We start from the raw sequence: 143,017 nt of genomic DNA, 5'->3' as shown, positions 1-143,017 counted from the left end.
CTCCATGTCTTTGCCAACATTTTGTATTGCTAGAGTCTTTCGTTTTAGCCAATCAAGTTGAGTGGGTGGTAGGACCTCACTGTGGTTTTTATTTCTTTGTTAAATTTCCATTGTGTCCACAAGAATGCAAAAAAACCTTATGGGCAGAGTTTTGTTAAATGTTTTTTGGAGCTTAATGTTTTTGTCACTTTAATGGACCTTATTTTTTTTAAAAAGCAATTTTAGGTTCACAGCAATATAAAGTGGAAAGTGTAGAGAATTCTCATATACCCCTTGCCCTCCCACATGCACAATCTCCCCCAAAAACCAACCCCTGGCACCAGAGCAGTCTATTTTTTACAAGTGATGAAACTACCTACATTGACTCACCAGTATCACTCAAAGTCCATAGTTTACATCAGCTTCACTCTTGATGAATGGGTTTTGACAAATGTATTATGACCCGTATCCACCACTACAGTATCACACAGAGGAGTTTCACTGCCCTAACATCCTCTGCATGTTTTTGCCTTTTCCAGAATGTTATATAGTTGGAATCCTACATTATTTAGCCCTTTTAGATTGGATTCTTTCACTTAGTAATATGCATTGACGGTTCCTCTGTGTCTTTTCATGGCTTGATAGCTCACTTTCTTTTAATGTTGAATGTTATTCCCTTGTCTGGATGCACCACCGTTTATCCATTCACCTACTGAATGACATCTTGGTTGTTTCTGAGTTTGGGTAATTATGAATAAAGCTGCTATATACACGTGTGTGCAGGATTTTGTGTGGACATACATTTTTGAATCATTTGGGTAAATACCAAGGAACATGATTGCTGGGTGATTGCTGGGCAGTATAAGAGTATGTTTAGTTTTCTAAGAAATTGCCAAACTCTTTTCCAAAGTGGCTGTTCTGTTTTGCATTCCTACCAGCAATGAACGAGAGGTCCTGTTGTTCTACAGACTTGCTAGCATTTGGTGTTGCCACTGTGCTGGGTTTTGGCCATGCTAATAGGGGTGTAGTGGTACCTCACTGTTGCTTTAATTTTCAGTTCCCAAGCTAGGCACGGTGGCTCACGCCTGTAATCCCAGCACTTTGGGAGGCGGAGGGGGGCGGATCACCTGAGGTCAGCAGTTTGAGACCAGCCTGACCAACATGGCAAAACCCCATATCTGTTAACAGTACAAAAATTAGCTGGGCATGGTGGTGGGTGCCTGTAATCCCAGCTACTCAGGAGGCTGAGGCAGGAGAATCTCTTGAACCCAGGAGGCAAAGGTTGCAGTGAACCAAGATCGCGACACTGCACTCTAGCCTGGATGACAAAGTGAGACTCTGTCTAAAAAAATAAAAATTAAGTTTCAGTCCCGTAAGTATACATTTTGTTGAGGGTCTTTTTGCATGCTAATTTGCCATCTGTGTATCTTTTTGGTGTAATGCCATTCTGGTTTTTGGCCCTTTTTTAAATCGAATTGTTTGTTTTCAAATTGGTGAGTGTTAAGAGTTCTTTGTACATTTTGAGTAACAGTCCTTTATCAAATATGCCTTTTCCCAATATTTTCCCTGAGTCTATGACTTGTCTTCTCATTCTCTTGACATTGTCTTTCACAGAACAGAAATTTTTAATTTTAATAAAGTCCAGCTTATCAATTATTTCTTAGCGCTTAATACATTTTTACATACATATATCCCATGCAACCACCATCCAGATCAAGATATAGAATATTTCTAACATTGCAAAAGATTCTCTCCTGCCCCTGCCTCCAAAGGTAAACCACCATTTTGGGACTTAACATCATGAATTAGTTTTGCCTGTTTTTGAGAGTCACATAAATGGTCATACAGTATGTACCAGTTTGTGTATGGCTTCTCTTGCTTGATATAATATACTTTTCTTTTGTTGTCAGATAATATTGCATTATAAGAATATATCAAAATTCATTTGCCTTTAAATGGGCATTTGAGTTTCCTAATTTGGGGCCACCATGAATAATAATGCTATGACCATCTTTGCATTTATATGGGTATACACCAATGTGTAGAATTGCTGGGACATAGGAATGTGTGTGTATATATAGCATTAGTAGACACAGGCAAGCTGATTTCCAGTGTGGTTTGTGAATTTACATTCTCATCAGCAGAGTTTGAGAGTTCCAGTGGTTTCACATTCTTGCTAACACTTCATGTTTTCCTTGCTTTCTCATTTTAGTCATTCGGGGATGGGGAGATATGTATGGATATTGCATTGTGATTCTAATTTTTTTATATCCCTGATACAGTGGAAAACTTTTTCATATGTTTGTGAACCATTTTGGGATATGCTTTTTTTTTTTAACTTTTTAAGTTCAGGGGTACATGTGTAGGTTTGTTACATAGGTAAACTTGTGTCATGGGGGTTTGTTGTACAGATTATTTTATCACCCAGGTATTAAACCTAGTACCTATTATTTCTCTGATCCTCTCCCTTCTCCTACCCTTCACTCTCCAATAGACCCCACTGTGTAGTGCTCCCCTCTATGGCATGTGTTCTCATCTTTTAGCTCCCACTTATAAGTGAGAACATGCAGTATTTGGCTTTCTGTTCCTGTGTTACTTTGCTAAGGATAATGGCCTCCAGCTCCATCCATGTTCCTGCAAAGGGCATGACTTTGTTCTTTTTTTTTTTTTTTTTTTTTTTGAGATGGAGTCTCGTTCTGTCTCCCAGGCTGGAGTGTGGAGCGCAGTGGCGCGATCTTGGCTCACTGCAAGCTCCGCCTCCCAGGTTCATGCCATTCTCCTGCCTCAGCCTCCCGAGAAGCTGGAACTATAGGCATGTGCCACCACACCTGGCTAATTGTTTTTGTATTTTTAGTAGAGACAGGGTTTCACCGTGTTAGCCAGAATGGTCTCGATCTCCTGACCTTGTGATCTGCCTGCCTCGGCCTCCCAAAGTGCTGGGATTACAGGCGTGAGCCACCGCACCCAGCCTGACTTTGTTCTTTTTTATGATGACATAGTATTCCATCGTGTATATGTACCACATTTTCTTTATCCAGTGCACCACTGATGGGCATTTAGGTTGATTCCATGTCTTTGTTATTGTGAATAGTGCTGCAGTGAACCCTCACATGCATGTGTCTTTATGATAGAGCAATTTATATTCCTTTGGTTATATACCCAGTAATGGGATTGCTGGATTTAATGGTAGTTCTGTCTTTAGCTATTTAAGGAATCACTACACTGTCTTGCACAATGGTGGAACTAATTTATACTCCCACAACAGTGCATAAGCGTTTCTTTTTCTCTACAACCTCGTCAGCACCTGTTATTTTTTGACTTTTTAATGACTGTCATTCTGACTGGTGTGAGACATTATCTCATCGTGGTTTTGATTTGGGGATATGCTTTTTTCAGTAAAATGTCTATTCAAGGATTTGCCTACTTTTTTTTTTAAGACAGAGTCTTGATCTGTCACCCAGGCTGGAGTACGGTGGCGTGATCTTGGCTCACTGCAACCTCTACCTCCCGGGGTCAAGTGATCCTCCTGCCTCAGCATCCTGAGTAGCTGGGATTACAGACACGTGCCACCATGCTTGACTAACTTTTTTTGTATTTTTAGTAAAGACGGTGTTTCACCATGGCAGGCTTGTCTGGAACTCCTAACCTCAAGTGATCTGCCCGCCTCAGCCTCCCAAAGTGCTGGGATTACAGGCATTGCTTACTTTTTTATTGAGTTATCTGTGTTTTTGTTATCATTTTTAGGAACTATTTAGATATTCTAAATGTAAGATCGTTGTTAGATATATGTATTACAAATGTCTTCTCTTACTCTGCAGATTGACTTTTTACTCTCAGTGAAATCTTTTGATTAGCAGAAATTCTTAAGTTTAATGAAGGCTAATTTATCACTTTCTCTTTGTGGTTAGGGCTTGCTGCGGCTTGTTTGAGAAATCTTCATTTGTCCTCAATCATGCAGATGATTTCTTTTGTCTATTAAATGCTTTGTTGTTTCACTTTTCAGATTTAGACTTGCAGTCTACCTGGAATTGATGTGAGTATGGTGTGAGACAGAACTTCAGGTTGACTTTTGGTTCTCTGTGGATACCCATTAGACCCAGCAGATATAGAACCATATTCATGGCAACGGTAACTGAAGAGTTACCTGTCATGCGCATGCCTGTCATCCCAGCACTTTGGGAGGCTGAGGAGGGTGGATCACCCAAGATCAGGAGTTCGAGACCAGCCAAGCCAACATGGTGAAACCCCGTATCTATTACAAATACAAGAATTAGCCGGGCGTGGTGGTGCACACCTGTAATCCCAGTTACTCAGGAGGCTGAGGCAGGAGAATCACTTAAACACGGGAGGCAGAGGTTGCAGTGAGCTGAGATTGTGCTACTGCACTCCAGCCTGTGTAACAGAGCAAGACTGTGTCTCAAAATATTAATAATAACAATAATTTTGATTCAAAAAATAGCCATGTTACTTCACTTATTATCGATGTATATAATACAAGCATACATTTTATTTGGTTTGTCTTCCCTAAACTCGTATAGGCTTACTCATCAAATTACTAACGTTACATAATGTTAAGGATCATTAAACAAGGAAATTTTGCTCAACTAAATCCATTTGTTATGGTGACAAACTTTTTCTTTCAACAGTAATTATATTTTGTAACTGGAAGATAATTTTCTAGGTGTTTAGATGACTTAAAATTTCGGGCTGATATTAAATTGAGTTAATTAATGGATAATCACTGTATACTTAGATGACCTCTAAATACTATCAAATTACAAAACATTGATTACTCAACATAATTTTAGGTTTATATGCAATTGCTTTTTATTTGCGTGCTTTAGAGAGGCTGTTTCTTGGGGTCAGATGCATGACTACTCATTTTGGCACTTTCAGACGGTGTAAAGGGAATGTGTGTGGCTATAGAAGGTTGATTACAAACTTTGCTATTCTACTAAAATCTTTGTCTAAGATAAACAGTTCTCACTTCTCTAACTACCATTTTTCTCTGTGAAGTAGAAGACATTTGGGCTAGTAATGAAAATTAATATGGTTAAGATACATTTCTATGAGTTAAAAAAATTAACATGGTAGTTGGAGCTATGCAACGAGCAATAGTGAGAGAGAAACACAACTGTACCCAAGCTTTTGTTTTTCAAGGAAAAAGCATTTCTTTTGCTAAAGCAGTAATTATCAAACGTTTTGGGAGAGACTTCAGTTCACAAAGGAGGCGCTCCCCGTGTTTCTCATGGGAACTTGTCCAAGTATATCTCTTACATAGCAAATCCCATCTTGCTGCCCCTGCTCAGAGGCCCTAGGTCCATATGGGCCTTTCTTCCCAAGAAGACCGTTGTCATTGTTCGCACACCTGCCGCCCATTGGACTGGATGCTCTCCTGACAGCCCTGTTTGCACACCTCCATTCAAAACACATTTTCATTACTGAACCAGATGTCAGGAAAACAAACATTTCATATTCTATGAAAATTGCGTAGGGTCGTATTGGTTTTAGAGGATTGTTGTGAGACAGAGATGAGACAGTGTCAGTGAAACAGAGTAGATGAACGTCAGTGTGGGTCCATTTGAAGTCTGGAGGGATGGACTGGCGCCCCAGCCTCCCCAAGGAAGCCAGAACCCAAGAGTTGCCTTTCACTTTTGCCTCTCAAGGAACCTGATAGAGCCAATGTGAAAAAAACACACTCAGAGCTCAAGAGGGCTGGCCCTTCCCAGGACAGATGCTGCAGAGACTGGATGCATTTTTTCCTGCCTAACCAATCTTGGCGACAGGTTTCTGGGCTCTCATCCATGAAGCTACCTGCCTAGGGAAATGAGTCAGTTCGGTTATTAGCTCACCAAGGGCTTTTATTCTTGACAAGGTGCTGATACCCTATCTACCGCCAATGCTTGGGAATAGCTGACTTGTACTTAACTGTGAGGGAATCAAGATATCAGGATACCTAGAGAAGCTGGAGAAACCCACTTCCACCTCCCACAGGAGCCAGCGCAGTGTAGAGCCTGGGCTGTAGGCACTACTGAGGGATCTGATGTGTAGGTAAATAAGGGTCTGGGAGTACCAGTTTCTCAGTCTAGGGTGTCTGGACTGGGGACAGCATGGAGGCAGGAGGTGGAGCAGGTGATGAAGGGCTGGGAGAAGGGAACCCTGGAAAGGGAAGAGAACATTCAGGAAAAATAGAGAGTACTCAAGTAGAGTCCTGCAGATCTGTCCCCAGAATCCAGGACTTAGACAACAGGCTCTCAATGAGCCATCTAGGAGGGGAGAGGGATTCAGGCCTAAGAAGAGCAGAATGAAAGAGAAATTTCTCCTTGCCAGCAACATGCTCATGGCAGAAAGAAAAAGGGGACAGCCGCTGTGTGGGGTTTAGCGACTTTGTCCAGGTCAGTACCAGGAGGCAAAAGGATGGGCATGGGGGCCTGGGAGCCAGAAGGAGGACAGGAGCCTCAGGAGATGGTGGAAAGGCATCTCAGGAGCATGGGGAAGAAAGGGAGGAAAGCTTGGGAAGCAGAGGAGAAAGTGGCCTTGAGAGCTTCATGCCAAGCAACCCTTCAGATTCCCTGATGCTCTGTTATAGACAAAGCTCCCTGGTAGTCTGAGTTCTGGGAGGGGCAGGCTGGGCATAGCTGGGGTAGGCATGGTGGAGGGATGTTTGCCTGACTTTGGGCCTAGGAATTAGGTCCCATGATGCACCAAGTCCTGGTTCTCCTTGGATGGTCGTCATACAAACCAAGTCAGTGATGTGGTCCTTGCTTTCAGGAACTTGTCATGGAAAACAGCAGATCATCAGGGCTCAAGTGCTTTCAAGGATGGAGTCTCCCATCCCCACATGTAACTCTGTAGGGCAGACAGGGTACATGTAGGGACACAAGCCCCCATCTGCCATCTTTGGAGCCTCTTGAAAGCCTTGATACTGAGATTTAAGAGGCTCTTTGAGTGATCCATCCAGCCCAGCACTTGTCTCTGAGATTGTGATGGTAGGTGTTCAATGATTGTATGTTAAATTGAACAGGAGAAAGATGGAATGTTCTTTGAAAGATCAAGAGTAGCCTTAAAGCAAAGGGGTTGGGATATTCCTGTACCATCACACGGTGGCCAAAAGGGATCTGCGGTCAGAAGACTGGGTACAACCTCGGATCCACTGCTTGCGATCTGTGACTGAGCAGGCCACGTAACCTCCCTAAGATTCTTTTTATCATCTTTAAACTCTCATGGTCCCTGGCATCAGAGTTGGGACCCAACAAATGTCAGTTAAATAGAAGAGTAAACATATATCATCAGATGTTACAGAAATGTTAGTATTATGCCATGAGTAATAAGAAACACACCTGGCTGGGCACGGTGTCTCACGCCTGTAATCCCAGCGCTTTGGGAAGCTGAGGTGGGTGGATCACTTGAGGCCAGGGGTTTGAGACCAGCCTGGCCAACATGGTAAAACCCTGCCTCTACCAAAAATATACAAATTATCCAGGTGTGGTGGTGTGTGCCTGTAGTCCCAGCTACTCAGGGGGCTGAGGCAGGAGAATCACTTGAACCCGGGAGGCAGAGGTTGCAGTGAGCCGAGATCACACCACTGTACTCCAGCCTGGGAGACAGAGTGAGACTCTATCTCAAACAAACAAACAAAAAAGAAACATACCTAAAATAAGTGGAAGCCTGCAAAATCAGCATGTGATTTGGTCATCAGAAATCAGGTTAGCATAACTAATCTGAAGTTATATGAAAGTTCTCCAAATGAGTGTGTTAGGCAGCCTGGGTGATGACAACTCAGAGGTCTTTAAATCTCTTGGACAGGTTTTGCCAGCTCTGCTTGTGCAACCATCAGTAGTGACTGCACCTACCACCTCCCTTGTCTCTGTCTTGGAGTCTTTTGAGGAGGAAGCAAATTTGAGTTCTTTGAACTCAAGGGATAATGACTCACAGTCACAGTTCTAGGTATTACATTTAGTTACAGAACAAATTCACAGGACAAAAGGAATTCCTCTTCCAGCATACTGTCCAGGACTTTATAAATGCCAAACTCAAAGCAAACACAGTGATTTGTGTGTTTGTACATTGTGTTTGGATATTTAACCATGTTCCAGAACCTGGATAAATCACTGTCTACTAGTATGGATACTTCTCATCACTGCAACATGAGAACAGAAAGCCATTTAGCTACTTTCTTGGTCTATGGTTGTAATAGTTATCGATTGCTGTATAACAAACTTACTGGCTTGAAACAAGACACATTATCTTGTAGTTTCTGTGGTCAGGGGTCTAGACACAGCCTAGCTAGGTCTTCTGGTTAGGGGCTCACAAATCTGCAATCCTGGCATTATCTAGGACTGGGTTCTCATCTGAAAGCTCTATTGAAGCAGAATCTGCTTCTAAACTCACACATGTTGCTGGCCGAGTTCATTTGCTTGTAGTTTTATAACTAAGGGACCTGGCTTCTTGTGGGCTCTTGACTGGTGGTTTCCCTCTTGGAAGCCACTTCCAGTTCCTACAGGCTTCTGGAAATTTCTCCCAACGAGGTCCTTTTCCACTTGGCATTTATTCTGTTGAGCCAGAAGGAGAGGTGTCTGCTAGCAAGATGGAGTCTTCCATATGGAACCTAGTCAAGGAGCGAACATCCCATCATCTTCTGTTAGTTCTGCCTCTAACCACCGGAACAGGGTGAAGGTGAAGGGATGTCCCAATGGGAAGGGATCCCCCATAGAAAGGAGCAGCAGGCAGGGGTCACGGGGCCACCTTAGTGTCTGTCACAATAGCCGACTTTGAAAGTTGTCCAGCATCCTGACGGCCATGCACAGATTCCATCATGGTGCTTTAAAATTATTTACTAAAACCCACAGAGAAAAGAGGTAAGAAGATACTTCCATGTTACTCCCAAAGCTTCTTGTGTATAGTCTTATTGGACCCCCGCTGTGATCTTCCCCAGCTGGGTGATCAAGCCAGGACCACCTGAAAATGCTCTCCTAATACCTCCTAATGCCTAATGTAAGTTTGTTACCCAGACTCTATTGTTCGGGGACATGGTGTCCTTTCTTCATTCCCCGGGCACTCTTCGAGAGATCATGCACCCCGCCTCTCTCTCCTCCTCAATGTTGAACTTCAGGTACTACTTCTCCCAATTCCCACTCCCCATCCTCCAGGGAATCAAAGGCCTCCTGCCTTTTAAAATTCAAACACTCAACTGCACACTAGATGTTACATTTTTTATGGAGGAGAGGGTGCTGGCTTTTTATCAGATTCTCAAAGGGTCCGCTTCTACCCCAAAAGATAAAGAACCATGATGTTAGAGGATGTCCACCCGTACATGTGAAAGAAAAAGCCAACAGCTCTGGTGTGAGGCTACAAGCTTGCCGTCTTGCTCCCACCCCCTGCCCAGGGCAACCGGCCTGAGACCCGGGCAGTCCTTGACAAGCCAGCAGTGCTCCTGCCAGAGGAAAACAGGGTCCATTGTGCACCTGGGCTGGAGCAGTTCCAGGCCCCAGTTAGCTTATCGGCTGGCTGCTCTGTCTAGGTCTTGAGGCTCAGACCTTGTGAGCTGATAGCATCCTCCTTCTTTCCAGAGTCAACACTGCCGCGGGCCTGAGAAGCTGGCAGCCATTCTCAGGAAGGGGGTCGAATGCCACGTTATCACTGGACAGGCAGGTGTGTGGCCTTCACTGGGACGGGCCCCTTTGGCTTGTTCTCCTTATCTGCTCTCCTCTCAAGGCCCTGCAGTGGTTATTGAGGGCAGTGGATCCAAGGGCAGAATCTCTCTCCTGCCTCGGGCTCCCTGAGATCTGTGGCCGACATCCACTGTCCCTCAATGTTCCTCACTCTTCTTCAGTCTGATGTCTAAGTCCCCCAGACATTTCTTATTCATCACTGGTAGGCAGTGTTGCAGGGCCCCTGTGCCTCTAGAACCATAGGCATGGGCAGGAATGCAGACTCAGCACCTGGGGAGGGGGCTTTGGACCTGCGTCTGGCAAACATCCTTGGGCTGTGACGGGGTGGGCTGGACTGCTGGGGAAGAGACAGAGACCAGCTGAGCATCGCAGGTTCAGGAATTCTATGTGGTGCCAACACCACAGAGGTCTTCAGTCCTGTGTGAGCAGAGCTTAAAGGGAAATGTCACGTTAGGGAGAGCTGCAAGGTTTCCTGCCACACAACATCAGGAGAAAGAAGTCACTTCTGTATCTGGGTACGACTGGAAAGGTGAGCCGCAGGACTCGAAGCGGTGGAATGCATTCTGGAAAGCCCATCAGGCCAGACGGGCAAGTTATCCTGGGAGTGATTGACAGCAAAATCACACCCAGGAAATACAGAGACCTGAAGATGGCCCCACTTCTCATTCTATGTAAAACCAGTTTCAGAAGAGAGAGAGAGGGAGGCCACGCTGATTATTCTTGGAAAAGGTCAGCATGGGTGGCACCTGTTCAGACTGGATGAGGGCAGGTACGATGGACGTGACTCAGCTCCCGGCAGGCAGTATCCCAGGGAGCAGGGACAAGCAGGTCCCCAGCTCTGGTCAGACAGCAACCTGGACCCCCGGCAGGCAGTATCCCAGGGCGTAGGGACAAGCAGGTCCCCAGCTCTGGTCAGAAAGCAACCTGGACCCCAGGTGGTCTGCTGCTTTGCCTGGCAACCCTGCCTATAAACTGCCTGTGAGCAGAACAAGCGAGCAGGTGTTCACCCCTGGCATTCACAGGCCCTGGTTCAAGTGGGGCCGAGTTTGAAGCAAGGGCTGTCAGGGCCTCAGAGGCAGGCACTTCCGCCCGTTGCTGTATTGCTGCAGCTCACGGCACGCTGTACCCGTACAGGCAACATCCTCCTGGGACTCAGGTCAGGGAACGAGGAAGGGGTCCATGTGAGGAACAATTCTGGCCGAGAGAGAAGCAGGGATGGGTGGGAGGGGGATGGAGAGAGAGAGATGAAGGCAGGGTACCCTCTCGGAGACACAGCTGGGCTTGTGCTCTGAGGACTCGGCTCAGAATTCAGCCCCATCTCCAGGTCACCTCGAAGCCCTAATGTTGCTGGGCTCCCCTCAGTGACACTTGCCTTCTCCGTCTCACCAGCCTATTCTGATGGCTTCAACTGATGCCCTCTGTCCTTCTGGCAGAATTTGTGGGAAATGCGTGTCCTGGAGAGGGGGTGAGAGTCTCCACTCAGAACTTCTCGACTGCAGTGCTGTCAACACAGCATGAATGTGTGAGGTACTGAGGTCCTCGACCCCGGGGGACCCCAGGTGCGCTCACGGCCTCAGGTGCAGCGGCCTTCTGCATCCCAGCATGTGGCACACAGAGTGTCATGTGCTGTGTGTACCACATGGTGAAATGGGTGGAGACACTGACAGCAGGCTTAGCTTGGAAGCCGCGCCCCAAAGGAGCTTCAAAGAAGAACCCCCTCCACATCCTCAGGAGAACGACTCTTGGTTGGAAAAGGCCTGGAAGTGACCATGTATATGGTGCTTCATCTCTTTCTCAGGCCTATAAGGACAGAATTTACATTTGAAAAGAAAAAGAACAACATAGAAACCTTTGCAAAGGGCTGCCAGTATTTTTTTCTCTGAGGAACCTGCAATGTGATGAACATTTTATTTCCCAGAGAGCCAGAGGCTGGACAAAGGCAGAGGGGCCTGGAGGCTGCCCCCAGGTAGGGAAACTTCTGGAGCAGGGACTTGACTCCACCTCCCGGGGGACCATATGTCCAGAGCGTGCACTTCTGGGAAGGCTGCAGAGCTGAGACCAGCCAGTCAGATGCCCGATGCCCTGACCCTGAGATGACGCTGCTCCCTGCCATCTCCTCCCACCTTTGGTGCCGTTTTCACAGCCTTAAGCTCTCGTGCAGTCTGGGCAGAAGCTGAGCCTTGTGTCTGATCTGTACTGGCAGGAAGGAGGCAGCCCCTCTGGGTGAGGGGTCTTCAGGCTGCAACTGGCTCTGGCGAGGATGGTGGTGAGAGGCCCATCTATTTCCTCAACCTTAGCGGACCTACCCTAAAGCAGGGAAAGCGTGGTGATGGGGTGGGTCACATTTATTCCCATTCTGTCTCCTCTCTTGCATCAGCATTGCAGCACAGCACCCAGGAGCTTTCTAGAAAAGCAGCCTCCCAGGCCCCGCCCAGACCTGCTGGGCCAGAAAGAATGGGATCCCCCGGGCAATGCATGTGTGCAGACAAGTGTGAGAAACGCTGCTGCTCTAGATACGAGGTTAGCAAAGCGCTGCGGAAGTATGGGCAGAAGAGCCGCACGGTCCTGGTTTCAAATTCTGACCCACCACTCCCACCCACTCCATGTTTCTCAGCTTCTCTGAGCCTCAGTTTCCTCCTCTGCAAAATGAGGACAATCACAGCACCCACTCATTAGAATTGGGGGAGGACAAAAGTGTCCAAAGCATGGGTAGTGCTTGGCCCATCGGAGGTGCTGGGGGTGAGAATCCTTCTTCTGGAAATTCCTTCCTGGTAAGTCCTCTGGAGTGAGGCTGAGGAATGAGTGTTTTTAGAAACTCCAGGTAGCTCCGATGCAAGGCCAGGTGATACCATCCCCTGTCATTTACAGTACCTGACACTGGAATTGTACCCAGGGCACCCTCGTGCACTGGGATGAGACTGATGCAGGTTGGAAGGCAGAGCTCTCTGCAGTGGGAGAAGGATGGCAGGGAGCAATGGTCCGGGTCTCAGAAGCATAAGGGAGATGGGCTCGCTGCTGGAAGCCATTGGTGCATTCTCAGCTGAGGCACAGCCTGACGTCCACAGCTCACAGAAAGGAAAGGGGAGTGAAACGGGAGGTGGTGGTTTTAGAATAGCCATCTTAGGAGCTTGGCTGGGAAAGGACAGTTATTTGAAATAACAGAGAATCAGAGAGATTCTTCAGAAACGAGAGAACTGAGATGGTGTTAAGGTAGGGAACGCTATCCTGAATAATAATAATTTCCCCTGAATAACTAAATGTGGGTTTTTGTTGTTGTTGTTGTTTGTTTGAGACAGAGTTTCACTCTGTCGCCCAGGCTGGAGTGCAGTGGTATGATCTTGGCTCATTGCAACCTCCACCTCCCGGGTTCAAGCAATTATCCTACCTCAGCTTCCCAAGCAGCTGAAATTACAGGCATGTGCCACTGCACCTGGCTAATTTTTGTATTTTTAGTAGAGATGCAATTTTGTCATGTTGGCCAGGCTGGTCTCGAACTCCTGACCTCAGGTGATCCACCTGCCTTGGCCTCTTAAAGTACTGGGATTACAAGCATGAGCCACTGTGCCCAGCCTGAATAACTAAATGTCTTTCAGCACCTAACATTTTCTTCTACAGGTTTGCTTTTTCAAAAAAAAAAAAAAAAAATGAAATGCTTCACGAATGTACATGTTCTCCTTGTGCAGGGTCATGCTAATCTTCTCTGTATGGTGCCAATTTTAGTATATGTGCTGCCAAAGCGAGCACCAGGTTTGCTTTTTTATGTGTTTTTTTTAAAGAAATGGTATAATGAAACATACATATAGAAAGCGCATAAACAAAAACGGACAGTTTCACAAATAGTTGTAAAGCAAAGTGCTGTGTGGCCCCTAACTAGCTCAAGCAGCAGAACCTTGCCAGCATGCAGAAGCATCTATAAATCTTGTGGGAGGCAGCACAGGCACACTGTTGACTTTAAGCTTTGCACCTGTGCTGTGAGGCGGGCATGCTTGTTCCTATTTTATGTTTGAGGACACCAGGATGCAGGTGGGTTACCTGGCTCCCCCAGGGTCAGCTAGTGGGCAGTAGAGCGAGAATTCAAACCCAGGCGTGTTGGATTTGAATGGAACTGACAGTGCTGTCTCTGCAGGTGCTAAGCGGGAGGCTTGGCCATAGGGATGGGTGGCAGGGCTGGAGGGCCAGCCTGGACAGTGGGCAGGGAGAGAATGGACTCGGAGATTGAGTTAACCCCGCTGGACAGGTAACACGGGAGGAGAGACACAGAGCAGGTACTGTGGGGTGAAGAGGAAGCCTGCTCTGCTCCCCAAGAATCCCTCCCCACCATGCCTTCCCCTCACTTCTCCCTGACAGTGTCAAGAGAGTCTGCCGTTCAGCTAAGGCTTGGGAGAGGGCGCCCTAGATTCTTCCTATTAGACAAAGAGGAGCTTGGCAGGCGGGTCTGGGGACTTGATAGTGCGGGGTCACTGAGGAGTGTCCTTTAAGACGATGGGAGCTGAGGGGAAGACGGAATTACTCCCAGAGAGAAGGCTCCCAGCCATGCTAGCTCACAGCCCTCAAGTCCACTGCTCTTAAAAGAAAATTCTCTACTGAGTTGCCGAAGGACTCGTGCTGAGTTCCAAGCAAGATAAGACAGAACACAAGTCACTGGTCAGTGACGGGTCAAGGTAAACCCAGCCAGAAGAGTTATTCCAAGAAGGTCACGAGGCCATTATACAACCTTCGGAATGAGACATTTCTGCTTTCCCATAAGCAGCTGGGAGTTTCTGAGACCTGTTTACAGAAAATTAGAACTTCTAATAAAGGATATGTGACTGATATCACTTTCACCCTTGGCCTCCATCTGCCCAGTTCCCACACCTCCCTAGGTACATTTTATTCTTAGTTTCTCGTGCATCTTTTCAGAGCTTTAAAAGTGCATATCGGAGCAAATCAAATACTAGATTTGTATTTCCCCTCCATGACAAGTTTAACAATCTAGAAGCTGGGTTGGTGGATTGTCTCCTGTACCACTGAACCTGCCTCTCAGTCCCGAGAATCAGTCAGTCTAATTAAACAGTCAACAGCTGCGTCTCATTTCAGGCAGCAGTGTTCCAGGTGGGCTTCCACCAAAGTTAGGCCACTAGTGGTGCGAGTGTTTAACAAGAGGCATTTCTATGAAAACAAAAGAAAAACAAAAGTTAATCATTAGAATCAACTATCAACTCAGCTTTTGAGCACAGAAAGCAGCCAGGTGAGAAGATTTCTGGGTTTGGGCTGAAAGCATCCTCAGCTGGAGTGGGAGCAGGCAGTGGCAATTTGACAGGTTTTCCCGCTTTACAGTTTGCGTCAGCTGTTCCAGGGCAGTTTCTGAGTAGTCCATATAGCGGCAGACGTGAGGACCTTGCGTACATAAGTTGCTGCGCTTTCTCTGCGGCTTGTGTCAAGTCATCCAGCTTTCATTTGCAGGGCTTCAGGAAGAGAGCAGTTCTCATTTCAGTGATTCCAAGCCAGAAGGGTGGGAGAAAAATATTAGTTCGGAGACCTGTAGCCAGACATTGCTGGAAACTAGAATAATTCAGGACCCGTCCAGATTGCAGGTAAATAACAAAAACCTCAAAAACAATGAGCTAGGATCTAACAACGAGTGCATACAGTTTTCTTCTGAAACACAATTTTTCTTTCTAAAGGCATTTCCATTTCTTCCAAAGATTATCAAAGTAAGACTAATTTGTTTGCAAAATAATGTTTGCAAAAGTGATGATTATTTATGCAAGTGCCATAAGAATAGTGATTGACTGTATAGGCTCTTTTAAAATTTGCTTTGCTGGAACTTTTGATAAGGAACCTCAGGTTAGACTTTTAAAAGCCTCTTGAGGCCAGAAGCCAGGCCAATAACTTGCCATCAGACTTCGCCTGCAATACCTACAGATTTGGGTGAATTCCTCTCTTCCCAGGATCCCCAAAATATTCTACAGTTCCTGGGCCTGCCAGAAAGTGACATTACTTACTCACTTGTAAGGTTAGAAACTCTTTTAAGCCAAGCCAGTTTTTCCAGTGGGGGCTTTACTGGTTCCAATAAAGTAAATAAACTTTATTGGTTTCAGTTCCTTAAAACTGTCTGGTCATGTCTGAAAATATGACATTCCAGTTAAAGCCCTTGGTCATATAATCAGTGTTTCCAATTTTGTCCTGTTTCAAGGAGAATATATTCTTATTGAACTTATGCAAATAACTATAATTGTCATAAAAAGAAGAGTACTCATAAATAGTTTCTAAATTCTGGAGGTCACGGAGGAAGAAAAAACTAAATGTTTTAATTTTTTTTAACAAAAATATACTAATTGCTGTAAGCGATAGGTAGCTTAAAAGAAAAAAAGGTTTCCTTAAATCTGGAAAACAAAATATTTAAAGAAGAAATGTTTCAAATAAAAGTCATAAAAAATATCCCCTTCATTTCATTTAGTCTCATGTAATTAATATTCTTCTTGATCTTGGTTAGCAGTTTCATGAACCCACCAGTTTCTTCATCAGAGTTCTAGAAATTCATACCCTATCCAATGGTGTGATCTTCAAGTTATCAGAAACCTTTATTCCAGAGTAGTCTTTTTCATGAATCTCCTTGAAGAAGAAATTTTGGATTGTAGCTGATTACAAATGCTTTCAGAGAAGAATCAAAGTAAAACAATAACTGCCTGTGGATGAAAAAAGACATTCAATGGCCATGGTTAAAGATTTGATGGAGAGTTCACTACAATAATGATGCAATTATCAAGGAAATTTGGTTATTTCTGTGGTATATTGTATTTTAATACAATAACTAAAATTATGACTGATAGTATTATACTAGGGCATACCAGATATCTAGGAATTACATATAATTTCTGGAACACTTGTATCAATATCATACCCACAAACATGGCATAAATGTTTAGCATCACCTATTATTTGATGATGTTTCCCATATAATTGAACATATCCTATAAGCCTAATTAATTTAATAGCTCTCTTTTACAAGGTGAGAGACAAATCCTATGGAACTTTCCAGAGGCCCTCTGAAATGTTCCAAAATTAGTTTGAGGTCAAAAACATCGAATTTACAATTTGATTTGGGGAAGTTGTTAAAAATGTTGAAAGGTTTAGGATATTTGTTTAAAGAGAGTCACAGATCACTATAAAACAATACCAAAATGACAAAAAATTGTAAAGACAAATACAGAAGGTTACATAATTGTAAAAATAAATGAGCTCTATTGAAAAGACTCATTTTTCTTTCTTCTTCTTCTTTTTTTTTTTTTTTTCTTTTTTTTTTTTTTTTTTTTGAGACAGGATCTCATTTCATCACCCAGGCTGGAGCATACTGGCATGATTATGGCTCATTACAGCTTCGACTTCCTTGGGATCAGCTGATCCTCCCATCTCAATCTCATGAGTAGCTGGGACTACAGGCACATACCACCACACTTGGCTAATTTTTCTATGTTTTGTAGAGATGGGGTTTTGCCATGTTGCCCAGGCTGGTCTTGAACTCCTGACCTCAAGCAATCCGCCCACCTTCGCCTCCTGAAGTGCTGAGATTACAGGCATGAGCCACCACACCTGGTCTTGCTTTTCGTAAGTAATCAAAGACCTGATGGAAAACAACAGGAAGCACAAGAAATTATTTTTGTAAAAAACAAAATCTTTGTGTCCTAGTACAATTACTTAAAAGATAAAGAAAAATCTTCACATTCTCAGACGAATACTGCAAAAAACTTTGCCATTTTGACAAAGAGGATGAAATTCTAGTTTTGCATCATCGTATTAGTAATACGAAAGCTAATTTTAAGGAAACCTTATAAATAAAATTAATCTCATTTTAGCCAGCTTTGCCCCCATAACATTCCCCCCCCCCGCAACCAAGATTCTTTTTCCACAACCCTTTTAAAATATTTTTAAAACTTGATCTTTATTTATCTTTCTACATTTTTCTTTTTCTTATTCTGGAACAACTGCTCATTACAGTTTAGTGCAGAATTAACTACTCCTTTTTCCATTAACAGAAAATACAGCTTCATGCCTTATAATTTTCCTTACCAAAAAACATCTTACTTTCCTTGTATATTTTGCATACAGGATTATTTCCCTTATTATTTCTAGTAGTTTTAATTACATACATTAATTAGAATTTTAATCTTCAGCAATTGTAGTTTATCACATTCCATAGATTAAAGCCATAATTTCTAAAAATCATGTGCTTCTCCATAGTACAATTTTTCATGTCTATTAACAGATCCAAATTTTTGCTTCTCTATACCATGTAAAAACCAAAATGCCAACATATATAAACTTAAATGTATACTTAGTAATTAATGTTTCAATGTTTTAAGTTACTTAGAAATGACTCAGATATGGCCAGGCATGGTGACTCATGCCTATATTCCCAGCACTTTTGGGAGGCTGAGGCGGGTGGATCATGAGGTCAGGAGTTTGAGACCAGCCTGACCAACATGGTGAAACCCCATGTGTACTAAAAATACAAAAATTAGCCGGGCGTGGTGGTACACACCTATAATCTCAGGTACTCTGGAGGCTGAGGCAGGAGAATCACTTGAACCCGGGAGGCACAGGTTGCAGTGAGCCGAGATCGCACCACTGTACTCCAGCCTGGGCAACACAGTGAGACTCCGTCTCAAAAAAAAAAAAAAAGAAAAAGAAATGACTCAGATATGTAACGAGTATTTATTACTTAATTTAATTTAGCATAGCTTTAAGGTTGCAAGTTACCAAAAAAGTTTTCTGAAACTATTTTTAAGTAGACATGTTTTATAAAACATAATTATTATTGAAAATTCATGAATATACTTTTAAGTCACTTGTACATTATTTAATTCACTTGTTTTTAACAGTTATTCTTGGATGGCTCATGAGCATTTTTTATGAGACCTTAAACAAAGCCATCATCTTATTTCATTTTCGTTTACAAATCAGGTAAATATCAAAAATATCACAGAGGCAAAGAACTAAAAAGTTAAACATAATTTATTCTCTTTCTCTGTCTCACTCTATCATCTATTTATCTATCTATGTTTTTATTTTCATGAATGATATGTGTCAAACAATTTATTTTTACTGTGTGTTCTGTTCCTAGGTTGGGTTTTTAGTTTTATGTTTTTAAACATCAGAGACAACACGAACCTGTGTGGCCAGCAAACTCAGGGAAAAATGTGTATCTGTATTATATTTCATGCCTACAATTCCGAAGACACTCCTGTTTTTATTTTACCAATAATTTAAAAACTAGCTTTATTTACCAAAGACTTAAGTCATGTGATTAAAAAAAAAAATTGGGGCTAGAGTCTATATGTCTGAGAGTTTTAGGAATGCCTGATTTATCTGAGCACTTATTTATCTCTAAGGCAATTTGAATAGAGCTCCTTTAGGGATTTTATAAATTAATTTAGTAATACTATCTGGAGGTGGGAAAGTATTAAATATACATAATATGCAAATCTACATACATAAACTTACAGACAAATATAGCTTTCATTCTAACATTTAGTTACAAGTCAGTAAAACATAGTAATACAAACTCATTGATTTATTTCCAATTTATATTTTTATCTGAATTGTGTTTCTGACAAAGACGGGACAAGTTAAATTTACTTGTTTATGTGGCTAAAGCTTTTTCACCAACGTTTGTGGAAAAGACTGAGATTTTTATTTGCCCAATTCCCAAACAGTTCCTTTAAAAAAAAATGACAGTCATTTCCCTGAAGTTTGTATTTCCAGATGACAGTCTTCAGGTTTTACAGAAGACAAGTTAGGGAATCATCTCAAAGGCACAGAAAAAGAATGCAAGGGTTTTTTTGTTTTTGTTTTTGTTTTTTTCCCAAAAAAGGAATTTGGGAGCATATTCACCTATTTTCAGAGGTTTTTCTTATAGAGGCTGGGGACCAAATTTTAGGCTAGTGACTGAGGAGACACTTAGCAGTTGTCTAAATGTCTCCAAAGTCCAAATGAGTGGACAAAACATCCATTTCTGTTTCCCAGTAGCAACTTCTCCTCTTTTCAGCCTCAGGGTGCTTTTAGCAGACCTGGAGTCCAGCAAGAGTCCTCTATGGAGGGTAGTGGCCTAAGTTCCAGTGATCACGGGGCTGGAGTTGGAGGGAAAATGTCTGGCCGGGGTGGGCAGAGGGATGGAGGGTGAGGAATGTGATCGGATATCAAAGGTGGCAGTTCTCGCTAAACTGACTTACCAGGATTCTTGTTAAAACTGGATTTGTTGCATTTTCCTCTAATTTCATCTTGAGGTTTCTCTAGATATAAATCCTAGCCCTGCCCTGGTGGGTCTCCAGGGGAGGGGGTGGTGGATGTTTACAGTCTGCCTTTCATGGGATACTTACTTATTCTGGCAGATGGCTTAATGCCTAAGTGTTCGACCTGTGGCCAGGGGTCCCTCTCACAGCAAACTTGTTTATGCTAGCAGACATTCTTGTGGCTCTCAGCTGACCTATATCCAGTTTATCCCCACCAAAATAAACTCTTTGTAGGAGAGCCCTGACCAGGAGGAGAATCAGGTTTGGTTGTGTCAGTCAGATGAGACACAGAAGAAGATTCAAAATAGATGGTAAAGCCAGGTACAGTGAAGCACGCTTGTAGTTCCAGCTATTTGGGAGGCTGAGGTGGGAGAGCATTGCTTGAGCCCAGGAATTTTGGGGCCAGCCTAGGCAATATAGCAAGAGACCACATCACTAAAAAAAGAAAAAAAAAAAAGGGGGGGGGATAATGAAGCAACATACAACTTACTACAGGATTTTATAACATCAAATAGTAATTCACTACAGGATTTTATAAGAGAGTACACAGATGAGCCTTGGAGAAGGTTCAGAAGCTCAACTAAAGTTTGGCCATAGAAACCAGAATCCAGCAAACCCCTGACATTTTCTTGCAGGAATTTTCTATTCACTGACCACCAAATGTAGGAAGTCAAGGCTTGAAGGAGATATATCAAGGATTCAAGGTAACTGGATGAAAGATCAAAGGTGGCACAAGGAGGAAGGAGGAGTAGAAGTAAATGGAAAGAAGAGGTCTTAGAGGAGCAAGTTTGGGGAGGTCTAAAGCTTCACAAAGAAGCCAACGAAGTTCCACAATATTCTTTGCAAAAATCATGCCAAAAAAAAAGGAAATGGAGGCTCAGGCCTGTCATCCCAGCACTTTTGGAGGCCGAGGTGGGTGGATCACTTTAGCCCAGGAGTTTGAGACCAGTTTGGGCAATGTAATAAAACCCCATCTCTAAATTTTTTTTTTAAAAAAATATTAGCTGGGTGTGGTGGCACACACCTGTGGTCCCGGCTACTCAAGAGGCTGAGGTGGGAGGATCACTTGAACCCAGGAGGTGAAGGCTTCAGTGAGCCATGATTGTGCCACTGCACTCTATCCGGGTGACAGAGTGACAGCCTGTCTCAAAAGGAAAGAAAGAGAAAGAGGAAGGAAGGAAGGGAGGGAGGGAGGGAGGGAGGGAGCGAGCGAGCGAGTAGGGGGCAGGGGGCAGAGTATCTAGTCAGCAGGGGTTTGAGAAGAGGAGTTTCAGTTGACTGAGAAGTTCCCATAGTAGAAGCAGGATCCAGTGAGGCGCACAGAGAGATCTTAAAAAAAAATTACTGGGATTTTGACTGGAATTGTATTATATCTACACAGTAATTAGGGATATTAAGTCTTCCAATCCATGGAAATGGTGTGTCTCTCCATTTATGTTGCCTGTTTCGTTTCTCTCAACAATGTTTAGGTCTTATACATATTTTGTTAGATTTATATCTAATTATTTCATATTTTCAGGTGCTATTTAAAAAAAATTCGATTTCTTAAACTGACATCATGAATACATAGAAATATAAGATTTTTCCATATTGACATTGCAACCTGAGATAGCATTACCCTCACTAGTTCTAATAGCTTTTTTTTTATGGATTCCTTAGGGTTTTCCTACATACATGGTCATGTAGTTGGCAACAAGGAGAGTTTTGCTTTTTACTTTTTAATCTTTCTGCCTTTTTTTTCTTTTTCTTGCCTCATTACATAGGTTAGGATTTCCAGTTCCTCATTGAAGAGGTTATGAGACGGGGCATCCTTGCTTTGTTCCTAAACAGGAGACGAAAATATTCAGTCTTTTGCCATTAGGTATGATGTTAGCTCTGGATTTTTTACACTTTTATTTATTTATTATGTTAAAGATGTCTTCTACTCTTAGTTTGCTAAGAGTTTTTTTAAACATCAATGGGAATGTTTTCAGAATCTTTGCAATTTTTTTCCACATCTATGGAGATAAGTTTTTATTCTGTTATGGTGAACCACATTTGTTTTCAAATGTTAGCCAACCTTTAATAACTGAGAGAAATCCACTTTCTGTATATTGCTAGAGTCAACTTACTATTATCTTTATTCTTGAGAGATATTGATCTGTACTTTTCTTTCTTTGTCTAGTTTTGGTATTGGGGTAATGAAGACCTCATAAAATAAGTTGAAAATGGTTCCTTCTTCCTCTATTTTCTAAGAGTTTGAATAGAACTGGTATTCTTTTCATTCACCAGTGAGACCAGTTGGACCTAGAGTTTTCTTTGTGGGGAGGCTTTTAATTAGAAACTTAATTTCTATAGTAGCTATAGGAATACTTGGATTTTCTACTTTTACTTTAGTTAAATTTGATGAATTGCATTTGCTATGGTTTGAATGTGTTCCCTCCAGAATTCAGGTGTTGCTAATGTGATAGTATTAAGAGGTGAGGCCTTTAAGAGGCGATTAGGCCTTGAGGGCCTCTCCCTTGTAAATGGGATAAAGGCTCTTAAAAGTAGCTTCATGCAGCATTTGGCTCTTTTTGCCCTTCTGCCTTCTACTGTGTGAGGACACAGCATTCCTGCCCTCCAGAGGACACAGTGGCTAAGGCTCCATCTTGGAAGCAGAGAGGAGCCCTTGCCAGTTAGCTGGTGCCTTGATCTTGGACTTCCCAGTCTTTGGAACCATGAGAAACGAATTTCTGTTCTTTTAAAAATTACCTGGTCTCAGATATTTGGCTGTAGCAGCACAAATGGACCAAGGCATGTGTCTCTCAAGGGGTTTTTCCATTTCATCCAAGTTGTTAAATATAGGTGTCAGGTTTTTCCTAATGCTTCCTTATTAGGCATTTTATAGGAATCTGTGTGATATCACTTTGCACTCCTGCTATTGGTAATGTGTGTCTATTCTCCCTGTGTCTCTTGATCACAATAGAGGCTTAGCATTTTTACTGATCTTTTCAATTAACTATTTCCTTTTCAATTAACTGTTTTATTTCCTTGATTTTTATATTAATATTTACTGGTTTTGGCTAGGCACAGTGGCTCATGCCTGTGATCCCAGCACTTTAAGAGGCTGAGGAGGGAGGCTGGCTTGAAGCCAGGAGTTCAAGACCAGCCTGGGCAACAATGTAAGACTTCCATCACTACAAAAAATTTTAAAAAATTAGCTTGTTGGGAGGGCATGTGCCTGTAATACCAGCTACTTCAAAGGCTAAGGCAGGAGGATTGCTTGAGCTCAAGAATTCAAGGCTGCAGTGAGCTATGATGACATCACTGCACTCCAGCCTGAGCAACAGAGTGAGACTCTGTCTCAAAAAAAAAAAAAAAATTATTGTTTTCTTAGTTCTGCTTACTTCAGTTTTAATTTGCTCTTTTTTTTCTAAGTTCTTAACATAAATTGTTAAGGTAGAATATTTATTTTAGAGCTTTCTTCCTTTTTAATATAAATATTTAAAGCAAATTTCCCTCTAATCACTGCATTACATGCAATATAAATTTTAACATATCATGTAACCATTTTTCAATTGATATAAATTATTTTCCAGCTTCCTTTTTTTTAATTGGATCTCCCTGTTGAACCTTTGCTATTTGGTGGTATACTGTTTTGTTTCCAATTATTTGGGGATTTTTCAAATAGAGAGGTGTAGAGAAAGGAAGACCTTCACAGGGCTCACTCAGTTTACTTCTTATGCCTCTGGCCCCTCTCAAGGATTCAGTAAGACCATGACTTTTCTTTTCATCTGGCAGTTCATGTTTCAAAGCCTAATTTTTTTTCCCTAAGACCCAGGTGTGATGTCTCCCTACCGAGGACACTTTGAGGCTGGCCACACCTTGAAGGGCCAAGTCTTGCTTTGCTTGTGACTTGCTTTTTCTATGGACAATTGGAAAAAGTGCCAGCAGAGGGGGCCAGTGGTGCAGGTAATGGGACATCACCATCCAGCTTTAGAATGTCCAGTTCCTGCTGAGCTCAATTGTAACCAAGCAACAGTGCTATTCAACCCCAAGGACCAAAAGAGCCACTTTTTGTATACATTTGAGGTGGATAAGACTTCTGAAATCATTCTGAGACTACTCATCATCCTCACATTTATTGAAGGGTCTGCCTATTCTGGACGCTGGGATTGGTATCGAGACTCTAAAGAGGAAACTTACAGTCTAATTGTAGAGTCAGGACATATATGGGAAAAGAGAACCACCTGTTCAAAGAGGTGGAGTCAAAATTAAAATAGAGATAGGTAGAGGGGGAGAGAGAGAGAGAAGATTGGTCAATGGATGCCTGAAACGCCCTGCCCAAGGGACTCTCACTGAATTGCTCTGGAGTCAGACTCTGGCATGGATAAATGTTTAAAACTCCCCAGATGATATGTTTACACTTAGCAATTTAAAGTTTGGTAACTAATTTCAAATTGGCATTTGGACTGGTCCAGAAAGAGCGTCACACATCCAACTCCTGAGGTTGTGGACGTTGCTCAGATGGCTTTTGTTGTATATTCTTTGGTTCCAATCATTTGTCCATTCAGGTTTTGAAAAAAATACTGACATAGGTTGCATTATTTCTTGAACCTGAGTTAAGAGTAAGCTAAGAAATCCTTTTTAAAAAGTATTTCGTGTCAAAGGGATACAAACTCTGTTAGGAACCTGTCATGGGAACTTTGCTTGCAGGGGTCATTTATGTCTTAGCATGTTTCCAGGGATAATGAAGGTGCAGAAATACTGGTTGTTTGCACAGAAGGTAGCTATCTGGAGACAGGCGAGCAAATCAGAAAGGCATCTTCTCCTAAAGGTAAAAATAAAAAGCAAGCAAGGCCATAACAAGATGAACTGAGACACACCTAACTGGGGAAAATTTGTTACCGGGAAATTTATATTATAAGAACAAATGGCCTTTTGTGAATGTAATCTTTTTGCTTCTGATTCATGGGAAGAAAGGCAGCAACAGAGACGGGCACCACAAAGACTGAAGAGGCAAACCGGAACACTTGGTAATGGTCCCAGACAGTTGCCCCCTTGAAGAGACAGCCAAGCTTTTAGCTGCAAGCTGATAAAGATACCAAAGCCAGAGCTTTGAAAGGGGTGAAGCCAAGAGGGTGAAATCTGAAGTCTGGTGGTGGTGGTGGGGGTTTAATATATGAAAACAAGTGATAGAAAGATGCAGGGATTTCTTGCTTTTCAGTTGTAATGGGGAAAATGGCTACATTATTTAGGAACTGTAGCTTTTCAAAATTAGAAGGAAAGCCCTAAAGTAAGTAACAGATTAAGAAATTTAATAGGTTAATAATGGCCATCTATTTTCTTTATTAAGAATTGGGTTCCAGGCCGGGCGCGGTGGCTCAAGCCTGTAATCCCAGCACTTTGGGAGGCCGAGACGGGCGGATCACGAGGTCAGGAGATCGAAACCATCCTGGCTAACATGGTGAAACCCCGTCTCTATTAAGAAATACAAAAAACTAGCCGGGCGAGGTGGCGGGCGCCTGTAGTCCCAGTTACTCGGGAGGCTGAGGCCGGAGAATGGCGTGAACCCGGGAGGCGGAGCTTGCAGTGAGCTGAGATCCGGCCACTGCACTCCAGCCTGGGCGACAGAGCGAGACTCCGTCTCAAAAAAAAAAAAAAAAAAAAAAAAAAAAGAATTGGGTTCCAGGCCAGGCACAGTGGCTCACGCCTGTAATCCCAACACTTTGGGAGGCCGAGGCAGGTGAATCACCTGAGGTCAGGAGTTCAAGACAAGCCTGGCCAACCTGGTGAGACCCCGTCTCTACTGAAAATACAAAAAAATTAGCCAGGCGTTGTGGCGGGTGCCTGTAATCCCAGCTACTCGGGAGGCTGAGGCAGGAGAATGGCTTGAACCTGGGAGGCGGAGGTTGCAGTGAGCCGAGATCATGCCACTGCACTCCAGCCTGGGCAACAGAGCAAGACTCTGTAAAAAACAAACAAACAAACAAAAAACCTGGGTTCTAGAGCGAGATAAAACATGAATTTCAGCTTAGATGTCATGAGCAAAACCAAAGCATTCTATGTGTTTTCAGCATCTAGTCATTGTGTTTCCCAGAGCAGACACCAGGCTTGGAAGGCACAAGATGCTAAAAAGTATTTGTAGAATTTAATTGAATTGTGCAGAGTACTCCAACCATAGGTTTTGGGTTTGAGCAGTGGAAGACAGCATCTGAACTTTTAATTTTTCAGCAAACATGGCAAGTGACAGCAATTGCAAATGCCAAGAACACAAGCAACTATCACCCGCGTTTTTCAAACTGTTTCTCAGGATGCACCTCTAAAGCGATCTCTGTGTCTCCGGCAGGGGGCGCTTTAGGATTTCCTTAACACAATGGGTCTGCAGGATACAAGTGAAAACACCGTTTATTTAAGAGGCAGAAGGGCAAGACCAGGACAGATTTGTGTTCTCAGACCTCCTCCACTGCGGCTCTGGCAAGGAGAAGGTGGAGGAGGCGCTGCAGGGAAGAGCGAATGAAGAGTTCCGACCACTCCAGCGCCTGGACCTGCTTCTTGTCGTAGGAAAAGACCCTCCGATTGCTAAAGCCCTCTGGCTCTGACAGCAGGTACTGCTCTAAGTCATGTGTCCCACCAGCTCGGGGACGATATAAGATCATGCCTTTATTAATATTTTATGCGATATAATTCTGAGCCCCATTTCATCACGACAAGTCTTTCTCCTCTCCCTTTTTCCACCAAGACTCGCTTGTCCCTGGAGCTGCCCCTCACAGGTCTGCTCTGCCCCTTGAAGTGGAGGATGTCACCCTTCCATGGCCTGGGTTCCCAGTGTCATGGCCCCTGTGATGGGGCTCACCCATGTCCCACAGTCTGGCCCGTCTGGGATCACAGCGTTCGGGCAGTTAGAGATGCTTCAGTAGCGTTCATCTGGGAAGAAGCCAGGAGCCCTTTCTTCTGGAAGGCTTCTTGGCCCCAACACAATCACTTGTCCACCCCTCCCTAGCAATCTCAGTGGGGAGTGGAGGGTCTGGCTCCCGCAGAAGAAGAGTCCTGACTTGCCTTTCCTCTCACTCATTGAAAGAGGCCATGTTGGTGTTTCAGGGAGACTCACTGTCTCGTCTGCTAGAAATAGAAGTGGCTGGAGTCTTTTAAACAGAAATTTTCTTGCTTAAAAGAAATCAAGTTCTGCCTCTCAGGGTGCCCTGCAACATTTTCATGATGGTTCCATCAGCTGTGTCTTTTCTGAGAGAGAGAGAGAGAGAGAGAGAGAGAGAGAGAGAGCACAGGCAGCTTTGCAGAGCAGGGTGGCTGGATGGGAGCCCGGATCCAGGAGGTGACCCTGCTGTCCTTTTGTCCCCTGCAGACAGTGGGCAGTGGGGGCCTCCTGCCTTCCTGCTTTGGGCCCCCTGAAGGGCTGTGCTGTGTGGAGGTGACCTGCCATGGGCCCGCCCAGAGATGAGAGGGGACTGCAGTGACCTGCCTGGCTGAAGTTAGCTCTGAGTTCACATGGACAATGGGTGATGGCAGGTTGCTCTGGCTGGCAGAGTGGTGTGTCAGGGAATGCGGGCTCTTGAAGGGCTGCTGGGTCTTGCATCTGCTCCTGCCCCTGAGTCTCAAACTCAGAAGCTATGATTTCTAGGCCCTGTTCTTAGACTTGACCAGAACATTCTGGAAAGGGGAGAGGGGGGCAGTGCAGGAAAGGAAGGCTGGTTCATGTGCTTGGATTTGGTGCCCACATCCCATCTTAAAAATAACCTCCTGCGTTTCACTGTTTCTTGCACCTTCCCTCTTTCTTGGCCTTCTCCCCATTTCTCTCTCTCCCTTCCTCGCTTCCTGCCTCTCTCTCTCCCCACCTTCTGTTTTCTACCCCTGGTGCTTCTGACATGGGTTTCATTGTGGGTTTGAGACAGGAGTTGGGCAGGGCTGATTTTTGCAGAGTACAGATCACAAAGACCCTGCTGATAAAACCAGATGTGGTCAAGAAGCCGATCAAAACCCAGCAAAACCAAGATGGGAACAAAAGCAACCTTTGGTTGTCCTCACTGCTCATTATATGCTAATTATAATGCATTAGCTGCTAAAGGGCCACTCCCACCAGCGCCATGACAGTTTACAAACGCCGTGGCAATGCCTGGAAGCTATCCTATATGGCCTGAAAGGGGGAGGAACCCTCAGTTCTGGGAATTCCCTGCTCCTTTCCTCGAAAACTCATGAATAATCCACTCCTTCTTTAGCATATGATCAAGAAAGAACCATAAAAATAGCCAGCCAGCAGTCCCGGGGCTGCTCTGTCTATGGAGTAGCCACTCTTATTCCTTTGCTTTCCTAATAAACTTGCTTTCACTTGGCTCTGTCAGCTCACTCTTGAATTTCTTCCTGTGCAAAGCCAAGAACGCATGTGGCCTCCCAGGCTGAACCCCGGTTTGGAGGTTTGTCCTGTGACAGGTCTGTCAAGGGGAACAGAGCCCAGAGCAGACTGGCAGAAACGTGGTGCTTTTTACCCAGCGACTCAGGTGTGTGCAGACACAGTCTGTGGCCACACAGGGGCAGCAGGACATTGGGCAGAGGCTGTGCCCGTGCCACCTCACCGGAGGAGGCATCGTCCCTCGTCCCGTTGACACAGCCTGAGGCTTGGATGCAGGGTGAATCCAATACGGTGCAGGCAAAGGTTGGGCCTCACCCTTGTCTGACTTGCCCTCCATCTGTGAAAAGGCTTGTGCGTTCCCCAACAGATGTATACATTTTACAACATGTCTGTACCAGTATATTACACATATTTAGAGCACACTGAAAGCAGAAAGAAAGAGGTTTAAAACATTAATAGAAGTTCTCATCTTTTTGCGGGTGTGTGACAGGGTCTCATTCTGTTGCCCAGGCTGGAGTGCAGTGGCGTGATTGTGGCTCATTGCAGCCTTGACCTCCCCAGGTGCCGGTGATCCTCTCATCTCAGCCTCCTCAGTAGCTGGGACTACAGGCACGTGCATGGCTAATTTTTCTACTTTTTGTAGAGATAGGGTTTCACCGTGTTGCCCAGGCTGGTCTCGAACTCCTGGGCTCAGGTGATCCTCCCACCTCGGCCTCCCAAATTGCTGGGATTATAGGTAGGAGCCACTGCACCTGGCCTCTTTTCCTTTCCCTCCATCCTGCATCATCTTGGTACTGCCCCGTGTCTACACTGCAAGTCAGAGTCCACTGGTCAGGGTGTCCTTAGGGCTGCAGGCTGATGGGGTTTTGCAGGTCCACTCTGGATGGGGCGAGGAAGAATGACAGGCAATCACTAAGATCCCATCTGGAAATAGTCCAGTTCTCCTCTGCTTGGGGGCCCGGGCTAAGCTGGTACTTCTCTACCCTTTGGATGTCAGGTTTGGCCATCTGACTTGTTTAGACCAAGGAAATGTGAGCAGAAATGACGTGAGTCACTTCCAGGTGGGGGCTTTAAAAGCTGGGGGTGGGGGAGGGAGGAGAGGAAGAGGGGACAAAGAGGAAAAGCAAATATCCCCGTTGGCTGTGACTGCCATAACAAAATACCACAGACTGGGTGGCTTAAATAACAGACATTTATTTCCTCACAGTCCTGGAGGCTGGAGGTCCAAGATCAAGGTGCTGGCAGGGTTGGTTCCTTCTCAGGCCTCTCTCCTCGGCTTGGAGGTGGCGTCTTCTCCCCGTGTCTCCACGTGGCTGTCCCTCTGTGCGTGTCTGTGCCTTAATCTCCTCTTCTTATGCAGACGCCAGTCAGATTGGATTATGACCCACCCATATGACCTCATTTTACTCAAGTTACCTCTTACGTAGTCTCATTCTGAGATGCTGGAGGTCAGGATTTCAACATGTGAATTTTTGGGGGACATAATTCAGTGCACAATAGCAAGCGAAGCTTTATCGCCGGTGGTGGCAGCAGGGAGAGGTGTGGACAGTCCTCTTGAGAATCACAGGCTTTCCAAAGCTCTTCCAACTGCAGCGATGCAAAAAAGGCGCCCTGCTGAGCTGGCTGAAATCCGAGCAGCTTTGGGGATGAGCTCTGTGAGTCACCTCTTCTCACAGCCTCTTCCCGGACACTGCCTGTCCCTGCCCTTCTAAGCGTTCTGTGAACTCCTAGTTCCTGAATCAGGTCCTTTCCTTCGTGGAAGACCGAGGGGGCTTCCACTTTCTTGACCAAACCCAGACTGGTACAGAGGCAACAGGGTGGAGACACATTTGTCCTGCTCCAGGCTCAGGTGCCCCTCCCGGATGAGGTCCAGAGTGCAGTGGGTGGTGGTGCAGGGGTGAGCTCCCTGAGAGCCCTCCCTCCAGGCCTAGGCCGGGCCCACCTGGGTGGGTGAGTCTCTGGGAGAGAGACAAGGAGTGTGGCTTGTCATCTCTAACTCAGCTTTCCCTTGGGAGTCCGGCTGTTCTTTAGCAAATGCCCCTTTCTTAGCTTCAGTAGTCTTTGCATGGAGAAGGGGGTAAGAGAATGAGCAGTGCAGGGCTCTCTGTTTAACAAATGGTTCAGGAAATACCCTGCAGTCCTGCAAAGCTGCACCGAGCCTCATCAGATTCTCTCCTGGTAACCATCCTGCAGGCCGGAATGTTCAGCATCGATTGATCTCCTTGCAGTGAGTGGTGGATGACGGATTCCTACAGCCTGCAAACACCTTTATTTTTTCTGATAAAAAATAAAAAATAGACAAGGGCGGGGTGTGGTGGCTCATTCCTGTAATCCCAGCACTTTGGGAGGCCGAGGTGGACAGATCACTTGAAGTCAAGAGTATGAGACCAACCTGGCCAACATGGTGAAACTCCATCCCTACAAAAATACAAAAATTAGGCAGCTGTGGCAGTGCACACCTGTAGTCCCAGCTACTCAGGAGGCTGAGGCAGAAGGATTGCTTGAACCCAGGAGGCAGAGGTTGCAGTGACCTGAGATCCTACCACTGCACTCTAGCCTGGGCAACAGAGCGAGACACTGTTTCAAAAAAAAAAAAATGAGGGGTCTCTGTGTTACCCAGGCTGGTCTTGAACTCCTGGGCTCAAGCAATCCTTCAATGTCAGCCTTCCAAAGTTCTGGGATTACAGGCATGAGCCACCATGCCTGGCTCAAACGCCTTTTTTCCCTTTTAATTAAAAAAAAAATGATGTATAATTGTACATATTTATGGGGTACATAGTGATGTTTCTGTACATTCCATGTCTAATGATCAAATCAGGGTAATCAGCATATTCATCACCTCAAGCATTTATCCTCAAAGAAATGATAAATGTTCCAACACATCTGAGGTTTCTCTTCCTGAATCAGTTTCCTTTGGAGACCGCCTAGCTGTCTCCACTGCTGTTTGCTTTGAGCCTATGAACAGGGTACTTAAAAACAGCCCTGTCTGAAACCTTCAGTCTGCTGAGCAGCTTCCATCAGATAGGGCCTGGTTACGACAGGCCTGTCTGCTCTGGTCACTGCCAACCTCCTCCTCTTCTGCCCGCCCAACTCCTTCCCCGAGTCATCCAGGCCACAGACTTCAGGCTTTGACATGGAGAAGAAGCCCGTGGGAAGTGCTTCTGGTCTTGTTGAGAAGTCAAAGGGGTGTGTGTAAACAGAGTTTACCCCCTTTCCAAACATAAGAGAGATGACATCTCTGAGAGGTCAAGGAAGCCACAGTTTGACTGATATCACCAGCCACGGGGCAGGGCACCCGGCCACTCTCAGCAGGGTGCCAGCAGCTAATGTGGCAGCAGGCCGAGTCTCTGAATGGAGAAGCCGCACCACATCTGAATTGTCGCTCCCACTCTCCCCATACTCTGATCACCACCTGTTCAGTCTCGATCTCTCCTGAACTTACCCTGGCAACCCCAGGTCGTGTGGAGATGGCTGGCCATGCACCTACCTCCAGCTCTGTTGGCTCTCCTGGCCCGTGTCCTCTCGTCCCTCTTCCCTCCTGACTCAGTCCAACACTAAGACTGCTCCTTTGCAAAAAAGATTCACTTTTGCTGTTTCCATCCTCTGCCACCTGCTTGGCAAATCCTATCTCCCACTGCCTGCCTGGTCTCTGTATTGGAACTTCTATATTGGAACGTCTGTATTGGAACTTGTAAATATTGCTGAAAAAATAAATCATTCCACCAGGCTTGCTGGACATACCCCACATTTATGACCACAACCTCAAGTGGGCAACCCCGCCACCAGACCAGACGGTCCATCTTCTCTTTCCTAATTAACTCACCCGTTCTCAGGTAATCATTTCAAAAATGTCTTTGCAGACCTCCAATATCCCACCCCCTCCGACTCACTTCCCTATTTCACAGACAAATAGGAGCGACCTCATGGGCTCCCTTCTTCTTCGCCACTGATGTTGTTATTGAAAAGGGGTCCTGATCCAGACCCCAAGGGAGGGTTCTTGGATCTTGCACAAGAAAGAATTTGGGGTGAGTCCACAGAGTAAAGTGAAAGCACATTTATGAAGAAAGTAAAGAAACAAAAGAATGGCTGCTCCACAGGTGGGTGCGGCTTGGCTGGGCACATTTATAGTCATTTCTGGATCCTATGCTAAACAAGGGATAGATTATTCATGGGTTTTTTGGGAAAGGGGTGGGGAAATCCTGGAACGGAGCAGAGGGTTCCTGCCCGTTTTAGACCATGTAGGGTAACTTCTGGCCTTTGCCATGGCATTTGTAAACTGTCACGGGGCTGGTAGGAGTGTCTTTTAGTAGCTAATGCATTATAATTAGCATATAATGAGCAGTGAGGGCGACCAGAGGTCACTTTCGTTGCCATCTTGGTTTTGGTGGGTCTTGGCTGGCTTCTTCACCACATCCTGTTTTATCTGCGGGGGCTTTGTGACCTGTATCTTGTGCCGACCTCCAATCTCATCCTGTGACTAGAAACGCCTAACCTCCTGGGGATGCAGCTCAGCAGGTCTCAGCCTCATTTTCCCCAGGCCCTGTTCGAGCCGGAGTCGTCCTGGTTCCAACGCCCCTGACAGTATCAGTGACGGGCACCCCTTTAGCTGCACCCTGCCTTCTTGCCCCAAGGAGGAAGTGCCCGGTCCTGTTCTCAGAGCCCGGTCTTCCCTCGAACTTGCTGAGGGCTCTCTCCCCTCCTCCAGAGCTGCACTGCTGTGGCCATCCTCTTCCCTGTGCACATCGTCTCCCTTTCCGCAGGCACTGACCTATCTCAGATGCCAACACCTTCATTATATTATATGTTGTGCTGAGAAAACCCCAAGCCACTCTCTGGACCTTATCTATGTCCTTGTCCAACTCCTTGTCTCTACTCCCTTTATGGCACATTGATGCAGCAGGGTGGTCCTTATTTCCAGCCTCCACGTCCTCACTTCCTGCCTCCTCCTCAACCCTGGCCTTACCACTGTGCTGAGACGGCCGTCTCCACCATCGCTGCCATCACGGGGGAGGCGGGGGGGACTCCCTCTTGCTGAAGCCAGTGTCCACCTCTCTGTCCTCTTCTTCCTTGATGTCTTAGCAGCATTGGTTTAGACGACTCTCTCATTGAAACAGTTTCTTCCTAAAGGCTCTCAGATGCCCTGCTTTCCTTCTACTTTACTAGCTGGATTTTTTGTTTTGTTTTGTTTTTAGTTTTCTTTTTGATTTTTGAGACAAGGTCTCCTTCCGTTGCCCAGGCTGGAGTGTGGTGGAGCGATCTCAGCTCACTGCAGCCTTAACCTTCTAGGCTCAGGGCCCACCTTAGCCCCCGAGTAGCTGGGACTACAGCTACCTTTTTTTCCTAAGTATCCTCTGACCATGCCTCTTTCTCTGTCAGATTTTTAAATGTGGGGTACCCAGGCTGCATGTTCACAGTTCCACGAAAGCAAGCTGACTCAGAGAGGCAGGGAGCAGAATGGGGGGACTCGAGGCTGAGAGCAGGGCATGGGGATGTGCTGGTGCAAGGGTTCAGGGTTTCAGTTAGGCAGGAGGAATAAATAATGAGCACTTGAGGTGATGGTTATGTTAGCTTGTTTCAATCATTCCACATTGTACATATAGCAACACTTTGTACCCCATAAATATACACAATTAGAATTTGTCAGTATCCAGTGAAAGTAAATAAATGAATAAACACACGCTGGAGTCCTGAGGCTGCCAAGTGCAGCCTCCTTCTCTCCTACACTCCTTTCCTTTTTTTTTCCTTCTTTTTTTCCCCATTTTTTTTTTTTTGGACAGTCTCACTCTGTTGCCCAGGCTGGAGTGCAGCGGTGCGATCTCGGCTCACTGCAACCTCCGCCTCCCAGGTTCAAGTGATTCTCCTGCCTCAGCCACCCAAGTAGCTGGGACTACAGGCGTCCGCCACCACGCCTGGCTAATTTTTGTATTTTTAGTAGAGATGGGGTTTCACCATGTTAGCCAGGATGGTCTCGATCTCCTGACCTCGTGATCTGCCCACCTAGGCCTCCCAAAGTGCTGGGATTACAGGTGTGAGCCACGGTGCCTGGCCAGTACAGTACTTTTAATATTATCTAACATCTGAATCCAGACTCCCAAATGTATGTCTCCAATATTGGCCCTTTCCCTGAACTCCAGGCCCTGTGTCCAGCTCACTCCCCACCTGTATTAAATCGACATTTAGATATACCATGAACCAGCATCACTGCTGCCACCCCTCCGCCCCCATTCATTCTGAGTGAATGGTACCCCCTCTTCATCCAGCTGCCGACCGGAGGGTCATCCCTAGTTCCTCCATTTCCTTCACACTCCACATCTTAATTGTCCCCAAAGTATGTCCCCAAAGATGTCCCTAAGCAAATACCCATCGGACCACTACTCACCCCCTCCACAGCTGCTGCCCCGTCTAGATCATGCTCACGTCCACTGCCCGTGCCCCTAACTGCCCTCTGGGCTCCACTTCTGCCCCTCCTCCCCACTTACTCTCTACACAGCAGTAAGTACTTTCTACTTCGATCTTATGAAAGTTTAAGTCACATCACATATCATTCAAAAACCCCAGAAAACTTCCTACACCACTCAAATACAATCCCAGCTCCTGACTCTGCCCTACCAGGATGGAGAGCCCCCACCAGCCTTGGCAGCCGCCTGCTGCGCTGGCCTCCCTCTGCAGACCTCGGGGCCTGAGACTGTCTTTTCCTTCCTGGAGCACTGTTTTTCCTGACCTCTGCACAATTGCCGCTGCTGCCGGAATAGCTCTTCTCCAGGAAGCTTTGACCATCTGGGAAAAGCATCCCCCGCCACACGGGGCGCTGTCTCACATTTTATCTTCTCCGTGGCACTAATAATGGCTGGATTTGTTTGGACGTCACGTTCTCTTCCCTCTGGGCTGAAAAAGTGCGTGTGTGGTCCCACTGGCAGGGTGGAAAGGCCCTGGCTTCTTGAATGCCCTTTGAACCACATGGTCAGGGCGGATGGCAGATTCCCAAGTACCCACTCCCCACCCACCTCACAGCCCATGCTCCCCCCGGCAGCTTATCCTGTGTGCTGTGTGTGGAACGGGACATCACAGGCACTCCTCTTGGTGTAGGCAGGGGAACAGACAGAGGTCTGCAGTTGTTGTTCAGTTGTTCCTTCTACAAAACGGGATTATTGACACCTGCTTTGACCCTCTGACATAGGCCTTTGCTGAGAACACAGAGATGGGATCAATGAAAAATAGTGCCTTCCCTTGCCTGCTTTGTCTTCCAAAGGTTTCTCAAAGTGTCTTTGGACCACTTGTGTTCATCACCTGGGGCGTTTGTGAAGCCTGGAGCGACACAGCCAGAATCCCTGGGGCTGGAACCCAGTACTTCTCCGGGGAATATGCATTTGTGACAGCAGCCCAGGTGATTTTCATGCATGCTCGATTTTGAGGTTTAAGAGGTGCTTTAAGTGGCTGAAAAAATTTCAGGCAATATGATCACCTTTGGAAAAGGCCACTGGAGGAGAGTAGGTTTACTTTGGCTCTGGCTTCAGTCAAATTCAAGAATAAAGACTGCATTTTTTAACTCTACATCAGCTCGCCTGTGGAACTCCCGATGGTAATAACCACCAAGTAGCTTCCTCAAGGGAAGACACAAGAAAGGAAGAAGGGTGATTTGGGTGAATCCTTTCTTTCATCCCATGCCTCCATCTGGTTGCAAAAATCCTTCCCTCCCTCCCTCCCTCCCTCCCTCCCTCCCTCCCTTCCTTCCTTCCATCTGTTGTCCATCCACCCATCTGTCCGTCCATCCATCCATCCATCCATCCTTCCTTTCTTTAAGTGCTTGGCCCTGTGTGTGCTATAACACGGAAAAGCTAAAAGGACAAGCATTTTTCTCTCCTTTTTTTTTTATATGGGTATCTTCTATTGAAGTATTTTTATTTCACTTTTTCTAACAGCAATATAGAAACAAATAATCATAAAAAATAAAAGTATAAATTGTCCATCGATTATGTAATAGCACTTGGTATTGCTACAGGGAGTGGGTCTTGGACTCGGTCAGGCATTGTCAAGCCTGCCCAGGCCCTCCAGGCCTCTGCGATGGCTACTGAGCCCCTGAAGGCATCAGACACAACCACACACAGCAGCGTTGGTGGAGACTTCACGTTTTATGCCTGGGGATGCTTGGGGATGCAGAGAGATGGATGGATAATGAGTACAACTACAAACAGCACTGTACACATGTGGTGAGCCAGGAGGATGGGACGGAGGCTAGGCCAATGTTGCTGCTGACTCAGAGACCCACGGAGAGCAGGGACTTCACAAAGCTGAATGAATGTGGTTCGCTGTGTTCACTGTGGAAAGTAAGGAAGCCAGCCAACACTGGCCGATGCTTAGAAAACATCGCTGTCCCCTCCACTTCTCATCTGGGGTCACCTCCTCATCCCATAATAAAGTTCTCTTAGGATAAGCTGAGCAAAATAGCTCAGACATTTAACCTATCCCCAAACATGTGTCTGATCTTAGTTTCCTCCCAGAGAATGAAGAAAGCAAGCAAACACTGGGTTACCCGAGCAACTAAATCACTCAGTTGCATCCAACTTAATTGGATTGACTATATTCAACTAAATCTTTCCGTTTTAGTTGAACCCAATGGTTTCAGTTACTGTAATGACTGATCTCTAAAAGAAAGAAAAACCTAATTTGGCATTTTTTTCAGAATATGGGATGGGCTTTCCTGCATGGGCTCAAGGATGTTTACGGTGTGTTCTCTGTCACGTGAGTGGGTGTGTGTGTGTGTAGGTCAGCCCGAGACCTCAAGGGCTCATCTGGAAGGAGGCTGGCAGGAAAGGAATGCCTCTTCAGGACTTGGCAGTGTTTGTGCCGAGCTCTGAGGAAGGACAGCAGTGCATGGTCCTCAGGCCTGCAGACTTCATTGCACGGAGCACGGCAGACAATAGATCTCGGCTGTGTTGTTCTACCTACTTTGAAGGAAGCATAGAACTTCTGGCTCTTTGAAATTATAAAAAAGAGATCAAGTTCTTTTCTGTCTACTAGAGATCCTTCATTTGCATTGTCCTACTCTCAGCCCACAAAAGAAAAGGAACCTGTCCCCTATGTGGGTCATGATGCGTGGGTGGACACGGGCCCCACTGAGATTACACAGGAAGAAGTCACAGTAGACACAGCAGCCAGACGCCGTGCGTAGACCATGGGACAGTGATTAGTGACACATGCCCTGTGGGGCCACTGTCCATGCCTGGCTCCACATTGACCCAAATGTTCTGAATTGCAATACTCTGGGAGATGTGGTGGGGGCTGAGGTGGAGAGTAGAGGGGTTGGCAGTGTGCGGGTTTGGCAAAGCATCAAGACCATCTTTGGGGTTCAAGTTCATTGACATGTGATCTACTAGGCATTATCAACAATGGTTTCACATCAATATTCTACAGCCTAAACAGCTGTGCAACCTGAGGGAAGTCCTTCTCCCCCAGGTTTCACTTTGCTCCTTTACTAATGAGAGGACTCGACTAGATGACGTCAAAGGTCAGAAACACTTCTGATCTTAGGATTCTACCAGTCTGGCCGAGGTATGACCCCAGGTTGACCTCCCTAACCTGCTGGTGTCTTAACTTGCTGATCCTTAAGCCTGTTGTGAGGGATAAACTCTTAAAATCAAATCCTACACACTGTAGTTGACCTACACAAGTGGCTTGGACAAAACTCAGTTATTAACAAGTGAACAACACATCAGTAACAGTCTTATTGGATGAAAACTAGTTGTTTAGGTCAGGCACAAAATCTAACAGGAGGCTCAGGATGGGCCTCTGGGCTCCCTCGATTGTCTTTCCGGAGAGGGCAGTAAGGTGACACCACCAGAATCCACCAGGAGGCGCCGGTCACGCCCCTCCAGGAGAATTCAGTTATGGGAAATGCATTCAGGACCTGCCTGGTTCGGTCACCAGTGGTCTCCTAGGCTGTCACCCTGGGGTGTGGGTGGCAGTGAAGAGGCTCTTTGGAGATGCATGTGGCCAGAGGAGACAACGGGGACATCTGTGCTTGTTGCACCCAAGCTACGCTAGTGCCCCCATCACATGTCCCAGCACACGCCAGAATTTACAATTTACACAGCCTCGTAGTGCCAGGGTGGGAGACTGACAGCAGCCTGGGCCTCAGGCTCACCAGAGACTGGCTGCCAGCCATTGGGGCTGCATCTCCAAGTGCCCATTTGTCATGCCTTTCGATTTTCCTTTCCTAGTAGGTCCCTGTCAATGTTGCTGAGTCATGTACTTAGGGTGAATTTGAGACGATACTTAGAGGACAGCAACAGCACGTGAGACAGGCACATGTGACACATCTAATTTCCCCAAGGCCCTTGCGGGAGAGCCTTCTGCAAGAACGATAGCTTTGTGGGGTAGCCTCCCTTTGGGAATCCCAGTTCATAGCACCAGTGATTCCAGGAAACAGGAACGTGACCATGGAGGGATGGATTATGGTGGGAACCCAGGTCTCATTTAACATCTGGTTGGAGCAGCCCTTCTGCAGAGCTCTTTGGGTATTAAGCAAGAGCCAGTCACAGAGACACTGGCACCCACACGCAGGGCCCCTGGGAGAGCACCACTGAATAGGTCCTGGGGCCCTTGAGTCACCAGTCCCAGGGACCCCTGCCTCTGGGAGACCCACTGGAGTAACTTGGCCTCAGCTTCCTCCAACACCCTACAGCCCAAGCCCTCCGCTCCAGCCCCTCTGCCCAGTCTGAGGGCTCCTCAGCAGAGAGAGAACCTCCGAGAGTTGATGTTCATCTTGGTCACACCAATAAGCTTGAGTGGAGTGGAGAGGCTGAAGGAGGAGGCAAGAGGGGAGTCGCAGAAGAGATCGGCCAGCTCGTCCCGCTCCTCCAGCTCATAGGTGGCGTCGTTGAGCATCCTCCTGTGGAGGCGGCAGGTGTGCTCGATTTTCAGCTTGTTGATGTCGCTGCGCAGGCGCATGAGCTGTCTGGCCAGCTGCTGGTCCTGAAGCCGCATCTCTGTCTGGAAGGGAGGGGGAGCAGGCAGGGTCAGCAGAGAGTGGCTCCAGAGTCCCTGACAGGCACAGACTGGTTAAGCAGGGCCCTGACTAATGTCTTAGATCATTAATTGGTCCGTCTAGAAATACGAGCACTTTCCCTGCTCAGGGAGGTGAAAAGACACAGAAAGCAAGGTGACAAATGAAGGTGTACTTGCAAAACAATACTTTGTGCTAGGCTAGTTGCTATATCTAAATCTTTCTGAAAGACATGCATATTAGTCCTGGCTTGAGGATACTTCCAGTGCCTTCTCATTGTTTAGAGTTGCATTCAGATGAAGACTATAAAGGAAAGCATAGGGTGACAGCTATCAAATTCTGGAGCATGGTTGCCTCTAGGTGGGAAGGAGGGACTGTGATTGGGAAAGGTATATGGGGGTTTTGACTGTGATGGCCATGTTTTCTGTCATGTTGTTACATTACTCTTTAAACATTTTAGAATGCCTGAAATATTTCTTAGTAAAGCTTTGAAACAGCCAAACAAAAATTGGTTCCTAGGTACTGGATGTTTTATTATGAAACAGTTCTAAGCCCTTTGGATCTATTAACATGCAACAGTTAACCATCACTACAACCTGTGAAGTGACGTCACCATCATCACCTGCAGCTTATAGAGGAGGACGGAGAGGCACAGCCAGGGAATTAGCTGTGTCAGCTCACAAAGCTCATCCACAGCTGAGCTGGGCTGAGGAAACTGGACAGCTGGACTCCAGAACCCAAATGACTGACAATTAAGTTCTGCTGCTGCTCAAGGACGAGCTGCAGTATGGTGTATGGAGCCAGCTGAGTGCTTAGTGACCTTGTAGAAGGTTCCTAATATTTTTACTGACTTGATGTTTCCTACTGACGTGTAAACAAAAAATAAAATCCTAAGCCCCCACAACTGACTGAACAAGCCCCCTCTTAATCAAGAGGACCCCAGAGAAACCTGAAAACTGATTTCCCAGCAGTGATGGGATGGAGTTCAGACATGCTTTGTTATACCCACCTTGCTTTTGGAGTTTAGGCACAGCAGATCGGCATTAACATTGAAACAGGTATCATAAGACTGACAAAACAGACTCTTTGTGGCAATAAGATACCAAATTCCTGCCTCTGGTATAGCATCACATAACAGATAGCAAACCCTGAAGAAAATACAAATATTTTACCCCAAAATATATTTCTTTGACATAGTTTGAAATGGCCCTGCAAAGCCATCTCTTGTGGGAGATATTTACATCTGTAGGGCATTTCCATTAATACAATCAAGACTTCCCTTTCTAGGCCTTTCCAAGATCTAGGAGAGATTAAATGAGAGTCTGGCAATTTTAAGGTCTGAAAAGAGACTTTTACCATCTATTTTCTCTAAAGGCTTCTACCTGGAGGCTTCATCTACATAAGAAGAACCTTGGCCTCCACAACCCTCCTTTGTCTTAAGCATTTCTTTCTACGGACTTCAAGTCTTTAGACAAAACTTAACTCTTTCAATCAACTGCCAATAAAAATATCTTTGAATCTACTTAAGACCTGTAAGCACCCCCACCCTCCAAGCACCTTCAAGATATCCCACCTGTTTAGGCTGAACCAATGTATACCTTCTGTGTATTGATTTATGTCTTTGCTTGTAACTCCTGTCTCTCTAAAATGTGTAAAAGCAAACTGTAACTGGACCACCTAGGGCAAGCTTTCTCAGGACCTCATGAGACTGTTCCCTGGGCCTGGTCACTTACATTGGCTCAGAATAGACCTCTTTTTTACAGAGTTTTTTCTGTTAACAAAGAGATGTGATAATAATTTCTCACCTGGCTTCACACTCCCAGTTTCCCAAACCCACTGTAAACCAAAAGTGTCTGAGACAGGTATCAACAATTTAGAAAGTTTATTTTGCCAAGGTTAAGGACGCATGCCTGGGAGGCAGGTCTATAACTTTCCTCAAAGATGATTTTGAGGGCCTTAATATTTAAAGGGGAAGGAGTGAATATTGGGGGAAGAGGAATAAATTTTTTAAAGATGTAGGTAGATAAGAGACAAATGATTGCATCCTTTTGGGTCTTTGATCAGCCTTTGGTTGATCAGTCTTTGATCCACCGAATACACAATTTACCTGTGTGTTTAGAGTAGAGGAAAAGTCACTTATGCCTTAGTCTGGCTCACGGAATCTGCATTTTTATAGAAGATAACATAAACACAGGGCACGTGAAGCAATCAGATATTCATTCGTCTCAGGTGAGCAGAGGGATGACCGAGTTCTGGCCTTTGTCTCACACCTGAGAAGATCAGCTGTCAATTTCCTTTGCCAGGGTGAAATTCAACAGAACTGCTTTAGGGTACAGATCTGGGGGCCCAACAGGGAAGTTCCTTGTGGGTCATTTGTGAGGGAGGTATGTAGGTTTTATCTTTGCAGCTATCTTATTTAGAAATAAAATGGGAGGCAGCTTTGCCTGATGCAGCTCCCAGCGTGACTTTTCCCTTTGGCTTAGTGATTTTGGAGTCCTGAGATGTATTTTCCTCTCACACCATCCACATGTTTAAGCCTGATGGGCCTCACAGCCACTCCTGAGGTACCAGCAGGACAGTCTGGGTCCGTATTTTACCAGTCAGGATGCTAGCTGGAGCTCAGAGGGCTGGCTTCTCAGTTGTGACATGGTACAAAGGGACTGGCTTAGTGCAGAGCACCTTCTGTAAGAACACTTTGTCACTGAGACAGGTTGCCAACTGCTCCTACTTGACTCGAGATCTGAATCCTTCTCACTATTTCCTCTGTCTGTACTTGTAAGTGGTTATTGTTTTAGTATTTCTGCAACGTGCTCGACGTGCTCGGCAGTGCCATTTACCTAGTGCCTGGAGCCAAACCGATTTAGAAACATGAGCCCTGAGATGCCCTGCAGTTATGCAAATGAAGGCAATGTTCTCACTTTCTCCCTGTTAGGTTTATAATAGAGCACATTGCAGGGTAGAAAAATGAAGTGACCTTGCCAGCGAGCATCTCTATGTTCTTTTTTTCTCTTTCTCTCATTTTTTATGCACTTGTACAGATCTCTTTTCTCCTGTTTTCAGATATGAGAAAAATCAAGATAGAAAGTCTTACTTGGGAGTCAGCAAGGTATCTGATGGCAAAATTGGGATTAAAGTTCATAGCCACATTCATTAGTTTACTTTTCAATCCTTGGACCTCAAGGATTGAATAAACTCAAATTTACTGCCAATTAAATTCTATTGATCTAGAATAGCACCAATTAATGATGATAGGGTGGCTGGTCATTTTTTTTTATGGTGTCCCTAACTGAGCCTGGAACTGAGCTAGGTGCTACCTAAACCCTTCTGAAGGAGATGGGGGTCAAACCTGCCTGAAGGATACTGTCTGCGAACACCCATTGCCTAAATACAGTCATCTGTCACTTCTCTTTGGAGTGTTCTGTAATTTGACAATAGATCTTTTTGAAAAACTAGGAACCCTGTGCCTTAGATTTGAGCTATGGCCCCAGGAATTGCATCTTTGGTGTGAAAAGATCCTTTAAAGTCGGGGAATTTGGGGTGTGGCCAGGTGTCTAAGACTGTGAGATGCAGGCTGTGGTGGACACATCTCTGTGGGGCAGCAGGAAGGAAGGGGCTGTTTTTCTGTGGCTGACAGTTCTGGTCAAAGGTCAGAGAACAATCTAGGCTTTAAGACCCATCAGAGGCAGCTAGAAAAAGGGCTGACGGTAAGGCCTGTGTCAGTTTCCATGGACTGGACAAAGGCCGCCTGGATGGCGTTGCCTTGCACGCCCCTGCTGTGCAGATGCATTCAATTCTGTGTAAGGGTGAAAAGAGAAAGCAAGCTGCAGCTTCAATAGGGATGGCGATTCCAGCCAGTCTCCCTGCTTGGGCCCTGAGAGAACACGAGGAGGGGGCTGGGAATTGCAACTTCCTCAGTGGGCTTTGGTTCTAAGGGCGTCTCATAGTGTGAGCATCTCGCTAGGATGCACTGTGGGTTCTAACATTTAGATGCTCACAATATACACTGTGTTGGGACCTCTGCACACAAATCAACAAATCCCTCTCCTGCCCCAAAGAACAGGGTTTGTTCCCGGGCTGTGGGAGCTCTGGCTGTGCTGGGCCCACGCTTGGCTGATCCCTGGGCCACACAGGCATTTTGCAAAGGTGACTTTGCACCTTAAACACTAACTTGAGCCCCGATTAAGAGGTCACTGTGCTGTAATTGAACCAAATCCACACGAGTTCCCACAGCCTCTGAAGAAATCTGAGCAAAGTGTGCAGGACTAAGAGGCTTAATTTGTTTCCAGAATTTTTTTCTAGTTGTGATAAAATCCATACAACATAGAAGTTATCATCTTAACCATTTTTAAGTGTACAGCTTGGTGGCGATTAAGTACACTCACGTTATTGCGCAACCTCCATCCATCTCCAGAGCTCTTTTCATCTTTCCAAACAGAAACTGCACCCATCAAACACTAACTCCCCATCATCCCCCTCCTCCAGCCCCTGGCACCCACCCTTCTACTTTCTGTCTGTATAAATATGACTACTCTAAGAACCTCACAGAAGTAGAATCACAAGGTATTCGTCCTTTATGACTGGCTTATTTCGCTTAGCATAATGGCCTCTGGTTTCTGATGACTAAGAAGCTTTTTATAAATTAATCTTTTTAGAGATTTGCAATGAACATATGTCTCTGCTGGTCCTGTGTGGAGTTAGTCGGTAGGATGGCGGTTGCCAGGGAAGGCACAGAGGGCTGTACCAGTTCAGGAGAGCAGGTCTGAGCGGGGGCTGGAGTCCCTCCTCCTGTTTTCCCTTCAAGCTCTGCCAAGGGGCCCCTTGGAGGCGGGGATGACAACACAGCCCTGGCTGTGGCCGCACACGTTCGACACAGATTGTTCCATCGTGTTTTCCCACAACTCTAGATGGCAGGTATGATTTCAGTCTGTCTTACAGACAAGGAAACTGTCTCAGCGAAGTTAAGGAACTGCTCAGGGTCAGCCAGCCTATGAATGGTGGCATCTGGACCACACTTGGGCCCATCAGTACCCAGAGCGGGAGGACTCTCCGGGGCTCTTGGCTGCTCAGAGGGTGAGCTGGGCCCAGGGGTGGCAGAAAGGGGACATCCACAGCCCTGGGTTAGAACCCAGGTTCAAGCTGAGCTCCACTCCTCACTCACTGCCACCTGGAACTTCTGTGTCCTCATCTGTAGAAAAGAGATAAGGCCTCTTCTCACCTCTTCCAAGGACAATGAGAATGAAATTCGACAACAAATAGCATGCCAGAAAATATGAACCATGCTGGCCAAATCAAAGGAAGAGGTGCTCCATCACTTAAGTCCTTTCTCTCCAGGCCATGGCACAGAACATGGAACCCGGCGAGGACCTCCCAGTTTTAAGCCCTCATTAAAGAGCCTGAGAAGCTGGCCAAGGTGGCTCAACTCTCAGTGTGGGTTTCATGCCGTCCCTGGCAAAGGCTCTACCGTAGGATGTGCCGATTTCCAGTCCCCGCTCCCAGCACGGCCTGGTGTCTGTCTGAGAACAAAAGCACTTGCTGAATTCTCAGAGATGCCGCCTGTAATCCCAGCAACCCCATAATTAGGGCACAGAACTTGTTGAAAGGGAAGAGATGTCATTGGTCGGGGGCTGTCAGAGCACTGTGGTGACAGGGTGTCCCCACCAGGGTTGGAAGAAGTGACGGGCGGCAGCCACACGTGGCCCCTTTGAAACAGCTGTGCTTGTGATCTGTGCTACAGATGTTTGGTTTTTTGAGGCAGACAAGAATGCTCATTAAGATGTGAGCCACCGCACCTGGGTGAAGTGTTGAAATGTTCTAAAATTATACGTGACGATGGTTGCACAACTCTGAAAACACGAAAAACCACTGAATTGCACACTTCAAACGGGTGAATTGTATGGTATGTAAAGTTTATCTCAATAAAGTCTTTTTGAAAACATTTTAAAGACCAATTAAAAAAGAGACAGCGAGCCAGTTGTTTCTCAAGGTAGAAGGCAAAGCCCCGAGGGCAGGATTAAGTCACTAAAGACAGTAATTAAATGGCTCTGGAAGAGGACAGAGATTTCCTTACTTCCAAGCTTTACTTGGTGAGGGGAGGGTGTGGCAAGGGGGCTGGAGGAGACGGGCAAGGAGGCCCTGGAAGAAGGGCCCAGAGAGGAAAAATGCAAGGAGAAGGTCAGCTGAGGACATTCAGGTCATATTAAAGTCCAATGCATCAAGCCAGTGGTTTGCTGGGGGGTCTCTCTGGACCTGGGGATTTTCCTGGGGAGTCAGAAGAGCTGACTCCTACCTTGGAGCTGGGTGGAATAAAAAAAGCCGTAGGAAAGGTGTGGGAAACAGCATGGCGGGTCCTGGAAAGTTAAAGAGAATTACCATATGACCTGGCAATGCCACTCCAGGTACACACCCCAAACAAAAGAAGGCAAAAGCTAGAACCAGCATTTGTACATCCATGTACACAATCGTGAATAGGCAGAACCAACCCAGTGCCCTCCACGGATGAATGGATCCACGCAATGTGGTCTATCCGTAAAGTGGAATATTATTCAGCCTTGAAAAGGAAGACAATCTGGCACGTGCTGTAATACGGATGAAGCTTGAGGACATTATGCTAAGTGAATCAGCCAGACACTAAAGGCCAAATACCGTAGGATTCCACTTAGAAGAGGTTCCGAGCGTGGTCCAGTGCATAGTGATGGAAAGCAGGACAGTGGTGCCAGGGGCTAGGGAGAGGGGATGGGGAGTTAGTGTTTAGTGAGCACAGAGTTTCCATTTGGGAGGATGAAGTTCTGGAGATGGATGGTGGTGACGGCTGCACAGCAATGTGAATATACTTAGTGAACTGTACGTATAAAATTGTTAAAATGGTACATGTTATATTATGCATAGTTTACCACCATTTAAAAAAACAACAGTAGAGTCTGCAAATTTAGAGTGATCAGTTCAACCCAGTTTGCCCAGGACCTACCTGGTTCTAGCACTGAGAGTCCTGCATCCAGGGAGCCTCCTTAGTCCTGGGCAAACAGAGATGGCTGATCAGCCTGCCTGTAGCAAGCGTGGCTGCAGGCGCTGGGGAATGGGGGCCCAGCCTGGACAGTTGGAGGGTGGTCTCAGTGGTGCTGTCTCTAGCCCGAGTGGCACTGGAAGCTGACGAGACCCTGAAGAGTAGTCTGGGAGGTAGAAGGGCCTCTCTGTGGGGTGACTGGAGATGGAGGTCACAGAAGGAGGGTATTGGACCAATTGGCAAAAAAAAAAAAGAAAAAAAAAAGAGTATTTTGTTGTTTGCCAAAGGCCCGAGATGCTGGCTGGGGTGACTCAACTCCCAGTGTAGGTTTCATGCTGTCCCTGGCAAAGGCTGTACTGTAGGATATGCATTTGGGAAAGGCAACATTTGAGTGGAATTTGCGTCCTTACTCAACATCCCCTGGCTGATCTGTGTTCACTTGCTTGGTCTAAAACACTGAGTGATTTCTTCATATTCAAGGGAAGCAAATACTTTTATTCTTAGTCGCCAATGAGATCTGCTCGAATACTTTCTCTGATCCCAGGGACTGATGTCTATGGGTCTAAAACCACCCAAAGATTTTAGGAATTAAAATTTTACAAAAGGACAGGTACTATCATCAGAGCGAAGAGGCAACCTACAGAATTGGAGAACATTTTTGCAATCTATCCATCTGACAAAGGGCTAATATCCAGAATCTACAAAGAACTTAAACAAATTTACAAGAAAAAAACAAACAACCCCATCAAAAAAAGGGCAAACGATATGAGCAGACACTTCTGAAAAGAAGACATTTATGCAGCCAATGGACACATGAAAAATGCTCATCATCACTGGCCATTAGAGAAATGCAAATCAAAACCACAAGGAGATACCACCTCACACCAGTTAGAATGGCGATCATTAAAAAGTCAGGAAACAACAGACGCTGGACAGGATGTGGAGAAATAGGAACGCTTTTACACTGTTGGGAGTGCAAATTAGTTCAATCATTGTAGAAGACAGTATGGTGATTCCTCAAGGATCTAGAACTGGAAATACCATTTGACCCAGCCATCCCATTACTGGGTATATACCCAAAGGATTATAAATCATTGTATGATAAAGACACATGCACACGTATGTTCATTGTGGCACTATTCACAATAGCAAAGACTTGGAACCAACCCAAATATCCATCAATGATAGACTGGATTAAGAAAATGTGGCACATATATACCATGGAATACTATGCAGCCATAAAAAAAGGATGAGTTCATGTCCTTTGCAGGGACTTGGATGAAGCTGGAAACCATCATTCTCAACCAACTATCACAAGATCAGAAAACCAAACACCACATGTTCTCACTCATAAGTGGGAGTTGAACAACAAGAACATATGGACAGGGAGGGGAACATCACACACCAGGGCCTGTTGGAGGGTAGGGGGCTAGGGGAGGGATAGCATTAGGAGAAATACCTAATGTAGGTGACGGGTTGATGGATGCAACAAACCACCATGGCATGTGTATACCTATGTAACAAACCTGCACATTCTGCACATGTAATCCCGAACTTAAAGTATGATAAATAAAATAAATAAAAAATAAAAAAAGACATGTAATCGTCAGACCATTGGGAGCACAAGGAGCAACTCTACGAAGGCATTACCTTTAACCCACCACGGTTTCTGCTTCCTAAAATAAAGGCAATGCACAGACCGCCAGACAGATCCTCCCCTTTCCAACAAAAGTCTTACCTGAAGCCCTATTAATAATTTGCCTTTCTTCTGCCATCTAATGCTTCCATTCTCTGAAGAATGTGGCTGTGTGCACTTTGGCTTATGGAATCCTCTGTTCTTTTAGTTTGGTGAAATAAGGGCTGTGATGGCAGCAAATCTGAAAGCACGTTTGGGGCAGAGATTTCTGGATGCATCTTTAAAGCTGGCTTGAGAGAAATCCCAGTGCACAGGGGCCAGCCAGAGGCGAGAGAGTGCTGTCCTGGACAGCATGGTAATTAGCCCAGAAGTGGGCAGCAGACAGAAACCCAAGGTGGCGAAGGGCATTTTGTCTGGTCCCTTCGTCTCGGGCTCTTATCTCTCCTATCCCAGCCTAATAGCTATAATTAGTCTCTGATGCATGCTGAAAAGAGGCTGCGTGTAAAATCCAGGCTGTTTTTGCCAGCTGTATGTGCAGGCCCAGAACATGTTCCACTGTCCCACGATTTGGGAATGAGACTTACAGTTCTTGAACCCTGGAAACACTTTGTGTAATCACTTTCCTTATCTTATTTAACTTCACCTGCAGGTCTGCCTTATTATTTTCATCAGTGTTGTGTAGGAGAATCCACTTAGAAGCCTGGGTAAAATTGTATTACATGATGTCAGGTTTGGTCCCTGAGAAAGAGCCAGATTAACGCTGGCAGGAAAGAAAGCAGGAGTGCCCTTCAAGTGCACCACTGAAGGGCAACCGGAGGTTCCAGGGAAATGTGAAGAAAGAAACGCAAACACCCCTAGGAACCAGGCTGGTCTTGTGAATTGATTTCCAGGGGAAGGCTAGAGCTTGTTTCGCAGAGGTCTCTATTCTGGGAGGCTGTAGCCCAGCGGGAGGGAGCTAGAGCTGACTCTCCTGGCGAGTGGAGGCCGCACGCATGCTCTGCAGCCTGGGGCCTGCAGGGCAGGGACTCTGAGCCCGGCTGGTCCTGGGTTCTCTTTCGGGGCCCTGGCCAGGGGCTGTGGGTGGGAGGGGGACAGGTGCAATGGCTCCTGTCACTGGGCTGACTCAGCATGCAGGAAGGAGACAGCAAGACGACTCCATCTGAGCCAGTCCTCCAGGGATCCTCCCTGCCAGGGGCTCCTGTGCCCCCTGGGGAATCATGAGTCTACTGGGAAGGAGAGACTACAGCCCCAGAGCTGGGCAGAGAGCAGGAGGCTCTTCGGGCCCTGCCGAGGACTCCACAGCAAGAGCCAAGCTCTATCCCTGTGATGAGGCCTTTGATTTTTCAAACTTGGAAGGTGTGCGCCAAACTACACCTTCCGGGGTGAGGCTGGCTTTTGGGAAGGACAGCGGTGCATTCTGAAGAGCCCGTGATCTGCCGCTAGGGGCTCTGGGTTCCAGGCCTAGCGCAGCCTCTGATGACATGAGGGACTCTGGACAGGCGGCATGTGCCCTTCACAGAGACAGGATGGTGATCACCTCCCTCCCCTCCCATCAGATTGCATCTTGGAAGTGAGGGGGTTCTGGAAGCTGTACACCCAAGGAAGGCATTATGTGCCCGAGAGAGAGCAGGAGAGATGTGACTGCTGCTGGCTGGGTGATGATAGGCCCAGATCAGTGTCACTGGCACCCACCCCTGCACCTGGGTCCCCTGCACCTCAGCTCCCAGCATCTGGGACTCCTCTCTGCCTGCCTCCCCCTCACTCAATCTGTCTCCACTCAAGAGGCTGATGGGCAGGTCTCCTCGCTTCTTCAAACCTTTCAAGGTATCATGGGACCCTCCTGTTCGCTTCACCTCTCCAGCCTCCTCTCTCCCACCCTGATGCCCTTGCCCCCGCAGGGCAGCCACACTGGGTTCTGTCCCCTCCTCTGTGGTCCCTTCTCCACCTGTCACCCTTCAGGACCAGCTCAGCCTTTGTCCCCCTCCCTGCAGAGGGGATGACAGCCCCATGGGCGCCCCCTGCCACTGCCCCTCCATGCAGCCTCCACATGGCACCTACGTGTGGGCATCGGTTTCACTTTTTATCATGTGTCTCCCACTAGATGACAAAACACCAGAGACAGAGACTGTGTTTTCCAGGGGCCACCACAGTGCCTGGGGTCTGCTCTGGTGCTCAAAAGCCATTTGTTAGATGAATGAATCAATGAATCATTCCATTACTTAAATTTTCCCAGAGCCAAGTCTTGATTTTCCACACTCCATTACCCAGTACCTGTCTCCATGACTGGGACAGTCCTAGAGAAATCACTCCTCCCTCTGCTACCCGGGCTGACCACTACCCTCTGGGATCTCCCGCTGCCCCCAGGCCTATGGAGAGGCAGCCAGTAGAAAGGACAGAGGAGCAGCCCCTGGTTCAAAGTCCTTCTCCACAACTCGCTGGTGACGCCATCCTGGGCGAGCCACGCCACACCTAAGTCTCAATTTCCTCATCTGCTAAATGAGCATAATAGTACCCACTTATTGATAATGATTGACAATAATTAAATGGGCACACTACTGATCACTTATGAGAATCAAATAAGCCCATATACACACATTTAGAAGAGGACATTGAGTTCCAGAATTACTAGTTCCACTGTATCCCGTTTTCATACACAGAACCACACAGCAAACCGTTCAATTACGTTTTCACTTCCCACGTGGCGCTCGCCCCACCTCCTGGCTGTAGGGTCCCTGCGGGAACCTTTTCTGCTACTCACGGCCTGGCTCAGCGCGGGTCCCCAGCCCAAGCTTCACCTGCCTTTACTGAGTGCTCCCTTATCTCTGACGACTGTACTGCCCGTCGCACGTCACCAAGCATGTTCCGTGGTTGGGTAGGGCTGTGTTATCGTCTCTATCACCAAGTGTTGCCAACGTCAGAGGGCCGGTAATGCCAAAGCACTTCAGACTGGAGATACGGGGGGTACCCTCCTGCTCAGGGGTGTCCTTAGCTTGCACATGAGGAGGGACAGACCCGCCACTAGGGACCAAGGTCTTCCTCAACTTCCCTGCCACTCCTCTGGAGAGCAAGTGGGGGCCCCCCTGAGGCCAAGCAGCCAGTCCCAGGACGGCTGCTCCCGCCAGGCTGTGAGCATGGCCCAGTCATGGCTGTTCCTGGTGGGACCCTGGCAAGACCTGCAGGAAGGCCTGGCCCCCTCACCTCTGTGCGCTCGGCCGCGCTGCTGGGGGTCTCTGGGCCAGTGGGTGGAGGGAGAGAAGACATCCCTAGCAGGGGCCGCCTTCTTGCTCTGACAGGAGCTCCCCTGCGTGGCCTTCTCAACTTCACCTGCAGGAAGACCTCCCCCATCTGTAGGCAGGAACTGGAGCTTCATCACATGAAACTGGAAGCTTTAGCCAAGGTGCCAACTGTCCTATGGAAACAGAGGGCCTAAGTGCCCTGGGGTCACCTGAGAGCCCTCAGAAGACCCTGGGGCGCAGTTGGTGGGATTTCTGGGCTTTTCTCGGGTTCTCTATCCCCTGGTTTGGAAACAGATGTAGCGGAAGCTTCACATCTGATGCTGAGCGAGAACCAGCGAGGAAGGTGTCAGCAGGCTGCTGACCTCGAGGGAGGGGGAGCTGAGGGCAGGACATGAACTGCTGGAGTGGGGCCCTGTGGGAGTAATTAGGGCTCCCAGGCACCTGCAGTTGCTATAGATTCCTGCCTGCACCTCCAAAGGGAAGTGAAGCAAATCTATTTTCTGCCCCACCCTCCAGGCTAGTTTGAGGCTGTTTTGTTCTCCAAAGTCACTTCATACTCCATTACTCGGGTGCCTGTTTTCTTGGGAAGAACATGCTTTGGGCTTCAGCTGCCAGGGGCCTCACAGTTTCCTACAACATTGTGGGTGAATCCAGACCCACTGCAGGGCTTTGAGGTCAGGCAGATCTGAGTTCAAATTCCTGATCTGCTGGTTGATCTTGGGCAAGATTTTTAACCTCAGTTTTCTCATCTGTGAAATGGGGATAGTAATCGTGCCTACCCAGAAAGATTGCTGTGGCTGTTGAATGATGTGAGGCGTGTGTATAAACCTGTGTAACACAGCATCCAACCATCCCAGGGCCCCGGCAACTGCTCAGTGCCCTGATGCTGCTCATTCCCCTCCTCCCTGCTCAAAGAGCTGCCAGGTAGGGATTTATTATCCTCATTTTACAACCACAAAGCCGAGAAGGCTTGGTTAATTGGTTTACCTAAAGTCACACAACTAGGATATGGTAGAATCTGACTTGAAGTTGAATCTAATTACAAATAGTATGCTTTTTCCACAGCACTCTTGACCAGTTAATGAGCCAGTTGCATGAGAATCACTTGCAGGTACTTGTTAAAACCTCAACACCTCCCCAGGTTTATGGAATCTGAATTTCCATGGAGGGCTGGGAGGGATCTGCACTTTTAGCAAACGCTCTGATTGCCTCACCCCGTAGTCCCTACCCCATATCGTGGTGTGCTGTTATAATGGGGAGGGTGCCCATCAGAGGAATTGGGTATATTATTATAGAAGAAACGTGAATGGGAAATAAGAAACTTAATGCAATTACATGGACAGGCATGGATCTGGCTGCCGAGCAAGTGAGGAATTTGCATATTTCCCTTTGGTTAATTTCATCATCCACTCAGCACGGCCCTCAGCTCACCAGATCATCTCAGAACTCAACTTACTGCATCTCTATTAAAACTTTTGTCACACTGTGCCGCTGTGTTTATGCGCCTGTCTTCTCCTTGGAAGGGAAACTCCACAAAGACAGGAACCCTGACCCATCCACCTTGGCCTCACCCCACCCCAGCGTGGAAGCCAGGCGGCTGCTGAATGGACATGGGGCTGGATGAAAAGACTCCCGCCTGCCTCTCACAGCCCCGGGATCGCTACTGCAGTGCTATTGAGCTGCTATTCAATAGTGAGGTGCTGCCGTGGGGATCCTCCAACTCCCTTCTCCTTGACCCTGCAAGACAGCCAGGAAAGGGAGAGCGGGCAGGACCTCCCAGTTGGGGTCAGCTGCAGCTCCCTGGCCAGCAGTCCCGCCTCATCAGCTCTCACATCCAACAGGAATGTTGGGAGACTGAAGTCCTTATTTTTTTAATTCTAGGAGATTCTATGCCTTAAAAAAAATCTGTAGAGTACAAGGTGAAGAATGCACACCGAGGACATTGGCAAGGGAGAGAAGAGCCTGGCGCTGGCGCTTTTGTTTCTTTGCTCTTTTAATATTCTCTTTTCCCCTTGATGATACATGATATATTCCTATTTTAGGAATTTTGAAAACTATAGAAACGTCAAAAGAAATATTACCACTCAGAAATAACGATCATCAAGTTATGGTGTATTTCCTTTGCTGGTTCTTTTGTTTATAAATTCTTTAGTAACTCCCGAAAGGCCACATCTGCCCAGATGAATAGAACAGGAATCTTCCTCCTGCAGGGCTGCTGCCAGACAGGCTGAAAGCCCCGGGCTATGCAGAGAAGACTGAGCCTTGGGTGAACAGAGGCTGGGACTAGAAATTCTCTTGTGAACCAAATCCCCGCTCAGCCAGTGCCTTGCTGATGGCTCTGAGCAACTTGCTATCTTCATCCTGAAACAGTACAGCTGCCCAGCCCCTGCTAAATGGTTACGAGGCATTGCTAGCAACCTCCTGTGTGGCCTTTTGCAAGTATCCTATTCTGAAGGGTTGAAACACAGGCTTTCTGGCAGCTCAGGGCCTCCTGACTTGGACATCTGATGTGCCTAGAACAAAGGAAAGAGATCTGGATCCAGAGCCAAGTGATGTGTGTCTGTGTCGTGGCTTAGCCACATCCTTGCATATGACCTTGGCCAAGTCACTTTAAACTTTCTGTCCCTCAGTTCTATAATCTTTCTGAGCCTCGGTCTTTCCTCTGTAAGATGGGAATAGCAAATACTTCCAAGCCTTCCCGAAGGATAGTGTATATGGAAGTCTCCCTAGATGGGGGGTATCAACCTGGCTGCATTGCCCATTTCCCATCAAAAGATGCTTGGTGAGAATGACCTGCCATTTGGCCGTACTGCTTAGCACACATGGATGACACCAGCCTCAGAGGCTGTCCCTGGACATACCACTCTTTTGCATACCAAGCACGCAGCACGGGCAACAGAGGGTTAACCGGGAAAGGGCGGCCCCCTCGAAGCCAAGCGGTGGCCACGGGGGGCCAGCTGAGTTTAGGTCACAGGCCTCCTGTGACCTAAGTGACAGGCCCTAAGTGATGAAAACTTGTCAAGGTTCTCCTCCCTTTTTCTAACAGCCATAAACACCTTCTTGGTGCCCGGGTGGGGGAGGGGGGGCGGCAGGAGGAGGGTGTCTGCAGGGATCACACACTGTGTGAAACTCAAAGAAAAATATCAGTTGGCACCCAGGGCTTCTCACTGCAAACTGCCCATCAGGAAGCCAGAATGTTTTGGTCTTCATTCTGGCACTGCATAAACCATGCAGAAGACTTTATTGCCCTTTTTCTCTGTCTTCCAGGTTGGCAAGGGGAACTTGTGGGTGTGACTGAAGAGAGAAAACAGAAAGGAAGGTCCCTGCTCCCCTGTGCTGAGTGCCCAGGGCTCCATCCCAGGGAGTTGGCTGATGGACCCAAGCCCGGGCAGAGGCGTGTGCGAATGCTCTAAATTCCCGACTCAGCTAGAGAGGAGAAAATCCCACAGCTCCAGGTCATGCTCTTTCTAGCTCCCCTGCTTCCCGAAGCAATGCCCTCCCCCAACTCCCAACCAGGCTACTTGGCTGCCTGGAAGGTGAAAGCTGGGGGCTGTGACCTTCTGGTGACCTGAGCAGCCTAGAACTGCAGCTGCACAATGGCAACTCCCTTGAGCCAGTGTCCCAGAAGCGGAGAGACTGGGCCTTACCTGGAGGAGTCAGGTGGCCGCAGGCCTGCCTGCCACAGCCAGAGAGCCACACATCTCCAACTCCACCCAGGGAGCCCAAGGTCAGGCCGTCTTAGCTGGGAGTCGCTCTAAGAGGCTTGGGGGATCTCCACCAGCCTTGTATCCCGAACACATTAGCCTGAAGGAAAATCTGATCTACTTGCCGGTCCCTGGGGGGCGTCAGGAGTGACAGTCATTTCCTTGAAAGCTGAGAGGGAGAGCTGACCCCTGAGAGCTGTTAGGATCCTTCCCAGCCTCAGAAATCAGCCACGGTCAGAGAGTCATTCTGCCTTTTAGCTGGTCTTGCAGGAGGCGGGAGCAGACTAAGACGATGCTTCCAGACCCAGCACTGCCTGCCTCTGGATGGGGTGACATTGACCACTGCCTCCTGGGAGAGCTGCTAGGTGGTCAGAGGACAGGTTAGAGTCTGCCTTCTCCTGTGGTCAAAACTCCCATTGAGTTATGGAAAATATCCACACGACTAAGGGAATTGCAGATTTCCAATCGATTTCCTTGGCCACGTGAGAACAAACAACACATTTGCCCTTGAGCCTAACAAATCTGTAGGAAGGGCTTGCCCAGGCGTAGAGAAAACCTGCTTCTGGGCTTAAAATACAACAAAAAAGGTTATGCAAATCACTTTTTCTGAGTTAAAGAACAGGTTAATTTTTAAAGGTGCCTTCAATGAGTGAAGACGATGAATGAGGGAAACCATGGCATTAAGCTTAACGTTTTGACTGAGACTTAAATAGAGCAGAATGTGTTTGTTCTCAAACGTTGAACTCTCAGTTTTCAATCCAATCAAAGGGTTTTGCAAGTTGCTGTCTAATCCTGGCAGCAGGCGGAACTGCACGTCCACTCTGCCTGCCTGCCAGTCTGTGTCTGGTCTGCCAGTCTGTGTCTGCTTTGGGCCTCAGAGTTGCAATCTTCTGAACGAGTGTGGTTCTTGGACCACTCAGAGTGCGATGCTGTGAGTTCGTTCACTGAGGCCCATTCACCGATGGAGCCCCAAGCCACATGGGTAGCTATGACAGAGACAGGGCTCAGAGAGCTCCCTTTTGGGGATCCCTGGGTCTGTCCTCTGAGGTTCGTTATTGATCCCCTGGCCCTGGTCTTGCCCTCCTTTCATTCCCTGATACTCTAAGTGTGGCCCAGGCATTAGCAGAATAGTTTCAACTTAGAGCTTGTTGGAAATTTGAAAGCACAGGCTCCGTTCCCAACCAAAGGGACCAGAATCTTCATCTGCACAAGAGCCCCAGTGACCTACAGGCACGTTAGAGTTTGGGAGTCAATGCTCCGAGAGATTCTCTATCCTGCAACCAGTATGGTTTCTGGAGCATCTCCTTGGTCGCTGCTCTTTGCGCATGCTCAATGGAACCTTCTGTGTTGGACCACCTCACCAGCCTCACCTGCTACCTCTCTCCCCATCGCTCTCTACTCTGTATGAGTTCCAGCCCCAGCTCTGTCGCTCGCTCATCATGTCATCCTAATCAAGTCACCTGACTTCTGTGGACCTCAGTTTATTCATCCATAAAATGGAAACAGTGAGGGCAATCACGCAGTTTTGTTGTAAGAATCGGAGATCACAGAATGAGGCTGGAACTCATTCAATCCTGTTTCTCTCTCTGCCCCTGCCCCCATGCATTCTGTTGCCTGCTGACATTTTTGTGATTTACATTTTAGGAATCAAACAGTAAAATCGATTGCCTGTGGAGGATGCCATGTCATATGGTGGCTGAGCAGAGCAATAGCAATGCGACCAAATGGGCCAGGGTTTAAATTTCAACTTTCTCACGTATGACTGCATTCTTCTCTGAACCTGTTTCCTCTTCTGGAAAAGTAGGGGTGTCGGGAAGGTCATCCGACAATTAGAAGAGGTGAGTAATGCCTGCAAACTGCCTGGCACACAGGACGCACCCTTGGTGGCACAGGGAAGTGGCTAGAGGAGTGGAAACAGTGCAAATATAAAGCATTTTTAATAATGCTAATATTCCCTTTACCCTATGTATGACAGTCTTTGGTAGTCAGATTAGTCCTGATAATTTCTGCTCTGCTGTTGGCCTATTGAGACTGGCTCTACACATCACCCATGGTTGCGCCTCACCCTGGGCCACCCTCCTCGCTTGGCCAGCACACTGGGCAGGGCACCTCATGCTGCTTGGCTCACAGGCCTGGCAGGAGATGTGAGCATGACTTGTAGATTCAAGGCCCAGGCTGCACATTAGAAGCACGCAGGAGCTTTAAAAATCAAATGTGTGGTTATTACCCCCAGACATTCACTGGATTGGTCTTCGGTGTGGCCTAGGCTCTGGGAGTCCTAAAAGCTCCCCAGGTGGTTCTAATACACAGCCAGAGTGAGGGGACTAAAGGATGATGGGCAGGACAAGTTCTAGGAAGCTCCATCCTACTGGGTGCTATGCGGAATGCTAACTTCCTTAAAAAGTAAAAGCCTCAGCTCCCACAAGCAATAAAATCTCAAATGAACGTGAAACCAACAAATTGTATCTTTGATGAACAGGAATGTTTTTTGTTCCTCCTTAAGAAAGCAAATCAAAGCGGGTTAGCCTCAGCCATTCAAAGAGCAGCTGGGGGCTGTGAGCGGTCTGTCCTGGGGCACTGTCCATCTTCCCTCACCTCTTATACCTCCCACCAAGAGCACCGGGGGTGACAGAGCACCCCAGAGATGTGGCTCAAATTCGCAGGTGCCTCATCTTCTCCGAAGCCGACAGCATGTGCACCATCTCATTACTAGAGACGGACATAACAGAATGGTGTATTCTGAGAAGCACTTTAGGCATCAAGTGTTAAAACCCAAACAGGTTTCCAATTAATCAATCAGATCCCTGTGTCCCTGAGCCCCGCCCCACTCCAAACCCCAGTGAATTTTCTCAGCCCCTGAGGCATTCCAGGTCTCATGGGGATTTAGTTTTCAGGATTCTGCAAAACAAACCAAGCAGGCCTCAGCCTACCCTGCAGGCTCTGGAAGGCAGCTGCCCCTGATGGCCGGCTCACCTGTGGCCAGAGTGGCCTGACTCGCAGGTGTCACCTGGGCCTCAGGGGATGGGATGAGGCAGGGCTTGAGAGCTGGGGGAGGGTTAGCTTCATGTCTGGTACTGCTGAGAGGCTGTCATGCCAGACACAGGTGATTCTCCCCTGGGGGGTGGGAGGGGACAGGGCACCCAGCTCTGCACCCCCACCCTGTTCTCAGGCTGAGTCACCATGCACAAAAGATGCTCCTATTGGAAATCTGCTTTGCCTATGGGCAGGAAAGTGACTGCTGCGGTCCCAGCTCAAACACAATGTGCCTTTCGCTTGCACCGGGGCCCGCCCTGACTTCTGAGCCAACTCCTCCTCTGAGCCTCCTCACCGAGCTTCTAACCAGGCAGGACCCATCCCGAAGGCTCTGGATGGCTCCCCCACTCCTTACCACTGGAGCACATTCCACGCCGAGCCAGCTCCTTACAGGAGTGCCCCGCACAGCCACACCCCAGCCACTGTGCCTCATGGAGCCACCCAGCCAGCGCCCAGCACAGGGAGAGGCCGCCCATCTGCAGAATGGGTGGTCCCCGGAGTGGCAGGCAGCTGGGGTGGAGAGCAGGGTGGGGAGGTTCCAGCGCAGAGGGAGGGGCAGTCACACCCCAGGAGCCCCCTTCACAGTCCAGGGAGAAGTGTTTGAGACTCCAGTACTGGGAGCAGTGTTGGGGGGAGAGGGGGACACCTTAACATGGGTTCAAGTTCTCCCAGAAAACACCTGCTTCCTCCATTAGTGTCTGCAATTAGGGGCTGATGACACCTGGGTCCCCCCAACCACATACAAATGAGGCCTGCCCTCAACTCATGGGAACATTCCAGATGTGCACTTGATGGGTAGAGAGGGGAGGAAATACATGGTGGGGGTGGGGAGACAGACATAGACAGACGGAGAAAGAGAGACAGACAGACAGACAGTGGCATCTTCTCTTTTCCAGGGATTCTCGGGGGCAGCCACTCACCAGTTCCTTCCTGAGCCAGGCTATAGCTTCATCGATGCTCTGAAAGCCTTCCAGCTTGCCAGTGGACAGGGGTGTGGTGCCCCGGCTGGCACTCCTGGCAGGAGGGGCGTGCTGCCTGGGTTCTCTCAGCGGGAGCAAGGGCTCCTGCCCCCCACGCTCCCCCTCCTCCAAGCTCGCCTGTGGCTCCGCAGCCGGCCTCGGGAAGGGCCAGGTCTGCTCCTCCAGCCTGGCCTGCCATTCCAGGTAGGAGGGCCTGCGGGTCTCCAGCCTCAGTTTCTCCGTGAGGGCCTTCAGGCTCCGGAGGTGGTCATCGGGTGGTGCGGCTGCTCCTGCCCCCTCTTCTGCACCCACTTCTTCCACGTGGATCTGGGGCACAGACATTCTACAGTCTGCCCTGGCAGCAGGACATGCGAGCGGGCGGGGGACACAGGGGGAGGGTTGGTGGGTGGCACAGTTGGGTCCCGCTCTGGGATGGCCTCATCCAGGTGCCCGAGGGCATTTCCGGGATGGGAGCCGGCCTTGGAGGCTGGGTGGCAGGGGAGCTGAGAGGGACTGTGCAGTGAGCAGCACAGGGCACCCTCCTGGAGGCTCGGTCTACGATCCGTCCTGGAATCCTGTGGGTGCCATGCTCCACAGAAGGCAGGAACAGACAGGCATCGCAGGAATCTCAGGACAGCCTGTGCCAAGGTCTATCTGTCCTGAAGGCACTCGAAGACCAGACTGGCAGGAAGAAGGCCCAGAGCTCTCTCCTCTCGGGAAGGGCAGGTGGCTGGAGACCCTGTGGGAGGGATGAGAACCGCATCAGTCCCGATCCCTGCCCTGCCACTCAGAGGCAGGCACGTCCACTCCACAGGAGGGGAAACTGAGGCTCAGAGTGAACTAGTGACTGCGCTTCTCATGGCTAGTCTGAAACGGAAGTGAGGTCATTTCAATGCCTTAATTCAATGCACAGAAGTTAATGACCAACTGATAAATTGTACAGTGTTTTTACCATTTATAAAAACGACTCCGCCTCTACTATCTCATTTAATGCCCCCAGCAAGTCTGCAGGGATTTGTTTTTATTCCCATTTCACACACGAGGAACCCACATCTCCTCGAAGTTAAATGACTCACAGACATCTCCCAGCAAGAAACTGGGGGGACAAGCTCAGGCTGTCTGAATCTGAGGGCACAGGTCTCTCTTCTATGTGGCAACTGCCGGAGGGTCCTCAGTGCCAGCCAGCAGGGCAACCACACCCCATGCAGGCTCAGGTGTGTCTGCTCCGTCCAGGTGCCACTGCCCCCTCACCACCTCCACCCACCACAGCCCCTGTCCTCCAGCAGCAGTTTCTACATCCAGGTCTTACTCCACACTCCTAGCTTCTTCCTCCAAGAACAACACCTTACCTCACCTCTTCAGAGACAGAAGCAAATAAGCCTGCAGCTGTGGAGGGAAGAAGGCGGCGGCGTCTGGGCTGGATGGCTCAGCGAGCAGGCTGGGACTCACTGTTCTAGAACGAGGCTTCTTGTGCTCACCTAAGTGCCCGCATGGCAGCACCTGTTTGGTAAGGACCTTCAGCTACGGGATCTGGTTTGGCCTCCTCATCTCCAGAGAGGAGGCACAAGCCAAGGCTCCTACGTTAACATCGGACATAGGGTGGAAACCTAACTCCCAGTAAGAAGAGACCACAGCCTCCAGACTCTGTGGCCCGATGTCCATGGGGCAGGCAGCAGAGATGGGTGAATCAGAGTAGAAGATAATTTGATTTGGACCCAAGCGGTAAGCCCTGGACTTTCAGGGTGTGTTTTAAAAAAAAAAAATCTGTGCTGGGGGACATGCAGCTATAAAAAAGAATGAATTGATATGGAAGGATGTTCAAGATAAAGCTTAAATGAAGAAAAGTAAGATTCTCAGCAGCCTGGAGAGTAGGCCACCCTTGGGGTGAAAAAGGAGAAAGAAAGAGGGATTGTTACTGACTTGTAAAGGACTAAAAACATCCCGGCCAAAAAAAAAAGAATGGAGTAGCCATAGCCATAGTTACTTGTTTGGAGTGAGGGGAACTGGGCAGAAGGGAGGTGAGGATAGAAGGGAAAAGAACTAAGATGAGGGTGGCAAAAGCTGAACAGTGAGCAAGACCACCTTGGGGTGTCCTGGGATTCCTCTCCGACATGGCATGCAGATACTCAAGAAGGAAGAGCATAACTTTCCAGTCCAGACCTTTTCCTTAGCCCCAGCCTGCAGTGGGGATGTGACTGGAGGACGTCCTGCTGCCCAACCTCTGCCACCCTATGCTATGAGCCTGCCCTGGAGAGGGGCACCCATGGAGAATGAGAAGGAATAGTCCACCCCAACTGGTAAGCAGAGAAACCCGCTCTCACCTCCAGGTCTGCTTGGAGCAAGTGAGAATCCCCCTGAGGAGCTGGATTCTGGTTCAGTTGGTCTGAGACGGGACTCAGACAGCAGTGTTCCGCTCCCCGGGTGGTCTGAGTGTGCAGCCAGGTGGAGAACCACTGTCTCCAGATGCAGACACTAGACTTGGGATCGGATGGCCTAGCTCTAGGTCTTGTCAGGCTTGCTAAGCCTCATTTTCTTCATCTGTAAAATGGGGGTGATAAATACCAACCTCCTATGCTCTAGCAGATTGGCAGAACTAAAATTCACAGGCACTCTCTGAAGACTTAGCACGCTAAGTCTGCAAACGCGAAACGTACTCATGGGAGTCTTCTGTGCAGTTTCACGGTCAGAATCTGTCCAAATCTAAAGACTTATCAGCTGCTTTCTGAGGCCCCTCCCAGGCGCCGTCTGCCTCTTTGCTGAGGTGCCAGGATCTGTTTTGAGCGTGTCTGGGGCAGCTGCACCTACAGGGCTTCCTTCTCCTTGGCAGGGGGGCTCTGATTAGATCCATCAAAGCTTCCTGGAGAGGATTCAACTGCAGGCGGATGAGCAGCACCCTCCCGCCCTGAGTTCCGTGAGCAGATAACATGGGTGAGCAGCCATGGTGGCCCACCCCTCCCCCCCAGGGCGTCCCACTGCTGCGACCGCTGCTGGGTGAGGGGCTCCTCTTGGGTAGGAAACTGCTACAAGTCTGTAACTGTATTGCAGGGAATTTACTTCAATCATTGGTTTCGGTCTTTTTTGTTTGTTTTTGTTTTTGTTTTGTTTTGTTTTGTTTTTGAGACGGAGTTTTCACTCTTGTCACCCAGGTTGGAGTACAATGGCATGACCTCAGCTCACTGCAACCTCCGCCTCTTAGGTTCAAGTGATTCTCCTGCCTCAGCCTCCCAAGTAGCTGGGGTTACAGGCAGCCGCCACCACGCCCGGCTAATTTTTTGTATTTTTAGTACAGACGAGGTTTCACCATGTTGGCCAGGCTGGTCTGGAAATCCTGACCTCAGGTGAAGGCCTGCATAGACCATGTCAGGACTATCTGGTGGCAGGGGTGGCAGCCCCTGTGAACTGTGACCAGCTAGTCCTCAGATCTGCTGAGCTTAGTGAAGTGCAGAAAACATGGTGTGCACATCGGCCCATGTGAGCCCCAAAGTAGCCCCCAGAGGCAGGTGAGATCACCCCATTTCACCAAGGAGAAATCGAGGCTAGAGCAGCTGAAGCGCCTCACCCCCTGGTCACAGGCAGGTGCCAGCAGCCGGACCTGGGCGCAGTCATTTGACTCTGTCTCAGCCTCTTTCTACTCCAGAGTGTGTGGGCTCTGGGGTTAGAGCTCCAGGGCAGCCATTGGCTTTGTGACGTTGGCACATTGCTTCATGACCACTCTGGGCCTCTGTGTCCTCTTCTGAGAAATGAGAACAACCGGAATGACTACATAATTTGCAAGGCTCCATGTGAAATGAAGATGCGGAGCTCCTTGTTTAAAAGGTTCTAAGAATTTCAAGACAGTGACAGCAGAGCGTGAACCCACGTGAGGGGCCCTGTACCACTGCCCACGACCTTGAGGCCAGTTCTGGCGATACCAACATCTACCTCGGAGGTCATTCAGGGGATTTAATAAGGTTACAAATGGGAGCTCTCAGCACACTGCCTGCTCTACAGGAAGCCCTAGACACAGTCATGTAGCCCTAGTCACGCTGTTTAAAATTAAGACGACGTAACCAATCAGAGTTATGTCACCGTCACATCACAGATCATGCCCCTCCAACTGCACTGAGCAGTCGCCCTGTCGCTCTCGGACCTGCTGGGTGGCCGGAGCCAATCCCTGCACCCTCACATCCTTCCCTGGACACCAAACGACATGAAGTCAGTTGATCCCACCTCCCCCAGATTTTCAGGTCTCAAAACGTAGTGGAGTCTGTTCTGCCACAGAAGGGAGAGAACAGCTCCACTTACTGAAACCATTCCAGGCCCACTCCCTTCCCTCTCTGCTCACATTGTAAATGCCCCGACCACAGCTCGGGGTGTGGGGGAGACTCCACCATGTGCTCTTTGCATGGCAGACCAAGGCCAGGCCCCAAAAGCCTGGTTTCTGGTCCCAGCACTGCTGACAAGCCGAGCATCCAGGCTCAGTCCTCTCCTCGTGGCCTCAGTTTCCTAATCTGTGGAATGGCTGAGGATCTATAGAACCTTGCATGTGAAAGCTCTCTTTAAACTGTAGAGAGCTGTACCCACCTGAATAGCGTGTGTGCAGCGTGGAGAGGACTGAGTGAGGGTGTCACCATTTTAGAGCACATGGTCACCTGTAGATGGCAGGAACGGGACTGCCCCCAGCACAGCCAGGCCGTGAGGAGCTGCTGAGTCAGCATGTGTTTTCCTGGTCGTCAGTGTCTGGGGAGCACTGTCCCCCTGGGTGTCCTGGTGCCTGAAGAAGCCGAAAGGGGTTTCTTCCCTCCCACTAGGCACAGGAGTTGAGCTGGAATGTCACCCACACAGGCCTAGGGACGTGACAGCAGAAAAGCTTGTCACTGCTCACTGGGCACTGAGCTGGACCCGGCCTGAGCTGGCAGAGAGGTGCTGGCTGGGCGCCGGGGAACAGCTGCCAGCACCGGGCAGCTTCTTGGGCTGGAAAAGCAGTGGAGGTCTCCCTGCTTGACAAACCAAGGACTCCTGGGGCCCAGTCCCCCGGAGGAACGGGCTTTCTTTACACGTAACCTGGGTCATTCCTGGGGGTGGAGGAGCCAGAGAAGGAAGCCAAAGGACGCTGCCAGACCTGGGACCCAGGGTGTCTAGAAAAACGAAATCAGACCCTGTAATCCCACCAGGCCCAGGCATGCCCCTCCCGGCGGGCCACCCAGCAGCAGTGGGGACAAGCCCTTGGGAGGCGTGTCAGCCTTTCTGCAGCTCTGTGTGCCAGCGCCGAGGACCCATGCCACACACAGGGACTGCTGTTTCAACACGCTCCCTGGCTCCCTGGCCCACAGCGGCTCCTTGAAGGAGCCTTCGCCAACCATGAGCTAATTCCTCTGGCTGCTGGAGGAGCCAGGTGGGGCCAGCTCAGCCAACACCTTGTCTCATTATGACCTAATCTGTTCACCTGGAAAACTGTCAAATCCACTTCCTTGATGGGCTCCCAGGGGCAGGGGGAGATGCAGGCGCTGCTGACCCATCCCCTCCGCACCTCCTCTCTCCTCATGTGCTCCTGCTGTTTCTTCCAGTCTAGCATTCTCTACTAGAATCCTTTCCTTTCTTCTCCATAAGACACAATCTTTCCAAGCCCCGACCCAGCACTCCTGTCCCGCCGAACACCATGCTCTCTCACAGCCCTCACTCGGCACAAGCTTTCCTCCAGCCTAGAAAGTCCTTGCCTCCCTTCTATGCCTTAGTTCTCAGGGATTTTCTCCTGCAGGAAGTTTTGCTTGATTTGCCCAGGCTGAGCTGTGTGTACCCAGGACAACCGGAGCACATTGGAGAAACAATTATATCATCGCAACATTAGCTAACGCTTACACCACACAACACGAGGGGTGGTGCTAAACGCTTTACATGTATTAACACATTTGATCTTCACAACAGCCCTATGAATCTCGGGTATCATCGTCCCCATTTTACAGATGAAGAGACTGAGGCACAGACAGGTTCGGTACCTTGCCTGAGGCCACAGAGCTTGTAAGTGGTGAAGCTGGGATTTGAACCTCTGCAGTCTGTCTCTGATCTGGCCCCTAACCACTGGGCTTACTGCCCCTCTTAAGCTGCAGCACTTACACCCAGGTCTTTGTCGATGGTCGCCTCTACCAGACTCTCAACTTCAGGGCGAGAACCAAGCCTTTCATGCTGGGCCCTCCAGTACTTAGCACAACGCTGCTCTCTTTAAATGCCGTGGAATGAATGAGCCAATAAAACAGATTTCCTCCCACTCACAGCGACCTGTCCTTACTCAAATCTGAGCCAGCTTGGATGGGCTTAGAGAGGTGGAAAAAGAGACCCAGCCTTCCTAGGATGGTACCTCCCCTCCTGTCCCCACAGATGCCACCCACCCTGTCTGCCCTGACCACAAGTGTCCAGACATAGGTGTGCAGGCTCTGGGCCTGCAGTGGGACAAAGACAGGAACAGCCGCAGCTCATGCCAAATCCTAGAACTGTGTGCTGGAGTTGGAGGGGACAGTCTGGTGTGACAGACCTAGCACGAGGGCCTCCTTGGGATCCAGTGCAGGATGAGGTCATTTCCATCCAACAGCTTCCTCCCTCTTCTGGAAAGTGCACCCCCTTTCCCATGGGAGCCCATCCCTGGGGTTCCCTTTCTCCTGGGGCGTGGGGAGACATTGGATGAAGTTTTGGTGCCAGAACCACCCAGAGGCCAGCCTTGCTCTGAGCTGGCCGGGGCCGCTGGGGCCACCGTGCTCACCACATATGGGGAAAGGGTCCACCTGGCGAGCCAAGCCAAGCCAAGCCGACAGTGTGGCAACCTGGCCGTCAGAGCCCAGCGGCAAGGAGCTGGAGGCCGGCAGCTGGGCCCTGTGGAAAGCCACCGCCCTGCCTGGATTACACAGCATATACCTTCCGCCTTTTATGCTTCAGCTACTTTGCGTGGGGTTTCTGACATTCGTAACTGACTGACACGGCATGCTCTGGAGAAGGAATATGAAAGAGCACAGTGGATGCTTGCTGTTATTTGTCTTTTGTTGAACTGTCTGTCTGTTTGCCATATCCAATCCCTTCTCCTCTCCTGTGTAGAGGGAGCTCCCCATTTTGTGCAGAGCAGCAGGCAGGCTGTGCAGCCTTCTCTGCAGCCAGAGGACCATGTCCTCCTCTTCCTGGCTCATGCCCTGGTGACCAGGTGTGAGCATGTGACCCGAGCTTGGCCAGTCAGCTGCTCAGGCCCCGGCTCTGAATTGGGTGTGTGTGAGTCTCAGAGGAAGAGATGGTTAGGGCGCATCTGTGAACCAGCCCTGGAGGCAGATGTGCAGTGCAGGGGCGGTGGCATCCTCTTAGCCAAACTGTCTCGGCTGAAGGACTGGCCTGGGACCTCCTGCCTCTGCCTTCTGGATCTGCCCTGGTTCTGCCTGTTTTCTGGTCTTTACCTCCTGCCAATTCTGTGGGCGCCTGGCAGCCTTACAATAGTGTTGTTTTCTCTTGCTCCCAACCAAGAGCCCTAACTGAAATGAGACAGGAAGCACAACTCATTTGGGAAGGAAAATATATAACTGAGAGCAAACCAGTGTCATAAAATGTCATGACAACCCAAAGGCTCCCTCCCCCACCATTCCACCTGTGCCTTGGTGGTGGGGGGCGGGCGGGACGGTGCGACCTCCCATGGAGAACCACAGGGTGGATGGTCACTGTCCTCCTAATGAAATCTTACTGAGTCTGTCCACATTCAGAGTTGACTTGTCTCCTAACTCACAATCCATGACAGGCTATGCTTGATGAGGACAGAATGACAATTTCCCATATGAGTGAATTTACCCTTGCTCTGCTCCTCTGGCAGAAACGCCCCCCATGGTTCCCTGTGCAAAATGGATACATGCTGGGTCATGGGACCAGCCCAGCTGGGCTACGGCCGGACATCAGGGCAAACAACTGAAGGGCCGACCAGCCTGGCAAGCTGTGCTCTTTTGGGAGTGGTGCCTCTGGGCTGTTTCAGGACTGTGACAGTCCCCAGAGGGAGAAAGGGGTGAGCAGAGGCAGATAGAGCATGGAGGAGTGAGCCCAGGGAGAAAGGGGTGAGCAGAGGCAGATAGAGCATGGAGTGAGCCCGTGGCTGCATCTGTCTCCTGCAGGCTGCTGCTTCCTCCACCTGCAGCTCCTTCCCTTCTCATCGTCAGCCTCCACCCCTTGAGGTTGCCTCGGGTCTGTTCCTGCAGCCTGAAAGAGGTGCACTAACCCTATTAAAATCCCCATTTTACAGGTGAGGAAATGGATAACTTTTCTCATGAAACCAGTGCCCGAACTCCCATAAACAGACATGATGGCCTGAGATCCTGGCCCAGGAAAAAGGGTGCTTTATTTAGCACCTGTGAATGCTGGCGGAATTTGCAGACATGTTCCCCAGCACCAGCACGGGCAGAGCAATGGTAGGTCACCTTAGAGTTCACCGAGCGTCAGCACACACATTCAGGTCTCATGTCCTTCTGACTCCACACAGGACAAAGCGGAAGCCACAGAGGCCAGCTGGTTCCCAGAACACAGATCTGCGGCAGGAAAGCTGGGGCGATCTTCACCCTCCGTCCCCTTTATCACAGCTGCCCTCCATACCCCTGCACTCCTGACCCCTTGGCCTGAGCCTGGGGACGTGGACGCTGTCCCCGTCTCCACAGAGCTTCCTCCTCCAGGCTTCCTCTCCTCTGTCCTGCTGCCGGTTATCCTTCTAAAATGCAACTCGAATCCTGCCCCTTCTTAATAACTTTCCCACTAAATAACTTTGTTATTGAGATGAGGTCTCACTGTTGTCCAGGGTGGAGCTCAAGTGGCACAATCACAGCTCACTGCAGCCTCAGACTCCCGGGGTCAGGTGATCTCCTGCCTCAGTCTCCCCAGTAGTTGAGACTACAGGCATGTGCCACCATGCCTGACTCTAAATGACATTTTAGTAACATGTCAAACAGCTAATATGTATCAAGCACTCAATATGTGCCAGGCACTACAAGGAAATAGCACCTCACTTATTTGCATGAGAATCTTGTGAAGTATGCACTGATTGTCCCATTACACAGATGAAGAAACAGAGGCACAGAGATGATAAGGCACAGGCCCAACAGCACTCAGACTGTACCTGGCAGGGCAAGGCCTGAAACCAGGAGGTGCACAGCTCCCTGTGGAGGTGGAGGGGAGGGCTGCAGCAGGAGCCAGGAAGCCTGAGCCGGGGACCAAGACCGGGTCAGAGGCTCTGTGACCCTCTCCACGGTCTACTCAGATAGAACAAAGCAAGAGTGCCCTCTGAGAATCAAGTTGCCCCCGGAGATAGCCAGCTGTGTCTTGGTTCTGTGCTGACCTGTGACACTGGCCACTCCTCACCAGAACCACCTTCACTGAGTTTATGAAGCATGTCTACACCGGAGCACATCTACACTGCAGGGAAGGCTGGGTCTTCTTATCCCATCATGCAGCAAACCGAGGTGGCAGCCTATGTGACCAACCTAGGGCCCAGGGCTCCTCAGTAACAGCCCAGAGCCTACTGCCCATACTCCTTGGGGTTGCTGTGCCGTCTTCTAGAACCTACTATCTGGACAGGACTGGCTATTACCCATGTGGAAAGCTTTCCATCTGCAGGTATAACTGGGTTCTCCCAGAAATTTCTGGAAGGAAGAATTAGCTACACTGTGACTTAGGGCCCTGCAGGATCCTCAGTAGGGCAGGTCTTGGGGGATGGGATGTCCTTAGTGCTGGTCTTGCTTTCTTGCCCCCGACACTGGGTTGCCCATGGCTCTGCTGCCAAAGCCAGGGTGGGCTCGGCTGGCGGGCGGAGGCCCGTGTGTGTGTGCAAAGCGCTGTTTCCTCTGCTAAGCCTGCTGTGCATGTCACCAAGCCTAAAACTCCACATCAGAGACAGTCGTAGCTTCACTCAAGGACAGCGTCTTCTGGCTCCTCCGTCAACACCTGTCAGGTGCAGGGGTGGCGGGAAGAGGCAACTCCACTCTACCTTGCCCTGATGTTGCAGTTTCAGCCAGGCCAGGCCCATCAGCAGAGGACACAGCCCTGATTTCAACCAGAGACAAAGGCAGGGGCCATGAGCTGAGACCTGGGGTGGCTTCAGTGGCCAGAGAACAGTGAGGCCAGCCCCACAGCCAAGGGAGTGCAGAGGCTCTAAGTGGTTTCAGAAAATTCAGGGTGGTGCCGGGCAAAGCTCATGCCTGCATCTTTTCCTTTTGTTTTCTGAAGAGGTGAACCCCTCTTTTCTGGGTGAGAGGTCAGGAGGTCTGGGACATGGGTCCACAGTCAGCCTAGGGAGGCGGGCCTGGGGTGTGCAGGCTTTCCTGCCTGGGTTTAACCAGAAACACTTATCTCACCCAGAGGTCCAGGCAGGACTGGGCTGGCCTCTGGCTAGGCTCAGCACTGACCACGCAGCAGCCAAGAGGACTGGGACACAGCCCTGGGCCCCACAGAGCTGCTGCCGGCAGCCAGGCTGCCCTAGTGGTCCCCTCCTCCTCCGGGGTTGCCATGGCAACCGAGCAGGAGGGACCCTGCTGTCTGGCCCTGGCACTCATCTCTTGCTTCTCCAGCCTCATCTACATTCCAACCCTTGGTAAGAGCCGGTGTCGGAAGCCCTGACATGGAGATGACATCCTGCCGAGACCTGACCCTGGCCCCAGCGCTGCGCGTGGCAGGGATGGGTTGCTGGGGGGTGTGTGTGTGTGTGTGTGTACGTGTGTGTGAGAGAGAATGTGGTGGGGTTGTTGCCTTGCTGGGTGTGTGAGTGTGAGTGTGGGGGGTGGCTGCCCTGCTGGGTGTGTGAGTGTAAGTGTTGGGGGTGGTTGCCTTGCTGTGTATGAGTGTGTGGGATAGTTACCTTGTGTGAGTGTGTGTATGGGGTGGTTACTCTCCTGGGTGTGTGAGTGTGGGGGGTAGTTGCTCTGCTGGGTGAGTGTGAGTGTGGTGGGTAGTTGCCTTGCTGGGTGTGTGTGAGTGTTGGGGGTGGTTGCCTTGCTCTGAGTGTGAGTGTGGGATGGTTGCCTTGCGTGTGAGTGTGGGGGGTGGTTGCTCTGCTGGGTGTGTGTGAGTGTGGGGGATGGTTGTCCTGTTGGGTGTGTGTGAGTGTAAGTGTGAGTGTGTGGGATGGTTGCTTCGCTGGGTGTATGAGTGTGAGTGTGGGGAGGTTGCCTTGCTGTGGGTGTGAGGGGTGGCTGCTTTGCTGGGTGTGTGAGTGTGTGAGTGTGATTGCCCTGCTGGGTGTGTGTGTGAGTGTGCAGGGTGGTTGCTCTGCTGGGTGTGTGAGTGTGTGAGTGTGGGGGGTGGTTGCTCTGCTGGGTGTGTGAGTGTGTGAGTGTGGGGGGTGGTTGCTCTGCTGGGTGTGTGAGTGTGTGAGTGTGGGGGGTGGTTGCCCGCTGGGTGTGTGTGTGTGAGTGTGAGGGGTGGTTGCTCTGCTGGGTGTGTGAGTGTGTGAGTGTGTGAGTGTGAGGGGTGGTTGCTCTGCTGGGTGTGTGAGTGTGTGAGTGTGAGAGTGTGGGGGGTGGTTGCTCTGCTGGGTGTGTGTGTGAGTGTGTGGGTTGGTTGCCCTGCTGGGTGTGTGTGGGGTGGCTTCCCTGCCTGGTGTGTGAGTGTGAGTGTGGGGGGCGGTTGCCTTGCTGGGTGTATGAGTGTGAGAGTGTGGGTAGTTGCCCTGCTGGGTGTGTGACTATATGAGTGTGGGGTGTGTGTTCTGGGTGTGGTTGGGGCTGAGTTAGGGACATGAGCGGGGCTGGATTAGGGGAGTGAGTGGGGCTAGGTTAGGGACATGGGTGGGGCTGGGTTAGGGAAGTGGGCGGGGCTGAGTTAGGGAAGTGAGGGGGGCCCTGGGTTAGGGAAGTTGGGGGTATGGGTTAGGGAAGTGGGTGGGGCTGGGTTAGGGAAGTGAGTGGGACTGGTTAAGGGAAGTGAGTGGGGCTGGGTTAGGGATGTAGGTGGGGCTGGATTAGGGAAGTGGGCTGCGCTGGGTTGGGGTATGGGCGGGGCTGGGTTAAGGAAGTGGGCGGGGCTGGGTTGGGGAAGTGAGTGGGGCTGGGTTAGCGGTGTGGGTCGGGCTGGGTTGGGGTATGGGCGGGGCTGGGTTGGGGTATGGGCGGGACTGGGTTAGGGATGTGGGCGGGGCTGGGTTAGGGAAGTGGGCGGGGCTGGGTTAGGGAAGTGGGCGGGATCAGGGCTCCACAGGACTGTGCTCCTGGGGTTTTCTCCAAGCACCCTGTGGGCTACACTGCCGGGCGAGCATTCTCTCCAGCACATGTTGTCCAGCCAGGCAGCACTAGCCTTCCCCCTTCCTGGAAGCCTCCTGTTTGCTGCCTGGGTTTCCCCTCCCTGCTGCACACCCTTGTGAGAACTTGACGGTCTCTTCTGAAGGAGGTTGATGTTGTGCCACAATGTCATATGCTGGCTGCTTCATGCCTGGTTCTGCTTGAACGTCACCTCCACGCAAACCCAGCCTGGGCCACAGGATGGAGCCCAGCACTCACCTCCCTGGTGCTTCCTGGATTTCATCACTCACTCCATGATGTTGGTTGGTGTCTGTGTGTCTCACCCTTGAGAATGCCAGCTCCTAGCAGGCAGGAGCTTCCAAATTCTGTTCCTGACTGTGACCCCGGCACTCAGAGCAGTGCCCGGCACACAGTGGGTGCTCAGGAAACTTGCTGAGTAAGACAGTGAGTACATGAATAAATGAAGAGGACTTTCTGAGCAGTCCATCTGGCCCTTTGTCCTTGTCTTTGGCCCTCACTGGTGAGCTAGGGCCTGCACTGCCTGAAAGCTCATCTGAGGGCTCGTCTCCTCCCTGAAGCCCTCTCAGATTCCCCACCTTCCAGGCCACCTTTCTCTGAATTCTCCGGGCACTTGCTTTCCTCATGCTGACTGCACACTGGCCCGCATGACCTTGAACTGTGGGAGTCTGTGGTCCTGTCTTCCTGACCAGACATGAGCTCCTTGAGGGGCAGGACACTGCTGCACCTTTTGTGTGCTGAGCACAGGGCCCTGCAAACAGCAGATGTTCAGTGTGTGCTGATGACGCTGATGGGGTGAAGTCAGTGAACAAAGTCCAGCCAGAGTCGTTCACAGCTCCAGATGACATCTCCCCAGCAGAAGACCTCCCACAGCTTCATGGGTAAGACTTTCAAAGTCGGAATGCTTCTGGTGGCTGAGTCATCTTTCCTGAGCTGAGATGGGGTAGTTTAGGAGGCTGGTCTCAACTTTATGTCTCATCCTTCCCCGATAGCCTTATGTTTGAATTTGACTCAGTCTTCAAACCTGGGTCAAACAGCACCTCACTCGACAGTCTTCTGTGCTTTTCTAAATGGAGCTGATGGCTTCCTCCCTTCACACTTGGATCTGAGCACTTTCCCGCGCACTCTCCGGTGCAGCGGTGCACCTGCCGGACGGTTTTACTGAGTCACATTTCTGATGTGCCTGTCGGGTGAACAGATCTATCTTTTTCCAGTATCCCTTCTGTGGGCATCACTCCTGTCTAATTTCAGGGGGTTCTGAAGGGACCATGAGTCATAGCACCTGCCCTTCACCCCAGACCCAGGAACACTCACGACACCCAGAAAAAGACATTCATTTTAGCCCTTACTCTGTCAATAGTGACTGGGCCTGGGGATGTGCACTGGGCCACAAAAGGCCAATCAGAATATTTTCATGGGATGTAAACACAGACACTTGGAGAAATAGGGTCTTTTCATCAGGAGCAGCTCAGCTGGGAGGATATAAGCTTGAAGTTTCCAGAGTCTGGAGAAAGCCCGTTTGCAGTAAAAAGGGAATAAGCCCGCGGTAATTTGAACTAAGGGGAAAACAGAGAGAGAGAGAGAAAGAGAGAGCATCCTGACATCTTCTGAGCCCTTAGGCCCAGCAGAACCTAAAGAGCTAAAGAGTGAAACACGCCAGAAGATCTCTTGCTGTCAAGAGAGGCCAGAACGGCACTGCCCACATTAGACTGGGCTTTGGGAGGGCGGACTCGCCCCTAGTTCTTCCCCCGGCTGCTCATGGCCACCTGCTGGGTGTAACCACTTCAACTTCTACACATACTTTCTGATAATTAAATAAGCGCATGAATGACTAGTTTTCTCTCTATCATCCATTTCTCTATTTCTCATTTATACAGAAATAAATGAAAATTGTTAGAAGGAGGAGGAAAAGAAAAGGCCTTTTTCCTATTGTGCCAGGCACTGTGCAATGTCTAGTTTAACCCCTGAAATGACCCTGAGGCACGACTGGTATTATCTAGTATCTCGCATTATCTCTACTGCAGGCAAAGAAACCACCATTCACAAGGAAGTCAGGGAGGGAACCACCATTCCAGCTCAAGTCTCCCCAGCTCCACCATTGTGACCATCTTCCCAGAAGGCTCCATTTGTACAGAAGTAACAGGCATGTGAGCTTTATCGTACTTAAAAAGTCCAGTGTTCCTAGAAACCTCAGGGGCAAATAACAACGTGGAAATATTCCCAAGGCAATGCTTTGTTTTTCTGTAAAGTTGTTCTGGGCAGAAGAGGAAGAAGAGACCGAGCGCCTCGGTTTGCGGTGCCCAGCATGCGGGTGCTGAGTACGGCTGCTGCGGTGGGAGGGCCTCTTTCTGAGGCTGGGGTCTTAGTCCTCAGGCAGGGCTGGGCAGTGAGGGGACCTCAGCCTAAGGGAAGTTCTGTCATTAACAACCTGTGACCCTGGACAAGTCACACGACTCTTTGGAATTCAACTGGAACAGGGACTCCCTTCCTTCCTTCCTTCCTTCCTTCCTTCCTTCCTTCCTTCCTTCCTTCCTTCCTTCCTCTCTCTCTCTTTCTTTCTGTCTCTCTCTCTCTCTCTCCTTCCTTCCTCTCCCTCTCTCTCTCTCTCTTTCTCTCTTTCTCTATTTCTCTCTTTCTTTCTTTCTCAGAGTTTTGCTCTTGTCACCCAGGCTGGAATGCAGTGGTGCGATCTCAGCTCACTGCAACCTCCACCTCCCAGGTTCAAGTGACTCTCCTGCCTCAGCCTCCTAAGTAGCTGGGATTACAGACTCCCGCCACCACACCTGGCTAATTTTTGTATTTTTAGTAGAGACAGGGTTTCACCATGTTGGCCAGACTGGTCTTGAACTCCTGACATCAGGTGATCACCCTACCTCGGCCTCCCAAAGTGCTGGGATTACAGGAGTGAGCCACTGCACCTGGCCAGGAACTCATTTCATTTGTCTGTTTCGGTTGATGGGGGTGGCTCCTGGGCCAGTCCCAGGGACAACCGTGATGCTGTCCCTGGGGCCACCAGTGTGAGAGGATGGGTACATGGCATGAAACCCAGTACAGGACTCTGGGAGGGGGCAGGCGCCCTAGTGGGCTATACCCCTAGATTGCCCTAATACTCCGACTTTGGGCAGCCCTGGGTGCCTCCCACCTGGGGTCCCAGCATTGCTGATGGGAGTGGGAGAAACATTTTAGACAGACCCAGCCTGGTGTGGAAGAGAAGAGAGTTCCTGGCCTGGGAGTCAGCTACTGGGGTCCTGTCCCACCCTGAGCCATGGGTTTGGTTGTGATGACCTCTGCGCCCTCTTCCACCGTGACACATGCAGAGTCAGCCCACAGCAGAAGGTAGGGGGACCACCATGTCATGGAGCCACACCCATGGGGTCAGGGAGTAAAGGCGCCTACTCGCCCATGTTTCCCTGGGGACTATCTCCCAGCAAAGCCTGGTCTGCAGTGTCCTATGCTAATGGTTGCACTTCAGCTCAGGATTGAAGCTTCTGTTTCCACACCTGGAGCAACAAGAGCAACCACATGCATTTTTTAATCACACTGCATCTGCAAATTTTTTTCCCCACACACACAATGACCTGGGCTAGGGAGGCCTCCCTAAGAATTATACCACAGAGAACTGCACACCAGAGCCATCGAAAGAACTGCCCCAGGTCCCACAGCTCCATGAGTGGGGCTGGCTGGGCTTGCACCCAAGTCTTCTGACTCCAAGTTGAACCTTGCCCCTTGGATCTATTGTCTAGGAAACAGGGAAACTTTGCTTGTCTTGCTGGGACATTATGAGGAAAGAATCTATAAAAATACTTAAGACCTTTGCAAATTTAAAGTGCTGGGTCCATGCTGAATAATTGATGGGCTCAGGCTGCTTGGAGCTGACGCACAGTCCTCCTGCAGGAAGGCTGAGAGCGCGGAAACCTTCCTTTTCATTTAGCCCAGTGAAAGAGGCTGCCGAGAAAATCGCCAAGAAAGACGGCTTCCCTGTTGGTCAGAAAGAGGCCCTGGCTCCTGGGAGCCATAGCTCTAATTTAGGGCCTCCCTGAAAGGCGGGGAGAAAGCCCAGGGCCACTGCAGGGAGAGGGGCTCTTGGGACACCCAGTCGCTGGTGTGTCCCTTCCAAGGCTGTGGGGCTCTGGGAAAGGACGACCCTGGCAGGCAGGGAGAGGTGCCTGAGAATCTGAGAGTTTGATTTTGGAGGAGATGGAGAGGGGGAAAGTAGCCGTGGGAAAAGGAGAGAAGGATGTGGTTTTCCTCCTGGGAAATGCTCGACAAGGCATGGATGCTCAGAGGGGCTAAGGCAGTCTGCTGCCGCCCCGCCAACCGCCACATGAGACCCAGGGTTTTTCTGGCCAAAGGCCATGGTGGCAGTGGGGATTAGAGGGCAGAAAGTAGACACAGAGTGGCCTTTAGAGCAATCTGCAGAGATGAAAGCAGAATGCAGCGCAGGCCAGTGCCCCGGCTATACAAACAGGAAACACTTCCCAGCTGGCTGAAACTCAGACGCCAGGGCACAGCTAAGGACACTGGGGATGTGTGCCCTCCCTCATGGCTCCAGCCCACCAGAGTGGCTCCTAACCAGCTGGCATTGGCCTCAGCCTCCAAACAAGGCAGATCTAGGACTATTCGAATCCACAGGATAATTGGCTCCAAGTTGGAAATAGGCAGAATCAACAAACTACAGCTCAAGTGGGGATCTGTCCAGATGATCTGCTTTCTATTTTATCCGCAGCACAAATTCCAAAGCCCAAGATTTCTAAAAGACTTCCTAAGGCCTTTCACGGTGATCCCTGTGCTTATGCCAACTGGGCACTTCCATGTTCAGGCTGGGGGTGCTGACCTATCAGGGACTAGAAGGGTCCTTAGGGTTTCCTGGTGTTTGGACGCAGTGGGGTCCCAGTGTGGCCTCAGCCCAGCCAGGACTGCCCAGTGGCTGCAGGCGCAGCGCTGTGCCTGCACTGGGGCTTGGCGGGGACATGTGGCCCGAGTGCCCGCGGGCAGGACAGAAAATGGGATGTGTGACTTTGCTTCCCTGCCGTGTCAGCTTGCATTGGAGGTACCGGGCTGCTGAAGCCTCTCGGGGTTCACACCTCACAGAGGAAAGGAATCAGGAGCAGGAGAAAGGGATGGAGCAGCTTAGCAACAGGGCAGAGCCGGGTGTCGGGGGACGTGGGTTGGTTGACAGCCAGCCCTGCCACTTACTAGTTCTATGACCTTGATCAACAGATTCAACCCTCCTAGGCCTAGGTTCCACAACCATGAAACAGGATTATAATGGATTGTACCTCACAGTCTTGGAAGGACCAAGTGAGATCAAGTTTACATGAATTTTTAGTTACACCTCTAATAGGACTGTCACCTCCTGCTCTTGACTGTGCTTGGCTGTCATTCTCCTTGGTCCATCCAATTAGCAAATGGCTCCTGCACTGAGAAAGTTAACTGAAGCATGCAGAACAGCATCTTACTGCCAACTCAGGACTCTACTGCATAAACCGCCTTTACTCATCAGCAGCCCCGCCAGACTCTACGCTCCCTGAGGGCAGGGCCTTCAGTTTCTGCTTCTTTGGTAGGGTGGTGCATTTGGATCCTAAACTCCTTTGCAGAGATGGTGGGCTGTTCTGTGTGGTTTCATTATTCCAGCTGCAACCTGGGTGAATTCAAATCAGTAACACCCACCCCCACCCCACTCGCAGCCACTGCCTCCCAGCAGAAACCATCTGCGTCAGAGGCGGCCGGGACAGGCATTTGGGCGTCTTTATCTCTGGTCAGCATTGGGCATTTGATGATTAGCAAAGTAAACATTAGAAATGCGTTCTCATTGGTAAAGACGGAGGTATTCAAGATATGTGGGTTGGCTAAATGAACTCAGAGACACTCTTGACTCAGGAAAGAGCAGGAGAAAGAATCCATGAGAGCTCCAGGGAGGTGTGGTCAGGGCAGCAGAGAGCAGATTGCTGGGCTTCACCGAGCCCCCAGGACAGGCTGTACAGACTGCTGGACCCGTGTGCAGTAAATATTTGTCCAAAAATGTGTACATGTCTGGCAGAATCTGCTCTGAGGCTGCTTTCATTCAAACTTGATAATGAGGTTGTCTTCACCTTCCTCCAAGTTTTCAGCAGCTGCTATCAAACAAATAAACAAAACAGCAGCAGCCACACAACCAAACCTGGGAGGTGCCTTTGTGACTTGAGGGACTTAGGTTAGTTCACACCTGGCATGAGGCTTCCAGAGTGAAGTGCGTAGAGATGATCACAGGACTAGTGAGGTAGTGTCACTTTCAACTTGATGGTGGACAGTGGGGGCCAGGTCCCTAAGGCAAGGACCCTCATCCAGAACCTTCCTGGGTGGCCACCCCCTTAAGGGTGCACCTGCTGACCTAGGGGCTGCTGTGCCCAGCCAGCTCGCAGAGGCTCCGCTGGCTTCCTGGAATGAGGAAATGCTGCTCAGCCTTTGAGAAGGCCTGGAACTGTAGCCAGTGCGCAGGTCACTGCCTAGGCTCTTTCCATACCTGCCACTGGACCTGGAAAATGGGGTCTGACCTGGGCCTGTCCCTCTAGGTCCCAAGGGACAAGCCCTGCGAGGGAGCCCTTGGGCATCTACTGCCAGCTTCCACCTTTGGATCAGGATGCCCTGGAAGGAACTTCTGGCCACACTGAAGAAATGGGGGCTTGGTCTATGCCCCCAGCGGGAGAAGGTGAACCCCATCCTCTGCAGGTCTCCGCAAAGGCCGCTGGGGAGGAAGATCACACTTACGGGTACCCGAGGGACCCTTTGGAAACTCCTCAGTGAAGGGAGATTTGCGGTGGGGGAGCAAAGCCACTCCCCACTAGAGATGACAACTTGGGGGAAGCTACTGTGCGCTGAGGCCACGTGGCAGGGCCCTGGCGTGGGGAGGAGCCTGACGCTAGACAGCTGCTGCTAGACAAGAGAGGCCCCTTGACGGCTGTGCCCACAGGGAGTCTGGGCTACTGCTCTGCACAGTCCTTCTCTTGAGAGTGGCTGATGGATGAGATTTGATGCTGCCTGGCAGAGCTGAGCAGGCAGGCAGTGCCCAGGAGGAAAGGGGGTGAGGTGGGAGCAGCCCCCCTCAAACTGCTTTGCTCACCTCTCTCCAGGCTTGTCCTTCCTCTCCAACACTTCTCCAGAGGGAAGTGGTACGGGTCAGGGTGGGGAAGAGTTGGCCTTTAATGGACAGGGCAACGGTCCTAACCAGGGAAAAGCTGAGACCTGCGGCCTACCCGACTCATCCTGGCAACACAGCCCTTGGTGGCAGCTCAGACTCTACAGATAATCGCAGAGTCAGTGAGGCTCACCTGTTGCCCCTTCTAAACTCTTTTCTCACCCTGCCCCATCCTTCTTGCTCCCCACCTCCCCCTGCCCACCATGTAGCCTATCCTCGGCTCCTCAAGGTCTGTTTCAGTCTGTGCTTTTCCTTCCTTTCTCCACATGACAATCCAAGTCTCAGAGTGCATTTGCATAATAAGAGCCAGCCAGGCTAATCCTAAGGGATTTCCAGTTAGTGGCACGTGAGTGCTCTCCCACCCCTGGTCTGGAAACCAGGAGCAAAGTTCTCAGTTATTCATCTTCCGCCTTTGCAAGCAGCTCAAGTCCCTTGGGAAAGCACAGCTCCCAAAGGGTTCTGGGAATTCCAGGAGCTCCTGTAGGGCCAACCCGGCTTTCTGCGAGCAAGATTTGCCTAGAGAACACAGCAGCCAGGGTGTGAGAAGCCTAGCAAGTAGTTTCTTCCTCATTGGCCTGGGGCTCTGTGGCTCTCTCTCAGCAAATAGTTAGGTACGGCCTTAATTTATTTCCCTGCCAGAGTCCCTCTTGGAGGGGGGCCAAGCTCGTAGACAGGAAGGCGGGGACTGGCAATTTAGTGGAAATCCATGCATGTAATTGGGAGGACCAGAAGAACAGGAGCAAGTGCGCAGGGAGTCTGGGGGTTCTGGGCAGGCAAGGAGGAGAACAGCGTGTGGGGGAGTAACCCTTTCTTCTGCTTCAGGTGAGAAGAATTGAGGCTGGCCAGGCCCGACGGCACAGACTTGCAAGCTCCTGATAGAAGAAATGGCTTTCCTGGCTCCACCAGGTTCCTCAAGAAGGCAGGGGACCTTCTCAGGTCACGAGATGAGCCCCACCACACGGTTCTCATTTCATCTGGGTGTGAGTGTTTCTGCCCCTCTCTGGGCCTTAGGTGCCTCAGATTTCCCAAAGCAGCCTTCCTTTGAGAGCACTGTCCCAGGAGTCAGGCACATGAGGCTGTCTCTGCTCTCTCACCAGGAGTGGGAGCCACACCAGGTCACTTAATTGCTCAGAGTCCCATTGGCAAAACAAGGATAATAGAGTCCCCTTGAAGGGTGATGGGGAGGATGGAGTGGCCAAGGGATGCGAAGGGTTTCAAAGTAGTGCATGGCCCATAAATGCACTCAGGAAAGAAGAACTGTCATCTTTATCCACTCCAAGCACAGCCATGGCTGCTTTCCAAGCTCCTTAAAAACACACTGCAGAAGTTCCTATCCTGCCTAGGCTCTCAGGCAACAGGCGCCACCGCACCTCTGCTTTCCCAAGACTTTGTCTACGCTCTCCAGGCTCCGTCCTGAGCTTAGTGAGAGGGCAGGACTGTGCCTACTGTATCAATGGGAAGCTGCTTTGGAGCACCTGTCCCTTTGGGAAAACCCTGTGGATAGGGACCTGATCTCATCTTCTGGGATTCTCCAGCAATGACGGGGAGTTTGTGGAAACCTGACTTGGGAGAACCTGCTTGCAGGCATAAGGCAGTGGCCAGCCCCCAACCTAGAGTCAGTCCTCCTTCCAGATTTTCCCAGGAGGTCCCAGTCCTCAGAATTCCCTCCAAGCCCCACCGGGAACAAGAACCAGGCAGGAATGGGCTTGCAAAAAAGCAATACATCCAACCTGACTTGACTGAAGAAGACAGCCCACCCCTTGTGGTCTGCGGCCCCGTGTCTCGGTGACTCAGGGTGCCCACCTTCAAGGCTGACCTGCTCATTCCCGGGGGCCCTTTGGGCTGTGCCGTTCCCTCAGGTCACATTGGCTTGGGTCCTTAGAGCACCCTGGTGCCCACGTGCCCTGGGCCACTTCTCCTGAGTTAGGGATCGCATCCGTGGGGACAGAAAACTTCCATCTCACTGAACCTGAAGACAGGAGCCAGGCTGGGCTTGGAGGTCACCAGCTGCCTGGGAGGGGACCCGGAGAGGCTGAATGGGGCCCTCCCTCTCAGACGGCAGACCCCAAACCTCCACCCAGAATCCGAGCCCTGACAGGGCCAGCAGGGAACTGGGAGATGAAGTCCAGCCCTGGCTGCCCGGTTCCTCTGGGAGGGCAGCGAGCCCGCAGGAGCGGGAGCGCATGAGCGGCCTCTCCTTGGGGCGGTGGGCGCACGTCCCCTCCGGGGCGCTTTGGGATCGGGCTGCTCCGCGCCACCGCTCGCTCTGGGGACCTGCGACGCCTCAGCCACTGCCCAGCGCGCGCCGCTCGCCGCGGCCACACCTCCCAGCCCCTGGGAAAGTCCCCGCCGCCGGCGCGAACCCACCTTCCGGGCGCCCAGGGGCCCTGCTGGGGACTCGCCGGGGTCCCCGGAGCTGCCTCTTCCTGGGCGGGTCCGCGCTGCCCGGCTCCGGTTCGGCCTCAGCTCGGCGCTACCGCCTCGCCTCTGCGAGCTCCGGTGAATTCTCGGCGCTGCTCCTTTCGGAAAGGACTTTTTTTTCCCCCTGCGTTGCGTCAGGGCGGTTGCCTGGCGACGGCCGAGCTCTCAGCCGCGAGCCTTTCACCGCGATCCCGGCCGGGCGTTCTCGCCCCGGGTCCGAGAGCGCCCAGGGTCCTAGCGCCCCGTCGGTTCTCCGGCCCGGGCGGCTCCCGCCGGTGGAAACGAACTGCACGCCTTCGCCAAACCCCAGATGAAACCAAACCCAAACATCCATTTTCTCATTAAACCCGAAACCAAGGCAGTTTCCCCCAATTGTGGCAACGTGGCTGCGCCACTGTCAGCAGTTTGTCCGCATGGAGGGGGCAAGGGGACCCCAAGCCCACGGCCTCACCCGCCTACACACGGCTGGAGTTCATAGGACCAGCGGCCACGACTGCTCCCGAGCGCCTACCGTGGGCAACACCCCCCGACGACCCAGCAGGGCAAGTGTAGGTATCTCTGGCTGCCAGATGAGGAAATTGAGGCGCAGAGACCTCAGCGTTTGCCCCACTAACCACAGGGTGCCTGTCCCGTCAGGGGCGCGGCATCGGCCACCTCTGGCTGTCCTTAGATTCTAAGACCCAGTCTCTGCTCCATCAAAGCCCAGAGCTGCAAACCCTAAGGCACACGCAGAACAGCAGCCCGAGCTGCCCGGCCCGCAGGTCTTCAGGACCAGTCCCAGCTTCTGACGAGGGGCGCAGGCCAGAGACCGGAGGCCCCAAGACTGGTTACTCGATGAGGGTCTCTTACCCCAGACCTCACCAAGCACCTTTCCTAGATGCCCGGGGCTGGAAGCGTCTTTCAAAGCGCTCCGGTCTGCCATTCTTACGATAGCCCTGGGCGTGCGCGCAGGCGCCGTCTACAGGGCAGACGCGAAGCTGAGTGGTGGTGGGGCTGCAAAGTGACTGGCGCAGGCTCCAGGCAGGTGCACGGCTGATGGGGCCTTCTGTGGGGCCTTAGCTCCTGCAGGGGCCCGAGACCCTCGTGCTGCCCTCTGGTGCCCGTGTCCTTCACTGCAACTCCGCATCCAGCCCTGACCTACTCCCTTCCTTTCTGACCTTCACTGGAAGGTCCTCTAAGGGACGTCGTCTAAGGAGACATCTTGCCAGTACAGACCTAGTCATGCCAATAAGGCAAGGGTCCTAAGCCAGCGGGTGTATTAACAGGCGTCTTTTGGAGAGTCACGGAGTTGATCCAGATCTTCTGATTCCAGCTCCTAAACATGACACCTTCCTTCTTCCTGCCCCCTGCCACTGTCCCTACCCAAGCCACCAGCAGCTTGCCCTACCCAGTTCTGGGACCTGACACCCGGGTCCAAGCGCGCGCGCAGTCTCCTTACTGATGTCCCTTTACCCACTCTCAGCGCCTCCCAAGCCAGTTACTCCTCCACAAGCAGGGGAAACTTACGAATGGAAGTCCAATCTCAGCTACTTCTGCTTAAAGGCCTTCAACGGCCCCCAGTCCTCGGGGGATTAAGAGCCAGCTTGGCTGCAGGGGCCTGGTTGGCCTCTGTCCATCTCTAGGGCCTTGTCTTGCACGGACCCTTGCTCCCCAGACAGATGCTCTTCCAGTCCCTCTGTACACCTGCTCCTCCCCACGGGCTGCTGCAGCTCTGCCTCCCAAGGGAACCCCAGGTTACAGGTGCTGGCAGCCCCCTGCCTTATCTCCTTCATGGACCAGTTATAATTCCAAGTTTACCTGTGAGGCTATTTGATTGGTGCCTGTCTCCCTCTGAGGAAGTAGGCTCCGGAAGGGCAGGAACCATGTTTGCAGGCAGAAGCCTCAATCTGGACTTGGGGATGCAGCATCCGTCTGGGTGCTGGCTGTTTCTGACCGCAGCCCTGGTGCTGAGCCCTAGTTGGCTGCATTGCTCACTGGTGTGCCCATAGCCCTGGCACGCGGTGAATGCTCCAAGGTCTTTTTGGATGGGCCATTCAGCCCCATCTGGAAGTGCTTTGTCCCACCTCTACCTCCTGGCTCCCCATTTGAACTGTGGCTTCTATTTCTGCGAGTGCAGATGCTTTCTCATGGGGGAATCGTCGCATGCCTCAAATGGACAGGCAGCCTGTCCAGGGCAAGGGTGGCATCTTGCCCTGTGGCTCCCATTCTGCCTGGCATGTGCCTATGGGCAGGAGGGTGATCAGTGATGGGGACCAGGAGGAGAGTGGGCCAGAGGAAAGAGGAAGGGGAGGAGGAAGAGCAGTCTTGGTTGGAGTAGACTCGACTCCAACGTCAAACCATATGGAGTGGTCAGATAAATGAGTTAGCACAGAATGGTATGTAGCCTTAGAAATAATATTCTCAAAAACTATTTGATCATATAGAAAAATACTAATGATTTAATGCTAAGTAAATAAGACTGGGACACCAAATCCTGTGTACATTATGAAACTTCTCATTCTAATATCTAATTCATATGCATGCATGGAAAAAAGATTGGAAGAGTACATGCAAATATTAGCTGTGGTTATCTCTGGGCTGCAGGATAATAGAGGATTTAAAATGTCTTCTGTAAGCCTGCATTCGTTTTCTACAGTGAATCGTTTTGTAATGAGAAACATCAAGAAACACTACTCAAAAGGGAAGATGGCACTGTGTTGGTGTTCCTGATAGCACTTCCTTTTGTATCAGGCACTCTGAAACTCAGTGATGGTGGGAGGATCTGGGTGGACCAGAGAGGGCAGGGCCACCTAGAGGCTCCTCCTTCCCCTTGATTCCTTACAGAGAAGTTTTCTTTCAAGCGGTGCATGATGCATGAGACATTGGCTCTTATAGTCCTGCAGGAAGCTGTGAAATAGACGAGTCAAGAAAAATGCCCAGCCAGGCATGGTAGTTCACGCCTGTAATCCCAGCACTTTGGGAGGTTGAGGCAGGAGGATTGCTTGAGCCCAAGAATTGGACACCAGCCTGGGCAACATGGTGAGACCCCGTTTATACAAAAAAAAAAAAAAGAAGAAGGAGAAAGAAAACTCAGCTGGGCATGGTGGTACATGCCTGAAGTCCCAGCTACTTGGGAGGCTGAGGTGCGACGACTGCTTGAGCCCAGGAGATGAAGGTTGCAGTCAGCCATGATTGCACCACCGCACTCCAGCCTGGGCAACAGAGCAAGACCCCATCTCAAAAATAAAATAAATAAATAAATAAATAAATAAAAGATTTAAACTTAAAATATTATTTTAGAATTTCTCTCAATTCATTTATTCATCTATTCAATAAATATGTATTAGCACCACTAAATACTGGACACTGTTCTAGGCTCCTGGGAAATGTTAGTGAACAAGTTAGATGAAGGACCTCGCCCCTTGAGAACTGATACTCTAGCAGACGAAAGCAGGCAGACCAACAAATACGCTAAGTAAATCAGCAATATTGTGAGCGATAGAAAAACACAACTGTAGACTTGGGTTGGAAGTCACAGCAGAGGAGGGAGAGAGTGTGCATGTTTTCAGGCAAGGTGGGCAGGGCTGGCCTTTCTAATAAGGTGGTTTTAAAGCAGATTTGAGGGAGATAAGGGAGGGGGTCTTGTGGTGTCTTGGGGAAGGGTGTTCTAGGCAAAGGGTCAGTGCAGAGGCCCTGGACCAACAAACGTGCCTGCCACAATCAGGGGCCAGCATGGGTGCCCCGAGGCCAGAATGCAGCAGGCAGGGAGTGGAGCAGGCATGGGTGGGAGATGACGTCAGAGACAGGGCAGGGCGGGTGCTGGGGCAGAGCCTGTGGACCTGGCAGACCTCATGAGGACTGGCCTTCCTCCGAGGGGAGCTCCAAATGCACAGCTGGAACCAGACTCTGCCCTCTTGGCACCCTCAGGGCACAAAGCCCTCTCTAAATCAGTCTCTCCCGTTCCCTTTTGAGTCTGTGAGCTACTTGAAGGCGATTCCTGGGTCCCCGGGATACGAGAGAAGGAAGGATGAAATTTCTGTTGGACTCTGTGGGACAGAGGACACTAAGGGTGGCGACATCCCTGCACTGCTCCAGAAAGCAATGAAGACTCACGGTCCAGGGCCAGAGTCCACTGGCCTCGGCTGTTTGCCTGTGGAAGGGACTCGTCCAACCGTGGGCCCAGGGTTTCAAGAAGAAGCCAGAAGTGGCCGTCTTAGGCATGTTGAACAGCAACGGCTCCTCCCTGCTCTCATCTCTCAGAAGAGGCTGATTCAGGCTGAAGCTCAGAAGGGCAATGAGGGCCGGCTTTCTGTCCGCTAGGGAACCTGTTAGTTCCATTTAGGGGCGGCTGGCTCTGTGCCACCCGGGGGCTAGACATGGGGGTGTGGCGCATGCGGCTTTTTGGTAGGAAGATAATTAACAGAGCAGTCACCACACAGAGCATCCGTCCACCTTAGTGCTGGAGTAGGGAGGTGACAGATTCCACCCGAGCCTAGGTGAGGAAGAGGAGTGGGCTTCAGCTGGGAGAGGCACCCACTCTGAGGCAGCAGAGGGAACAGCATCTGGAAGGGCATGTGCGGAGGCGTTGTGCAGAGCAGGAGGTTGCTCAGCGGCTGAGCTGAGGAGTGGCGGGTGCAAGGGGCACAGCTGCAGGGCTCCGCGCAACTGCAAAGGCAGGGGATGAGGAAGGAGCGCATCGGGGCTCTCCCGGCTCAGAGGAGCAGGGCAGGAGAGGGGTTGAGACAGGAGGTCCACACAGAGGTTGTTTCTGTCTTTCTGCTGGCTCAAGGCGATGGGACCCCCTGCATGTCCCAGGTTATGATGACACTGGGATGGCAATGGAGGTGGTGACAGCAGGAGACCCAGAGTCAGACCCGGGTCACATCCTAGCTCCTCTGGTGATTAGTATGTACCATAGGCAGTCACTTAAGTTTTCTGAGCTATAGTTACTTCATCAATAAGATGGAAATGATTTTACTATTCATAGTACTGTCTTGGTCCACGAGCAAGAGGCCTGCCTGGGCTGGGTTTTAGAGAACCCTGCCCTGCGCTTTCTCCAGGCAAGATGGCCGGGGGCCCAGGGTGCCCTCTCAGAGTCCACTCCCTCCCTTCCACCTGGGACCCAGGGCCCAGGGATCTCCTGCCCAGATGGGCCACGTTCAGGCCTGTGTGGCCTCTCCCTGGTCTATGGGGTTTGGATGAAGGCTGGGCTCTCAGGCTGCTCCCCTGTCCAAGCTCTGGGTGGGAAAAGTAAGAGGGGGGCCACAGGTGGGGCCTGAGGCCTCACTCCCACTTCCCTTCTATGCTCAAGGGTCCAAGGATGCAAATCAGAGCCTCGCTTTTGAAGTTGTTATAAAGGTGTATTTGTCAAGGCAGGAGAAAAGAACAAAACCTATTTTCCAGTTTATTAACTTGATTTATAACTTTCAAATATTTAGAGACACGGCACGTGGGCCTCCCTTTGTGCATTCGCTTTGGGCCTCTCAAATGTCAGGCTGGGACTGATTTGGGCCTTTCTTGCTGGTTTGTTTAAGGAGCAAATGAGGCAGCACACCGCACAAAGACATAGCGATCACCTCCCACATCCTGCTCCTCTCCATTGTGATGTCTTAGAGTTTATGGAGTTTGCTGTTTTATCTTGTGAACACTTGTAAGAACATCTTCTAGAAGATGCTGCGGAATGTGTTTCCAGGCCCAGCACCAGCACATCCTTGGTGACACCTGGAAGGAGGCCTTGTGAACATGCACAGCACTTGTTTTTGTTTCAGTTTGTGTTTTGTTTTCTTTTTTTTGTTTTTTTTTTTTTTGTTTTTGAGGCGGAGTCTCGCTCTGTCGCCCAGGCTGGAGTGCAGTGGCCGCATCTCAGCTCACTGCAAGCTCCGCCTCCCGGGTTCCCGCCATTCTCCTGCCTCAGCCTCCCGAGTAGAGTAGCTGGGACTACAGGCGCCCGCCACCTCGCCCGGCTAGTTTTTTTTTTTTTTTTTTTTTTTTTAGTAGAGACGGGGTTTCACCGTGTTAGACAGGATGGTCTCAATCGCCTGACCTCGTGATCCGCCCGTCTCGGCCTCCCAAAGTGCTGGGATTACAGGCTTGAGCCACCGCGCCCGGCCTGTGTTTTGTTTTTTTGAGACAAAGTCTCTGTTACGCAGGCTGGAGTGCAGTGGTGTGATCTCGACTCACCGCAACCTCTGTCTCCTGGGTTCTAGTGATTCTTGCATGCACAGCATTTGAAGGGCACCAGAAATGTCACCACTAACAACAGAAGAGCAGCGACCCTGATGGGCAGGGGAGAGCCTTCTAGATGGGATTCTAAGCAGTCCTCTCACCCAGTGAGCCTGGCTGCTTTGAGTAATGGAAAGAGCCCTGAGTAGGAGCCAGGGGATCCAGATTCCAGGGCGGGCTCTGTTACTAACTGGAACTTGGTCAAATCGCTTCCTCCGGTTGGATGGCTTTCTTTTCCCTAGAACAAGTGGTTCCAGCTCCGCCATCCTCTGACCCGATTTCCATGACACTCTGCACCTGCCGAATAGACTCTCTCCTGCTGGGCAGAGGCAGGAGGCAGGACCAGGAACTGTCAATTAGTGGGGTCTGGCAGTTACTATAAATCAAGGCCAGCAAGAGAAAAGAAACAGGCTGGGTTTGAGGCTGGGATGAGAGCCAGCTGGGATGCTCAGGAACAAGGCGGCACCCCCATCCTGGGGAAGAGCCTGCGTGAACTCAGGGTGAGATGGCCCTTCCTGCAGGCAAGACCAGGATGTCCAGGGCCTGCAGTAGAACTCTGCGCCTTATGGAAGCCAGGACAGGGAAGCCCAATGTCTTCTCCAACTCAATAGCCCACGACAACATCAGTGCTGCAGGAGCGAGGACATAGGAGCTCATTTCATCTCCACCGGCCAACCCCTGATGATACCTTGAGAGACCAAGGTGCAGAGGACAGATCGATGAACAGTGGTGTCGGGGGAAGCCTGCTGCACACGGTGATGATCATTCTGTCATCAGGAAGGCTGAGACATGAGGCAGGCTTTGGAGGCACGAGTGAGACAAGGTGGTAAAAGAGAAGGACAGCCTGTCATTCAGCAGTGCTGGGAGGGATTTTGGGGGAAATGGGCCTTTGGCAGTTAATATTCAACCCCTTTTCAAGAATTGTACCCCGAAGAGATACTGGGGACAAAGCCTCCCTTATACGTAACTTCTCTCCTAAAATCAGTTCTAACCCACTGCCCCATAGATATTCAAACAAAAGGGACGCACACCTTCTTTCCCATCCCCATCCTGGCCGGGGAGATGAGGAGGGAGTGTATGCGGTGAGGGGTGCCGGGGCTGCCCTTTGCTGTCAGGCTGCTTTGGGCAAATCCCTTAGTCTCTTGAGCCTCAGTTTCCTCCTCTACACATCATTGTTACCAAGAGCTACCAAGAAGGTCACCGTGAGGATTAGAATTAATGTCTAGAAAATGCCTAACAATCTTAGGCAGGGAGTAGCACACAGGCAACGGTGTGTTTTTTGTTGTTGTTGTTGTTTTGTTTTGTTTTGTTTTGTTTAACAGAGTCTCTGTCACCCAGGCTGGAGTGCAGTGGCGCAATCCCAGCTCACTGCCAATCTTTGCCGCCTCGATTCAAGTGATTCTCCTGCCTCAGCCTCCTGAGTAGCTGGGATTACAGGCATCTGCCACTGTGACCGGCTAATTTTTTGTATTTTTAGTAGATACGGGGTTTCACCATGTTGGCCAGGCTAGTCTTGAACTCCTGACCTCAGGTGATCCGCCTGCCTTGGCCTCCCAAAATGCTGGGATTACAGGCGTGAGCCACCATGCCCGGCCAACAGTGTTTTTTATCACGTCTGCGTGCCAACTGCTCTTGGCTTGTGCACCACCTGGAAAGGGGTGTGGCTTTCACTCATTCTGGTACCAGGCACAGCATGAGCAAATGTTCAACAAGCAAACTGGCAGCATTCCTGGCTATCTCAGCTGCCTTGTCTGTCTTCCCAGAGCGTGAGGTAGCCCTGTTTGGAATCTGACACCAGCAAAACAGGACGGCGCATAGAACAGACAAACACGCCCCGTGGTTCAGCCACAGTTTTTGGGCACAGACTCCAGAGCACTTTCCGGCCCAGGAACGCAGCAAGCCACTCCAACCTGGTCGGCTGCCATGCTATGGTTCATGTCTTAGGATCGAGACTTGGTTTCTGCTTCACAGAGAGAACTGGAAGCAGAAAGGAAGAGAAAAATCAATACAGGCACCCAGAGATGGGCTTACCTAGGGTCCTGGAAGATGTGAGAAGCCATGGTGCAGAGGACAGACTGATGAACACGCAGATAAATCACTTCTGCAAGAACCCACCGATGTTTCATGGTCTGATCAAAACATTTCACGATCAGCCCTCCTGGAAAAATGACTGTGTGGCCATAGTCATTTCGATGACTAAATGATGATGCCATAGGCTTATGGGGAGGAGACAGGGAGGAGGAAGGAGAAAGGGAGAGGGAAACGAGGGGGTGAGGAGGAAGATGAGAAGGCGGGGGGGGGAGGGGGAGGAAGAATCACAATAACATCAACATTGAAGGCAACGTGAAGGAGAGGGGAGGAGAGAAGGAGAAAGGAGGAGAGAAGAAGGGAAGAGAGAAATGTTCAGAGTGAGATGCACTCTGCCTGGCAGCCGGGTGTTCTGGAGTGAGGAGCCCGTGGGAGTCCCCAGGACACTGTCAGAATAAACAAATGAGCAGGACTCTTCCCCTCTGACTGTCTCATAAAGGCCTTGGTTCAGCAGACTGGGCAGTCCAGTGGTTGCAGGAAGGGCCAGGCCAGTCTGGGGCTAACAGTTCTGCAGCCAAGGCCCTCTGTGGTGCCCCCAATTTAGGACAGGTTCCCCAGCTTTTCCTCTGGGACCCCCCTCCCCGCTCCCCTCCCTGTGCCCCTACAGCCTGGCCTCAGTTTTCCACCTCAGTTTCCCCATGGGCCTCTCTGCACCCTTGTGCACGCTCACAGAGTTGAAGGACTTGGATTTTCTTTGAAGTTTTCCAAGGGGGGAAAACAATCTGTTGGCAACTGGAAGTACCTTAGAGTGTCTGCATAAAAGCCTCCCAACCCCACCCCACCCCCAGCTGGGCCTTCTCACCCTGATGTTCAGCTGTGAAAGTCACTCAGGGTTGTAGAATCTCAGAGTCTAAAAGAAATCAGATGAGGCCAAAAAGAAGTCAAGCAGAGGCCAAGATTAAAATACAGTTGAGATCCAACATTTTACACATCATACTCCTTCTGAACCTCCTGCAAAAGCCTTCTTGCCATCAGAAGAGCCATTACGTCTTAAAAACCTACCCCACACAAACACACCCATACAAACATATCCAGTACCAATTGTATGATTTGACTCAATCAGTCAGGTCAGATGTGCCAATCTGCAGGTCCTAGAACACACAGATTCTCTAATCTTTCCCTAAATGTATTGATTCTAGCTCCTTTCCCCTGCCCTGTGTCCCCTCCTGCAACTCGAATTGCTGCCCGTCACCTGTGTTTCCCTATCACCCGGGACACCTGCCGCTCGCACACTCACCCCTGGGGCCGCAGACCTCTTGTTTCTCCTCCAGGTAGACTACGAGTCCTATGAGCTCAGGGATGGTTTCTCATTCATCTTTGAGTACGGAATGTTCCCAGTGCCTGGTGCAGGGCTGGAATGCAGTGGGTACATAATCAGTGATGCTTCTACAAGTGAATAAATGGATGAATGAATGAGCATGCATTCTCAGTAACCCTTCTGCTTAGTTTCCTCTGTTGAAGAAGGAATGGGTGGGAAATGAGCCAGCCCGGGGAAGCCAGGGAATGTTCCTGATGGGTAGTTGATGCCGGGGTGGGTGGTGTGTGAGCCGAGCCATTTGTCCTCTCCAACCGTAGGAATGAAGCAGGCAGAGAGGAAGGAGAGGCCAGAGGGAGCAACGCCCTTAGTTGACCGCTGATGAGATGTGGCCACCACCCTGGACCCCCGGCTTCCCCCCATCCCCAATCAATGACAGAAGGACAGGCATGGATCTCCCCGCTGTTTTTAATGGGCTTGAGTGATCTCACCTCTTTTCTAAGGAGCTAAAATGGAGTTGTAGAAGATTCCACCTCCTTTCTCGAGAAATCGGCAAAAGGCAAACTTTGACCAACTTTGATGCGTCCTTTCAGTAAACAGAGAGGCTCAGACCCCTTCACAAGGTGCCCCCAGGCCACGGGGAAAGCTGGGCGTGGACTCGACATCCTCTCCAGCGCCCAGTGCTGGTAGCAAATATGAGTCCCTGCCCAGGCTTGATGGCAGCGTTTATCCTCCCACAGCCCTCCGCCCTGAGCCAGGAGCCAGGCCTGTGCAAGTATTTTCTGCTCACTCACAGGACAACTCAGGAAAATTCCATGACTTGCCCCACCTCCCTCCAAAGCCTCTGGGAGCCCAGATGTTTGCACTGGGTTTCTGGAGATTCACGTGAGCTGGGTGCGGGAGGATAGAGCCAAGGAAGGGAACATCGGGCCCCAGGGCCTAAAAACCATTCTTGGGGGGATCACTGCCTTGGCTTGAGCAAGGGGGTGGGAACTTAGGCAGCCTCCGGCTTAGAGCCCTGTGTAGACCTAAAATGCTCTCCTATGTGCCTTGTTTGGGAGATGGTGTTTTGGGCTGGAGTGGGAGTGCCAGGGCGGAGGCAAGGCCTGAATCTTTGGGAAAGAAATCGGGGTGGTGGGAAGGGAGAGTGTGTCAGAGCAAAGCTGGGGCCACCCACCCCTGGGGAGGCCCCGAGGAGAGAAACCGAGGCCAAGGGCAACAGCGGTGTGGATCCGCAAAGTCAAAGAGGCCTCCGCTCCCCAGGTTTATCCTGGGCCTGGCCCTGCCCAGCCTGGTCTGTTTGCTCACGGCAGAGCTGGTCCCCAAGGCAGTCAGGTGAGGAAAGGCGGCTCCTCTAGAAGCTGAGGGAAGCTGAGGGGAGATAAGGGTCCGGGAGCTGAGGGTCTGCTCTTCCGGCCAGGGAGGAGCAAGTGGCTGACGTCCATGGCTGAGGAGAAGGGCAGGCCTTAGGCAGGAAGGGCCCGGGACAAGGCCCGCCCACCCACTGCTTCCTCTCAGCCCCTTCTCTGAAGGAGGCGTCAGTCCTTCCCCATCCCCTTCTTTCTGGGGAAGCACTGGAAGCCCCCTCCCCATCCCTTTTCAGCTCCCACCCGAATTCCCATCTCCTTCTCCAATTAGCCCTTGTTGGGGATCTCTGGGAGCCTGTGCTCCCCACCCCGCGCCCTTACTCCCGTGGAGGCTGCACTCCATCCCACGGGGCTGTCTCCAGTTTGGGAATTCTTCATCCTTCTCTCTTCCACCTAATCCTACTACTCCTCACACTTGGGCATCTTATGAGGCTTTCTTACCTCAGGGAGACCAACTCTGGCTACCACAAAGGGAAGAAGCCCAGTTAGGGGAGGCCAAGCACTGGCTTCCTAGATAGACCCTTCTAGAATGTTTGCTTTTTAAAAGAGAGTGATCCTTTACTCCGAGCCATCTAACTGGGGAATTTCAGGTCCCAGGACACAGTTAAGCCCTCTGCTTTCTCCAGAGTCCGCCACATGAAGCAGCGGCCGTAGTTCACGTGCACCAGTCACACCCGGCACTCGGCACATGTATTCCTTTATTGTTTTTCAATCATACGTTTAGATTCTTTTTTTAAAATAGAGCCTTTAGTTTTTGTTTCGGTCCCATTTCTTTTCGGATGTGGGAAATTTGAAAAAAAGGAAAAATAAAAATTTCTCCCCAAAAGAAAATAGCAGTCATCCATATTCCTAGGAACCATAATGAACTGTTATTGACATTTCAGCATAATTTCTTCTATGTTTTTTATAGTCCATATTATTTTTAAAAGTATGCCAGATGCAAGTAAATTGATTCTTGTTCTAGAAAATTCTAACATTATAGGTAAGGCTAAGCCCTTTTTAACCAACTCCCACCCCTCAATACTGCTTCTGGCTCCTCCTCCCCATAATAGTCACTACTATGAGTTAAGGGTATATCTCCCTAACCCATTGTTATGACTTCTACATGCAGGTGTATATAAAGCACACACAGTTTTATTTTGTTTATTTGTATTTTTTAAAGGTTTTAACATTATAGTTATATGCATTGCTCCGCAATTTGCTTTTTTTGTTTCTTGCAATTGGCATTTTGTTTTTTTGTTTGTTTTTTGAGACAGAGTCTTGCTCTGTCACTCAGGCTAGAGCGCAATGGGGCAATCTTGGCTCACTGCAACCTCCACCTTCCGGGTTCAAGTGATTCTCCTGCCTCAACCTCCTGAGTAGCTGGGACTACAGGCGTGCACCACCACACACAGCTAATTTTTGCATTTTTAGTAGAGATGGGGTTTCACTATGTTGGCCAAGCTGGTCTTGAACTCCTGATCTCAGATGATCCGCCCGCCTCGGCCTCCCAAAGTGCTGGGATTACAGGCCTGAGCCACTGCACCCAGCCTGGCATTTGATATTGATACACACAGATTTAAGCCACTTCAACAACCACCTCCTTTCCTGTTGGGCAATTTCAGTTGTTCTCAGTCACTGCACTGAGATAGCATCCTGTTCACCCATGCTTCTCGAGCACAGGCTCCCAGAGGTGACGTCCGGGGTGACTGGGCCAGCACATGTTCTGTTTCACTAGAGGCTGACAGAATTCACTCCATTTATGGATATAACCATGTATATTCCAACCACTAGGGACCTGTTTTCCTATGAACCAGGCCAACTCCTGATAGTGAGTGACATTTTTTGGTGTAATGGGGGAGAACAGTATCTCACTGTTATTTTTCATTTCTCTTGTTACCACTGAGGTGAGCATGTAATTTTCTTTTTTTTTTTTTGGTATGAGTACCAAAGTACTCCAACATCATGTAGTGAGCAGTTTATTGAATCATTTATCCTTTCTCTGATGGTTGAAAATGCCAACATTTTAATATGCTTTATTTCAATATACGCATGGGTCGTTCTATTCAATTCTATTGATCTAGCTGTATATTCCTGAGTTAATTGATACCACACTATTTTAATTATTATGGCTTTATAATGCATTGGTATTTGTAATTTTGCTCTTCCTTGTAGTCATTCTATACATGCATCATTTTATTTTGATTGATGAGGAAATTGAGCCTCCAGAGTTAAAATGACTTGTCCATGGTCTGTTTCACCAAGGACCCAAGGCCCAAAGGAGCTTCAAATGGGGTCCATGGATTCTCCTGCCCACTCTATTTTCCCTGGACTTTCCCACCCCTTGGCATGTAGTGTGGGACAGGAAACAACCCATGAACCTCGTTTTGGGCTTCTGTAAGGAGTATTGGAGTGTCGAAGGCTGAAAATATGAGGGTCGTGATCAACTCAGTATACCACTGGAGGCTATATGAGTAAACAGCAAACTGTTCTCATGAAAGCAGGATGTTGGCAAACTGACAAACTGCATCTGCAGCCCGGAAGGAATGCTGAGGGCAGTCACGACCTAGGCACAGTGTTTCTTGTGATTAGACAAATCTGAAGCCTGTTAGCAATAACGTGAACCTGTGATCAATCAAGCAGCTGACCAATCGTTACCTCCTCCTCCCTGCTCTTTCTCCCCAATAAATATGAAGGGCTGCAGAAGCTCAGGGCTACTGCCTTTGCTCACTGGAAGCAGGGAGCCCTTTTTTTCCCCTGGCCCATTTCTTTAAAAAGTTTCTTTTGTTTTAGGTTTTCATTTCTGTGTTTGTCCTCCTTCGTTCAGTCTCGTAATGACGGTCTCAAGTAGTAACAGTAGTAACTGTCGAAGTGATGGTCTCAAGTAGTAATTGTGGCAGTCTGCCACACTAGGGGGTCATGTCCTACATTGCAGAGCATCCCCCCTCAGGGGACTCACCAGACACTCTGGAACTTTGGGTGAACTTTGTGTGATCTCAGCCTCAGGAGAACTGGGCTTCTTTGAACAGCTGGCTGTTTTTTCCCTCTTAGACACAGATCTGAGTGGTGGGGCTGTGCTCTTCACCCTGGGTCCTGGATAAGGAGTGTTGGGGTGCTGAAGGCTAAAAGTGTGAGGGTCGTGATCAACTCAGTATACCACTGCAGGCTATATGAGTAAACAGCAAACTGTTTACCCACCGCCCCATCACAAGGAGAGGTACTCGTGGAAGGCTTTGTGCCTGCAGTCCCCACTCCCAGCTCCATCTTACTCCCCTGCTCTTATCTTCCCCTTTGACTCATTCCACTCCTCCCCTCACCAGCTTCTTTAAAAATGTTTTATTTGGTGTATTATAGTTGTGCAGGGTTTTTTAGAACAAGGTAGCAAGGCACTCTGAATGAAAAGTTAAAGTGAAGCATTTCAGGTAGTGTGGGGGCTCTTTGGGGCCTGACCCCAGTGATTTAGGATATTCCAAGGTCTTCTGGGGGCCTCCAGGCTTCCCGGTCCCATCCAGAACGTCTTCCACCTCCCCAGAGAGAACCCCCCACCCATGCCAACATCTGCAGCCACCACACCTCCCCAGCCAACCCCAGCTCCAGCCACACCCTCCTGCTCCTGGGGTTTGGTCTGTGTCCATCGAGTGATGCTGGCTTGGCCTCGGCTTCTGCTGCTGCCCTGGGTGAGGCCAGGACTGTCCTGGGCATTCGGGCCTGAAAGAGCTTCCCTTGACTCAGCCATGACTCACCAGGGGTGGGCCCTACCAGGGCGGGGTGGCCCCTTGAGGGGTCTTGGGGTGGCCTGGAGTTTCTGAGCTATAAACATTGCCATTTAAATTATTGAAATTACCGAGAAAGTTTGATATGTGGCAGCTCAGCCTTCAGGGGTTGAAGTTCCCAGAACATCTGCTTTTGACTCAAACCAGTCATTAGTGGGATTGTGGCATGGAAGTCTGGGAAATGTTTCCTAAAAGGCCGAGTGTTGGAGAGAAAAGAGGACTGGACTGTGGGTCGGAAGACCTAGGATCTGGTCTGGGTGTCACTCCTCACTGGACTGCAACCCTGAGCAAATCTCTTTCCTTCTCTTGACCCTGTAAAATGGGGAGAATAAGGCCTGTGTGTGAGGATCCCTCTAATCACTGAGTAATTATGACCAAGCACCTTTAATGAGCTGAGGAGTGTTCGAGGTTGCTGGGGTTACAGTAGCAATCAAATCCATCGATGCACCAAGCACCTTTAGGTATTGATAAATACCATTAAGAAAATAAAATAGGGTGACTCAGGGGAGAGTACTGGGGGCAGGGGAGTTAAAGGTGATCAGAGAAGGCAATTGTCCAGGTAACTGATGCCTCGTCCTGGCTGATAGCAATGGAGATGGGGAAAAGTGGGCAGACTGCAGATAATGGTGGAGGTAGAGCCCCTAGGATTTGTAGACCTGGGGAATGGAGTCATGGGGATGATGACCACCAGGGTTTCAGGGTTGAGCAACATAGTCAATGACGCTGTGGAGTCATTGAACTGGGGAAGAAGTGGGTCTAAGAGGAAAAATTAAGAGCTTGGTCTTGGACATGTTAAGTCTGAAGCCCTAAGTTGACACCCAAGTGGCACCAAGTGACACCAAGTGACACCCAAGTGACACCAAGTGAAGATGTGATGCAGACAGGCAGGCGCATGACTGGGGAGCATGGTGCAGAGCTACAGCCAACACAGGGACTCACAGGTGGTGATGGGCTACGGGAGGCACGGCTGCAGGGCTCTAGAACTCTTTACTGTCTCCTCCCTGCTCTATTCCCTTTCGAATACATTCACACTCCTCTCTGCCCCCAGTGCCTCTAGCCTGAGCCTGTGCTGGCCCTTAACTTCCCCCGCAGGTGGCTCTGGGGCCATTCCCAGCTCTCTGCACAAAGTCTGCACATTAAGTTCTGGGCCCAGGGGCCGGCTCCAGTTAGCTGACAAGTAGGAAACAGCCAGTGGACTTTCTCCAAGGGTTCAGCCACACTGGGCATCTTATTTTCTGATAGGGCATTTCTGCCTTTTTTTTTTTTTTCTTTTTCTTTTTTTTTGTCTTTGAGGGGATGCTGTTATGTAGAAGCAAGAGAACAATGTCCCAATCCACAGGCACTATTGACAAAGTTCCTGGGATGTTTTTAGAGTGGGGCCCAGCTTTGACTAGTTGAGAAACCTCTGGAGGCCTCTGAATAGCTAGATGTGGGAGCTCCTCCAGCAGGGAGGGCTCCTTTCCCTGAGGGAGCTTTGGAAGACAACAGAGGGTGCCAGCTCTTGGGATGGATGCCCCAAAGATTCCACATGGCAGCTCTCACACTTATATCAGGGCCTGAAAATAAGAGGTTTGGGTTCTGGTGATACAGCCATGGTTGGTGAACTCTGGAATAAAGAAACATCTTAGCAACCCCCAGACACACAGAGATGAACTCCATTGTCCCCAAGTGACAATGGGGTCCAAACGATCAGGGCCCTAATGAGCACCTGCGCCTTTCTCAATATTAGATCAGCTCATTGTTCACGCACACAGTTACTCTGTCTGGTGATGATTGCTGTCTCCAACTGCAAATTGACAGGGCAGGAGGTCAGTAGGGAAGCGCTCCAGGTTGTTGGCTGAGTTGGGATCTGTATTAGTCCTTTCTTGCGCTGCTAGAAAGAAATACCTGAGACCAGGTAACCTATAAAGAAAAGAGGTTTAATTGGCACAAGATTCCACAGGTTGTACAGGAAGCCTGGCTGGGGAAGCCTCAGGAAACTTACAATCATGGTGGAGGGCAAAAGGGGAAGTAGGCATGTCTTACATGGCAGGGGGAGCAGGAGGAAGAGAGCGGGGAAGGTGCTACATGCTCTTTAACTAGGTCTCAGGATAACCCACTTACTATCATGAGGGGATATCCGCCCCCAGGATCCAATCACCTCCCACCAGGCCCCACCTCCAACACTGGGGATGACAATTAGAGGTGAGATTTGGGTGGCGATGCAGAACCAAATCCTATCAGGGTCTTTATCTCAGGACAGGGCCTGGATCTCTGTAGTTGAGTAGGCGAGCTGCGACCTGTGCAAGGGCCCTGGGAGGACACAGGTTCATCTTCAGGGACTTCGATGGGTCCTCATAGCCCACCCCCATTTCAGTGCTGCCAAATAAGGCAAGTGGCTTCCACTAGAAAGCAGAGTAAAGGACATCAGCATCACCCTGTGGAGGGTGTGATCAAATAGGATGAATCTGCTGCCTCGTTCTCCCAGTGCTGTCACCCCAAACCACTCAGTACCTGTCCATGACTACACACAGGCCTTCTCCGTGTCGTCGGGAAAACACCCACCAGCAGCCGGAGCTTGCTGACCTCCACAGAGGGCTTGGGCCGTGAGGTAGGGCTCTCTGGCTTGCGGCCCTGGCTCAGCCTTTTACTAACCTTGTGATTTTGGACAGGTCACTTAACCTCTCAGAGAACAGTAAAGGAAACTACAGTATCTCACAGAGATGTCTGAGTACTAGAGGAGATAATACCTGAAAAGAAATTCAAACAGGAGGTGGTCATAGGAAGAGTGCAATCAATGTTAACTGTTATGACTATTCTCTGCATGGCAATCCCCCAAACGGCTGTAGGGGGGGCGTGCTGGGGCCAGAAACCACTCCACGGAGCAATGCCTGTTGTCAGAGAAGTGCGGCATTATAATCAGCAGGCGCCAGGTCATTACTCTCCCCTGTGACCAGGGAGCACTGTTCTTACCAGAGGAAGGGGGACGGGGAATTTTGAAAGGTAGATAAAAACACCAACCAAACAAAACACTGAGGCAAAACTAAAAACAACAGCATCCGCAGTCTTCTACAGATGGCCCCAAAGTATTTTGTCCATGTTCTCAGAGGGCAGGCAGTCAGTTTAAAGTACCCAGCCTATGGCTGTCCGTGGAACTCTGTATCAGTGTGCTCAGGCTGCCATAACAAAATGCCACAAGACTGGGTGGCTTAAACAAAAGAAGGTTATTGTCTCACAATTCTGGAGGCTGGAAGTCCAAGATCAAAGTGGCTGCTGGTTTGGTTCCTTCTGAGGCCTCTCTCCTTGATTTGCAGACAGCTCTCTTCCCGCTGTGTTCTCACACCATCTCTCCTCTGTACACACACATCCCTGGTGTCTCTGTGTGCTTCCTCGTTTTGTAAGGACACCAGTTAGGTTGGACACAGGCCCTCCTGAAATAACTCATTTTAATGTAATCACCCCTTTAGGGCTCTATCCTGAAGTATAGTCATTCTGAGGTGCTAGAGTCAGACCTTCAACATATGAATTTTAGGGAAACACAATGCCCTTCATAACAAACTCTATCCACAGAATTTCAAGATGTGCAGAATACAGACTTTAGGAGGACTTTAGAAATAACTGAGTTTCCAGCCTGGGCAACATGACGAGACCCCGTCTCTATGAAAAGGCAAAGTGACATGCAGCTGTAGCCCCAGCTACTTGGGAGGCTGAGGTGACAGGGTCACTTGAGCCTGGGAGGTCGAGGCTGTAATGAGCCATGATCATACCACTGCACTCCAGCCTGGGCAACAGAGTGAGAACAAATGAATGAACGAACGATCAAAAGAAAGAAAGAGAGAGAGGAAGGGAGGGAAGGAGAGGGAGGAAGAAAGAACGAGAGAAGGAGAGGGAGGGAGGAAGGAAGGAAGAAAGGGGAAGAGAAGGGAAGGGAAGGGAAGGGAAGGGAAGGGAACGGAAAGGAAGGGAAGGGAAGGGAAAGGAAGGGAAGGGAAATCACTGAGTCCCTCTGAGTCTCTCCTTTACCTCAGTTCAGAATAAGGGAGCCTTGGTTCCCTCCTGACTGTCATTCATTTCATGTGTCCAGTCATCGTGGCTACAGTGATGACGGTAAATGTCTTGCATGTTAGGAACTATTCTAAATTCTTTGTATACTTCAGCTTGTTGAATCCTCACAAAGAGACAGGTATTATTACTATCCCCATTTTAAGGCAAGGAAACTAACCACAGCTAGGTTGGGCAACTCTTCCAATTCTTGGAGCTGTTGAATGTCTGTGGCAGGGTTCGAGCCCATGGAGTCTTGCTCTAGACTCCAAGGTGTTAACCACTAACCTTTTTCAGACACATGAGGACCCACATGTAAAGACCCACACTATTTGGGCATCTTGCCTTTAATTTAAAAGAAAACTTAATGAACATTTTCTGAGTGCCTTTTGAGGACCAGCCACTTTATAGCCTGCTCTCACAAGAGCTCTAAGAACTCTTGTAATCTTAGTTTTGGAGATGGGAAAACTGAGGCTCAGTTGTGAAGTGACACAGCTGGAATCTCACAGCTGGTAAGTTTATGAAACTAAAATTTCAACTTTGAGATGCATGATGGTAAAGTGCTCATTATGCTGGACTCAGTTGCTTCTGAGGCTGAAAAAAGTTCCTTCTGAACACTCCACACCAGTGGTTTTGGGGGTTTATTTTTGCTTTTGCTCTGTGAGCTTGGTGCCTGAGTGGTAGTGAAAATCAACTTAGTTGGTCAAAACCAACTTTAGAAAATGAAATAGAGATGAAGTGGTATCAGCAAAAAGGCAGACTAGGCAGTCCCACCCCTGTTCATCCATAAAAACAATGATTTAACAACTATCCATGTATGAAAATGGCTCTGAGAGAACTCCAAAGTGTAATTAGAAAGCTGCAACACCCCAGTGGATTGCAGTAATAGAGGACAGCCACGTAGAAAACTACTGGAAGCATTTCATTTGTATCACCCCAATCCCATGCTGGCACAGCTCGGATGCCAAGAGGTACACCCTTGGTCACAACTTCCTCCAGTGGGAAAAAAGGATAGCAGGAGGACCCTGGAAGCCTTTACAACTGAGGACACTAACAGCCCTTACTGCTTGCTGCCGCAGGCACCTACAGCCTTTGCCACTGAGTACCACACAGTCTTCATCAATGCTGAACCTAGCTGACAGAGCTGCTCAAAGTCCATAGCACTGTGCCCCTCCAGAGCCAGAGCCATCACTGCTCCTTTCCTGGGACATGAGTCACCACTATGCTTCCCCCAAGGCTGGAGTCACCACCATGTGCATTCTTGCACCCCATCCCATTATGCGTACCCGCCAATCAGACCCATCACTAATGGTGGCCATGTACTCACTGGTCAGCCTTGGCATCACCATGTGCACCCAGAAATGGCACCTCTGCTTGCCTTAGAATCAGCATCCCTGGACCTTGTGCCGAACCCAGCACTACTCACAACCCTTTTCAACCAGTGCCCTTGTGCCCACCCATAGGTAAAGCCCTTTTCCTACCAAAGCCAGTTTGTAAAGTCTGGAAGAGGTGGCTACTCCTTTATGTGAAGGCACCAAGGCAAGGCTAAAAGGTACACAAAAAAATCAAGGAAACATGACAGCAACAAATGAACACGATAAATGTCTAGTAAATAACCCCCTCAAAATTGAGATCTATGAATTTCCTGACAAAGAATTCAAAATATTATTTTAAAGAAGCTCGGTGAGCTATAAGAAAACGGAGTTCCTGAACTCAGGAAGAGAGTACATGAACAAAAGGAGATGTTCAGGAGATAGAAATAATTAAAAAAAAAAAAAAAAAAGAACCAAGTAGAAATTCTGGAGTTGCAGGATACAATCAATGAAATGAGAAATGCAGTAGAGAGTTTCAACAGCAGACTTGCACAGAAGAATCAGTTAACTCGAAGACAAGTAATTTGAAATTACAGTCAGAGGTGTGAAAAAGAATTTTTAAAAATGAAGAAATCCTATAAGATTTATGGTATAGCATCAAGTGAACCAAGTACACATTCTGTAAGTTCCAGAAGATGAGAGAGAGAAGTGAGAACTTACCCTCACTTCTAATTCCTGAAATTTCTGGAGATTCTGGGATGAAAATAGAATCTTCTCTTTTCTTTGTTGATAGCTAGATTTATGAAGCCCATCTTTGGTTTCACTGATTATCTCTTTTCTTTATTTGCCTTTTATTTCATTGATTTCTGCTCTAATTTATTAACTTCCTTTTACTTACATTGTGTTTCGCTTGTTCTTCTTTTTCAGTGATTGTAGACCAACCTTGTGTTTTTTCTAATATTAATATTTATAGCTACAAATTTCCCTCTAATTTTTTAGCTGCTGCCCTAAAATTTTATGTTACACTTTCATTTTGATTCAGGTCAATATATTTCTTAATTTTTCATTTAATTTCTTCTTTGGGGTTATTTAGAAGTGTGTTGTTTAATTTACACCAAACAAATGTACACCAAATAAATTTAACAAAATTATTTCTGTTATTGATTTCTAATTTAATTCCATTATGGTTGGAGAATATACTTTGCATAATTTTATTCCTTTTATAGTCATTGAGACTTTCTTTAAGACCCTATGGCTTACATAGGGTCTTTCCTGGTGATGTTTTATGTCAGCTTGAAAATAATGGATATTCTGGGTGGATTGCTTACATATGTCAGTTTATTCAGGTTGTTTGATAATGTTCTTCAGTTCTTTTTTATCCTTTCTGACTTTCTCTCCACTTGTTCTATCAATTACTGAAAGAAAAGTATCAAAATCTTCAACCGTAATTGGTATACTGGGTATTAAAACTTTTAATTCAGTCAGATTTTGCCTCCCATGTTTTAGGGCTTTTTAAAAAGGTACATGAATATAATTTTGACATCTCTGGCTATTGCTTGCTCTTTTCTTGTTATGAAGTCACCCTTTTGCCCAGTAATATGTGTTACCTTAAAGTCTATTTTGTCTGATATTAATATAGGTACTCCAGTTGTAATCTATTTATTGTTCACATGGTATGTAGTTTTTTTGGATCCTTTTACTTTTAATCTGTTTGTCATTGAATTTAAAGTTTATTTTTTGCAGCCAGCATAGAATTGGGTCTTGCTTTCTTTTCAGTCTAACAGTCTTTGCATTTTGATTGGAGTGTTTAATTCTTTTAAATTTAATAAAGTTTTTTATGTTTGGATTTACATTTACAATTTTGTTATTTTTTCTACTTGTCATGTCCTTTTTGTTCCTCTGTTCTTCTTTAATTGACTACTTTTGTTATTTTATTTTTTAATTTATTTTTGAGACAGGTTCTCACTCTGTCACTCAGGCCGGAGTGCAGTGGCACAATCATGGCTCACTGCAACCTCTACCTCCCAGGCTCAAATGATCTTTCCATCTCAGACACCTGAGTAGCTAGGACCACAGGTGCATGCCACCACGCCCGACTAATTTTTGTATTTTTTGTAGAGACAGGGTTTTGCCGTGTTGCCCAGGCTGGTCTTGCACTCCTGGCTCAAGCAATCCTCCCACATTAGCCACCCAAATTGCTGGGATTACATGCTTAAGCTACAGTGCTTGGCCAACTACTTTTATATTAAAATATTTTTAATATACCATTTAAATTATTCTGTTTATTTTTTAACTCTGTTTCTTTGAATCTTTTTTCCTTAGTAGTTGCTGCAGGGATTACAATATGCATCTTCAATTTAGCATAATCTACTTTAAACTCATACTGATTTACTTTTTTTGGTGAAAAATAGAAACTGCACAATTATAGCTTCATTTCTTACCCTCCCTCCTCTGTGCTGTTATTGTCATGTATATTGTATATACATGTATATATTGTCATGTATACTGTGTTATAAACCCACAGTATGGCATTATAATTTCTGATTTAAATAATTGTGTATGTGTTTTAAAGTTAAAAGAAGAAAAAGTAATGTATACACATACATTTTATATTTTTATTATTGTGTAATATATTTTCACTTTACCTACATGTTTACCATTCCCAGTGCTCTTCTTTTCTTTCTGTGAACTGGGTTACTATCTGATATTATTCTCTTTCATTTTAAAGGACTGCCTTTAATTTTTCTTGTAGTGTAAGTCCAACAGAACGAAATTCCCTGTTTTGCTTATCTGGAAAAATATTTATTTCACCTCAATTTTTGAAGGGTAGTTTTATTAGATAGTAAATTTGTAGGTGAAAGTCCTTGTTCTTGTTTTTATTGTTCTTTCCAGCGCTTTAAACATGTCATTCCTTCACCGTCCAGCCACTATTGTTTCTGATGAGAAATCAACCATCAATCATGTTGTCTTTAATGTGATGTATCTGTTTCTCTCTCTTTCTCTTACTGCTTGCAATGTTATCTCCTTTATTTGACTTTTGGCGTTTTGACTATGTCTAGGTGTGATTCTCTTTAAGTTTTTTTTGTTTTGCTTTTTTTTTTTTTTCACCTTGGGTTTATTCAGTTTCTTGACTCTGTAAGTTAATGGTATTTACTCACATGGAGACTTTTCAAATTTTTTTTTTTTTTTTTTTTTTTTTTTTAATAATTGTTCTGTGCCTCTTTCTCTTTCCTCTCCTTTTGGGACTCCTATTACATTTGTGTTTGAACACTTTATGTTGTCTGGCATGTCTGTAAGGCTCTGTTAATTTTTCTTAACTTTTTGTTCTCTGTTCTTTGGACTGCATAACTTCTGCTCTATCTTCAAATGTACAGCTTCTTTCTTCTGCCATCTCAGATCTGCTCTTGAACCCATGTAGTGAATTTTTGTAATTTTCAGCTGTAGAAATCCCATGTGATTTTTTTTTTTGTAATTTCCACTTGTCTATTGAAAGTATATTGGTTCACCGTTAACATAATTTTATTTAATTCTTTGAACATTTTTCTTTAATTCCTTGAGCACAGCTATAACAACTGCTTTGAAGTCATGTCTTAATCTACTCTCTGTTTTGGTTTTTCTGGTCACACTTTCCTGTTTCATTGCATGTCTAGTAATTTCTGGTTGAAAACTAGACATTGCAGTGATTCTAGATTCCATTCACTTTCCTAAAATTTGTTGGTTTTCTGTTTTAGTAACTTCTCTGGACTTAAATTGCAGAATTAATCTCCTCCATGGTGTGCAGCCACCAATACTACAGTGCAGTTTTGATTATAATATTTTTCTTTGTTTTTCAGTCTGACTCCATAAAGGTGTCCTCGATTCCTGTATTATATGATGATGAGACAATTATTTGGACAGAAGTTACGCTCAGATACCGTGAACAACTAAGCCTCCCACCCTCTGCCGCCAGAGCTGTGTGTGGCTGGAGAAACACATTAACATGTACAAGTACTCACGCAAGGTGGGAGGGTGAGACGGGGGTGAGGATTGAAAAAGTACCTACTGGAACAACATGGCGAAACCCTGTCTCTGCAAAAAATACAAAACACTAGCTGGGTGCGGTGGCACATGCCTGTGGTCCCAGCTACTTGGAGACTGAGATGAGAGGATCACTTGAGCCCAGGAGGTCAAGGCTGTAATGAGCTGTGACCACACTATGGCACTCCAGCTTGGGGGACAGAGTGAGACCCTGTCTCAAAGAAGAAAAAAAACTACCTATTGGGTACAATGTTTACCATTTAGGTGATGGGCACACTAAAAGCCCAGACTTCACCATTATGCAATATATGCATGTAAGAAACATGCACTTGTACCCTCTAAATACATACAAACAAATTAATTTTAAAGTAAACAAAAAATTTTTTGCACATCCTCAGGTCTCCCTTGGCTCTCACTTTTTGCTGCCCTTTTTTTGGGTTTCTTCCCTAGTCACAGATGTGCAGGGAGTTTATTGTCTCAGCCCTTTCATGGCTTGCTTACTTCCAAGTTCTCCTCATCACAATTCTGGCTGATCTCCTGTCTGCCATGAACAGAAGCTGTAACCTCAAGCCAGTAAAGCTGCAGGTCTTTATTTTCTCCCTAGAACTGATTCCATGAACTTTAACCCATAAAACTTCAGATTCTCATTTCCCCCATCCCAGACCAAATCTACCACTTTCTGCTGGTATAGCTACTGGTTTTCTTTTTATCTATTTATTTATTCATTTATTTATTTAACTTATTTTTGAGATGGAGTCTCACTCTGTCACCCAGGCTGGATTGCAGTGGTGGGATCTCAGCTCACTGCAGCCTCCACCTCCCGGGTTCAAGCGATTCCCGTGCCTCAGCCTCCTGAGTAGATAGGACTACAAGTGCCCATCATCACGCCAAAATAATTTTTGTATTTTTAGTAGAGATGGGGTTTCACCATGTTGTCCAGGCTGGTCTTGAACTCCTGACCTCAAGTGATCTGCCCCCCTCAGTGTTGTGATTACAGGCATGAGCCACCGCACCCCACCTAGCTACTGGTTTTCAATGATAGCCCTCAAGCCAAGCCCACCATTCCCATTAGGTAACCTAATGCTTTTCCTCACTCAGGCCAGGGGCTGGGGAGCTTCAGGCAAGATGTCCACAGACTCATGGCCATTTTGAGGCAGGAGCAGCTTTATAAGATTAAACACTTATCAGTTCGTTGTCTGCTTTTGGTCATTTTCTAGTACCCAGAAATTGTTGTTTTGACAATTTTGTCTAGTTTTATACTAGTTTTCTTCAAAAAGAAATTGGCCAACTTCTTAGACCCTTCTGAGGTGAATCTTGGACTGGATTAGTTTCACGTTTCTTCCACTTAAATACTTTATTGCCCACAGCTTTTGATTTTGATCAGAGATGTACTGATATTAGGAGGCTGGTGAAAGCACATGGAAGGAGAGCTGAATTTTGCATAAGTCACCTCAAATGTACAAAAATAAATGGGAGAACCAGTGATGCTGAACGCTGAACTGGGTGTTTCAGAGCTGGGGTCTAGTCTAGTCCAGCCTTGAGAAAACCTCTTTGAGGTTTTCTAACAAAAGTATCTAACAAAAGACTCCCCAAGCCTCCCCTAACAAGTGTCACTGTGCCCATCTTCTCCCCGGGGTCCTTTCCCCACCTCTCTTCTGCCTTTCTCATGGGCCTGCGACTGTGAGGGTGAAAATGGCTGAAATTAACTTTCACTTCTGCTCAGACATCTGGAACCCATGAGCAAAGTCATTTCCTTGTTTTCTTTCTGAGTGGCTGCTGGAATCGTGTGTATGTGTGTGTGTGTGTGTTTGTGTGTCTGGTATTGTTTTTGTTATTTTCCAACCTCTGTCTGTTGGGGTGGACAGAATGGTGATGTTTTATCACAGATCACATAAGGGCCAGCACTCCTCCCTGCAAACTCTCACATCCCCTCCCACTCTAACCTTGGAATAGACGGAAAATGTATTTTCTTCGTAGGAAGCTGGGTTTCCTGCTCTCCGCTACATTCTCTATATCCTCAAGTCCAAGTATATAAAAGTTGTCCAGAAGTCATCTATTTAGGCCCTTCTGACAAAATGTTAGAGGCGGTTCAGGCAGCATCACAACATCCTGGTTCAGTAAAGACTCAGCCCAGGGATCTGTCTCTGAGAGTCTGTAGGAGTCTTAGTCATGAACCATGTTCAAAGCCATCTCCTTGGCAGCTTCCCCCAGTTACCCCTGATAGAATTATTGTCCCCGCCTCTGGTCTAGCACTGTGCCCCATTGAGGCCTCTGCCTACATCTACTATGCTCCACTGCAGTGATCTCCTTATCAGGCCCCTTCCCCAAGCTCCTTAGGCTGAGACCCTCAGAGGAGGATGGAGCGTAGCTGCATTGGTATCCCCAGCCTCCAGCGGGTGCTTACCACAGAGCAGGTGTTCAGAAAAACAGTGGTGCATTAATTGAATTGAAATAGGAAGACTAAGTCATCTCATCTCAAATCAGTCACTTTTTAAATCAGAAGCTTGCAGAGTTTGGAACTCATGTTTCATGTTTGGGTCTGCATAGTAGGTATCAGGAGACGAATGTAAGAGTAAATTAACAGGAGCTGCCATGGACTGAGCAGGCCCAGGGTTCTGGACATTGTTCTGAGCCCTTTGCTACCATGTAGAGAAGATCAACTTTGGGACTTAAAGCAATTAGCCACATTCACATCAGCTTCCAGGTATTTGGAGTTTATCATGTGCTAAATATGGTAATAGATACTTTTTATGTATGAATCCATTTATTCTCACAAAAACCCCCTGGGGAAGTGAAACAGATTATTTCCACAGTGTCTTAAAACCCCAGAACTCTGCGTTGCTGCCTCTGTTGACGTGAACACCTGTCAAACCTGCAACTCACAGCTCAGTATTGTCTTAGTCCCATCCAAGGAAATGAACTCCATGAGGAAACTCAGATTCTGGACTGCGGGGTAGAAGCTGCCTTGTCTGCCCCCCACACCCACTCTCAAGGATCCAAGACTATGAAGGGAGAAGAGAGAGCCCACTGAGTGACTTCCTCTTATAAGCCAATATCAAGACACTGGTGGAAAGGAACCAGCTGACTAGTGGCTCACTGTGTCTGGCTGGACCGGCGAGACTCTGAGGTCATCACAGAAACCTTCCTGGTCCCATCGGTCCCTTGACTGCTGTGTACAGGATGCCACCCACCACTCCAGACACCACTCACCACTCTTGATGTTGGGATCCTTCTCCTATTACCTCCATTATTCTTGTTCTCTACTCCTCTGAGTTTTCATAGCCAAGTAAATTTTCACCATTGAAGAGGCTCTGAGATCCAAGTCAACTACTAGCTAGGGTGCTATAAAACACATGGGAAATTAGCTTTTACCAAGCACCAATTCTATGCCCACCATTCATACCCATTCTACCGTTTAATGCTGATAGTATCCTGTGAGCTAGCTATTATTAGCATCATTTAAAGACAAAACAAAATCAGCGAGGCCAAGAGAACGGCTGCCGTGGTGCACACAGATGGCACATGGTAGAGCCCAAGCTCTCTCCATGAGATCCACAGCGTTTGTCCACAAGGCAAGGCAAATTACCTTGTAGAGTCAGCGTGGAGGTTTGCTAACTCTGCCGGACTCAGTGCAGGAAAAATACCAGCCGTGCTGTTAAACCAAAACCCCATGAGAAAATTTTCTGGTGACAGAGGGGCATTGTGACCCACGTGGCCCAGGGCTAGAGAAAGGGCAGCTACTCATGGTCCTTCCTCACAAGTTTTCCTGGAGCAGAGGGACACCCCCAAGCCCAGGGAGCCCACAGGAGCTTCAGGAGGGCTCGGCTGAAGGGCGGAGCCCCTGCTGCACTTGCTCATTGGGGGCTGGGGAGGCTCTGATCGCAGACCGGGGGTGCTGCCACCTCTGTCTGCTGCCGGTAGAAAGCCACAAGCCATGAAAACTGATTGAGATGAGAAGAATTCATCTGGGACTGGCTTTTGCTTTAGGATGGTGTTGGAAGTTGCTGGTTGTCGCTGGAAGTCTGCTCCACTGTAAGGGTGCTGGGATTTGAAGAGCTATGGTGAAACACCACTGAAGCATTGCCAAGGTAAGGCCCTCTGTCTTCCGGGTTCTTTATCGTCTTCTTTAAATTGTGTAAATGGTGCTCTAAGGCCAGCAGTGGGGCAAGCAGGCAAGGACATTGCTGTGGGTGCCACAGATGGAGGAAGAGGCATGAATAGGATCGCTGCCTAAGCTCTGAATCGATTGCTCCGTGGTTTGTGCGTTTCCAGTTTTGAGAATTTTAATTTATAAAAGTTCATCCATCCAGGGTAGATTCTGCTTTTTGGAAAAGGCAGTGAATGTGCCACAGAGGAAAGAAAGGACGTGGGATGTGGAGAGGGGGTTGGGTGGGCACACACAGGCTGCTGCGCTCCCGGCGAGTCACTCGGCCTCTTGATAGGAGGTGATATTGACTGCGCAGAGCTGACGAAGGTCAGCGGTCATGCGCGGGGAGCATCTGGCTCAAAGCAAATGACTGGTTGTTGCTTTCACTTTATTTTGTTTGTTTCTGAATGAAGTTGTTCCATGTTTCAGCCATTCAGGGATGGGGTGACTGAATAGATGTAATGATGATCTTCTTGGTTAAGAGATCTATTTTGCCAGGAAACACCAACTGTGAAAAGGAAAGCATAGTTGATCACATATTTTGAAAGGATTTGTTTAAATTGTAAGGCTTTGACAATATTTCCATTTATCTGGTAATGTGGGTGGATGAAGTTCACCCTCATCTACCCACATTACCAAGGAACTAAGGAATTGTGCGTTCACGGTAACAGAGAGGAATTTGCTATGATATGTGCAGATCCTCCTCCCTCGGGAGAGTGGGGCTTAATTCCCCTCACCTTGAGTGAGGCCTGGACTAAGAGTATGGAAAGGAAGAAATAGTAGCTCTGCAGTAGAGAAACCTGCAGATGCCAGCTTCACCAAGGGATCAAGCTTAGCATCACCAGGAATAAGCTGGGCTGCTATTGTGAACTGCCACGACAGTGCGGTTCTCCCCGCCAACTCATAACCCTAGTCTAATCATGAGAAAGCATCATGATTAAAAAATCCAAATTGGGGAAGATTCCATATCATATTTCATCTTCAAAAATGTCAAGGTCATGAAAAACAAAGAAAGACAGGCAAAGTGTCACAGATCAGAGGAGACATGACGGTCAGGACACCCAAACCCAGAATTCACATCCTGTATTGGATCCCAGAACAACACCGCAAAGGTCGTTAGTGGAAAAATAGGTGAAATCTAGACAAGGTCTGGGGTCTCGCTAATATTATGGTAACAATTGCTCCTTAGTTCTGGCAAACGTACCATGGTTAGGTAAGGTGCTCACATTAGAAGAACCCGGTGAAGAGAATATGGAAATTCTCCGTACTATCCTTGTAATTTTTCTCCAAATCTAAAATTACCTCAAAATAAAGAGTTAAAAGAAAAGTTAGACTCATTCTTCCTCAGAGCAGAAGTAGCCAAATCCTGATCATTCTTGGGAAAACTGGCGTTCATGGCCTGGTGGTAGCACCCTCTCTTTGAACATTCTCGAATATAGCAGGCCTTTTGCATTTTTGACCATCCATCATTCTCTCTCCCAACCCCTACCTTACTCCAGAATAGCTCTGTATTTGCCTCTCTTCATGGTATTTCTCATGATTTTTTTGTTGTCGTGTTGTTCAATGGGTTTTGTGGGGGTTGTTTTTTGTTCATGTTTTTTGTTTTTCAGAGATGGGGTCTTGCTCTGTCGCCCAGGCTGGAGTGCAGTGGCAAGAGATCATAACTCACTGCAGCACTGACCTCCTGGGCTCAAGCGATCCTCCCACCTCAGCCTCCTGAGTAGCTGGGACCACAGGTATGCTGCTGTGCCTGGCTAATTTTTTAATCTTATTTTTTGAAGAGATGGGGTCTCGCTTTGTTGCCCAGGCTGGTCTCCAACCCCTGGCTTCAAGCCATCCTCCCACCTTGGCCTCCCACAGTGCTGGGATTGCAGGCAAGAGTCACTGCGACTGGCCCAGCATGCTTTTTTTTTTTTGAGATGGAGTCTCGCAATGTTGCCCAGGCTGGAGTGCAGTGGCGCGATTTTGGCTCACTGCAAGCTCCGCCTCCTAGGTTTGTGCCATTCTCCTGCCTCAGCCTCCCGAGTAGCTGGGACTACAGGTGCCCTCCACCACTCCCAGATAATTTTTTGTATTTTTAGTAGAGACAGGGTTTCATCGTGTTAGCCAGGATGGTCTCGATCTCCTGACCTCATGATTCGCCCGTCTCGCCTCCCAAAGTGCTGGGATTACAGGTGTGAGCCACCGCGCCCGGCGCCAGCATGCATTTTCGAGCCTTTGCTCTGTGGCAGGGGCTGCAGGACTGAATACAGCCTCATTTACCCAGCCAAACTCACTGCACTGGTGCAGGCTCCTGGCACCCCAAGCACAGGCCCAGCTACCCAGACCTGACTCCTCTCCAGGAAGGAAGCAGAAAGCCAGGAATGGAGGGAGTAAGGACCCAGGCCCCTGGGGGAGTACAGCGTTCCAGCCAGATGGAATCTGCTGTCCTCTGGGCTCAACCAGCCTCATAGAATCCGGTCTGCCAAGTGGCTGTGAGCTAGGCTGGACAGACCTTCCTCGAGAGTAAACTGTGGCCTCCAGGATGTAGAGAGGGGACTCAAAGGGCCAGCTCCTGTTTGAGTGAGGACTCTGACCTTGTGAGCCCACCTGCAGCCTGGGGTCTGCAGCCTTGGGGACTGGTCACCGGTGGCCAGCATCCTGGCTTGCAGGGTTCATGTATGTGGAGAGGTAACAGCAAGACAGAGAAACCTGGCCCCCCCTGCAGGTCCAGCAGAGCAGGTGAGCCCTGCTCAAAGGCGATGCTGCACCTGATTAGAGAAAAGCTTCCGAAGCAGGTGAGGAGGAAAAAAGAATGATGAAGCTACAGGAAGACAGCACGTAGATGGAAATCTCAAGATACTGAGATGGAAATCAATCACAAAACTCTTACAGGAAAATCACAGCTAAAAGGTGGTGATTACACGTGGGGCTGAAGTGCCTTTCCTGTCACATCTGCTACTCCACTGCCAGCCTGCTGCTACCCCATAGCAGCCCTCACATTTCTGGAATGTTCTGTGGCATGCTCCTGCTTGCCTGAATCCCTTCCCCACCTTCCCACCTAGGCAACTCGCATTTGCTCTGACATCCAGGGTAGGTGCGAATGTCTCCTCCCAATCACAGTGCCCAAGCCCATTTGTGTGTCCCCAGCAACAAACAGCACACACCCAGGGCTCTGGGTTGCAGGCCTGCCAGGTTCTCTAGGAAGCTCCTGAGGACAAGGACAGGCCTTACATGTGCCTCGAGGCCCCAGCACCCAGCACAGTGCCTGGCCCATCAGGGGTATCTGGTAAAGTGGTTCTTGAGTTAAAGACACAAGGGCAAAACCTTGAATGAAAATCCAGGTTAAGACATGAAGATGAAAGCTTGAAAGAGGAAAAGCAAAGATAATTGAATGATCATCCCTAACTGTGGTATACTCCAGTGCCATCAGCTTGCTGGGGTTTTGACAGGACCCTTGGAAGAAAGAGAAGACGCATCTGAGGCCTCTGGCACATTCCACTTCCTGCAGACAGTGTGGTATAGAGGAAAGCACTGGGGCTTCCTGCCAGCCAGGTCTGTCTGGCTCTGCACCTGCCAGCTGGGAGTGTGAAGTGGGAGCAGTTGCACCCACCCCCGAGCTCAGACATGAGAACGGAACAGAACCATGGGATGGGGATCTAGAGCCTAAGACGTAGAGGAGGCTCCTCCTCGTCCACTGTGGGGCTTGTGCAACCCCTTCATCAAAGGGCTAGTGCTTCCCACATTGTATGCAAGGAAGTTTTCTCATGTGCCTTCTCGTCACGACTCGCTGCTGGTCTTTTTGCACACTTTGGTACCTAGGATGCTGAACCTGGACCAGTGGGAGGCAAACAAGACACACCTGGGATGCAAAATGTAAGGAGGCTCCCAGGCTCAGGTCGTTCAAGTGCAGGAAAGGTTTGTGTATGTGTGAAACGCACAATGCCATGAGGTGTCTATAAGGGCATTTGAGGTTCTGCGCTTAACAGATGAAGTGGGTCCTGAGCATTGAGTCCGTGGATTCCTGATGAGCTTCCTGGTGCTCTGAGCTCCCTGAACTTGTAAGCAAGCTTTTGTGTAGGTAGGTACTTACAGTTTTTGTCAGATTCCCAAAGGGGTCTGTGAGCCCCAAAATGTTTGGAATCACCCAGTTAAATATCTAGGAAGGATACTTTAATTTTCTTTCTCAGTGTGTTGTGGATATGAGGAAGTGGAAAGGACTTGGACACAGAAGTCAGACAAAGCAGCCACATCTGAGCAGTCCCATCCTGCAGTGTAGTGGTTAGATGCTGCCCTTGTCAACCAGAGGGCTCCAGTACAAGGTCCAGTCCTGGCAATGTGAGCGGGTCATGTGTGCCTTCCTGAGATGACAATAGTCTGATCCCACTATATACTAGCAGGCTTACCTAGCTCGGGTAGGTTAATTATACCCTCTCAGTCTTATTTCTTTATTCATTGATAATAGCACATCACAGGATTATCAGAATTAAATTACAAAGCCCTGATTTTTAGGTGAGTTGAAGCTGAGGAGCACACAACATTTCTTACAGGTTGCCCTCAATTCTCAATGTCAGAACCACCAGGGGGTCCTTGTACTTCAAAAATACACATCTTTTTTTTTTTTTTTTTTTTTTTTTTTTTTTTTGAGACAGAGTCTTGCTCTGTCGCCCAGGCTGGGGTACAGTGGCCGGATCTCAGCTCACTGCAAGCTCCGCCTCCCGGGTTTAGACCATTCTCCTGCCTCAGCCTCCCGAGTAGCTGGGACTACAGGCGCCCGCCACCTCGCCCGGCTAGTTTTTTGTATTTTTTAGTAGAGACGGGGTTTCACCGTGTTAGCCAGGATGGTCTCGATCTCCTGACCTTGTGATCCGCCCATCTCGGCCTCCCAAAGTGCTGGGATTACAGGCTTGAGCCACCGCGCCCAGCCAAAAAGACACATCTTACATGACAACTTCTTTGATATACTTTTATGCCCAATATTCATTTTGAAATCTCAAAAAGGAGAGCATGGTGTTGTTTCTCAAAAGAGATAGTAAATTTAATAAGATTGAGAGACATGAACCTAGACACAGTCATGGGCCACATAACAAGATTTCAGTCAATGATGGACTGCATATATGATGGTGGTCTCATAAGATGAAGACACTGTATTTTGACTGTGCCTGTTCTATGTCTAGAGAAGCAAATATTCACCACTGTGTTACTGTTGCCCACAGTATTTAGTACAGTCACAGGCTGTATAGGTGTGGAGCCTAGGAGCAATAGGCTATGTCACACAGCCTATGTGTGGAGCAGGCTCTACCATCTAAGTTTTGTACACGATGTTCACGCAACAACAAAATCACCTAATGACGCGTTTTCCGGAACAGATCCTCGTGGTTAAGCAATGCGTAACTGTATTTTGGGAACTTCCACTGTATCCAGATAGTCAGTCCAAGAGCTCTATGGTTGGATCTCACAGTGCTTGAGATGCTGAGAGAATGTCATTTCCTGAGTCAGATGTGGACATTCTTTCTTGGCATGGGTACATTGCTGTGGCTTGTGCTGAAAGCTGCATAAGAAACAGAGGTTAGAAACTCACGGTGGCATTTATTGCTGAGATGACGCTAAGCTGTTCGCCATTCCACCCGGGACCTCCATAGAAGGAGCCCGGGGAGGATCTCCAGATGGATCTGGAATCATGGATTTCCAGATCCAGGAAATCCATGCCTCCCTGGAGCAATGGATGTCTTACAGACACTGTGACTCTTCAAACTGAATATTTTCTTCTCTGTACTTTAGACTCCAGGACACTTAGAACCCAATTTGCATCTAACCACCAGCAGTTGGGTAACAGCATGTCACAGTCTGTATTTCCGCGCACCAGCTTTATACACAATTTTTTTTTCTGCCCCTAACTTACCGTTTGGTCTAATTTCTTTGTTTTTCTATCCTGTTGTATTGTATGTATTTTTATAAGTGGTCTCAAATCTTTTCTGGAAACATCAGGAAATGAATAAATAAACAAATACAAGCAGGACAGCATTTCTGAAAGAGCCTGATATATAGTGTGGGTGCCCACTAAGGATTAGTTCCCTATCTGTGCACAAAACAGAAAAATTCACTGAGGGAGCCAAACTGCAGTTAAATGTCCAGCTGTGAGTCTACTGCAGTTATAGAAATAGCTTATTTTTACACATATTCCACCTTAGATTGATTTGGGGGTTTGTTGTTGCTGTTGTTTGAGACAAGGTCTCACTCTGTTGCCAAGGCTGGAGTGCAGTGGTTTGATCTCAGCTCACTGCATCCTCTGCCTCCTGGGTTCAAGCTATTCTTCCACTTCAGCCTCCGGAGTAGCTAGGACTACAGGTGTGCACCACCACGCCCAGCTAATTTTTGTATTTTTTTTGATAGAGACAGGGTTTCATCATGTTGGTCAGGCTGGTCTCAAACTCTGAACCTCAAGTGATCTACCTGCGTTGGCCTCCCAAAGTGTTGGGATTACAGGCATGAGCCACTTCACCTGGCCTGTTTCTTTGTTTTGTTTTGTTTTTGTTTGTTTGAGAGGGTTTCGCTCTGTCTCCCAGGCTGGAGTGCAGTGGTGCAATCATGGCTTAATGCAGCCTCCACTTCCCCAGCTCAGGCAATCCTCCCACCTCAGCCTCCCAAGTAGTTGGGGCCACAGGTGTGCACCATCATGCCTGGCTAATTTTTGTTTTTTGTAGAGATGGGTTTTCACCATGTTGCTGAGGCTGGTCTCAAACTCCTGAGCTCAGGCAATCCGCCTGCCTCAGCCTCCCAAAGTGCTGGGATTACAGGCGTGAGTTGCCATGCCTGACCCTACCTTTTATTGTTAAAGATTATATAAAATTATTTTAAGATTCTTTTATTCCTGCCATTTCTGTGGTACAATTGGATTTTTACATGAAGTTAAATAATACTTTTTATTTTGGCCGGGCGCCCTGGTTCACACCTGCAATCCCAGCATTTTGGGATGCCAAGGTGGGAGGATTCTTGAGGTCAGGGGTTCGAGACAAGCCTGGCCAACATGGTGAAACCCCATCTCTACTAAAAATACAAAAATTAGCTAGCCTTGATGGCAGGCGCCTGTAATCCCAGCTACGTAGAAGGCTGAGGCAGGAGAATTGCTTGAATCCAGGAGGTGGAGATTGTAGTGAGCTGAGACCGCGCCACTGCACTCCAGCTTGGGTAACAGAGTGAAAAAAATAAAAAATTAAATAATACTTTTGTTTTTTATTTGAATAAATAAAAGTATACTTTTTAAAGTGTTACACATGAAAATAGGTTCAAAAGTCATAGCCCATTTTCTTGATTTTATTTGGTGCTTTATAGGAAAGGCTAAACTCTTTTTTTTTTTTTTTACACATTAGCATGGAAAGGAATCATTTCTACTTTGTGGTGTCTGTCCGTCTATCTGATGGGCTTGCTGGCACCCGCCAGTGTGAGATCAAGATAGGCATCTTGTAGACGAAGAGCATGGCTTGCTGGTAAATGTTTAACAACCAGCTTTCCGGGAAGCAAATGTATTGTATACATATATAATTTATAGTAACATGTACTGATATAAAGGATGCATAGCACTTAATTTGCAAGTAATAACAAAGTATGCAATAGTCCCTATCCTAAATGCTGCATAGGCAATTGAGTCTCATAGAAAGCTTTCGTGTCTTTGCCACCATCATATCTATAGCCAAGCAATGGTTGCAGTGGATGAGCAAGTGTGGGGTCGGCACAAACACTGAAATGTTCATTCATGTTGAGGAGCAGATCAAAGTGAAACAACAAAGACGTCTGGCAGGCTGCAGCCTTAGTGCCATGAGCAGCTTCTTTGCTGAATTGGATAATAGTTTTTCAATATTCATAAAAGTTTCCTCAATGTTTTGTGCTACTCACAGTGTTCTAGCTACAGAGAAGATGCTCTTTTAAGTGTAGAAAATCCACAAAACAAATCAATGTCAACCTATAGCATTTGCCTGTTGCTGTTATGTAAATACTCCTACCAGGGCCAATTTCAAGTCGCCAACACGACTTGTGTGAACATGGATTTGAGACGCGCAGTAGCATAGCATGATAGAGTACTTCCGCCTTACAGACACAATTAAAGAACCTCAAAGCATAGCTATTATTAAGATGTAGTAAAAATAATTAGGAAGTGATAAGGTTTAAGTATTTATAACCTTTGCTTTAATAGAATTCATTTAATTATATCTTGTGTGATTTAACATTAATTTTTTATCATTTTAATTTCATACAGTTTTTTCTTCTTTTTTTTCTTTGAGAAGGAGTCTCACTCTGTTCCCCAGGCTGGAGTGCAGTGGCATGATCTCGGCTCACTGCAACCTCCGCCTCCCGGGTTCAAGGGATTCTCCTGCCTCATCCTCCCAAGTAGTTGGGATTACAGGCACCCGCCACCATGCCTGGCTAATTTTTGTATTTTTAGTAAAGTTGACCAGGCTGGTCTTGAACTCCTGACCTCAAGTGATCCACCCGCCTCAGTCTCCCAAACTGCTGGGATTACAGACATGAGCCACCATGCCCGGCCCATACAGTTTTTATACCTTAATCTTGCATAATGATTTGAATAATTCAACTCACAAAATTCATGAGAATTTAACGATCAGCTCTTGCACGCGGGCACAAGCTGGCCCCCAGTGCGTCACCGACAGGGAGACAGAGTGTTTCGAGGCCACACCGTAGATCAGGGTCTACAGCTGAGTGGGGACAAGTGGAGAATAACTTGCCTTCTGGGCTCTCCTGAGTCCTGAGCCTGACAGTGGAGGCCTGGGTGGGTGACCCTGCTTTGTGCTTGGTGGCAGGGAAAGGGGGGTGGGTCTATGGGCCTGGATGGAGAACCTGTCCCCATGGCTGTCATGTCCCTACACCAGCTGCTGCCAGCCACTGTGGGGCTCGCAAGTCCCCACTCACCAAACGGCTGCTGTTTTCCACAAGCATGTGATACAAGAATGTCCTCTTGGGTGCCTTCTCATCCCCACTCTCTGTTGGCCTCTTTGCACACCTTGATACCTGGGATGCTGAGCCAGGACCAGGAGGTGGTAAAGACACACCTGGGGTGCAAAACGTAAGGAGGTGCTGATGCTTGAGGTTGTTCAAGTGCAAAGAATGTTTGTGTATGTGTGAAGCACACAACCACAGGTAGCATCTAAAAGGACATTTAATGTTCTGCACTTAGTGGATTAAGCTGATTCTGACCTTCCAGCCCCTGGGATCCTGATGAGTCCCCAGGTAGCCTGTCAGTTCCCGATCTTGGATGCGAGTTTGTATGTAGGTGGGCATTCTTCTGCAAAGCAGCTTTTACCCGGTTTCATCAGATCGGAAAGATCTGGGGGTGCTGGCACAGGAAGGATTGACATCTGGTAACTCCCAAAGGGAGAGGTACAGCTTTGTCACCTGCCCCTGTGTCAACAAGGGGTGCTCTTTTTTTTCTGTTCCATCCTGTGCCCAAGCCTCATGCAGGGTGACCCTTTTTGGAGAGACCTTTGCCACTGGGTCAGTGTGAGCATGTGGCCAGGCGGTTTCCTGCAGTGGACCGGGGCTCTGTGCGCTGTCTGAAGTGAGCAGAGGGTGCTCTTCCTTGGCGAGGTCTGAGGGCTGAGACTGGCAAGGAGACACCTGCTCTCTGGATCACCAGGCTGGGGGTTCCTATGTGCAGGTGTGGAGGATGGAAGGGGCCACTCTGCCCTTTTTCCTGCCAGGGCCTCACCTCTGCCGGGGCTGCTGGCCTCCCTGGGCTTGCAGTGAAAGGCTTGCCGGCTCCCACCCTTCCCTGCTGGTCAAGGGCATTTTCCCAGGTTCCTGCACCCCACGTTGCCACCAAGACAAGTGTCCTGTGAGAACTAGCAAGTGGGAATCAAAACTAGCCCGAGAGAGGCTCCCGGCCAGGAGACGAAGGGATCTACCCTGGGACTAACGTCCCCCCAGCCTTTCTTGGAGCTTGGGTCCTGGCTTTAGAAAGATCCCATTCACAGCCAGGCACAGTGGCACACACCTGTAATCCCAGTACTTCGGGAGGCCGAGGCAGGCGGATCACTTGAGGTCAGGAGTTTGAGACCGTCCTGGCCAACATGGCGAAACTCCGTCTCTACTAAAAATACAAAAAATTAGCTGGGTGTGGTGGTGCACAACTGTAATCCCAGCTACTCAGGAGACTGAGGTAGGAGAATCGCTTGAACCCAAGAGGTGGAGGTTGCAGTGAGCCAAGATCACACCACTGCACTCCAGCCTGGGCAACAGAACGAGATTCCATCTCCAAAAAAAACAAAAGAAAGAAAGAAAGATCCCACTCACCTGCACAACAGCCACACTCCTTTGTGGCCAAGGAAAGGGTTTCAAACCTTTCTCTACAAGGCCCCTTGAAGAGGGATAGCATGGATTGCAGTGGGGGCCATGTGCCATACATTCATGGCTCCACACCTTGGCAGCACGGAACCTTCTGTTTTCAAATCAGATTCCCCTAATTGCTGCCTGCCCATAAAGCCACCCTCTCATGATGGAGTTCCATCCTTCTCCCTCCCTCCTCCTATTTATTTTTGGACTGTCCAAATGACCTGCGTGTAAGAAAATTGACATCTTGATGTTTTGTCTTCCTTTTGTTGACTGAAGACCTGCTGACAAACGACTGAGGAAGAAGGCATAAATCTGAATGGAGAGAAGTAGGCACCTTCAGGAGCTGGTTATCCGAGTGTGTGTAATGCCATCACAGGGACGTGCGTTTAATATATTTTATCAATCTGCATAGCTAAATACTTTTAGTTAATTGCAGGTGGGAGGGGCTGCTAGCTCAGGCTCCATGGAGCATGTGCTCAAAAAACGTCTCCAATGTGGTGACTTGCTGCTCGAGGACAGTCTAAGCGACTGAGGAGTGTGCCCCGTCCCCACCTCTGAGATGGGGCCTGATAAGGGTGCTTGCCTATTTAGCGTTGGGCACCCTGGCACTCTCTAGCATGTGGCGTTTGGCCTAAGTGGCCCATGCGGACTCTGTTTCAAGGATTTTACAACAAGAAAGACCAAAATGAGGACATCTCTGTGGCCATATCTCGAGCAAGGGGGTGATTGATATAGAGCATATGCACAAACACACATGCACAGACACGTGCAGACACATACATGCACACAGAGACAGACACACACGCATAAGAACACACACAGAAACACATAGACACCCACACATATACACACATGCACAGACATGTAGAAATACATAGACACAGAGGAACACACAAAGATGCACAGGCACACATACAGGTATGTCTACACGCTTACCAAAACAGCAAAACCACCTACCATGACAAGTATCATTGCAACAAACATGAACAAATAAATTATGCGCCATCAAGTTTCCCAAGCCTTATCTATTTTGTAGAAATCTAGTTGCTGGAGTACCATCCTTTGCAAAGTTCTTTCTATTCTTTCTACTGTACAAAGTTTTCTGTTGTCAAATGGCAAGAGGTCTCTGTTCTCTGCTTGGAATGGGCCTGGAGATGGGAGACAGCACCCACTGCCTCCGCCCCTTGTCCCCGAGCCCAGCATGGTGACCTGCCAAGCCAGAGGGTGACCTGAACACTCACATCTCAATGCAGGGTCAACCGTAGCATCTGGTCGGTGTCCCTGAGTGAGGGCAAAGTTGCAATAACACCTGTTCTCTCCTTTCTCAAATTCGCTCCCAAGCTCCATTGCTTTCGTTCAGCCCCTCACCCCCTCTAGACTGGGCAGTTCTGCATCCTTGGAGCTCATTTATCTGCCTTCAGAATCTGATGTTCCAATTCATCCCATGTGTGACTGGCAAGGTCTTTCTAAAACTCAAATGTGGCCCTATCAACCCCCAGGGTAAAGCCACCATAAACTCCTCTATGTTTGAGAACAAGGGCCAAGTCTCCCATTGAGGCCTCCAGGGAGTGGACAGTCTGGGTCTCCTTTCTTCTCCAGGAACGCTGGGCCCATCTGTCCTGTCCCTGAGGACTCCCTGACACACATGACACTTCCAAGCTTTGGCCAACCCCACTCCCTGCCTGAAATGCCCATCTCCTTCAGAGAGCTTCTGTGAATCCTTGGAGGTCCAGTCCTAACGTCCCTACCTCCAATAAGACCTCTCCCCATCTTCCTCTCGCCCTGCCCCTGTCCCCACCAGGCATGACAAATCGCTTCCCACACTGGGCCCAACAGGGAGGCAGACAGTAGAACAGGTTTTGGGCCAGGTGCCAGGTGCACATGGCTCTTCATCCTGGTTCCCTGCTGCACACCTGGAGAGCTGAGTGCTTTTCCTGAGGTCATGCAGAAGGTGACCAGCCTGACTCCGGAGCTATCTCTTTGCCACATCATGGGGTGTCTTTAAGGTGACCTTGAATGTGCTTGAAGCTCTTTTATGTCCTGTTTGCAGACCTGGAGGAGAACAATGCCAGGGCTTTTTGTCTTCCCAAGGTCACAGCCTGAAGACACTCAGGGATGTATTTGGCTCATTTATCATTTTTTAGAAAAAAAGAAAACAACAGAATGTGCTGAATCCTTGCAATTGTTGGCAATGGCACTAGTTTCTTGGAGGGTGGAAGGGTGGGTTAGGCTTCCTATGAGGGCATTCCTGGCCTCTGGAGGGGTGTGGGCAGGCTCAGGTGAATGACTGACAGACTGGATTTATGTATGTTGAGTGTGAATCTCAGTCCACAGCTTGGTGTGCAAAAATAGAAAATCTATTTAGTAATATCTACGTCTCTGTTGGGGAGAGGAAACTGACCTCTCAGCTCAGGATCTTCACCCCTTTCTCCAGGGTGGGGTGCAAGTTCTGGGAGCCTCATGAGTCTCAGGAATTCCGGGGTGGCCCATCTGGTCTTTGTCATCAGTCCATGCAGGGGGCTGCCAGGATGTCATGCCAGCCTCTGGCCCTGGTCGAGCCACCTCTCAGAGATTCCGGGCCACGTCCCAGGGTGAGGAATGCATCCTCCCACTCCGGGGCCCCCCAGATGGGACTCTCAAGGAGGCCACTTGAGCTCCAGCTGCCCAAGCTGACTCAACAAGATGTTTCAGTCAGTCACATCTGCATCATGGGCCGAAAGCAGGAAAGTTCTTGTGTCTCTCTTTCTGCCTCCCTGTGACAATGGGTGCAGAACCAACGTGAATGGGTTCAGGCATGGGTAGAGAAAATAATAAATAGGAGGAATAACAGTCTCAGAAAAGCAGGTGGCCTGTCCCATCTGCTGACAGAGCAATGTGCAAGCATCACTGAACTTGTGACATTGATGTTTTTTCCAACATGCAGTTCAAATGTACACTGTGATTTTACAAAGCCGGGAGCCAAGTAACAACACCTGTGGCACAGAAAGAGTGAAGTGGGGAAGGAAACTGAGGCAGGCTAGGGAGCATGGACATCTTGACAACCAGTTAGAATTGGAAGGACGATGGATTGGGATTGTAGAAGAATAAGGCAGAATGTCCTACCTTCCTACCATGGCAAACCCTGCCCCTGGGAATGGTCCTGGATTTGCAGTGGCCCTGGTCTGGACCACCATGTAGATGTCACTAATGGATCCTGCCAGGGGAACGGCCTGTCATGGCCCCCAAGAAAGGCAGGGGTGGCCACCCCAACTGCAGGGGAAGACACAATCCACCCTGCAGGGCTTTTGGGAGCTTTTAGAAGAAGGCAAGTCAAAGCTTTAAAACAACTTTGAAGAGACAGGAGCTTAGTGGGCCCAGTGGAGATAAAAGGTCCAGGTAAGGAGTGGCCAAGCAGTTGGAATTTAGGAGAGGCTGATCAGAAAGTCCCAGTGGACCAGCTTGGGGGTTTGGGGACTTACTGGGTCCATGTCAACATACAGCTCAGTGGGTGCGAAAGATCAGCCAGGCCTAGGGTGCAGATGACAGTGAAACAGGATGGTGACCTGGATTAGGACTAGAGGGTGAACCTGAGGCCAGGAGAGCAGGGAAAAGATTGCTAAAGACAGTCAGTCCATGGCAAACTAGTTTTCTCCCCGAGCCAGCATTTCTACACCTGAGCACTGGCCTTGCCATCTGGCTGTGTGACTTCCTCTCTCTCTGGGCTTCAGGGCCCAGCATTGCTAATTGGGGTAGAGTCAATGGCCTTCCAGTGCGCCCTTTGGTGGCTCTGTGTGGCACATCAGGCAGGCTGGTCAAGTAGGGGGTCATCGCCAGGCCTTGAGTGCTTCTCACCCCTAAAGTCACATCATCCTCACAACAGCCCCGTGATGTCATCAGGAACCTGCCCGATGGCCCAGGGCTAGGAAAGACCAGAGCCAAAGTGCAGGCTCAGGACTGTTTGACCCCAACGCCAGTGCTCTGAACCTTCCGTCTGCCTTCATTAACCACCGCCTCTGCCACTACTGTAAGGCAAGAGAAGAGTGTCACGGCGCGAAGGCTAAGCACATGCTGTGAAATCACCCGTGGCTTGCAGACACACGCACACTCGGGGGAGATAAAGAGTCAAGAACGGGTGAGCTCAAGCTGTGCTCACACGGGGCCTGTGCTAGGTGACTGCAGGCCTCGGAAAACCTGGGACCCGGAACAGCTTTCCTCTGCTAGGAGGCGCTGGCGCAAGTTTGCCTGAAGACACGGCCCCATGGCGAAGCCATAGTGTGTGGGGCTTTCCTCGGGCCCCTCTTGGTGAGCCGCATTCCTGTCCACACAGTAGCTCCAGCCCCCACCAGCGGCTTTTCCCTTCTTCCTTGCTTTCCACTTCTGTCCACCCTATGCCAGAAGGTCCTTCATGTCAGTCCTCTCCCGCATTCCCTCTGCCTTCAGGTCTCCTGGCATTGGAACAGTCACTAGTCAGTCGTTACTTACGGGGATATGCAGAAAGCCAGACACTGTGCTGGGCCTCAGCGGGGCAGAAATACGGCAGCCGCCGTAGTGTCAGCTGTGTGCAACCATCTCTCCTTCCGACCCAAATGCAACTGTGATGGGGGCCGGTCCTGCCCTTTGGGGCCATCAGATGAGGGAGCAGCTCACTTTTGCAGAGGCCAGAGGAGCCATGGTGGAGGGGGTTTCTCAGGGCTCGAGGGAAGTGCCTGCCCATCCACTGAGAGCTTTGGGAAGGAAATGCTGGGAGCCCTTTGTGCCTCCTACTCATCACTTCCCCCCAGCTGCAGGCAAAGGAGGTCGTTGGCAGCCCAGCCTGTGGGGAGCACGTGGGCCATGAGCTGCGTGCAGCTGGCGCTGCTATTACTTAGCAGGCATCACAACAATGATTCAGGTGCTGACCCTAATCCTTAACCAGGTCACAGCGGCCGCCTGACTGTTGAAGCTGCTACCCCTCCCTCCGGTTACACTGCAGGAAAAGTTGGCAATCCTCTCTCAGTGGCTGCTGTGGGAGTAGCTAACCTCACAGCACCCAAAGGGATGTCATGGGGACCCCAGGTCTGTTTCCAGCATCAGCCGATGCCAGCAGGAAGCCTGCCCGGCCTGGGGCTTGGCAGCCCAGGGACTTAACCACCCACAGCCCACAGGGTTGTTGGCCTGGACAGGTCATTGATATCTGACTCACAGCCAGTTCGTGGATGACGTGAATCCAAAAATCAGAGGCTGACATGGATTTAGACATGGAAATGTCCCGCCTGCTTCCATGAGCCCGTCTCCATGTGGCAGACTTGAACTGCACGGGGGCTGATAAGAAGCAGGGTGGGCGCTGCGATGTGACTGTGCCACTGTTTCCAGTCACCCGGCTCGGGTTCTGTGGTTGTCTAAGCCTGGGGAGGCTCTGCCGGGTCTGCGTCGGCCCGGCTGCCTTTTCAGCCTAATCACCAGAGAAGCCACAGAAAGAGCTGGACCACTTAGAGGGGCAGGCTGGCCACAGCCACTTGGAAGAACAGCCTGATTTTGCACAGATGTGTCATTTTCTCCCAACTTTTAAACTGTAAACATTGTATAATATCCTAGAAAATTTTGAAAACAGATATAAACCATCAATAATTCCGCCAGCCTAACACTTTTACCTAAGAGGTACTCATCTTGATTTATCTGATGCACAGTTTTCATTGCTGGAATCATAAAGAATGTAACACATTAGATTCTTCTCTTTTCTTTTTCTTTCTTTTTATCATCACACAGGCATCTTTCCCACTGCTATTTTTTATCACTTTTGAGGACTTAAAATGATCATTTTGGGGCCTGCATAATATTTCACTGTGTGAACTCTCCTATCACCATTTCAATCGGGTGTTTCGTTTGCTTCCATATTTTTTTTTTTATCACTATAGCAGGTGATGATTGAAAAAGTAACATGGAGCTTGCAAAGTTATTCTAAATTACATCGTGGAGCTGGAGTGTGTTCCTTCCTAATCCCTTCAAGGAACGATGATGATATGGGGAGATGAAACATTCGTTTGGGGGCTGGAGTGGGGTGAGCTTTGAATCGCATTTGAAGTCAGTGTGATAGTGACCTGAGTTTTTCATCTCTCTTCTCCAGCTCCTTGACAGCCATATTTGCTGGCCAGGGTTACTGATGTGGTCTTTGGCCGGAGAGCAGACTTTCCTCTCTGTGAAATGAGATGACTCATAAGGAAACAAACCCCAAGGCTTTGGCTGCATTTGTCCCATCATCTAAACCAGGGTTTCTAATCAGAAGTCCATGAATGACTGTGGGGCTTTGTCGGGGGAGAGGTCCTGAAGCTGGGCACAACATTTGACATGTATGTGATAAGTGCATTTTATAGGGATAGTGTCTGTAGTTCCATCAGGTTCTCAACGGGGGCTGTGGCCCCAAAAATGTTTTTTAAAAGACCCAACTTTCTCTTTCTGTCTCTTTTCCCCTTTCTGGGAATCCGAGATTGAAATGAAAGAAATTGAAAGATCTTTGCCTACATACAGAGGTCCAGTAATGGGATGGGGAATATATTATCCTCATTTTTAAAGTGAGGAAACTGAAACTCAGAAGTACTCACCAAAAAGCACATAGCAAGCATGTGGGGAACCTTGGATTTGAACCCAATCTGTCTTGCTGTCAAGTCTGTGTGCACGCACCCACTTTGCTAAAGTGCCTCTTTGTGGGCCGTGCGAGGTGGCTCATGCCTGTAATCCCAGCACTTTGAGAGGCAGCGACTTCTTACTTGAGGTCAGGAGTTCGAGACCAGCCTGATCAACATGGTGAAATCCTGTCCCTACTGAAAATACAAAAATTAGCCAGGCATGGTGACACGCGCCTGTAGCCCCAGCTACTCGGGAGACTGAGGCTGGAGAATTACTTGAACCTCGGAGGTGGAGGTTGTGGTGAACCGAGATCGCACCACTGCACTCCAGCCAGGATGACAGAGACTCCATCTCAAAAAAAAAAAAATAATAAAATAAATAAACAAAGTGCCTCTTTGTGAAGGCCGTTGCTTCTATTTCTACTTTTTTAACCAAAGCTAATTGCTGATGTGTTAAAGCACGAGATGCTGCCTTGATTATGGCTGTCCGTGGTTCTTCACTAAAGGAAATGTTTTGGCATTTTAAAACAGATGAATCCCCACAAGCTTTGCATTTCTCACCAGGGAGTCAGACTGACACAGAAATATTGTGGTTGGTTAATTGTTCTTTCCTGCTGCAAGCATTCACCATAGGAGGTCAGCTGTATTTACCAAACTGAGACGTTATTACTTAAGACTGAAGGAGCCAAAGAAACCTTGAAATCCAAGAGACCAAACCCAAAAGTTCCACCCAACCACGTGGAAGACTTCAGCCCATTGACTTCCTGAATACAGTTCGGCCTCTTCTCTTCACACAGCAGTTTCTATTAACAACAGCCTCTCTGGCACCAGTGAGTGACTTTGACTTCCTAAATAAGTTTGATTTCCTTTCTCTCTTAGAAATTCTGTCTTAAATTTCCTTAAATGCAAGTGTGTATACCTGGAGCAAAGAACATGGGGTGTAATTCAATTTCTCTTCTCCTTTCTTCCTCTGGGCATCTCTGCTAGGTTTCCCACTTATTATTGTTGAAAACTGGCAGTCATTAAAGGGGATGGACTTCCTGAAATATGGCAAACAGTCATGCAACAAAAAGGAGAAAATTATGTTTTCATTTTGGCCGTCTTAGATGTAGTGCAACATTCAACATGAGGTCAATGTGCCCTCTTGATCCCAAAGTATTGGCTAACGCTCCATAATCAATACTTAGGATAACACTGGTTGCGGGTATGAATGACATCTTTCCACCATTGTCTTGGTAAATTAAACTATTTACTCTTTCTGGCAGTAGGATGCTGTCGGGAGGTGGAAAAGTAAGCATTTTCTTATGTTTGGGTTTTCTGTGATTGTTTGATGATTTAATTTATTCATTCGAAGAAGAAAAAGATTTACTGCATGTCTACAGTGTTTCAAGTGGTAAGATGGGGCCTGAAAATACGAAGATAAACAACCAACCAAACAAAAAAGCCTATTCCTTGAAGAGCTCAGGAGGAGTCTAGTTTAGAAGGCAGACATGCAAGTTTTATGCTACTGGTCTGTAAGAAGTGCTGTGGGATCAGAAGAAGGGATGACTTAACGGGTACAGAACTGGTGATGTGTGGACGACATCTTGAATGAAGACTAGTTCTTCAAGCAAACCCATAGAGGACACCAAAGAACTGCGTTGTTTGTTTAGCTCTTTTGCAGAACTTGTTATGATCTCTTAACAAGGTCTAGTCAATATCCTTATAAGCACGTAAAATTCCTCATCCTAAACCCCGCCCTGAAATCACTCTGACAACATGTCAGCCGTCTGACCCAGACGTGGATAGTCTGAAAGACCAACAGTTCTAATCATTTAGGTTTTACAGTTTGGTCCCCACAGAGATTTTTATATGGGACTTCATGTTTTACAAATTATTTTAGTATTATCAATTTGATCCTTCGAGGCAGGCAGAAAACATATTTCCATCCTCCACTTTATAGATAAAGCCACTGAGGCTCAGAAAGATTTTAAAATTTTACTGCAAATTACATAGGCTTTTGGATTTTTGTTTGTTTGTTTGTTTGTTTGTTTGTTTTGAGACGGAGTCTTGCTCTGTCACCCAGGCTGGAGTACAGTGGCACAATCTTGGCTCACTGCAACCTCCCCCTCCTGGGTTCAAGTGATGTTCCTGCCTCAGCCTCTTGAGCAGCTGGTACTACAGGCGCCACCCACCACCATGCCCAGCTAATTTTTGTATTTTTAGTAGAGATGGGGTTTCACTATGTTGGCCAGGCTGGACTCAAACTCCTGACCTCAAGTGATCTGCCCACTTCGGCCTCCCAAACTGCTGGGATTATAGGCGTGAGCCACCACAGCTGGCCAGATTATTCAATTTTAAGGTCTTCTGTGCCGCATAACGTGATTGCCTTTCTAAAGGAATTATTTATTCATTGAAGGCTGAAGCAAGATTCTCTTGAAGTTCTTTTTTGTCCTTGATAAAATATTTACTTTTCTTGTTTTATCCTCCTACGAGATCCCTCCTGTCTATACCCACGACCTAGATTGGTCTCTGGCCTTGAGCCTCAGCAGAGCACGCTGGGTCCCAGGGCTCGTCCTCAATGCACCACACGCAGTTGGCTCAGGAACTGGCACCTCTGTGTCTTGAAGTCGGTGTGGATGGTAGGGAGGGGGACATGGAAAAGCAGGGGTACGAGGCTGATGCTGGCAGCAATGAAGACCTTGGTGATTCGTGGATCTTGGTGGAGACTGAGAGGGAGTGTAGAGGCGAAGAGAAACCACAGCATCATTCCTGATGGAGCCCCGTGTTACCCCTGGGCTCCTTTAGGGCACAAGAGTGCTGGGGCTGGACCATCTCCAGATTCCACCCTCTTCCTCCACAGCTGTGAGCAGAGCCCAGGCTGTCTGTCCCTCAGCATCCCCTTAATCTGTGGTACAATCATAGCCCCTGAATGTTAGGGCTGGAGGCAACTCAGAGACCATCCACCCACAGCCCTCATTGCACAGAGGAGACAGAAACAATGAGATGAAGTGACTGGTACAAGATTGCACCTTGGGCTGCAAAATTCATACCAAGTGATCCAGGGAGGCCTTTGAGGCATTGCATTCCCAAAACGCCTTCTAAATAGTCAGCCAGAGTTACAGAGTGGTGCTCAGAACAGGTTGCAGATGTTTATTGAATTCCATGTGATTTAAGTGTGGTTGGTGGGCAGCCCAGACTGCCGCCGTGCGCTGCATGAGGACCCTGTGTGAAGGGGGCTTGTGGTAACGGAGCAGCTGGGCCAGGCCCAGGTGGGTTCAGAGTCTCCCTCACTAGGAGAAGCCTGCGCCTTGGAAAGAATTCAACTCCTTGGTAGCGAGGGAAATGTTTGGGGCGTTTTATAGGTCTCCATGGCTGTGGTGTTTTCTGATGTTGAACCCAATAAAACTCATAATGACACAGGATCTGCCAAGGGGATCGGACCTTCCCTTCTGGCACAAGGAACCATTCTGTTTCGGTATCTCAGGAAATGAGCAGAGGAAAATCCTTGTTATTTCAAGTGAACAGGGTCTGGGCAATGCCTCTATCCCTGGTCACCTTGACCATGCGCTAACTGTCGCTGAGTCTAATGGTTGCTCCAATTCAGCCGAAAGACACGACTCAGTAAATAGAGCCTTGATCTGTCCACGGGGTGCTCCTGTCTGCTGCCCCAGCAAATGCGAGAAAACCCGCTTGTCCTTTATGAGAGGGGCATTGGTATCTTAGTCCCATCCTAAAGGCAGAAGGATGCTAAACACGGGGACAAGCGTGTCTGGGGGCTATAGGCAAGAGCCCCGCAATGGCCTCCCCGAGGGATCTGAGGCCCAGCAGGTCATCCCAGGTCTCAGAAGCTTTGTAAGAGCAGAGTGGAGGATCCGTCTTGCATGCTGAGCTCTGAGCAGTGAGGGGAACAGCTGGGAGAGAGGCTGGGGTGCAAGTGACACTGCAGAGATGCTGCTCCCGGCCACAGCTGCCACTGTGGGCCTTCTCCATCCACTCAGCCCCTGTGACTGCACTGCCCCCACCTCTGGGCTAGAGTAGCCCAGAGCCTACTCTTTGGACCCATCCTGGCAAGTTGCTGATGGATACGCCTATGCAGCAGGGCCACTGCAGGCTTAGGAGGGCTCCATTTCAGCCCTGGCTGTGCATCAGAACGAGGCTGAGGGGTAAAAAACACAGATTCCTGGCCCTGTTTCAGACTTTCTGTATCATATGCAGGAGCCCAGGAAGCTGTTACAGTCCCAGATCATTTCTGATCCAACCCACCAGCCACCTCTACCTGCTCAAATCTAGGAGTTGCTGACCTCAGCCCCCTCCCCTTTCTGGGGAGCTCCCACTCCAGGGTCGATGCACACACATCACTTTCACCACCTCTGGAGTCCTCCCCCTCCCCCCACATCCCCCAACAAGCTGCTCCTCTGGGATTCCTTGCCCTAGTCTCTCCGCAGGGGCCAGCAGTCACTGCAAACACCCAGTCGCAATGTACCAAGAACTTTCAGGGTTTTGCCCTGTTTTGCTGGTTGGTGCCATGAGATGGAAGCTCTCCAGTGGGGTGTGCTGTCCCCTGGGCTGGGTGGAGGTGGCCACAGCACGGAAGGAAGATGGATCCTGGAAGTCCAGGTGGCCTGGGCTTGCATCCTCCCTGCCCCACTCCCGGCTGTGGACCTTGAGCAAGCTTGACCTCCGTCAGCCTTTGTTTCTCTACCTGTAGAGGGGAGGCCTGGAAGCTGGCCTCCTGGGAGGCTTTGAGGATGAACAGGAGATGAGAGGTAGTGCCAGGGGTCAGGCATGTCAGTGACTCCACCTGAGTCCTCAGAGCTTGGGGGAGTGTCTGGGACGAAGTAAGCAGCCGGCGCACGGGGGTCCTCCCTGCTCCCCTTTAATTGCTTGTGTCTCTCTGGGGCATTCTTTTACTGTCTTTGGCTTCTTCGTTTGCTGCTGCCCTCATCTGGTGCCCGCCTCTATTTCCCCCTTCCTTCCATTTTCTTTAACTGCATCGTTTTTCTGTCTTTATAGGCCAGTCACTTACCTCCTTAATTTTCAGACTTTTGTCTTTTCTAATATCGTATCAGCGCTTAAAATGCAATTTTCCCCACCACTGTAGTGCCTCATGTCATATGCGGCGTGCTGCACGCGGGGACGGCCCAGAGCAGCTTCCTGCAGCCTGTGTTCTTCAGAACACTGGCTTCAAACAGGAAATCAAACAGGGAATTGCTTTAGTTGTTCGTGGAATTGAGTGGGCTCCTGCTGGCATTTTAAAAACAAAATCATATAGAATAGAGAATACCCAGGGGCATTGCCTGTAGGAAAGGCTTTGGGAGGCTTTTGTCTCCTGGTGTGGAGATGCGTGTGCACTCGCGGGTCTGGGATGTCAGGCACTGTAGATGGAATGAAGGTTCATGTCCAGATGAACTGATAAGCAGATTGTGGCCTGTACATTCCATGGAATATCATTCGGCCTTTGAAAGGAAGGAAATTCCTTCACATACTGCCACATGGATGAATCCCGAAGACATGACGCTAAGAGGAAAGAGTCAGACACAAAGGAGAAACACTGCAATTCCATTTAAATGAGTCCCTAGAGTAGTCCCATTCGGAAACAGAAAGCAGAATGGGGGTGCCAGGGCCTGATGTCTTTCTCACTGTAACAAAGAACAGGAAGCCCAACAGACACTGTGGTGGACGCTCTCAGACCACACTGCACAGTGAGGACTTCACAGCCCCTGAGTCCTGCACTTGGAGGGTGGGTCTCATGACCGCCCTTCCCCCTTGCGGTGCAAAGAAAGTTCAGAAGGGCGGTGGTTGCCCTATTGCTGTCTCTCCCAGAGGATCTTTCTGACCTCCTCAAGGAACATGTATTAATGATCTATTGAGAGAAAGACAATCTAGTATGTCCTGTGTATTTTCTGTCTTCTCCCATTTTCCCAAGAACTATATTTGTTATAGCAGCCCTATTAAACTAACTCCCCAACCCAGCCCCCAGCCCCTGATGCCTGTTACTCTACCATCTGTGTTGATGAATAGGGCTACTTTAGGGACTTCATTTAGGTGGAATCATACAGTGTTTGTCCTTTTGTGTCTGGCTTATTTCACTTAGCACTATGCCTTCAAGGCTTACCCATGTTGTAGCATGGGCCAGAATTTCCTTCCTTTGTAAGACTGAATTCCACTGTACATACAGACCACATTGGGCTTATCCATTCATCTATCCATGGACACTGGCTGCTGCCACATTTTCACCACTGAGCAACACTGTTGTGGGCATGAGCGTACAAATACCTGCTCAAGTCCCTGCTTTCTGTCATTTTGGGTACATACCCAGAAGTGGCATTGCTGGATCATATGGTAATTCTATGTTTAATTTGTCGAGGAGACTCCATACAGGACTTTGGATTTTACTCCGAATGAGATGGGTGACACTGGGAAGTTCTGAGTAGGGAAGAGACATGATGGGACGTAACGTTTTTATAGGGTCAGAGTGAGCTGCCTTTGGGAATAGGCGGGTGGGACGACAGGGAAGAGGAGAGCAGGGAGGAGTTGCTGTGTGTATCCTGGAGAGAGTGAAGGTGGCTTAGGCCCGGCTCTCAGCCGAGGCAGAGAGATGTCCGTCCCTGGCTGCCTATGGATGGGAGAGCCAACAGATATCGGGGTTGCATGTGGATTTGTATGTGCAGAATAGGAGAGAAAAAGCATGAGGAAGAGAAGATGGAGCTGCCATTCACAGGGATGGAAATTGACCAGGAACTCAGCTCTGGCCATTTTAAGTCTGAGACATTTATTAGAAATCCAAGTGGCCACATCACTTGGTGACATTGTCAGCTGGTTCTCTGACTTCTACCAGCCACTTTCCCTGGCCTCTTTTCTGCATGAGCCTCCCAGCTGCCAAGCACGTCTGGATGCTCCAGATGCTTTCAGGTTCCCAGAGCCTCCTGCTGTGGTAGCTCAAGCCTTCCTCCCTGGCCTCATCTGCTTTCCCCCTGGTGTTTGAGAGACAGCTTTTCTTAGGTGTGTGGGAGGAAACAGCATGTTGGTGGGGGGGTGGGCAGGAGACAGCCACCCAGCCCTTGACAAGACAGGGTATGGGTTCAGCTCCCGAAGACCCTCTTGCCTTCCCAGCCAAGCCAGAGACTTGCAGGCTGCTGAACGCACCCAAGGCAGCACCCATGGTACAGCCCTGGTGCTGCGGGCAAAGCTCTTGGTCCTGCCGCAGGGAGAAAGTCTATGCTCCAAGGCCCCGACAGCTTGAACCTGAGTCAAGGGTCACCTTTCAGAGCTGAGATTGACTGAACCTGAGTCAAGGGTCACCTTTCAGAGCTGAGATTGACTTCTGGAAAGCTAGAGAAGTGCATTTTCCCATAGCATTGAGAGCACCCCAGCCCTGTGCCCACCAAGGGAGGGAAGGGGGCTTCTAGAGGCATCATCAGAGCAAGATGTGAGCTGGCTTTGCTTCGACCTCACTGTCAGGGCCTGCCACAGATGCCGGCACTCAGAGCTCACTCTGCAGAGGAGGGAACCGAGGCTGGGAGGGGTGAGAGAGCGTGCAGGGTACATGGTGGGTGAATAAGTGAGTCAGGCCCAGTTCTCCTGGGTCCCAGGTGTGCCGGCAGCCTGCACAGAGTGGCCTTGGCTTGGGGGTGTTTCCCCACAAAGCATGGACCCTCAGAATCAGACCCCAGCTGAGACGAAGCACCAGCTGGATTGCTTTTTAGACAGTGCATCCTGTTAGAGCTTAGGCTTCCCATAGCGAACATGCACTTTCATGTCAGTTTTTGCAATGCATTCAATTTTTTAGAAAACTTTCCTGTAGATGCCCGCTAGATACTAGGTTCTGATTCTGAACACAGACACCCCACTGTGGGTGGATTGGGAGGGGCAGAAGATTTTAATCTTTGGGAGGATTGAGGGGTGTCACTCCCCTGCACCTCTGAAGGTCACTGTCACCCTGTTGCTGGCATCTCAGCATTTCCATCCACTTCTCCATTTCCACTAACAACGCTCTCGCCCTGCTACGGCCACCTCTCACCGGTCTCCTGCGGTGGCCTCCTGTCTAGTGTCCTGCTTCACCGGCACCCCACAATCTCCTCCACACAACAGCTGCAGTGATCCCTTTAACGGTAAGTCAGCCCCTCCTTAAAACCATCCAATGGTCCAACACGGCATTTGGAAAGAAATCCCAACGCTTCCCCAGCCGGTCTCTGGGCCCTGCCCTCCTCTCGCCATCCCTGGCTGCTCCGCTCCAAGTACCGGGAGCTTCTTCCTGCTCCGGGAAGCTGCCGAGCCTGTGCGCTTTTAGAGCCATTTCTGTGCTCTGCGCTCTGTGCTTCGCAAAGCCTTTCCCTGCCACTGAAGACTCCAGCATACATCGCACTCTCTGAAGAGGTCTTTCTCTTATCCGAATAGCCCTGGGCCTGTGCGATGATTCTGTCCCATCATCCTGTTTGAATTTCTTTGCGGCTCTTGCCTCTCCTAGAAATCAGCGGCCATTTACTTTGCTGGTCTGCTGTCTGCCTTCCCCTCCGCTCTCCTCCCTGCGTCAACTAGAACGTGGGCTCCATGGAGCAGGAGCTGCCCACTGTAGCCTCCAGCCTGGTGCAAGATCTATCTCAAAAGTTCTTGTTCAGGGGACAATGAATTCCTCAAAGGAAGGTATCAGACCCTCTCTGGGACTCCCCTGGGTGCTACAGGACCTCGCTGCCTTCATGTAGGGCTGCTGGGAGCCAACACTGTCACAGCCTTTCTGGACAGTCTAGACCAGGAACCCCGAAACAGTTCCACGGTATTGGACTGAAGCAATTTTTCTTCTGAGAACCTAAACTGAGGGAAAAATTCTAAAATGTAGGCGATAATTCATACACAAATATTAGATGAAGCTATATACATACATCCACATGTTCACACATGCAGTAGGGAAATGTCTAAGGTGGTATTTGTTATAAGCTTGAATGATATAAAAAGGTTTATGGGATAGTATTAAGTAATAAGAAACATACAGCAGTTTATGTAGAACATCGTAACAGTGTGTGTTTATTTAGAGGCCTCTGTGCTGGGCGCCATAACAAGAACTTTACTTATCTTTCCTAATTCTCTGAACAGTGCGTGTTTATTTAGAGGCCTCTGTGCTGGGCACCGTAACAAGAACTTTACTTATCTTTCCTAATGCTCTGAACAGCCCTGTGAGGTAGTTATTACTATCTCAATTTTATTGACTGAGAAAATGAGACATGAACAGATCAAGGACGCTGACAAATGTGGCATAGTTTGTAAGTTGTAATGTGAGGATTTGAATCCGGAGCTGTCTCACTCCAAGCACTCCATTTAAACTCTACTGTATGCTGATTTGAGTTGCATAAACAACTTGAAAATGCGCATATCCCTTGCTGCCCCCACTACCAGAAAGACTAAGAAGGAATACACCAAAATATTCACAGAGATTGCCTCTGGGTATTGGGGTGATGGGAAATGTTTTCTTTATAATTTCCTATATTTAAATATTTTTCTATAATGAGCACATATTATTTTCATGTAAAGTTTTGAGTTTTATCAAAAGATAAGTAGTCACACACAAACCACAGATAACTTTGACTTAATATAGAATCAAAAATACTTCTAAAAAACAAGAATTTGAATCAAACGTAACATTTAATATGACTAAGGAGGGCTCATTCCACTGTGAAAAGACAACTTAGCATTAAGAACCATATAGCCGGGCACAGTGGCTCACATGTGTAATCCCAGCACTTTGGGAGCCTAAGGTAGGAGGATCGCTTGAGCCCAGGATTTCGAGACCAGCCTGGTCAACATGGTGAAAACCTGTCTCTATAAAAATTACAAAAACTAGCCGGGTGTGGTGGTGCATGCCTGTAGTCCCAGCTACTTGGCAGGCTGAGGTGGGAGGATCACTTGAGCCCAGGAGGTCGAGGCTGCAGTGAGCCATGATCATGCTGCACACTTCCAGCCCGGGCAATGGAGCAAGACCTTGTCAAAAAAAAAAAAAAAAAAAAGAAAAGAAAGAAAAGAAAAGGAAAAGAAAAAGAAAAAAAGGAAACATAATCAAAGGCATCCCTGTAAAAGCCTGTTGTAACCTAAAGAAAAAGGAAACTTCCTAGATGTCTTCTGCAAGACTATAGCCAAATTCAGAAGTGAGAGACACCCGCTAACACTGAGATAATTTAACTTTGTTTTGGGAATTCTTGGCAGTGTAATACAACAAGAAAAGGTAATACAACATCTACACATTTAGAAAAAAGGCGTAACAGGTGATCTATTTGTCTTCCAAGGAAATCTAAGACAAGCAACTGAAAAGCTATTAGAGTTAGTAAGAGAACTGAAATACACAAAAATCAATAGCTTTCTTTTTTTTAACAATAACATTAGCAGTGCCAGTTCTCCAAAAATTGTATATGAATTTAAATTTAATGCCAATAAAAATGAATACAGGAATTTATAGCTTGTCAAAATTATAGCCTTAAGTTAAATCAGAAAAATGAATGAGAAAGAATAATGAAGAAACTCTTTTAAAAAAGAACTGAAACTGTATCATTAAACTGGAGTAATTAATTTACGTGGTTCTATGCAGGAAAAGACAGAGTCCAGAAATAGGCCCGTGATTATGTGGGAATTGAGCAAGTGATAAGGAAGGCAATTCAAATCAGTAAGAAGGAAGGCTTTTAAAAAATGTATTATCTAATATTTGATTTGTCAAGTCATTAAATAATTATCTATATCCTAAAGATATCCTGTATGTTTTCTAAAAGTTTTAGTTTTTGCCTTTGATTTACAATTATTAAGATTTTTTTCTTGAGACAGAGCCTCACTCTGTCACCCAGGCTGGAGTGCAATGGAACCATTATGGCTCACTGCAGCCTTGACCTCCCAGACCCAAGCAATCCTCCCATCTAAGCCTCCCGAGTAGCTGGAACTACAGGTGTACATCATCATATCCAGCTAATCCTTCTATTTTTTTGTAGAGATGAGGTCCAACTCTGTTGCTCAGGCTGGTCTCCAATTCCTGGGCTTAAGTGATCCCCCCACCTTAGCCTCCCAAAGTGCCGGGGTTACAGGTGTGAGCCACTGCACCTGGACCATATTTATGTCTTTAATCAATTTGGATTCAATAGTCGAGAATGGTTCTGCAGTAAGGCCACAGTTTTATGTGAAGAAAAGAGTTTTCTCAGCCTCATTTATCGAGTGGCTCATACTGCCCTGGAGACCCACAGTGCCTACCCGGCATGTGCGTGAGGGTCCGTCTGGTACGCTCCGCTCACTTCTTGTTCTATTTTTACCCTCCCTGGTCTGCTCCATCTTCATCACTGCAGCTTTTAGTAAGTGTGGACATCTGGGAGGGGACTCCTCTCTATCTTGGAGTTTTTTTCTTCATAGATATCTTTTCTATTTTTGAGCCTTTTCTTATTCATAAAATTTTGAGAACCAGCTTGTAAAATTCCTCAAAAACACCCTTTGGAACATAAATTGGAAATACATTTGATTTTTACATAATTTGGAGGTAATATGCCTCTTAATGATGAGTCCTCCTAATCACGGTAAATCCGTCTTTCCTCTTGTTAAGCCCTTCTTCTTTAATATCTTCCAGTAAAGTTTACATCTCCGTACAAGTTTGCACATATTTTATTAGGTACATTTCTAGGTAAATTATGTGTTTAGTTGGCATTGGAAATGAGCTTTTAAAAAAAACTACATTTTTCTAAATGGTCAAAATAAATGAATAGGCCATATACAGAAGCAAAGAATCCATATAACCCATGAACATCTCAAATGTAATCAAGGGAAAACAAATTAAAACAAAAAGATTTCATTTATTATCTATTCCACTAATAAAACTAATGTTTGACAATAAGAGGTTTGGTGAGGATATGGGAAAATGAAAACTCTTAGGTATTGCTGGTGGGATGATAAATGGGTTCAATCACTTTGGGGAGCGTTTTGGGACTCCATAGTGCCACTGAAGGAACGTGGCCCACTGCCCTGTAAGTCCATAGGTAAATTAAATATCTAAATTCCCTATGCTGTTCAGAGAAACTCTCACATACGTGCAAAAGGGGGAGCGTATGAGGATGCCCATCCCAATGCATTTCACCATTTTGAAAAAGTGTCCCTTAGAAAATGAATGAATAAAATGAAGTTTATTCACTTAATAGAAAAGGATACAGAAAATAAAAAGAACTGGGAATCTATGTGTTACAATGAACAAATCTCAAAAACACATATTTTTGGAAAAAAAAAAGCAAGTTGCAAAAAGGTTACATACATTATGAAGCCATTTTTTAAAAGTCTAAAACACACAAAGCAGCAATATATATTGTTTATAATTGCTTATACATGTCATAAATGTCCAAAATCATACATGGTTAACACCTACTGACTCCATGATAATTATTAATTTTGGAGAGAAAGAGAGGAGAAAATAATGACTAATCTTTAGTTGTATCTTTGTATCTGGAACATAAAAAGAGAGAGGAAAGGAAGAGAAGGAAGGAAGTATACCAAAATATGAATATCTGTTTGATCTTAGCAGTGTCACGTTACTTTCTGTGCTTTTTTTACACATTTAAAATATTCATAGCTAATGGTGAAAAAAATTTTAAGTAGTTGTGTATTTCTATCATCTTGGAGTGAGGAAGACATTAGCAAGTGTGAACAACAAAGGAAAGATTAATAGGAAAGATTAATAAATTGACTAGGTAGAAATGACAGCTTTTTCTGCATAATACATACCATGTTGTAATAAGTAATACAAACAAAGTTCAGTTGGGCATGGTAGCTCGCACCTGTAATCCCAGCACTTTGAGAGGCCAAGGCGGGAGGATCACTTGAGGTCAGGTGTTTGAGTCCAGCCTGGCCAACATGGTGAAACCCTATCTCTACTAAAAAGACAAAAATTAGCAAGCATGGTGGTGGGTGCCTCTAGTCCCAGTTACTAGGGAGGCTAAGACAGGAGAATCACTTGAACCCCGGAAAAGGAGATTGCAGTGAGCTGAGATGGCGCCACTGCACTCTAGCCTGGATGGCAGGAGCAAGACTCCATCTCAAAACAAACAAAAAACATTAGTAAGTTAAAAAGCAAAGACTAAATTAAGAAAAATATTTACATTTATGACATTAATGTAAAAATTAAATATATTTATCATATAAAGAGGCCTTCCATGTCATTGAGAAAATGAAAAATACCTTAAAGTAAAAAGTGGTAGAAGACGTGGATGATCAAATCATAATATGAGAAACACAAGTGGCTAATAAAGTACATGATAAAATCAATAGAAAAATAAATTAATACTATGTTGTTCATCACTTTTCACTCAGCAGATTGACAAAGTTGTTTTTTTATTATTATCTGTTATAAACCATTGTCCAGGGACTGGAGAACTGGCTTCCTTCATCACCGTGAGAATGTAAACCAGTCTTACCTTTATAAACATTAATTTAGCTTCATAGGTCAAGATCTTTAAAAATGTGCATATTCTTGAACATCATAATTCCATTTATGGAAACATAGCTTAAAAATATTGGACAACTGAATATATACCTTACAAGATGTTTACTGTGGGTTTACTTGTAACAACCAAAGGTTGAAAATAACTTATTTGACCAATAGTGGTTAAATAAATTAATGGTAAATTTGTACAACAGCATGCAGTTATTAATATGGTTCAAAATTGTATTTACTTATATATAATTTATACTGTATTATTCACAGAAATAACCAAGTTATGACACAATATAAACAGTTTGGCCCATTTTTCAAGAGTATATTTATATGTAACACCTTTGAAAATGCATACACTGAATATTCACAATGATTTTCCATGGGTGGTAGGGTTGTAACTGATTTTTTTTCCTTTGCATAGACAAGAATTTTCTGATTTTCTACATGTGCAGTGCTTGCTTAATAAAAAGTGAGATTGAAAAGTAAAAGACCACTTTTTTGTAAGCCAGCTCAGAAAGGATGAAAAGAATAATAACCCTTATTAGAGAAAGTGCAGGGAAATACACACTTCTATACTGCTGTATGAAATGTCTAAAGGACAACTTGCCAAAATATATCAGAAGAGGTTTTGTATGCTCTTGAGCCTAGGAGTTCCACTTGTGGGATTTTTTTTTTTTTTTTTTTTGAGACGGAGTCTTGCTCTGTCACCCAGGCTGGAGTGTAGTGGCGCGATCTAGGCTCACTGCAAGCTCCATCTCCCGGGTTCAAGCAATTCTCCTACCTCAGCCTTGCGATTAGCTGGGATTACAGGCGCCCGCCACCAAGCCCGCTAACTTTTTTGTATTTTTAGTAGACACGGGGATTTTACCATATTGGTCAGGCTGGTCTCGAACTCCTGACCTTGTGCTCCACCCACCTCGACCTCCCAAAGTGCTGGGATTACAGGCGTGAGCCACCATGCCCGGCCCTGGGATTTTTAACCTCAACAAAAATTAAGGAAAGATATGAGGAAAGAGAAAGGGCGTGAGCAAAGGACATTTTTGCAGCATGTTTATGATCTTGAGAAAATGGAAACAGCTGGGGTGTGCGGCAAACGAAGTGGGGAAAATGACAACAGTTCATTAAACCTCACGATCGGATGCTGGCAGCCCCTCACAGGTTGCTGCAAACAAAACAGGGAACGACAGGAAAAAGATGACCGTGATATGCTCTGCTAAAAGCAGGTCACAAAACAGGATGTAGATAATGATCCCGTTTTGCTTTTTTACAAAAAAAAAAAAAAAAAAAAGGCCATGGAAAATTACATATCAAGAATGTTCAGAGTGGCTCTCTCTGGATGATGGTGTTGGAGTTAATTTGTATCTTTTCCTCTGTTTTCTGAATTTCCTATATCAAAAGCAAATTGATTGTGTGAAGGGAAAAGCATATTTAATGCGATTCCTAAAAGGCTTAGCCCTCCCTGCATGGACTGAGCGCTGAAAGGAGGGTTCTGTCATCTCTTTTGTCCTGATCCTTGCCTTTTCTAATGTTGCTCAGTGGCATGCAGAGGTATTTACTTTAAGTAATTGCTTATCTGTTTTTAATATCACATTTTGAAAAGGTATTTAGACAACATGAGTTTGTTACTTTGTGTTTAATCCAAATCCTTCAGAGGTACTTAAAGTAAAATGTAAAGTCCTCTTATCCCTTTGTGAATTTCAGTCCCCGGAAGTCTCACTGTTAGCAGTTTGATTTTACCAAAAATGCCCAGGCATTTCCTTTTCATCTGCAAATGTGTTAATAGACTCCTTTTTTAAAATTTCACACAACCGGGATTATAACATACAAAACATTCTGCAATTTACTCTTTCACGTAACAATAACATATCCTGGGCATTTCACTTTGCCAGTTCAGATCTCTTTTATCCTTTTACTAATTTATTTACCTAGCGATTCATTTGCTTAACTAGATTTTATTATTATACAAGTTATCCATGAATATTGTTTTCAAAAATTTGAACAGTCAGAAAAGGTATAAACTGAAAACTCAAAAGTTAGCCTTCCCTGCCACCACTGACGTGCCCTCCTCAGAGGCAAGCGATGGAGCAGCTTTTGTGGGTTTGTTTATTTCTGAGACAGAGTCTCATTCTGTCGCCCAGGCTGGAGTGCAGTGGCATGATCTCGGCTTACTGTAACCTTTGCCTCCCTGGTTCAAGCGATTCTCCTGCCTTAGCCTCCTAAGTAGCTGGAATTACAGGCACCCACCACCACGTCTAGCTGATTTTTGTATTTTTAGCAGAGAAAGGGTTTCACCATGTTTTTATTAGAGACAGGATTTCATCATGTTGCCCAGGCTGGTCTCAAACGCCTGTCCTCAGATGATCCGCCCACCTCGGCCTCCCAAAGTGCTGGGATTACAGGGGTGAGGCACCACACCCAGCCACAGCTTTTGTTTTTAAACATCCTTTTCATTACAGTTACAATTTCAAGAAATACTAACGCCAATATCTCTGAGCTAAACACACTGACAGATGCAGAACACACTTCATCATGCGTCTCTTTTCTTACCTGACTTTCACCTGCACACTCCCCGCTCCATTTCCCAGATTTTTATCAGCTGCTTTGTATCCTTCTAGTGATTGATTTTATGACTTTAAATAATATATTCAAATGTTTATGTCTCAATTCATTAGCTTTAGGCAGCATCTAAAGTTGACACCTGCCCACCAACACTGCTTTCAAATTCACATCCTACTTTTTTGTTATACTATTATTTTTACATATGAAGGCTTATCATATTTATATTCTGGCCAGACATGGTGGCTCACACCTGTAATCCCAGCACTTTGGGAGGCCGAGGCAGGTGGATCACCTGAAGTCAGGAGTTTGAGACCAGGCTGGCCAACGTGATGAAACCCTGTCTCTAATAAAAATACAAAAATTAGCTGGGCATTGTGGCATATGGCTGTAGTCCCAGCTACTTAGGAGGCTGAGGCAGGAGGATCACATGAACCCGGGAGGTGGAGGTTGCAATGAGCTGAGATTGTGCCACTGCACTCCAGCCTGGGTGACAGAGCAATATCTTGTCTCACAAAAAAAAAAAAAAAAAAAAAAAGGAAAAAAAAAAAAGAATTATATTCTGTTGTGTTCAGTGCTTATGTAATTTTACTGTATTTCATCAGTAGGTTAGTACCCAAAACTTTTTCAGTTGAAAATCAGGCATTCCAATAATTTAACTATGTAAATATTGTTCTGTAGAATCAAGTAGGATAATTGGATACACAGAGAAGGCCATCTGATACTATGTCATTAAAATTTGCCATTTGAGGGAGAAGTTCCCAAATATCAACGTTTTATGAAGCCTCTTATTTTCTTTTATGTGCTTGGGGGTCACACTCAGCTAACCTTATTTCTTATAACTCATGTTATTCTTATTTGTAGTTTTGCTAGAGGACATCCGAGTGTCATTTATTCTTCCCTGTATATGCATGCTTGCAAGGGGCCTTTCATTGTCCTTAAGGCTTAATGTGGATGTCTAGACAGGAATAAGCTTTTTCTACCAGGTTGCAAAACTCAACACACCAAAGCCTATACAAAACTCAATACTCTTCAACGGCTTGCAAATGCTCTTTTTAAAAAGTCACCTCTAAGGGGGTGAAATAACATTCCACAAAATTCACCCATTTGGGGCACAATTATGCATTTTTGCAAATATATACACTTGTATAAACTCCACTACAATCAAAATGGAGAACATTTTCAACACCCCAATAGGTTTCCTTTAGCCCCTTCCGTTCACACCCCTTATTGATCTACCCCTCCAACCACTGATCTACTTTCTAGAACCACAGCTTTGCCTTATCTAGAATTTTCCTTTCTCTCTTTCTTTCTTTTTTTTTCTGCAATAGAGAA

The 143,017-nt window shown here is 48.3% G+C and overlaps 2 protein-coding genes and 1 non-coding gene across 7 annotated transcripts in view; 1 reads left to right on the top strand and 2 right to left on the bottom strand.

The window, feature by feature from the left end:
• Positions 1-13,288: 13,288 nt before the first annotated feature.
• On the bottom strand, positions 13,289-13,394 carry LOC114680439 (U6 spliceosomal RNA). Its single transcript, XR_003732666.1, has one exon. It is a non-coding gene; the product is annotated as a U6 spliceosomal RNA (small nuclear RNA).
• Positions 13,395-36,357: 22,963 nt separating this feature from the next.
• Positions 36,358-80,730, bottom strand: FAM167A (family with sequence similarity 167 member A). Of its 4 annotated transcripts, none has more exons than XM_077942976.1 (4): positions 80,025-80,301; positions 60,167-60,317; positions 58,779-59,556; positions 36,358-39,236 (listed from the first exon to the last, which is right to left on the bottom strand). In XM_077942976.1, exons 3-4 carry the CDS (start codon positions 59,157-59,159, stop codon positions 38,973-38,975), a joined length of 645 nt encoding a protein of 214 aa, XP_077799102.1. In that variant the 5' UTR covers positions 59,160-59,556; positions 60,167-60,317; positions 80,025-80,301; the 3' UTR covers positions 36,358-38,972. The 4 variants fall into 4 exon arrangements, with proteins under 4 accessions (XP_077799102.1, XP_028708161.2, XP_015000240.2 ...); XM_028852328.2 differs by lacking the exon at positions 80,025-80,301 and adding an exon at positions 61,139-62,008; XM_015144754.3 differs by lacking the exons at positions 60,167-60,317; positions 80,025-80,301 and adding an exon at positions 80,589-80,730.
• Positions 80,731-107,503: 26,773 nt separating this feature from the next.
• BLK (BLK proto-oncogene, Src family tyrosine kinase) overlaps positions 107,504-143,017 on the top strand; it is a 75,500-nt gene continuing 39,986 nt past the window's right edge. For both annotated transcript variants that reach the window (XM_077942975.1, XM_077942974.1), the window contains exon 1: positions 107,504-108,743. The gene's annotated coding sequence lies outside the window, so the exon portion shown is untranslated. The remainder of the gene's footprint in view (positions 108,744-143,017) is intronic.

This window comes from Macaca mulatta, chromosome 8, assembly GCF_049350105.2.
Source record: "Macaca mulatta isolate MMU2019108-1 chromosome 8, T2T-MMU8v2.0, whole genome shotgun sequence".
NCBI classification, from domain to species: domain Eukaryota; kingdom Metazoa; phylum Chordata; class Mammalia; order Primates; family Cercopithecidae; genus Macaca; species Macaca mulatta.
This window is presented reverse-complemented; position numbering and strand designations above follow the sequence as displayed.

Coding starts and splice junctions, on each gene's coding strand:
- FAM167A (XM_015144754.3), bottom strand. CDS start 59,159: ATGTCTGTGCCCCAGATCCACGTGGAAGAAGTGGGTGCAGAAGAGGGG. Junction 39,237..58,778: donor CCTGGCTCAGGAAGGAACTG/GTGAGTGGCTGC, acceptor CCTCCCTTCCAG/ACAGAGATGCGGCTTCAGGA.